The 124962-nt window shown below is 41.1% G+C and overlaps 2 protein-coding genes and 1 pseudogene across 4 annotated transcripts; all 3 read left to right on the top strand.

Annotated features, from left to right (window-relative positions):
• Positions 1–9509: 9509 nt before the first annotated feature.
• RALGAPB (Ral GTPase activating protein non-catalytic subunit beta) lies at positions 9510–94358 on the top strand. Of its 2 annotated transcripts, none has more exons than XM_010975244.3 (30): positions 9510–9746; positions 22585–22800; positions 25790–25992; positions 32780–32943; positions 34770–34956; positions 37969–38100; positions 43064–43242; positions 44088–44236; positions 44366–44582; positions 48014–48215; positions 49567–49734; positions 50254–50368; positions 50739–50886; positions 52706–52770; positions 53985–54114; positions 55952–56073; positions 60463–60645; positions 61917–62068; positions 67112–67299; positions 69203–69309; positions 70864–71016; positions 73143–73352; positions 77268–77426; positions 80535–80700; positions 83127–83249; positions 84507–84643; positions 86356–86464; positions 87259–87337; positions 89627–89775; positions 90239–94358. In XM_010975244.3, exons 2-30 carry the CDS (start codon positions 22615–22617, stop codon positions 90430–90432), a joined length of 4476 nt encoding a protein of 1491 aa, XP_010973546.2. In that variant the 5' UTR covers positions 9510–9746; positions 22585–22614; the 3' UTR covers positions 90433–94358. The 2 variants fall into 2 exon arrangements, with proteins under 2 accessions (XP_010973546.2, XP_010973545.2); XM_010975243.3 differs by having other exon boundaries at positions 55940–56073.
• Positions 58415–60222, top strand: LOC116147385 (small ribosomal subunit protein uS3-like; annotated as a pseudogene).
• Positions 94359–94549: 191 nt separating the features above from the next.
• On the top strand, positions 94550–101730 carry ADIG (adipogenin). 2 transcript variants are annotated; one of them, XM_031433823.2, is made up of 3 exons: positions 94550–95939; positions 99831–99963; positions 101606–101730. In XM_031433823.2, exons 1-2 carry the CDS (start codon positions 95813–95815, stop codon positions 99947–99949), a joined length of 246 nt encoding a protein of 81 aa, XP_031289683.1. In that variant the 5' UTR covers positions 94550–95812; the 3' UTR covers positions 99950–99963; positions 101606–101730. The 2 variants fall into 2 exon arrangements, with proteins under 2 accessions (XP_031289683.1, XP_010973547.1); XM_010975245.3 differs by having other exon boundaries at positions 101582–101721.
• Positions 101731–124962: the final 23232 nt, after the last annotated feature.

Genomic DNA, 124962 nt, shown 5'->3' with positions numbered 1-124962 from the left:
ATAGCTCACTGAGGCCTCTCTGCCCCTGTGACTACAACTGCTCTGTCACCAGGATACTGAACTCCACCTACATTAGGAAGCAACCCAGTGAAATCATTCAGAGCCTGTTGAATGATGTTGCCCCTTAGCTGCTGTGGGGCCTGGAGCACGTTCTTTTGCCTCCTCGAACTTTAGTTTCTGGGTCTGTAATTTAACCATCAGCTTAGGACCTACCCCAAACAGTAATGATAAAATAAGATGTTGCAAATAATATACATAGCACAGTACCTACCTCACACTGAGTGCTTTATACATGTCTGCAAATTTTTTTTGATGTGCACATCTAGCTTATTAATAGTTAAAATGAAGAACAAACATAAAATGTCATTATGAGACTCATCTGTTAACGTGACATCACGAGTACTTTCTTCTTTGCAAATTTGCAGACATCCCAGTAGGGCTGGTGTTAGTCGTTGCTACGATTGACTGAACTTTTATTAAGTGCCATGTGCTGTATTAAGTAAGCCTGTATGTATAATTACCTCATTTAATCTTCACAACAACCCAGTGAGGTAGATTTAATTATCCTCCATTTTATAAGCGAGGAAACCAATGTTCAGAGAAATGAAGGGACCTGTCTTGCTTCCAATGAGTGGCTCAGCTGGTTTTCCATTTCTGGGTATATCATGTAGTGAAAAATGTTGCAGGCTGATTTCATAAAAAGCACAAGCATATGAGTCTGTCAGATGCTTGTTTATCCTGGAAAACTGGAAATTAGGATAGTTTACTATTCCCTCCATCTGTTTCAGATTATTGCCTATTATCCTGTCTTTCTAAAGTTGTCCCTGTCTAAATCAACCATCTTGAGGACTGAACTTGTGAACCTGACATGCACAGAAGCGATAGGCATTGTCGGTTTCAGCCGACACCAAAATATTGTGTCCCTCTTATTAAGGTTGTATGTGTCTGAAGCAGTAGTCATCCTAGGTCTTTGGAGCTTTAGGAAACCTTTGCAGGCTATGATGGAGATGGCCCAAGAACCAGAATTAGGGGCAAGAAGAGTCATGATCCTATCAGTAAATCGGTGCCTGGTACCAGAGGCTCTGGTGAAGCAGCTGGTGGGAGAAAAGCACTGTCCAATAGGAACATAATCAACTACACGTGTAATTTTAAAAATCTCCTAGTAGCTGCAGTAAAGAAGTAAAAAGAAGCAGATGAAATACATTTTAGTGATATGTTTTATTTATCCCACGACATTAAAAAAAATTATTTCAATGTATGCTCAATATAAAAAATTATTGAGATGTTTTACATTTTTTTCCAAACTAAATCTTTGAAATCTGGTGTATATTTTATGCTTGTAGCACATATTGGTTATGCTTATAACACATGCAGCTCGTGGCCACCTTACTGGACAGCATAGATCTAAATGATGAGGGATTCAAGGCTAATTCCATGAAAGATGAGTGTTGCAAGGGTGCCTCCTTTACAGGAAGTCTGCTGCATTGCGTAGGGTCTTAAAGGAGCTGCTCTAGCCTGGTTTCCCCATCCCCTGGTATCCCTCTTCCCCATCAAGGTGGAATGGGGCCAGGTGTAGATCAAGTGTGCCTGATGGAGTCGCATCATATTACAGAGCCTTCTGGAGGAGGATGGCAAGTTCCATAGTGCTTCTCCAGCACAAGCGCTACCTCCTGGAGTTAACCTCGGTGTGCCCAGAGTGCGTTCATTCAGTCAGTCAGTATTAATTTACCCCTACTAAGTGCCAGCCTCTGTGCTAAGTAAGCCCTGGGAACACAACCCATGAACATAGGCAGTTGCTAGCTTACAGTCCCATCATGATAAACAAGTAACCCACAAATGAAGAAGTCATTAAAAACTGTAAGAAATGGTGTAGAGGACAAAGGACAGGTGCTGTGAGATTAAACAGGGTCACCTGAACTCTTGGGGGTCAGAGAAGTTCTCCTGGAGAGAGTAGAATTAACTGGGCAAAGGAGGCATGGTCCACATGCAAAAGCAGCATGGGGGATTCAGGGAGGAGCTCTAAGATGGCCAGTGTGGATGGCGTGCACCACTGAGGATCAGGGCAGCAGCCGGGAGTGGGTGTGAGAGCCCTGGCTTCAGAGTCACACAGATCTGGTCCAACTCAGCCAGAAACTTGGGTGAAAAGTTTCAACATGTCTGGGCCTCAGTTATCTCCTTCGGAGGGATGTGGCGAAAGTTAAACAGTAATGTATAAAAACTCGTGGTATAGTAGATTCCTTGTTTCACTGTTAAATTATTGACCTCTGTTATTATTTATTGAAGGTTCTTCTGCACCATATCAAGAAGATGGTTGAGTTTTGTGTTTATTTCCTTGTACTGGGGACTTTGGGGTTAAAGTCTCCAAAGTAGAAGTGTTTGGAGAAGTGGAGACAGAACACTTCTTTGTTTTTTCCCTTACTTCATTTTTACTAGAAAATTTGAATGATACAAGTAATAGACTCAACTTTTAAAAATAAACCTTTCATTTTGGAATAGTTTTAGATATGCAGAAAAGTTTAAAATCTAGTACAGAGCGTTCCCATGTCTCCCTTACCCAGGTGCTGCTAATAAGCACATTTGTTAAAATGAAGAAATTAATATTGGTACATTACCACTAACTGAACTACAGGCTCTATTTGGATTTCACCAGTTTCCCCACTAATGTCCGTTTTCTGTGCCATGATCTAATTCAGAATACCATATTATGTTTGGTCATTATGTTTCTTTACGCTCCTCCAATCTGAAACAATTTGGGGTTTTCTGATGTTTCCTCATGATTAGACTGGGGTTATGGGTTTTGGCAAGACTATCACAGAGGTGAAATGCCTCTCTCATCACATCATGTCAGGGAGTATATGGTATCAACACAACTTATCACCAGTGATATTAGCCTTGATTGCTTGGTTAATGTGGTGGCTGTCCAGACTTCCCACTGAAAAGTTACTATTTTTCCCTTTCTATACTCTAGTCTTCGGAATATAGGCTTGATTCTAATAGATATTTTAGAGAACATATTTAGAAATCTTTGCCCAACAGTTAAGAGAGTATATGTTTTTCTCAAGCACATTTGGAGTATTTACAAATATTGATCACGTTGTATGTTGCAAAGCAAGTCTCAAATACCAACACATCAGTATCGCATACAATATGTGACTACAACATAAAGACACATAAAAACAAAGCTTTAGACAATACTTAACACTTGAATGATACTGAAAATACTGTATTTTATAACTTGTGGAATGCAGCTAAAACAGTACACAAGGAGAAGTTTATCACCTCGAATACCTTCATTGAGAATTTCCCACCAGTAAGGGAGCATGTGGCTCATCATAGAGACTTCCCTGCACTGACCATGTGGACAGAGTCCAGAGGGTTTCTCCCCAGTGCTCCAATCTTTGACACTCCTCCAGGACCTTAGCAAAACCCCGAGGGAATCAGAACCGCAGTAAACCACTGAGATTGAATGGCCCACCAGTCCCAAAACATGGAGGCACAGAACAGATTCTATTCAACTCTACAAAGAAAAAGGATGAGAGAGCTTTCCCTCACCCTAGCTTTGTGAAGTAAGTTGCAGTTGTGATATATGTCAGAGGTGTTGAGGGAAACCAGGCTTTATGGCATGTTTTATTTAGATCTGCTAAAGACATTGTTTGAGGGGTGGGGCAAGAGTTTTATAATTGTTTAAAAAGTTGACCTTTCCAAATCTAAGACAGATAGCTTTTCTATAGTGAAAAATGTCACACAAGAATCTAGTTAACCTCTTTTTTAAATAGAAACTTCTAAGTAACTGAAGTTTGCACTGATGTCACAGGTGTTGCCAGTAAGTGCTACCTTTTTCAGAACATGCTACCTCCTTGTAAGCCTCTCACTGTTTCTAATAGACCCTGTACAGGTTCTGCTGTCACTGGTTTAGCTGTCTTCTACTGAAGGTGAGTCAAGCCTGGGAATATAAAACTTCACAGAGACAATCCTTTGAGCTATTCCCTGGCAGCTTTACTAGGGAGATCATTAAGGGTGGTCGTGGTGTTGGGGAATTCCTTATGCTCTCTTAGAATGGGCTCATCAAGGGCCATCCTTCTGCATCAGAGAAGGGTATGCTAGGAACACCTATCCTTTCCTTTCAGTCAAGCATTTTCTATAGCATTGGCTCAGCCAAGCATCCCCAGCATCTCTGCTTCTCAACTGTGAACTGTGATGTGAACAGCTACCAGGAGTGGTACGGTGCACAACCAGACTGGCCAGTCCTGCCTACCCTCAGTGGAAGGTGGATGGAGATGTTACCCAGATGAACCCAGTGTATGTCTCTAACCGTATGCAAAGAACCAGAGTGAGTGGAGTCGGAAGAAGTGTATACCTAGGAAAAGGCAGAGCTGCAGGAAAGGCAGTCCCAGCAGAATTCCAGTCCCCAGTGTCTGTTGTCTTGAAGGCCCAGATTGACCTCTGCCCTCCCCTTATTTGATTACATGAGCTTTGTGATAAATATTTCTTTTTTTTAAAAAAAAATTCTTTTTAAAGCATGTTAGGTTTCCATCGCCAATGCAACCTCGCTAAAAACTCAAGTTTTTTTTTAACTTGCCCCAAATGGCCAGTTATTAAGATATTCCATGGAGGGTTTCCAGGCATTTTGCTTATCCAGGTCAATTTTCCCATCTACAGCACTGGCCTACCTAATGGGGATTCCAGCAAACTGGACAGCATGTTGAGGTCTCAATATAAACATGTAGTGACAGCCTTTGCTCATGGCATGCATACATCAGTCTGTTCTCAGTGGCTTGTCCTTATTTGTTTTGGTCACTGATTTTATTTCCTGGTGTTAAAAATAAAAGAGCAGATACAGTCCCTCCATACAGGAGAAGAATGTGTGATGTGGACCTTTTGGCTGGAGGGGATGTTCTGGAGCAGCCACTTTAGTGGGGGCCCAGGTTGGCAATTATGACTGCCTGGAAAATGGTGCTTTCAGGAGTGAAGGAAGTGACCTCAGAGAAGCTCAAGGGGTCTACAGGGAGAAGAGGAGGACACCACAAGGCAGTCCTAGTATGTGCAAGGCGTTGGGCAAATATTTTTTACATAGTCCTTGTCTATATAAACAATTTGCTTACAAATGTATTACAAAATTCATGGGCCCCCATGTGGAATATAGTGATTTATTGATGGGGATTCAGATAATGGGTAGAGAAGAGGTACTGGGACTTCCTTGTCCTATCAGTGCACATGACAATTCTTGGTGGTATCCAGACACCATTTCTTCCTGTTCAAGTCCAAGAACCATCTCTTCAGTTATTTATTGTAAAATGTGCCATTCTTGCTTAATTTCATATTTCCCACTGCAAAAAAAGTATGCTGTTTGGAACCTGTTAGTATTGAAGCAATATAGATCTTCTTAACTTTGTATTTCTTTAATACATTTACTTACACGTTACTTTACAATACATACGTTACTCATGATGCTGGACCATCCGTGGGTGGTGATCCCTATATTCTGGCTTCCAAGGACTCTCTCAAAGATTTTTCCTGTGCTTTACTGATGGGAACTACAAATGTATATGTTACCAGAGTACACAGGGAACTACATTCAGTATCTTGTATAACCTATACCTATAACCTATAATGGAAGAGTATAGGTTATAATGCATAACCTATAACCTATAATGGAAAAGAATAGGAAAAAGAATAAATGTATATATATATATATATGTATATGTATAACTGAATCACTTTGCTGTACTCCTGAAACTAACATGACATTGTAAATTACCTATACTTCAATTTTTAAAAATTTAAAAGAAAATTTTGAGGAATACCAATCCAAAATGTAGTACTCAAGACACAGAGTCTGGGGCAGAGGACCTCTTACCTAGGTATAATAATGGTTATTATCACTACCACTGGATATTATCCACTAAGACTTAACAGTCATAGCAAGAAAGTGAGTTCGATGCTGAGGCAATCAATCTTCCATCCACCCACCCACCCACTCATCCATCCATCCAACAAAATGTTCATCAAGCACCTACACTGTGCCAGTATTGTGTTAGGTTCAGTAGAAATAGAAGTGGATCTTCTCAACCATTATCAACACCAAGCTAGTTTTGCATAACTAAAAAAGGAAGAAAAGGGGAAAAATTGGCTACTGACAACATACCTCTCGTACAACTGTTCAGTTAACAGCTTTTGTCAATTATGGCTCTTGAGAAGTGTTCCAGTTATTATGACTGCATAATTTACCCCCAAATTAGTGGCTTAAGACAATGACAATATTTATTTTGCTCATGAATTTGCTCTTTGGGCTGGGGTTGTCTCTGCTGTGCTTGATTTCAGGTGGGTTTGCTTGAAGTCTGGGGAGTGGAATCATCTGAAGGCTTCCTGACTCACATGTCTAGCCATTGATGTTGTCAGCTGATAAGTTATCGCAGGCTGTCAGCTGGAACACTGCCACATGCTGTCTTCACGTGGCCTGGGATTCTTCCCAACATGGTGACTGGGTTCTGAGGGTGAGCATTGCAAAAGGGAGTAAGCCAGGTGGAAGCTGTGTCCTGTTTATGACCTAGCCCTGGAAGTTACATAGCATTACTTCTACCCTATTGGCCAGAACCATCACAGCTGCCAACCAGACTCGGGAGGGAATATTGATCCCATCTCTCAATGGGAAGATGTTGGTTATATTGTAAGAAGAACTGGGGGATATTGGTTTGGCCAATTTAGGGGAAAAAATCTGCCACAGAAGGTCGTTCCACCTGCTCCATTTTTTTTCTTTTATGAGTGCAGTGTCTTTTTCTTTCTGTTTCAGTTTTACTAGGTAGAATTGTTACAGTTTGGCTGCACATATACAATAAATTGCATGTAAATACATACACACAATATACTGCATATATTTTTAAAATTTACATATTTGTACTGTTATTTCTAAGAACGTCTAGAACTTTAGCTTTTCAAACTTACATAGTTATCAAAGGAATAAAGCCAACCACAAAATAAGAATTAATTCAAAAAGATACATATACCCCACTATTAACAGCAACATTCTTTATAATAGTTCAGTGCCTTTTAATACACAGTAATTAAGAATACAATATAAAGTGATATTTTGACATTACAGTTTCAGTGAAGACAGTCTCCCAATTTATTCTACTTTTCTAGTTAAAATGTGTGATGTAGAACAAATTTGAATTGTGCAGTTTGGAGACTCCATGTTTTCTTCTGTATCTGTCTCTTCTGTCTTGTGTATGTACACTTTCCCCATGTGTTTTAAAGTGTTCTGATGTTTAGTCTAATTTTCCCTCAAGATGTTTTGTATGTGTCATAACTTTATTTTTATGTTAGTTCAAAAGAAACTCTCAAACACTTTTAAAAATTGGTAAACAAAAAGTGCAGAAATATAATATCACCTTTAAAGAATGATTTGCATCTTTCCTCTACCACCTCCCACCTGGTATTAAATCTTATCTTCTTAGTCAGTACATTAGTCCTTATACATTTTTATGCAGAAGCCGTATTCTTAACTTAAAATTATTTATTTAATTGCTTATATAATTTTTATTTGCATTATTTCACTGCTATATGTTTTCTGTTAAAAATATTTGGGTGTCTTGGGTTGGACTTGAACACCTATTTTTTTCCTATTAAAGTTAATGGAAATACATGGTTTTTCCATTTATCAGCTTTTCCCTTAGAGGCAGAATTTTCAGGAATGTATTAAAGTCACCAGGTGGGAGATAGATATACTTTCATCTTATCCCCAGGAGCTTTTAGACAGCTTTCCAGTCTTCTGTGTCTGCCATTTTTCCAGTTTCCATCACCTACTGCTCTTCTAATTTGTCACCCCCATAATCAGCCTCTTACCTGTCCTGATATATTACAGATGTTCAATATTTATTATGTTAGGATTGAGTCTGGTTGAAAGTAACAGATAGCTCAACAAACTGCAGTCTAAATAAGATTTTCCTGCCTGCCTAAAACAGGAAGGCACGCCAGGATTTGTGCAGCAGCTTGAGTATGTCCTAACGAACCAAGTTTCTTTTCTTTATTTTTTAAAAAAATTTATTTAGTATTTTGGGCGGGGAGGTAATTAGATTTATTTATTTATCTTTAAATGGAGGTCCTGGGTTGTTCATGCTAAGCACATGCTCTACCACTGTGCTATACCCTCCCCCAGAACCAGGCTTCTTTTGTCCTGCTGTTTCACTTTCCTTAGCACAATCCTCCTCCTGGTCCCAAGGTGACTGCTGTACATCCAGGTGTTGTGCCTCAGCTGCAAGCATGAAGAAGGGGAAGGGTGAAGGTCACAAACTTCTCCAAAACTTCCTTTTTATTCTGGAAGGGAAGCTCTCCCTTGGGACTTCTGCCTACATGTTATTAGCCACCTATTGTCTCATTGCAAGGGAGGTTGGAAATTGTGTGCTTTGCTTTCCAGCCTCTGTGGTTTAGAAAGTGGTTGGAATAAATACTGAGAGCCTCTTACAACATTTACCATACTCCATTTAACTGGAATGTATTGCTCTGATCCACAAAGTGTCATGGATATAGCCTTGTTCTTGTCCTGGAACATTCTTCTTTTTCTTCTTCTCTCCTCTAGCTGTTTTCCTGACTATGGAGGCGGGGGTGCGGGAAGCGGGGGTGGGGACAGAATCTTGAGGAAACACTCTTCTCTTGTATTTTTTTCTGAGGATACCAGTTCCCTTGTCACTCCTTCCTCCATGGTCTCTTATACCTGAGGGTAAGGAGGAGTCAGCATCTTTGCTCCATTCTGCCCTTTTCAGACACACTGACTTTAGCACTATCCAACACCCTGATCCCTTCCTGAGTATCAAGGGCAGTCTCAAGGCTAGGTTCTTCCTCCTCTACACAACTAAGGCACTCTAATAATATCTATTCTTTTCTTCCTTAAAGCTTAAACGAAATGATTGAAAGCGATACTTTTTACAAAACTGTGTGGTGCATTATAGCTGCTCATACAGGTATCTCTAGCTGTTATTACTATTACAAATAATGTCTTGCCGCTGATATCAGACAGGCTCTGACTCTAATGTCCGATTCATCTGTGTAAACCACACCTGGGCTGGAATTGAGCGTTGCTCATTATTAATGCTATGGGGGGGGGGGGCGGGTGAAGGGCAAAATTTCAAAGGGTGCTGTAATGGTGGGATATGAGAAATTCTTAGAACCTGGGTGGGAGCCAGAATCTTGCAGAGAAGACCCTTACTGCGTCGGCACAGAAAAGAGGTAGAGTCCGGGATGATTCCTAGGAAAGCAGGTGGACGGCCTCCCCGCCTGTATTACAATGAAGTAGGAGCATCCGTCACTTCACCCCTCCTGTTCCACTTGATCCGGAAAGGGAGGGGGGAATCTGCCCCGCGCGGGGATCTGGGATAGCTGCGCAGGCGCAGCTTCCGGCTCCGTGTCTCGGGAGTTATTTGACGCCGCCGCTTCGGCCCGGCAGAAGTCGCTGATCAGGCTCGCCGCGCAAGCGCAGTGTCCCACTCGGCTCGGGGAGTTATTTGACGCTGCCGCCCCTGGCAGTCGGAAGTTGCCTGAGCAGAGCCCAGCCGGCCGGCCCGACCGGCCTTCGTCGTCCCGGGCGCCCTCGGAGAGTCGGTGACGGGTGGACGGAGCGACCGTCTGAGGACAGCTGGCCAGGGCAGCGAAAGCGTCAGGCCTATGGCGCGGGTGGCGTGAGGCGGAAGGCCGAGTGAGGCTGGCGGCGGCGGCGCCCGCCCCAGAGATGCGGGCCCCGCCCGTCGCCTCAGGTAACCTGGCGGCCCTCCCCGTCGCGGCCGGACCCTCCCCTCTCCTACCCTTCGGGCGGTCCAGGGATGGCTAAGCCTTGTTTCTCGGCCTCGGTGGCTCCAAGACCCCGGCCTTCGGAAGCACATCTCCATATTTTGGAGGGGACCCACCGGGTCCAGGGGAGCTTGGCCTTGGAGTCCGCGGCTTCTGTCGGGTCTGTTCAAACCCGGGGTGGCCCTTGAGTTCTGCCCCAGCGGGGTGAAGCTCTCTCCCGGCAGCCTGGGGGAGGGGGCGGGTCTGGAGCGGAGCTAGACAACTCTGGCGAAGAATCTGGTCCAGCAGCAAGGTTGGTCGAGTTGCTGCCGCTCTTTGGGGATGATGCTGCCCATTGCACGATGACTCTTGGACAAGGGAGCATTAATAATGAGGCTAAATAGCTAGCCCTTGTTAAGCGCTTACTATACTTCGGGCACTGTGCCAGGCCATTACATTCTTGCCGTCTAACTTCACAACAACCAAGTAAGGGAGGAGGATTATCCCCATCTTACTGACAAAGCAACTGAGGCCCTAAATGGTTAGGTGACTTCCTTGCCCAAGGTCACATAGCTGGTAAATTTGGACCCCGCCACTCCGACTCCAGATTCAAGTTCTTAACAATTAGGTCAGTGGCTCTCCAGCTTCGCTGCACATAAAAATCACCTGGGGCCGCTTTTAAAGATTCCTGATGTCTAGGTAGCAGAGCCAGGCCAATTAAATCAGCATATTTGGGAGAGAGATGGAGTCGTGGAAGCCAGACAGTAGTATTTCTTAAAGATTCCAGTATGAATTCAGTGTGCAGCAAAGTTTAGGAACTGCTACAATAGATAATTCTGCATCTCAATCTAAAAAAAAAGTTTTCGTGTTTCTCCAGTTTAAGTGTAGGAGAATCCTCTAGGAGTTTGTTAAAAATGCAAGTTCCACCCTCAGAGACCTTTTCATTAGGCCCACTGACTACTATTCCTTGTGAAATCCTCTTGGGGGGTGGGAATTAACTTTCTCTGCAGGATTTCTAAGTCAGCTGGACCTTTTAAAGTGTGTGCATCTCATGCAAAACTGTTGGTTTGCAATTTTTGTGAATACACAGTACACATGGGTATAGCATCTCTAATCTCTGGGTCTTGTTTACATATGCTGTTCCTCTGCCTAGACTATCCTCCATGCTTTCTCCCTGCTCCACCCAAACACACACACTACTGCTCTTTCTTACACACGTGCACATAGCATTTTCTTCCCGTCTTTGGCTGCATAACAACATTCCCAACATTCAAGATGCCTCTGTCTGTGACCCCCGCTCCTTACCCCGCAACCATCTTGCATCTTTCCTGTCTGCTCTCCAGCATCATCATAATGGAATTTATCAGTTATTTTTCTGTGTTGTATTTCTGTCTCTTCTACTAGATTATGAGTAACTTGAACCATGTTTGCTCATCTGTATGTTCCGGTGCTATGACATACAGACTCACAAAAGTTTTTCTGAATGGAATGTTTGAGTTCCTTTTATGTAACAGACTGCATGCTGCAAACAGTCTTCTCTATTTCCATTCTTTTAAAACTCTGTATTTTAATTGAAGTATAGTTGATTTACAATGTTGTATTAGTTTCTGGTGTATTTTTGCAAAAGGTGTTTGGTAGTTCTTAGTCTATAGTGTTTTGTTCTTTTTGCTTGAAAATACTCTAGTTAAGTTCTCTAATTTCTCCATCCATCAGTTGAATAAACACCAGTTCTTAGCACTGGTGAAACACTAGGAAGGACTAACTGTGCAGTCAGCATTGGTTGATTTTTAATATCTAGTTTTATCACAGATACAATCAGTTATGTAGTGGAAATCTTTTTATTGCTCTTAGGCCTTTGCATATGTTCCCTACTAAATGCTATAAATAATAATAGTCTAAAATAGTGTTTAGTTGTCATCCACTAAATGTTATTGCCTTGTTTGTACTTGGTAAATACTATTAGATGGAAGTGCTGTTGGTAGTAGTTCATCCTATTCACCAGGAGAGATGGCATAAGAAGTATTTAATGAAGATTAAAACCTTAATGTCAGAGGAATTGACAAACTTAGTATATATTTATTACAGAATGCCTGAACTACTATTGCCCAACTTATTTACAAATTATAAAGGAAGGCAGGCCAGTAATTCAGATTGTATTTGTTCTTGACTGGCCTTTAAACCTTGTAAGGTGTATAAAAGTGAGTAAGTATGTGTGTGAAGGTCATTATGAAGAGGTTTTTGGACAATAAAGATTTTTTATAGCAGTTAGTGGACTGAATAAAAAGCACATTTCACATAATGGCATTCTTTACAGTATACAAATTGTAGTAGAATTTCTCAGTTGATTTTGTTCTATTTTCTGAAATTTTAGGCCAAGGCTAATGTAGAAACTGATGGGACAATTTGTGTTAAATTCAAATACTTAAGAAACTTGCCCTTGTTTCTCTGATCAGATGTGGGCAGAGTATCCAGTTCTGGCCTCAGCACATGAAAAAATCTTAGTTTTTAAGCCTGGGGTTTAAGCTTGGCTTCTAGTTGATCCCCAAGAAAAGATGAAGAACTACACATGCTCTGTCAAAGACCAAAAATGACCCTAGTCATGATAGTCTGAGACCTAGAAATGGATTCTTTTTAATTTGAAGTACCCATCAGTGTTAGTAGATGTATTCCCTGACATGTGTAAAGGCTTTTTAGGTAGAATATGTGATTTTCTTTGGTGCAAGAGGATTAAAATTTTAGAGTTAAGGTATATGGAGTTTTAAGTTTTTGTAGAGGAAGAAAGTAGGTAACTTGCCCAAGACTACGTGGTTGGCTGTAGCACATCTAGGACTAGAATGCAGTATCCCCTTCCACCTCCATGCCCCCCATGTGAGAGAATGTCGTTTGTTGTTTTGTTGTGTGTGTGTTGGGGCTGGGCAAAGTGGACAGAGTAGGCTGCTGTGTTTGAGATACTCAGTTAGATGTATAGTGAGTGCTTGTTGTATGATAATGTATTTTGGTATATAAACTGGGGTTATTAAGATAAATAGGACACAGCTCCTTTCCTTCAGGAATCTACAGTGGAGTTAGGGTTGTAATAAAAGTATAGTATCTAAGGCAGCTCTAGTCAAACAGCAATTTCTGCAGTGATGGAGCTTTTCTATATCTGCACTGTCCAATATGGTAGCTGTTAGTCACATGTGATGTTGAGGACTTGAAATGTGACTAGTGTAACTAAGGAACTGAATTCCTAATTTAATTTAAAATAACATGTGGATATGGCTCCTGTATTAGAGCAAGTCTGAGGCATCAAAGATTTAGATCTGTGGTGGTGGAGGGGGGCAGGTAGGTATCTATATATTTTTTGAATAGATTAGCAAAAACTACCTGTTTTCACTTTTGGAGAGGAATGCAGGCAGAACCTGTCTGTCTTTCTTGTAATGCAGGCGTTTGATAGGATCCCTAACAGTTAGAAACTGGTACACAGGTGAATACTTTCCTTTTTGGCCAAGATTGATATTTGCCTTGTGGGGTTAGTAGGATAACAACAGAAATATGAAATATGTTCCTTTTGCTTTTATTAGCCATTGAAGTTATAAGGATGACTTTGAATGCACTTATGTGCCTTAAAATCCAGCATTTATTTACTCAGTTCATATATTTATTTAGTGTTTTGACACCCTACATCCTATTTTTCCTAAGAGAAATACGGCATGCCTGATAATGTGTACCTTGCATTTGTACAAAGTATGTTGACTTATGTTGCTTTATTTGGTCCTTCTCCCAAGTCACTTTAGCTAGGTACTGCAGGTATCCTCCCTGTTTTACAGATGAGGAAACTATGACAAAGAAATACCAAGTGACTTGTCCAAGGTCATATGGTGAGGTGTGGAGTCAGAACAAAAAAAGGAGCACTGGGTGCTTTGAGGCAGGAGGTAGAGTTTCTTGTCCCAGTTCTACTGTTACTTGATGTGATCCTGAGCAAGACATAGTGGTTAGTAACATCTGTCTTACTTCCCAGTCTTGTTATTGAAATAAAATGAAGTAACAGGTGAAAGCTCTTTGAAAATGATCAATTATATAAATGTACATTGTTATCAAGCAAGATCTCTAATAGTTTTTCTGTTGTAGGATGCTGCCTTCATAACTCACCATGTCAGTTATCGTGTTGAATACTACTGTATCATGGATTTATTCATCATAGATTTCTTTTTCACTATGAAACTTTCTCTTGGGCAGCCATTATATCCTATTCATGCCTGCCTCCCTGCATATTAGGACAATACCTGCTACATAGCAGGTGTTTAATAAATGTTTGTTCAGTGAAATAACTGATGTTTGAATTTACAAAGTTAAAAAAATTGTTCTCTGTAATTAGACTTGAAGCTCCTTGGGAACAAGGATGATGTTTATTCATTATTGTATTTCCTGTGCTTGGTGTATAGAAGGCATGTAATAAATATTGGCTGAGTCAATTGATGTAATTAATGCCAGGCTGTGGTCTTAAGTGTGTCTGTTACTGTATTGATCGTTTTGGCAATTTGTCATTTAGACCAAACCTTCATGTTACTCTGTGGTGGTACCTACAAGCCATAATCTGTTACCCAGCACACAGTGACCTAATAATAGAAACATCCAGACATTACCTAGAAAATGGTTCCATGTAGAGTTGGGAAGGAGACTAAATGATCATGGAGGAGCACTGTAATTTTCTTTCTCCTATCGCGTTTACTTCTGGAGCATGGAAAGTGGTGACTTCTTTGCTAGCAGCTCACGTTGGTAGCCAGCAGAGCCTGTATCTGAGAAGGAGACTCATAGGACTCTTGACACAGCAATCATAGCCCTTAACCATCTGATTTCAGTTATGTCTTCATATCGCACTGCAGTGCCCAACCCTCCCTGCCAAGTTCCCATCCTTCCCACCCTCCTCAGTATGATAGCCACGCTAGAGTCTGCTTTTCTACTGCTCCTTTAGCCTGTCTTGGATACTTCTATCAATTCAGTTCCTATTGAATCATTCCTATGATAAAGGAATTCTCTGCCCCCAGTTTTTACTAAATTAATTACAAGTCTCCAGTCCTAGTATTCATAGTCCTTCATAATTGGTCACTGCTTATCTTTGAAACCTTACTACCTGCTGTGTGTAGCTTTCTTTTCTGTCACTCTAGGTTTTTAGTTTCTGATGCTGTTTTCTGCTACTTGAAGCAAGTGTCCTTTCTCTTATACGCTACCTGCTCCTTCTATTCTCAGTCTTAACCACTCAATTTTCTTATCTGTTAAAATTGTAGCCTGCTTTCAATACTCAATTCATATGCCCCATATACTGTAGTCTTCCCTGATCTTATCCTGTTGTTTTCCAGTGCAGCCTTTCTTTCATTCAGAAGCGATCTTTTGTCCTCTAAACTTCCACAATATCTTGCCTACAGTTTTTTTTTTTAAATGGCGTTCAGTACTTCAATCTTCTAACTTGTGTTATAGTTATTTATGATTTTTTTTTTAACCTCCTCAATTAAACTATAAACTCACTGAAACAGGAACCAAGTTTTGTTAATCTAATTCCTTCCTGGTCTTAACACTGCATTGTACATAATAGATGTTAATAACTATCTATTAAATAGGTCAACTTGATTCCACTGTCTGACTATTCATATGTATAGTGAGGATGCTAATGTATATACTTAGCAGTTTTTTGACATGAAGAGCTATTAATAAGAACTTATTACGTAGACTTGTACTAGCTGTTCTACTACTCAGTTAAAGCTACTTGCATTTCTGATTCTTCCAGTTTTCAATCATGTATGTATGTTTTTCTGGTTGTAATCATGATATATATGTTTTTCTTCCTCAATAAAATAGCTGTCATTTGTTGATTGCTTACTATATGGACTAGATAGGACATGTTCCAAACATCTTACGTATCTTGATTCTCCAATCACCACAACTCTAAAGTAGGCTATTATCCTACTATTATCTCCATTATACAAATAAGGATGCTTAGACACAGGAGTAGAGTAACTTTAGCCAGATTTCCCAGCTTGTAGGTGGTGGAGCTTGGATTTGAATCTAAGAAGTCTGCTTCTAGAGCTTGTGCTTTTAACCAGTCTCCTATTTTCATGCCTTTCATCTCTGTGGTTTTTTTTTGGGGGGGGGGATTAGGTTTGTTTGTTTGTTTGTTTATTTTAATAGAGGTACTTGGGGATTGAACCCAGGACCTAGTGCATGCTAAGCATGCGCTCTACCACTGAGCTGTACCCTCCCCCACTTCTTCTCTATGTTTATTGGCTACATTATAGTATATAGAGTTAGTATGTCCTAATTATGAAGTTATTCCATTGTTGACAGACAGTTAAATTATGCTCACTTCCCCATCTTATGTACAATACTACAGTGAATATCTTGTGCACTTTTCTATTGAGTTGTTACAAGGATTAATCCAGTGGTATTACTGGGTCAAGGCACCTGATACTGGCAAAGCATTCATGCTGTACTTGGGTGAATGGTTAGAAAAATGGCATCAGCCTGAGGTGCCTTACAGGTGTGTCAATTTATTGACAGGATAGAGCTGCAAACAGTTCAATGGCAAGTAGACTAGGCAGTCAAGGCCAACAGAGTTTTGCCATGGTGTATCCTGAGAGGTTGATGCAGATATGAACATCTTTGCCCAGGAGGACCTAGGCTCTGCAGCAGTTCTGGATCCTGGAACTTCTGATGTTCTCTGAGATCTCTGGGTTTGTTGCCTGAGCTGCAGTAGCAAGAGGAGGTGTGCTTAAGAGTAGGCTGGCCACTGACAAAACTGCGCCTAACAGGACTTACCCTGCCAAATCTGTCACTAATGTCTTACACTCTGCCCTAATCTTTTTTCCTAATAGCAACAAACGTGAAACAAAATGAAATTATAGGACCTTCATAGTTGGGTTCAAAGTCCAAACCCTGGAGCAGAGGTGGGTTGGGTGACTTCTAGGGCGGCAATGACTCACCCATATTGTATGCCTCCTTACCCTTCCTCTACAAGAATCATGCCAATTCAGTTACCAAAACTAGCATGTGCCTTTATCTTTGATCAAAGGTGTAAATTGACCCACAGATAAGTTCTTTATAGCCTACATATTATTTGGTTTTTGTTTGTTTTTTTACTTGAATCAGTTGCCAACATTTAAAGAGTAGACGTCACAGAAATCTCCAGATTTTGTGTCTCTTGAAAAATTGCATTATCTGGCAACACTGGGTATACACTTCTTCAGGATTGATAGTTGGCTAGGGCTGATTATTGACTGTGCCCTTTATAGAGAGCCTTATTTCTCTAGTTTGCCACACTGCCTACCCAATCTACTTTACTACTTATTACATGTTTGGTTTCCTAGACTGGAGGTTTTCATCCTTCTCAGACCTAATATTTGGTAATGACTGCTTCACTGTCCTGAAATTAACAGATAATATATAACCTACCAACACATAGAATTTTTTTTTAATTTATAAAATTCTAACAGTAACAAATGAAAACCATGAATTAACTATCTTTCCAATAAAATTGGTATTTTGGTAAAAATACTCAGGTGTACCCATACTAGAGGATGTAACAAAGTGGTCAGATGCTTGTGCCTACTTGTAAGTCGAGAAATAAGACAGTAATATGGGACTTTATATTTGACATTTTGAAATAAGGGCTGAGTTAGTATATATGTAGTTCTTGTGATTGTTTTCCTGACAGCATTGTGTGATATTAGCAACTCAGATACCACAAATGGTATGGCCTTTGGTGATGTGATTGTTCTGAAATGGCGAACAATTCTTGGTATGGTAAGGTTCTAAATGTAAAAAAGTTCAGTCTTTCCTCAGTTTACATGGATGATAGCATTACTGGAAAATTCAGTGTATATTAAAATAGCACAAAATATTTTGTATTTATGGGTAAAATGAAGTTAGATTTCTAGGCTTAGAAAATTAAGAACACAAATGATTTTCTGGCAGACACTAGAAAGTCATGGTAAATGTAGCATAATTATTCATTGTGCAGCACTGTCTCCTGTACTGCAGGATGTCTGTGTGTCCTGGATCTGCCCATAAATACCAGTAGCTTGCCCCAATCATTGTGTTAACCAAAAGTGTACCTAATATTTCCAAAATACCCCCTGGAGGAGCAGTCCTTTTTTATTGAAAATCACTGCCCTAAGCTCTTGAGTATGTCCTCTTGGCCTTACCTCCTAATCAGAAGTTTTTTTTTAATCACTCATTTTGCTAGTTTAATAAGTACAGAACAATACTTTAATTGCTCTAGTGTTTCTTTGATTTCTTCATATTTGTTTCAATGTTTATTTTCTATGTATTGTTGCATTTAATTCGCTTGTGCAGTTGGCCCTCCCTATTGGCAGGTTCGGCACCTGCAGATTCAACCAACCATTGATTGAAAATATTTGGGGGGAAAAAATTCCAGGAAGTTCCAAAAAGAAAAACTTGAATTTACTGCATACAGGCATTACATTATGTTTCATAGTATTTATATTGTATTTACAACTATTTACATAGCATTTACATTGTATTAGGTATTATCAATAATCTAGAGATGGTTTAAAGTATATGGGAGGATGTGTATAGGTTACATGCAAATACGTTTATATAAGGAACTTGAGCACCTGTGATTTTGGTATTGTCAGAGGGTCCTCAAACAAGTTCCTGGTGGATACCAGGGGACAACTATAATTATAGTGTACATCTTTGTCTTAATATTTTTTATCTTTTATGTATTTTGTTAAAATTTAGCATTAGTATTTTTCTATTACACACATTTTAATATTTTAGTTCAACTTTTTCATTGTGTCCTTTCTATACCTATCTACATGTTTCTTGAAGCATTTATTTCATTTTCTTCCATGTAATCATTTAAACATTAATACATTTAAAAATTACTGTTTCTTACATTTAAAAACTTACAAAAAATTTTAAGAAGAATTTAAGAGCTGTGACTCCTGTTTTGATTGGTCTTTCATAGTGTTTTTTTAAAGACAGATACTCCTGTGTTTACTTAAAAATTGGGAAAGGTGGTAGCTGTTTCTTAAAAATGCAAATCCCCAGGGCCCAACCCGGACCTACAGAATTGAGCTTTCTAGAGGAGTTTTGGAATTTGCATTTTAAGCCAGAACCACCCCACACCTCCCACCCTAGATGATTCTTATGTGGCATTTAAGAGCTAGCTTGTCCTTTTTTTTTTTTTTTTTCTTTTTGCCTTAAAACATTTTTTTCCCCTCTGATAATGTATTGTCAGGAATGGACGCTAAGTATTAAATATTCCTTACATATTTGGAAACCATTAGAAACCATCCAACTACTTTTTTTTAAACTAATAAGTAGCTTAAAACAAATGAACTTCTTCCAATTTTTATTTGTATACAGCATGCAAAATTTTGGACTTCCTTCAGTGGAATAAAGGGAGTACCTTCTGACATCTTCCTTTTTCCCATTGTTAAACCTTGACATTCTGAAACATTCAGTATGCACTGTGTGCCAGAGACTACACAAAGATTCAGGAAGTGAGGTCAGAAAAGGTTGGCACACTTGTGGTGAAGGTATCTTTACACAGCTAACGAACAACCTAACTTGAAGCTTAATATGAACAGCTTGTAATTGGCACTCAGAGCTAGGGAAGAGGGGTGATGGGAAGAGTGAAGAAAGGAGGACATTTGAGCTGTGCCTTGAAGGGTGAATACTTAATGAGGTGGATCAAGCTGGGGAATGGCACGAGCAGTAATACAGCAATACAGCGTATGAAAGAACTTGTCGGGTTTGCGCAATCATCAGTAGTTCTTTGCAGCCATAGCTTGGGGGATGGGGTGGGAAAGTGGCAGTAGCATATAAAACTATGAAAGTGGAATAAGCAATTTCAATGAGAATTTTAGCAAGTTTTTTTCTTTCATTGAATAAAAATCTTAATTTTTATATAGAAGAATAAATGCCTAGGAATAACTAATAAAGTTTTGAAAAAGATCAGTGGAGGTAGGGGGGGCTTCCTTTCTAGGTATTAAAACATTCTATAAAGCCACTGAATTTAAATCATTATGACATTACATAGGAATAGACAAATAATTTAACAGAACAGATTCATAAATAGATTCCTATAAAAATGAGAATTTAATATATGACAAAATTGATATTTCAGGTCAGTAGGAAAGGACATGTTTTTAATAGGTGATGTTGACACAACTGTGCATCTATAAGAATGTAAAATTGGACCTTTCCTATACCACTTATAGAAGTAAATTCCAGATGATATAAAACTTAAATGTGAAGAATTAATTATCTTGCATGGAAATCTAGTAGACTACATATACACTTTAGGGTTATGTTTTTAAACTTTTGGACTTAGATCCATAATAAATATTTTATGTGTTTTATATTGTGACCCAGAACATATGCATATATAAAAAATGAAACAAATTTTACAGCATATTGCTTACCTTTACTATGTGTGGTGCTTTTATTATATATCCTATTCCATATAACCAAAAAATATCACCTGTTATATTTATTTCATGACCCACACTTTGAAAAACACTTATTCAGGGGATGAGGGAGAAATTACCTAAGCCAGGCTCAAAACTAGAAGCTATAAAATAAAGGTAAATATTTGGCTAGACTAATGAAATTTTACTTCATACCTACCAAATTGACAAATAAATAAATAAATACATAAATAAATCTGATTCCTGGCAACAGATTGGGAGTGAGAGGCAGGAAGGGCTCCCATTCATTCCTAATGTAAATGGGAGTTGTTACAGCTTTTTGGGAAGCAGTCTGGCAAGGCCTAGTAACATTAAAAATACATATACTCTTTGATCCAGTGGTTTTACTCTTGGGAACTTGTCCCATAGAAATTAAAAGGCTACTGCTTAAGAATGTATGAACAAGCATGTTCATTGCATCATTATTTACTGGTGACCAAAACGTGGGAAATGGAGTAAATGTACATCATTAGGAGACTGAATAAATTATGCCATATCCGTGTCATGGAATATAACACAGCCATGAAAAAGAATCTGTTATTGGAAGGACAGTCATGAGGTACTGTGGTTGAAGAAGATACAGAAAAGTATATAATCCCTAGTTATGCATGTGTGTAAATTATTGTAGTATGATTGAGTTAGGGTGGAGCAAAATACAACAAAGTGTTAGGTTGGTTAGGATGGATTATCTATTCAGGGGAGTGAATTATTTGAATAGGGAATGAAGACAAATGAAAAGGGTGAAAAATCACTAAAAACAAAACACCCTGTAGTATAATATTCTTGTGCATTTATGTAAGAGATATTATATATTGTGTGTTTATATGAATTATACTATTTACTATATTTATATATGTGTATATATATTAATGAAAAAATGTGTTGTGTGGAAATAAGTTGTCGTCTGATTGGGATGACACCTATCAAGAATTTTCCCTTTTTCCCCTTCTGTTCTTGAGACTGCTTATTTTAGCGTGTGTGGGGGGGGCACCAGGATATCCTTAGAGGGGTTCCTTATAAATCCTGAGGAAATTGAGGCAACTTTAATAGTCAGTTGCATTCATCTATCCTTCAAATTGTAGGTACCTTGTTCAATGCTGGTTCATCTCTTCTGCTTTCCCATTTTCAGGGCCTCTTGGTCCAGAGGAGGACCATATCTTCTTGAAAAACACTGACACTTGTTAAGCTGGAGTAAAGTTTTCTAACGTAAAATTTAAAAATGCTACCAGTTTGAAGAAAAATTAGCTTAAAAGATAGAACTTTTTAAAGCTTAAGTGTACTTTTAAACTCTGCTGGCTAGGCAAACGGATTTCTGAACAAGTAGAAAATGAAAGTTAACAGAAGTAAATTAGAAGGGACTAAACATCCTTGATTCTCTTCATGAGTATGGCATTTATGATTGTAATATTTACATTGCATTCATATAGATATATTTTCTGTGGCTAAAATTTCTCATTTGTGTGGTAGACTTAGGTATCATTTCAGGGAGAGTATACAGCTTAGGAAGAAGCAGTCCTTATCATGGAGAATGTATTGGATAGGGAGGGGGCAGTACATGCCTTGGTTAAGAGCATGGTTCCTGGAGTCCAGCAGATATGGGCTTAAAACCAGCTCCATCTACCATGTTACAGTTCTGAAGCCTCGGGGAAACAGCAAACCTCTCTCTGCCTCAGTTTTTCCCTCTGTGAAATAGGGATAACATTACTTAATTTTCATAGAGTTATTTTGATGATTGCATGAGTAGTGTATGGTAAATGCTCAGTAGATGGCAGCTCTTAATATGTTTTCTGAAGGACACTGACTTTCAGGTGTTCCATTACTAGAAGTGTGTATTCCACTGCTGTAGAGATGAAATATTCTCAAAGACTTTTATGTCTAATTTGAGGGCATTGGTGGGAAATTGTAGGGGTATGTTTCTAGCATGTAATAGGTTCTTGGAAACTGTTGACTGAAAAATCTGGGGCTTGAAGTAAACCCTTTCCTTTGTCTCCCTTTCCTACGTAGAACATGCCCTTTTTCTATCCTGGAACATAGGATGTGGAGGGTTCCCTTATGCTGTGAGTGTACCAGATCTGATTATTTTATCCCCTTGCTCAGTGGCCATCTGCCCTAGCTCTGCTCTGGACTTTTGAGGGCTTTTTTGGGGAGGTACTCAGACAGCTACTTCCCAGGGTCTGCCTTTCCTATGTGATCTCACCAAGAGGCTATTTTAGGACTTTCTCAAAACATTTAGATTTTTTTTTTGCTCAGTCTTCTCGAGACAGTATATTTGCAGCTTCTTTGTCTTGCCATGTGGGGTTTTATTAGTTTGCAACAGTATAATTTGACACGTAATTCTGTTTTGTCTTTTCAGGTGCCATTTGGATAGTCCTTTAGCGGCACGATGTACTCTGAGTGGAGGTCACTGCATTTGGTGATTCAGAATGATCAGGGCCACACCAGTGTGCTACACAGCTATCCGGAGAGCGTTGGGCGAGAGGTGGCAAATGCGGTGGTTCATCCTCTCGGGCAGGCCTTGGGTACCCCTTCAGTGGCTGGTAGTGAGAGTTTGTTAAAAACTGACAAAGAAGTAAGTGTTTTTTCATTTGATTCTACTATGTGAAAATATGTTTGTTACTGAAGAATTTATTCAGCAATGTCTTTTTAAATGGATTTCTGTTCAGTATAGTGTGACTTCTCAATTTGACCTTATTTGGGCTCAGGGTTGGGGCTCAGAGTTTGTGGGAGTTGTAAGGAATAGGTTGTACCCTTGTGCTGTTGGGACTTCCTGTTAGTCAGACCCACCCAGTTCTCCACTTGAGCTGTATCGAGACTTGAATGTCAGGCCCTTTTCCCTAAGTTCTAGGCTCAGTCTTCAGATTACCATTCAGAGGTTGTGTTTCGAAGGTCTTCATTCCTCTCTCTAGGTGGCCACTGCCTTTTGTCGTTATTTAGGCTACACATATGAACTGAGCTTGAGGCTCTCCCGCTGCCTCCGTCCCAGTCTACCCTTGCCCGACTTCCAGGTTTAAGAGTGCTGCAGAGCGGCTAAGTCTGTATGGCTGTGAGCCCATGTGGTTGAAGTTGGGGGTGTGTTTGCTGTCCCTAAAGGAGCTGTCTCTAAAGATACGGAGCTTTTGGAATGACTTGGCCTGGAGCTGGTCCTCTGTTCCTGGGTTCAGGAAACTGGACCAAAGTTAAGTTGCCAGTGGGAAGTCATGACAGGGCCCTGAGAAGGTAGTGATGCAGGAGCTTGGTAGTAGGAGGTCTGGCTAAGATCAGGATGAGAACTTGTCCCTTGTGTATGAGGACATTCACACAGCCTTTAGGCTTCGGATTTACCTATTTCTAAGGAAGTCCCCCCACACCCCTCTTTTTTAAACTCTTACATCTTGGTGTCTCATGAAGGAGAATTTAGACCCCTCTAGATAGAGGACTAAAGTTTATAGATCTAGAGGCTGTTTGTTTACCCTCTGTAGACCAAGGGCTGCCAGAGGGGAAGCCCCTCATACTGAGGTGCATTTTCTTCTCCTCAGAATGCCCCAGCAGAGACTTACCCAGCCCAGCGCTTGCCCGGGCGCTCTCCTCTTGGTGTGTCTGTAATTCCTTGCTGCCTTCTCCTGGAAGAGATGGCATGTGAGTAGATAGAGGTGCTCAGCACAGCCCTTGTTTTTCCTCCTCTCCTACCCTCAAAAGGGTATGAGAGAATAGTTCTTGAATCCAGTGTCCTCTAGAATTTTGTACGGTTGACTATTGTGTGAAGATATCACCAAAGATATCTTTCCTTGGTCTTTTCTCTGATAATTAGGGATTTACAACCTCTTTAAAAATTCTCTTACTCAGCCAGATCCCACTCCCTCTCCCCTCTCCCCTGCCTCATTTGTCACAGCTTTGCTGTGTGTCAGCTTCACCTTTAACACTCACTGCTGTTATTTTCTGTTATATTAGTTATATTGCTGTTATGTATTTTCTACCCTTAGCGTGTGTAGTTGTTTTTGGGCTAAAAAATTTCAGTATATGTATTTATCTTGTTAGATTGAGCTTTAGTTTTAAGCTGTTGAGATCTTTTTGAATCCTGAATTTCTGTTTAATGAGGTTTTTTTTGTTTGTTTGTTTGTTTTAGCTTTGTGGTATCTACAAATTGTCAGCATTTAAGCTGCTTTTCTCTAAGTTAAAATCTTGGCAGAGTCTTTGGCATGCCATTGGGCATTTTCTTCCAAAAGGATCTTGGTACATTAATCCACTGCTATTACTCTGTGTGTTATTTTGACCAGTTTTAAATCCAGCCATTGTACCTTCTTCTGGGCCATATGTCTCCATCTTGTCCATAAGGATATCCTTCATGTGACCAGATTTCTTGCTAAAGCCCAGATCCCCTTTGTGAGAGAAGGCTGTTGATGGCATGGTGAGAATAGCTTTAGATTTTTAGTAAGACCAGGGATCAAGTTTTCAGCTCCACCATTTCCAAACCAGTGCCTTGGGTCAAATTGCTCTGCTAGACTTTAGTTTTCTTATCTATAAAGTGAGGCTGCTTTACCCTCTCACACAGGGTTATTTTGATAGTTAGATAATATTTATGAAAGTGCCTTGTGAACTGATTTTAAGTCAGTACCAGGTTTATACAATTGGCAGATGCCTTTGTAGTAACCCTATTAATAAAGGAATGAAGCTTGTCTGGCATGACTTGTTCTTTTTGAGCAGGCTGGTTCCCACTGTGATCTTGCTTCCCTTTTATTAGTGCTCACTGATCATCTGTTTAGTGATTTGTCCCAGAGTTTTGTCTGGAATTCACTTAAACTTTCCAGTCTATAGTATCTGGACTATAGTTTTATCCTCTTTTGCAAATTAGGCCATTTCCCCTTTCTCATCATGCCTTATTGATTCATGACTGCAGGCAGTGGTTCAGGAATCTCTCTGAAGCACCTTCTGTCAGCCCCTAGGATGCACTTCAGACAAGTCAGGAGGCTGGAACTCATTTAGTGCAGCTAAGTGCCTTTTTAAGATCTTACCCAGCTTCAATCCCTTCTGACCTATGTTTGTTCTTGCTCTTCCACTTAAAATATATTCTTTGCCAGTGAAAATAGTCACAAGTAAGAATTGGGCAGTTCATCTTCCCTCTTGTTGTCTGTTAAAGTTGCATAATCTGGAAATGGAATATGATTAAATTTACATAAATGATTTCCTAAGTGACACACATACCTGCATAAAAATTAAGTGGAGAAAAATACCTAAAATTTTCTATTTCTGTGCTTCCAATCTCTATGGAAAATCAAGATGACCTGTACTTTTTATTTTACAGAGGAAACAATAATGACTAAGGGGTGAAAACCAACAGGTTTGACATTTAGAAATAAGTAATTTATTTTCTTAAATTTTTTGCTTAGGTTATGTCTGAATTTGTATATGTCTTATACATGGAAAGTGCATTCTCTAGAATTAATCTGACATATTTATGTTGAGATGAGTATACTGTCAGTCAAGAGGTTTTTGGCAATAAAGAGGTTAACATTTTCAGTCAGTCTACTGATATACAAATAGGGGTGTGTAATAATTCTGTATGTATATTTTCTTTTATTTAGGTAAAATGGACCATGGAAGTAATTTGCTATGGACTGACCCTTCCATTGGATGGAGAGACTGTAAAATATTGCGTTGATGTATATACCGACTGGATTATGGCTTTAGTGTTGCCGAAAGATTCTATTCCATTGCCAGTTATTAAAGAGCCTAATCTATATGTTCAAAGTATACTAAAACACCTGCAAAATCTTTTTGTACCAAGGTAAGCTATACCAGTCTATCTGGCTTGTTATCAGGATTGTAATAAAATATTCATTAGTGTTAACTTTTTTAATAGAAACTGATTTCATTGTTAGTCCTTTGAACACTAACTTTCATTACTCATTCAATTAAAAGGTGTGTTAATGTGAATATTAGAGATGGACTTACATAATGTTTACTAGGACTCTTTTAACAAGTGTGTGTTCATTTTAAAGGCTTTTGGCTTTGCTTCTAAGATCTGATAGCTATTAGACATTAAAATACTGTGACCCCTTTCCCTTCCACTCAAAAATACCTAACATAATTCTCCTCTCCACTTAAGCTAAAGGCAGCTAAGCACTCTACCTTAAAACGAATCTTCCTTATGAGAGAATGAAGACATTGAAGTAAGCAGATTTGAAATTATTATGGGCAAGTTTGTAGTAGACCGAAAGATAACTCTTGACGGTTTGTTATGGACTTTTCCCCTATCTTCTGAGGCAGAGACCTTAAATATTGTAATGTAAGATCGCCTTACTTGTGCTTAAATTTTTTTCCCCATTCTAAAAGAATTACATGTCATTGTAAAGATTTTTGGAAATATAGAAAATAATGGAGAAGAAAGCATTAGTTCCTTACCCATTTGTAGAGATTTCCAGTGAGAAAAATCTTCTTTCAGCTATTTTTTATGTCTGTGAAAGGGGCAAGAGGGCTTGCCTCCTTTTGAAATAGTTCTGGTCTTTCAGATGATGAGGGACTTTGAATCATCCAAAACCAGCTCTGTAAATTTTAGCTTTTTAAATTTAGAAGGAAGATTACTTGGAAAATCTGAGTTAAAAAAGAGAAATCTCCATTAAGAACTCTGGTCTGTAGGATCAAATGTACAGGCATACCTCAGCATATTATGGGTTTGGTTCCAGACCATCGCAGTGAAACAAATATTGAAATAAAGCAAGTCAAAATCTTTTGGTTTCTCACGCATATAAAAGTTATGTTTACACTATACTGTAATCTATAAGTGTGCAATAACATGTCAAAAAACAATGTACATATCTTAATTTAAAAATATTAATTACAGAAAGCTAACCATCATCTGAGCCTTTAGTGAGTTGTTACCTTTTTGCTGGTGGAAGGTCTTGCCTTGATGTTGATGGCTGCTGGCTGATCAGGGTGGTGGTTGCTGAAGGTTGGGGTGGCTGTGGCAATTTCTTAAAATAAGACAGCAGTAAAATTTGCCTCATAGACTGACTCTCCAGTTCGCAGATGATTTCTCTGTCGCATGCAGTGCTGTTTGATAGCATTTTATCCACAGTAGAACTTCCTTCAAAATTGAAGTCAATCCTCTCAAAGCTTGCTGCTGTTTTATTAAGTAAGTTTATGTAATCTAAATCCTTTGTTGTCATTTCAACAATCTTCACAGCATCTTCACTAGGAGTAGATACCATCTTGAGAAACCACTTTCTTTGCTCATCGTAAGAAGGACCTCCTCATCCATTAAATTTTTATCATGAGATTGCAGCAGTTCAGTCCCATCGTTAGGCCCCACTTCTAATTTTAGTTCTCTTGTTAGTTCTGCCACTTCTGCAGTTATTTACTCCAGTTCAGTCTTGAGCCCCTCAAAGTCATCCATGGGGATTAGAATCAACTTCTTCCAAACTCTTATTAGTGTTGATTTTTTTTTTACCTCTTCCTATAAATCATAAATGTTCTTAATGGCATTTGGAATGGTGAGTCCTTTCCAGAGGGTTTTCAGTTTCCTTTGTCCAGATCCATCAGAGGAGTTACTATGTTTGGTAGCTATAGTCTTATGAAATGTATTTCCTAAATAATAAAACCTGAAAGTTGAAATTACTCCTTGATTTGTGGGCAGCGGAATGGATGTTGTGTTAGCAGGCTTGAAAACATTAATCTCGTACATCTCAACGTTGACTGAATAAAATGCACAACCTAAAATAGTTGAGAATTATGTCTTATTTGGTGGACTTTCTGAGGACTGTGGCCTTAATATAGCCTGTGAGACAGCTCTGAGGAACTGTTCCAAAGAGGTGAGGGAGGAGGGAGGATATAAAGGAGTTTTGCTGGGGAAAAAAACCCAAAAACAAAAACCGTGTTGTCAAACATCAAAAGATTACTGCTAATCAAAAAACCAGACATCTCAAGTTAATGATTTGAGTACCTTTCTATGTATGGGAAGATGCAAGAGTTTGGGCTCATTGAAGTGATTCCTTTGATATGCATCTTAACTATCTAGGGCTAGTATCCTGTTTTACTCTGTCCTGAATTCCCCTCAGGGCGCACCATTGGGGGTGGCTGCAGTGGCTGATGGCTTTATGGCTGCAACACACTTTATTTACTGAAATGGCAGGTGACATTCTTTGTCCACATCCATCAGAGCTCTTGAGTGACCAGGTGCATTGTCAATAAGTAGGAGTATTTTCAAAGGCATCTTTTTCCCTGAGCAGTGTATCTCAACAGTGGGCTTAAAATAGTCAGTAAACCATATTGTAAACAGATGTGCTGTCATCTAGGCTTTATTGTTTCATTTATAGCACACAGGCAGAGTAGATTCAGCATAATTCTTAGGGGCCCTAGGATTTTCAAAATGGTAAATGAGCATTGGCTTCAACTTGAAGTCACCAGATGCATTAGCCCCTAATAAGAGAGTCAGCCTATCCTTTGAAGCTTTGAAGCCAGGCATTGACTTCTTTCTAGCTATGAAAGTCCTAGATGGCATCCTTTTCCAATAGAAGGCTGTTTTCATCTGCATTGAAAAATCTTATTGATTGTGGCCACCTTCATTAATTATCTTGGCTAGATCTTCTGGTAACTTGCCGTAGCTTCTGTATCACCACTTGCTGCTTCACCTTGCACTTTCATGTTATGGAAGTGGCTTTTCTTCTTAAACCTCATGAACCAACCTCTGCTGGCTTCAGACTTTCCTTCTGCAGCTTCCTCACCCCTCTCAGTCTTCATAGAATTGAAGTGAGTTAGGACCTTGCTATTTATTAGGCTTTGACTTAAAGGAATGTTGTGACTGGTTTGATCTTCATCCAAACCGCTAAAACTTTCTTCATATCAGCAATAGGCTGCTTCTCTTTCTTATCATTTATGTGTTCATTGGAGTAGCACTTTTAATTTCCTTCAGGAGCTTTTCCTTTGCATTCACAACTGGGCTAACTGCAAGCAAACGGCCTAGCTTCCAGCCTGTCTTGGCTTTCAGCATGCCTTCCTTACTAAGCTTAATCATTTCTAGCTTTTGATTTAAAGTGTGGGGCATATGACTCTTCCTTTCATTTAAACACTTAGAGGCCATTGTAGGGTTATTAAGAGGCCTAATTTCAATATTGTTATGTCTCAGGGAATGGGGAGGCCTGAGGAGAGGGAGAAAGCAGGAAAATGGCTGGTTGGTGGAGCAGAACACACACATTTATCAGTTAAGTTTGTCATCTTATATGGGCGTGGTTCATGGCACCTCAAAACAATTATGGTAGTAACATCAAAGATCATAGATCACCATAACAGAAATAATGATAATGAAAATATTGCAAGAATAACCAAAATGTGACATAAAGATATGATGTAAGCAAACGCAGTTGGAAGAATGCACTGAAAGACTTGCTCAGTTGATGCAGGGTTGTCACAAGTCTTCAATTTGTTTAAAGAAAAAAACAGAATCTGTGAAGTGCAGTAAAATGAAGTGCAGTACAACTAAGTGTGCCTGTACATGCCTTACCTGGTATGGAGGGCTGGCTGTAATCTGGCCCTTAACCAGTTTAGCTGCCGCTGGTTCTTCATGAGCCCTGCTCTTTGGTCAGACTCCTAAATAAGACATTCTCCCGAGACTCCTTAAACATCTTCCACATTGTTACCTACCCTTTTGCCATCCTCACCCTCCTCTCCCAGCTGTCCACATCTTACTCTCGGTGTTTCATCTTAAATTCTGCCTTACCTGACCACCAGGCCCATAGCACTCATACCTTCCCTGAACCTGTAGAGTGTTTCCTGTGCCACTCTGTATCTGTCCAGTTTTACTGCTTATCCTTTTAAAATGTATATGTCTCATTTCCCCATCTAACCAACCTGAGGGCAGGAACTGGGTTGTATGTAGTTTGGGCTTCCATAGTACCTGGTGCAGTACTGTTATTACATTAGGGTGAATTAAATGCTGGTTGCTTGTATTTATTAATTTCAAATTGAAATAGTAGTAGGAAATGGTGGGCAGTAATTAGTATATTGTCTGTGGCTAAGCAGGTTCTTTTAAAATGATACAGTAGTTTTAATACTTTCTTGTCATCCCATTTAGGAGACTAATTTACTAGGCTTTTTCTTGCTGCATGGGACAGTCTCATGGATGGTGGGTAGTATTGTCACTGTGTCTTTTTCCTCTTTGTACTCTTACGTCTCAGTGCTCAGTGAATTTGTATTGATAAAAAAAATCAATGGCATTTGAGTATTAGCTTTTCTCTTTTGAGAAACAACGCTACCTTATAAATTGTTCATTTTACTATTTGGTAATTCGCTTGTTTTCTCAAAAGTGTATGTGTGCATACCTCTGAGAGGGTGCTGAACTGAATGTTAGAGTTCTCCTAGCCAGTAGTATCTTAGGGAGGTGAATATTTTCAGTGCTAAATATTCGGAGTTATGATCTCATCTTCTATTATTGGAAGTTTCCATTTTTTTTTTTTATTCAGATAGTTCACAAAATTGTCATCTTTTACTTAATTGTTTTTTATAAAAACTAACACTCAAAATAGAGGAAGCAGCCTCTACCACTTTGCTTTAAGTCATAGTAGATGTAACCTTTTTCCTTTTGCCTATCAGTTTTTTTTTTTTTTTTTTGGCATAACTGAGTGAGGAGTGACCTATCTTTTAAAACTGATTAGGGTTTTCATTGCTCAAATATACTATACTTTAGAAAATGTGGTGTTCTTCTAAAGCAGTGGTTGACAAACGTTTTTTGTAAGGAGCCATATAGTAAATATTTTAGGCTTTGTGGGCCATACAGTCTGTCACAACTCCTCAACTCTGCTGCTGTAGAGAAAGCAGCTGTAGACAATATATAAATAAATAAGTATGACTGTGTTCTAATAAAACTTTATTTATAAAAACAGATGGCAGGCTAGGTTTGACCTATTGGCCATACATAGTTCACCAGCTTTTGCTCTAGCACAGAGTTTTCCTGAATATCATAAGTTGCTTTGGAAAATATTAGAGGGGAAAGGAACATCTCTGGTGTTTAGATCTTTTTGTTTATTCTTCAGTAAAGATTATCTTGTTTCTGTTAGCTGGAGAAACTTGGACACTGCTCCTAAATTTAGGGCTTCTGAGTGAGGCAATGGTACCTAAGGAACAGGTGTTCCCTTTTCTGCCACTGGGCAGGTAGAAACTGGAAGTGATAGGTAGGTCTAGGTCACCATTTGAGAGGCTTGCAGTGTTATTGCTAGCTTGGAAGAGTGTCAGCCCCCAGGACCACTAGTGATGTTTTTGTTTCTTATTCTGGGTTTCCTTTTATATGGGTAATTGAGGTTTGGAGCTAGTATATATTTCTCACTCTTCTTTAGTAGCCAGAGCAGCAGACAAAAGCTTGAACCTCATGGCTTCACATGGATTGGATTAACCTCCAATTGAATATGGGACATCTCCCTGCTCTTGGGGTTCTTGGCTTTTCCTAGGTGAATGTCTCATTTTGCTTTAGGTCTGACTTCTTTAGGGAAAACTTAGTGTTGTCTTTTTTTTTTTTTTCTCCGAACTCCAGAGTAAGTGTCTGCTTTTTTGGATCATGGCCCAGAATCTGAGAATCCTTATCCAAAGGTTGGAATGGAGTTCTAAGTACTCGATTTTCTGGATTTCTTGAGGAGTCTCTGAGGTTCCCTACTCTGACTTAGACATGTGTTATCAATTCTTTATGACATGAGTCATAATATATAGGAACTTGGCCTCAAGATTTAGTTCAGTAATAGTCTTGGGTTTCACATGGGAGCTGTGGAGGCATTTGCCATTTGCTAACGCACTGGGTTTCCTATGATTTTTGAAATTCTCAGGTGGTCCACTTTGGATAGTGGGGATAGGGCTGGAGCTTGGATTTCTGTCTTCAACCCTAACCCTGATATGTTGATCTCTCTTATTCCTTTGGGAAAAAATGGTCCTGTGGACTAGAGAGAGTTATGAAACTGTTCTTTGGGAGTATCTTGGGTACTTTTGGAGCCCCATATCTTGGGTTAAGTTACCTTTTTTAGTAGAAAAGCGGTAGCAGTTACTCATTTCTGAGACAGTTGCCTCTATACCTCATCAGTTTGGGGGCACCTATTAGGATATTCCATTCTGTAGGTGGTTCTCCAGCAGACGTTAGCTTCAAAGGGTCTGTGAACACTATGAAATCACATGCAGAATTCTTGTGAATGTGTGTTTAAAATTTTTTTTTACGAATACAAAGGTCATTCTGCTTCAGTGTGAGCAGAAGTGACTGTGGGTATTTACTCATTCTTTCAGCAGGAACCTACTAAGTATCTAGTGTATGTGCCAGGCACATTTCAGAGTTAGAAAATCCAGAGGTAAAGTTTACATTCCAGTATCCCCCCCTCTCCCCAGGAGCTTTTCAAACTCTTGTAGGAGTGGTAGGTTGAGATCCCAGAGTACCAAACTATGATGAGGAAGTAGCTTTGAACTGAAGAGGGTGTGCCTAGTCCTGTCTGCTAATGCTGTTAGGGAGTGTCATTGGACCATTGCTTGCTGCATCCAAAAGTCATCTGTCCTTAACGGTTGCTTTCTCTCCTCAAGGCTTGTCAGTGATATCTGTCTGTTTTCTTCAGGCAGGAACAGGGCCCTAGTCAGATCCGACTATGCTTACAGGTCCTGAGAGCCATTCAGAAACTGGCCCGTGAGTCATCCATCATGGCCAGAGAAACCTGGGAAGTCTTACTGTTGTTTCTTCTGCAGATTAATGACATACTTCTAGCGCCACCAACTGTTCAAGGTTTGTTATTTTTTTTCCAAATAGTTTGCTTGTAGACTCAATGAGTAGTAAACTCAGTGAGGATTTAAATTTTGGCACGACAGTTGACAAACCAAGATTGGCAGTTCTTAGAATGGAAAACCCTCAAAGGCACAATGTGAAGTTATTTTACCTTCAGTGATGATTTTGCTAATGTAGGGAGGGATTCAGTGAATTAACACTGTTTAATGATAGAAACAGTAGCTTGTTCAGTATATTAAGATAGAACCAATATAAGAAACAACTAATTGATTAAATTAGAGCCTATATGTAATGTACCTGATTACAAAGTAGCTACCCAAGTAGACTGAAAACTTGATAGCACAGAAGATACTTGGTTTAGCAAATGAAACCTACAAAATCTTAAAAGTGTTCTGTTTGGAACTATGACAGTATGTCATTCATTACCTAGCCATTAAAAAGCCTCCAACTTTTTTGGGGAGTTGTGGAGGTAATTAGGTTTATTTTTTTTAATGAAGGTACTGGGGATTGAAACCAGGACCTTGTGTATGCTAGGCATGCACTCTACCACTGAGCTATACCTTGCTCTCCACAAACAGCCTCCAATTTTATAAGACTTTAGAGTGTATTTTAGATGTCCTGCATTGCATGTTATAGCACAGTGTACAAAGGCAATGAGCTGATATTCTAGTTCCAAGTTTCCTTGTTTCTTTTTCTTCTGTGTAGTCTCTTTACTAACACTCTCACACAAATGCAGTGTCCAAGAAGATACCCTAAAAAAAAAAAAATTCACAGATTAGTATTGAAAGGGACCCCACAATAGGAATACCCTGTCTGGTATTGATGATGGCTGGCTAGACACAAATGCTGTCTCTCTGCTATACACTCCCAATGCTGGTGGTTTCAGCACCATAAGGCAGTCAGTCCATCCTGACCGTGCAAAGGTAGCATAATCATTTGGAGAGAAGGGTTGTAGTGGAGTTAATTATAAATAGTATAAATATTGTGAGTGTTATTGCTAGGTATATTAGCAAGTATAGCATTATCCCCTTCTGGGGCTTGTTATTGTTAAAACTTCTTTTTTGCTCATTTGAAATAGGAATCTTTATAGCTTTTCCTTCTAGTCCCAAATTTGCCCTGTGGAGCTATGCAGAGCACAGACCACTGCTGTTCTTCCTAGTTCCAGGGCTCAGAACCGGGGAGCATCTCTGTTTTCATGGTTGAGATTCTGTCCTGCCCAGCACCAGTCCTTTGGCTCCCTTCTTTGTCTTCCTCTCCCTTGAAGGGTGGCTTTCAAACACCTAAAGCATTTTATAGCAAGTTTGGAGGTAGAATGTCTTGAGTATTTGTTCTGATCCCTTTACTTAATGGCTGTGTAAACTTGGGTAAGTTATTTAAATTTCCTGAACCTGTTTTCTCATCTTCAAAATGGATATAATTAATAATCGGTAATAGATATTGTAAATACCTATACTGCAGAGTTAATGTGAGGTTCTGTGTATGAGCTGTGTGACACAGAAACTGACTCATAATAGTCACTCATCATAAACCCTCATCCTTTCCCTTCACCCCTCTGTGCTCCTGTCCCTCTGCTGGAGATTAACGTCTTCAATAAGAACTGAGCAGGGCGACCTGAAAACTTTAAAAGTGATAATGGGTTGATGCATTCATGATTTCCTTCATAGGAACTCCTAAGAATAATTTTTCCTTTTTACTATTAAATGGTTATTTGAAAGTCAAAACTTAGCATTACAGTTATTTTAATTTTTTGACCAGTTCTCCGAAATCAGTGAACTAAAGATTGTGCTTTATAAGTGTGCCAAAAATGTTTTCTTTTTGTTGGTAAGGTGGCATTGCTGAGAATCTAGCAGAGAAGCTGATTGGTGTTCTCTTTGAGGTTTGGTTACTAGCTTGTACTCGGTGCTTCCCAACACCTCCTTACTGGAAAACAGCCAAGGAGATGGTGGCTAACTGGAGGCACCACCCGGCAGTGGTGGAACAGTGGAGCAAGGTCATCTGTGCGCTCACTTCAAGGTAAGTTGTCATCATTGACTTGCCTTCTTTCATCTGTCTGGTCTTAGGCAGCTTCCCCCTAGTTTTGTGTCTTTCTGGGATTCATAGAGTACATCGTAAAAAGCCTCTGTCTTGTGTCTCTTATTACTGTACTTTAGATATAGAATTGAGCCACTTTTTAAAAATAGGTGGATCAGTTTGGTTAATGTCTAATCTAAAACTTTTCAGATTAAGCATGTATCTTGGAGAGGCAGATAAATTCTGAGCCGTACTACTCCCACCCCCCAAATCCCACTCTTATTCTACTTATTTAAATGTTCATGATCATTATTTTTTAAAAACAAAGAAAAGGTACAACAAAAAAAGTTAAGTTTACCAGAAATCTCATTATATATGTTGATACATAATTTTACAGAAATGGGACTATACTGTCACATGCTCCTTTGTACCAAAGTAGGCAGTTTTTTATAATAATAATAATTTACTTTTTTAAAACTGTTTTTATGTAATACTATCACCATTCTCTGAGTAAACTGTTAGGCTTTAATTTTTCAGACTTATTTTTTTCATTTTAACTTTACATCTTCTAAAATATAACTCTAAAAGATGAGGATTCTTTTTTAAGCATAACCACAATACCATTAACATACCTAAACAAAATGTTAAGTTTTTTTTTTATTGAATTATAGTCAGTTTATAATGTTGTGTCAATTTCCAGTGTAGAGCACAGTTCTTCAGTTATACATGAACATACACATATTCACTGTTACATTCTTTTTCTCTGTGAGCTACCACAAGATCTTGTGTATATTTCCCTGTGCTACACAGTATAATCTTGTTTATCTATTCTACATATGCCTATCAGTATCTACAAAATTTCAAACTCCCAGTCTGTCCCTTCCCACTCCCCTCCCCTCTGGCAACCACAAGTTTGTATTCTATGTCTATGAATCTGTTTCTGTTTTGTGTTTTTTTTTTTTAATTTTTATTTTTTTAAGATTCCACATATGAGTGATCTCATATGGTAATTTTCTTTCTCTTTCTGACTTACTTCACTTAGAATGACATTCTCCAGGGACATCCATGTTGCTGCAAATGGCGAATGATTTTTTAATATCAGTTAGCTACTGAGTGTTGAAATGTCCCTGAATGTGTTTCTCTCTTTTTTTTAAATAGTTGATTCTACTGAATCAGAATGCAAACAAGATGTGGACATTGTATTTAGTTGACGTATATTTCTTCAGCCTATTTTAAACTATATATTCTTGCTCTCTCATTTTTATTTCTTTGCAGTTAAAAGAAATTTTTTTTTATTGAACTGGATTGTTTGTCCCTTAGAGAGTTTCACATTCTGGATTTTTCTGATTTTGTGCTAATTGTGTTAATTAACATGTTCCCCTATCTCCTATATTTCCTGTCAACTGGTTGTCAGATCTAGAGACTTGATCTGATTCAGATTTGATTGGGGGTTACTTGTGGAAGTAGGAACAGATAATTTGTAGGTAGTATTCTGTATCAGAAGGTAGACTGGTCTTTTGGAGAGTCAATAAGATGTTTATATCTATATCATCATTTGAACTAAGATGAACATTTGGAATATTCTTTTGATTCTGATACACTTGGTGAATGTCAATATTATGAATCTATTTTTAAATAATACTTTTATCTTGATGGTAAAAACAATACATGCTTATAATAGAAAATTTGAAAGATATGGGGAAAATATCCATCACTTACAAATAACCATTGTTAACATTTGAATGTATTTTTTTCCATTTAGTTCCCTTTTTAAAAAAATCAATTTGAGATTATTCTATATAGTATTGTCTGCTTTTTCATTTGATGTCTGATTCTTGTACCAGTAATTACATATGTTTTTTTCTAAAATAAATCTCAAGATCATATTTTTAATGGCTTTATAGTTTCTCATTATATAAATGGAATTATAATTCATTTAATTTCTGTGTTCTTTTGATAGTTAAGTTGTTCCCAGGGTTTTACTTAAAAAATATTGTTGATACGAGGGGGGAGGGTATAGCTCAACTGGTAGAGTACATGTTTAGCATGCACAAGGTCGTGGGTTCAATACCGAGTACCTCCTCTAAAAAAAAAAATAAGTAAACCTAATTGCCTCTCCCCCAAAAAATATTGATATGATTATATAGATTAGATAATTATAGATTAATAATTGAGTCAGAGGGCTTTGAATAGTTTTAATACATTTGGAACATTATTTTGAGTTAATTGAATTGTCAAATTGAATTACTTTCAAGGCACACCATAAATTCTAAACTTCATGTAAAATTATATAGCAGTTATGAATACATTATAGCTTAGTTGTGTTGAAGGAGTTTGCAGTCCAGTGAATCTTTTAAAAATAATTTAAATAATTTATTATTTATATTATATGACTAATTATGTGAACATAATTGCATATTATGATTATATGATTTATTATTTGCCATTATAAATTAAAATTTTAAATTTATAATTTTATAAATATATATAATTTGCCATTTTTATGACTATACTGTTATAAACTTATATATAATTAAAATATCATATACAGTATTATGTGTTACATCATATACAATATAGTATTAAGTTATATATGTTATGTTATAAAATTTATGAGATATAATATTGAATTTATAAAAGCACTTATAATTTTATAATTATAATTTAATATAAAATAAATTTATAAATTCATAAAGAAATAATTTTATAAATAACAAACTTATCAGTTATTTAACTTAGAAATATATGAACTAAATTATAAATAATGTTAATTACTTAAATAAATAAATGTTTTAAATAATAATTTAAAAAATCTTTTACAGAACTGGAAATCCTCTTCTGGTTTGTCTATTTCATAAACAAGGGTTTTCATTTATTTTATTCACTTTAGTGAGGTATAATACAAGTTTCATTTATTTTCTCTTAACACATTTCTCTTATTATATTTTAATGCTTGTGTGTATCTTTCATTTTGTTATGAAATGAATTTAGTGGTGTGATTTTTTTATTTTCTAGATTGCTACGCTTTACATATGGTCCTTCATTTCCTCCATTTAAAGTTCCCGATGAAGACGCCAGTCTGATCCCTCCTGAAATGGATAATGAGTGTGTTGCACAGACATGGTTTCGCTTTTTACATATGCTAAGGTACTGTTCTTTTAGTATTTTATGTGCCCTTTACCAGTAAGTGTCTAGGGCAGGAACCATGCTGTAGCTCCTTGCTGGAGTTCACAATGTGGCTGCTAAGCACAGTCATCAGGTGGAGGCAGACTGGACAAGTTACGCATCTACATCATGTGCCCCTGCCCTCCTTGTCCCCGCAGGGTTAGGCTATCCTCAACTGCTCTTGGTCCATACTCTCCGGGGGCTTGTTCCCTGCAGTAGATGCGGCATTTATTCTCTTCCCTGTTTCTGCAGCCTGGATGATGATATCTCTCCCAGGACTTTGTCACATTCTGTGGAGACCAGCAACTGCCTTGTTCCTCTCTGTGACCAGCACTGACTGGTCAGTCTGGCTCTCAGGGCCTCTTCTCTAGTAGCCTTGTTTAAAATTTCACTGAGTGTACATCATAAAATTTCACGTAGGGGCAAATTACTAAAAGTAATACTTCCTGCTGTTTCTTCCTTTATAGTATTTCTATCGATTCAGTCTCTTCCTGTCTCTCTACTAGCCCTGTCCTTGTGCTCTGTGGAACTTTTATTCTGTTGTGTACTGTCTTGATCTGTAAACTTTTTCCTTGCATACTCTCTTTCTGGTTTGACCAGCCTCATTTTTCTATTTGTTTGTTAGTGATTCTGAATTACTCTGTATGACCTTTATAAATTAGGAATATTAACCATTTTCTGTCATTTTTTTTTTCAGTTTGTAGTTTGTGTTTTTCATCTTTCAGTGATTTTAGTTTATTTTTTAAAATCTATCTTTTTCTCTGATCATTTTCTGTTTCCTTTCAGATTAGAAAGTCCTTCTGTGTTCTTTGATCAGATAGATACTGATTTATGATTTCTTTTGACTTTGTTTCCTTTGTGACATTAAGTTCCTTTTTATATATGAGTTTTGTCTTTGGGTCGCATATTATTTCATTAATCTCTTCATTCATTCTTATAGGAGATTCACACTTCTAATTATTTCAACCTTATAATAGTTACTGATATTTCATAGGCCTAATGTCTTTCTCTCTTTTTCCATTTCTTAGAACTTTTTTTTTAATCTCTCATTGCCTGTTTAACAGTTTGGATGAATTTTAGAATCCATTTGACATGTTACAAAAGACAGGTAAACAGAAGAACCTCACAAAACCTTTTAGGGTTTGCAGTGTGTATTAATTAGGGTAAGGAACATGTCCTGCTTTAGCAGATGAGCCTGAAAATCTTAGTGGCTTAGTACAATATGTTTCATAAATCTTGGATAATGAGTCACCCTGCTCATGTAGTTGTTTGTGGTCCCAGGCTGGCAGAGACTCTGCCACGTTCAGTGTGTGGCTTTATTAGTGCTTTGTCTTTGTAAGCAGGAGCCTCTGTGTCTGGATGGAAGATGGAAAAGAGAGAGAGCAAGAAAAATTGTGTGGGAGGTTTTTATGGACCAGCTCCTGAAGTGATGTAAATCACGGCTACCCATACTCCATTAGCCAGAACTGAGACATATGCCGCACTTAATTGCAAGAGAACATGGGAGGAAAAGAGAGTAAACAGCTAACTAGACTCTGCCAAAGATGAGAATTGTATTAAGCCTGTATTTATGTTTAGGGGAAGCTGATATCTTAATATAGTGAATCTGCCTTTCTAAGAGTAGGTATTTTTCTTTTTGAGAATTTTAAATATCTTGCAGAAGTGTTTTGTAGTTTTCTTCACCAATATCTGCATAGTTCTTTTACGATTATTCCTGTGTATTTATTGCTGATGTTGTGAAAGGGTAACTTTTTCTACTGTTAAACTTTATGAGTGGTTATTGCTACTATAAAGAAAATGTTCTACTTTTTTTTTTGTATATTTGGGATTTTAAAATGTTCTGAGTATTTCATTGATTCTTTCATTGATGTCTAGATACAATGGAAACATATGCAAATGAGAAATGTCTCCTTAAGTCTCCTTTCTTAAAAAAGGTGGGGGGGGGTGGGCAGGGAATAGCTGTAGAATGCACACTTAGCATGCATGAGGTCATGGGTTCAATCCCCAGTACTTACATTTAAGAAAAAAGAAATGTCTCCTTTCTAGTAATTCATACTTGAGTCTTGAGTCTGTGGTAATAAATTAAAAGTGCTTTGGTTGCAGTAAGACCTGTGTTTGAGTTCATGTTCTACTTTTTTTTTTGTCGACCTGAGCAAGCAGTTTAGTATCCCTAAGCCTCAGTCTCTTTTTAATCTGTAAAATGGAGATAATAACAGTATCCATCTTGTTATAAGAATTGAAGAAAAAATACATAAAATGATATATCTTGTGGGTGGTAGGTGCTTTAGAGAAAAGTTGCCATTATTGTTATTGTTATTACTTCTGTAAGTTACTGCATTAGTCAGAACTTCTAGAATACTGCTGAGTTAAAATGATGCTGTTTTGACATTCTTTTGTTCTGATTTTCATTGAAATGCCTCTACTACATGAAATTTTGAGGGGGATATTGATTGTTGATACTAGATAGATTCTTTTTAATGTTCCTGGTTTCCTAAGCAGTTAACATTTTCAATTTTTTTAAAAATAGAAATGAAATCAGAAACAGTAGTGAATTATTTTCAAATCATATTTTGGGATCCACTTAAGCAACTAAATATTTTTTCTTTTCCACCTGTTGTTATTATATTAATTTATTTCCCAATATTGAATTGGCCTTCATTCTTTAGAGAAAAGTTCTTCTTGGTTATGGAATGCTATTCTTTTAATGTTTTCCCAGATTGTCTCTATTTCTGTTTTTTGACTAATTTATATTTTGTTAACTTGAAAAAAAAGGAACCATCCTTTCTTTTTCTGTGCTCTGTTGCATGAAAGTTACATATTCCTTAAGAATTTGAAATAAATCACCAGTAAAACTCTAGTTGTGGAATCTTTTTTAGAGATAGTTCTTGGATAATCTTTGCCTGTGTTTTCACTGTTAATTGATCACTTCAGGCTCTATCTTTCTTCTTGAGCTGAAAGATCTTATTATTTTAGTCAGGGTTTTATATATGTGTGTATGTATGTATGTATATACATACAGAATAGGAACCTATTTAAACAAATGCAGGTGAAAAAGAGGATAATGAGTCTCACTGGACTCCACGAAGCAGTGAACATCCAATACTCATAATGGGGAGGGATCAAGGCAGCCTTGGGACAGGCTGCTCTGTCATCTGTCTCCCTTGGCTTTTTTTTGCTCTTCTTGTGCATTCACACTGCTCTCTTCCTCTGGCAGCCTTCCCCTGAGACCCTTTTTCTTCCTGCCATTGGGGTCCATGCAGCCCCATGATGACCATCTAGTGGTGTAAATAGCTGTGATGTTGTGTAACCCTCCACCTCTAGCTCTTTCAGTCACTGGGGCTTGTCCTTTGCTCAGATGGTCAAAAGGGATAAATTGGATTAAGTTTATTTTGTTAGGCTACATCAGTTAAAGTTCTCTAGCAAACATCTGTATTGCCTCCTTTTAGACAGTTTTACCCCATTTGTTAAATGAGCTGAGGCTAGGTGGAAGGCAGATTCAAGAAGGTTGCTCAGAAGGAGCTGCTATGATCATGGGCAAATTTCCTGGGAAGGGGGCTGAATATGATAGGGAAGACAGGCACCAAAATTTTGTCTAGTATGGTACTACTTCATCTTTTTCCAGGGAAAAAAATTGTTCCTCTTAACTGGAATACTCTGGTTCTCAAATACTTGTGCTTGTTTGTGCATGGCCAGCTGCCCTTCCGGTGCTACCAGGAGATTCTATTTCAGTAAATCTAGGTGGAATCTGGATCCATAACAGGTTCCCCAAATGTGTCAGATACACAGGGCATTGGGAGCTGCAGGAGTGCAGTTTCTGTGGTCTGATCCATGTCCTTTGCTACCCATTCTCATTTTACGTTTTCATTATTTTCTTGAATCTGTTCTCTGAATATTTGAATGTCAATAAAATCACATCAGGTTTACATCTGGAGAAGCTGGTAGAAGCTGGTATATTCTCTCCCCAGTTTTCAGTATCGAATAGACATGAATTTGGCAGAGCTCTGCTGAACCTGAGTTGTAGTGCATTCCAAACATACTGCTTATTTTTCCTACTTCCCAACACGGCGCCTTTAGTTGGCACTGCTACCAGAGACTTCTTATCTTCTCTACCCTGCATAGCGGCCTTCAGTTCTGTGGATACAATGTACTAATAGTAGAAGCCCATTTTCCATACATGCATACACTCTCCCCTGTCCCCATTTGCAGTTACTTGAAATTAAGAGTCTGAGTGGATGGAGAAAGAGATTTCAAAGGCCAGAGAATCTATAAACCACTGATTTATATTTCTCAGCCAGGTTCTTTTCATCTTGTAGCTAGTGGAATGTCTTTCTAGGTGCTGACTATAGAGTTACTAACACTATTACTTTGAGTTGGAAAGACTGTCTAATGGGCAGTTAAGCAGGCTATTTTGAGTGGAAATCTAAATCTATTTTTTAATGGAAATATTTAAAATTATTTGTACATAAAATACGACTCATGTCCAAATACATTGTTTTAAGTACATTAAAATGTATGGCTTTAGTACATACACATGAACACAAACACTAATCTCGATTTTATACATAATTTTTAAAAAATTGGAAATGTTAATATTAAAGTAAAATTTTCTCCTTAGGGTTCCTGTTGATTTATTTATAGTTTTACCACTCCAATTCTTAATTCCAAACATCTTACAAAATATCAGTGCATACTTTTAAAAAATTTAAAATTTCCAGTCTTATTTTGATTCTCATTCTCTGAATAGGCAGAGTAAGTTCATGTAAGCACACTGCAGGTCTTCTGTAAAGTGGTGTTGATGTTTGAGTCCCTAGCCTATTAAATATAGATTAATCTCTGAATCAAAGAATTAGGCACAGACAGCCCTGTTCTTAAATTAGATTGCATGCATTTTCTTGCTAAAGAAATTTCTAAATGTATAATTAATTCTTGCTCTCTTTTTTGATAGTAATCCTGTGGATTTGAGTAACCCAGCCATTATAAGCTCTACTCCCAAATTTCAGGAACAGTTCTTAAATGTGAGCGGAATGCCGCAAGAGTTGAATCAGTATCCCTGCCTTAAACATCTGCCTCAAATATTTTTTCGTGCCATGCGTGGAATCAGCTGTCTGGTGGATGCATTCTTAGGTGAATTCTGTGTATATTGCTCGATGTTTGAAGATAACTCTAGAGTCTAGTTTTAGAAACTATTATGGACAGCCCAAAGAAAAGATGAACATATTTGATTACAGATAATAAACTGGGAACAATTATTTGCAACAAGTGTAATAGTTAGAGGGTTTTTGTTATTATTATATAAATAAATCAAACAGTGCAAAGGAAAAGAATAAGACCTGGTAAATAAATGGGCAAAGGCTATGAATAAATGATTTTCAAAAGAGAAAAGTATCCATTCTCACTAGTAATTCAAGAAAATACAGATTAAAATGCATTAGGTAGTCTTATGTGTATCATTAGGAAGCAAATTACACTTTTTGTGAATTATTGTTTGAAACTTTTTCACATTTTAGAAATATGAAAAGTCAGAATATTTTTAACCTGTTAAAAAGCAGTGATATTTAACATCTGTCATTTCCTTAAGCATTTTTATATGCACTAAATATATTGTATGCTGGTTGAAAGAGTTCCAGATGTCCTATTCAGGAATTGGGAAGGAAGGAGCATCTACCTTTGGTCCTTTTAAGGAGATTTCTTGGAAGACCCACCCAATAATTGCCCATTTCTCTATGATGAGAACATGGCCACATCTAGCTGTAAGGGAAACTTCAAAATGTAGTTGTTTATTCTGGGTAGCCATGTCCAGCTGAAATTTGTGTTCTATAACTCAGGGGGACAGGATGAATGGATATTGGGAGGCAGCGAGCAGTCTCTGTTATAGTCTGTCCTGAGCCTTCACTGGTTTTGCTTGAGGAAGATTTTCTGACCACATATTTTGAACTATGAAGAATAACTCCATTTGTCTTTCTTTAAAGGCATTTCTAGACCCCGATCAGACAGTGCTCCTCCAACACCCGTAAATAGATTAAGTATGCCTCAAAGCACTGCTGTCAATACCACTCCACCACATAACCGGAGGCACCGGGCTGTTACTGTGAATAAGGCCACCATGAAGACAAGCACAGTAAGAGTTTCCATCTCTGTTATTATACTGTATAAAGTTGGCTTTTGAATCTGCCATCCTTTTTAAAAAGTCCTGCTGTTCTCTCAGACTTTTCATGAGTGTGGCTATATTCTTGTGTTGTTTTAATAGGTTACTACTGCTCATGCCTCGAAAGTTCAACACCAGACATCCTCCACCTCTCCTCTGTCAAGTCCGAATCAGACTAGTTCAGAACCCCGACCACTGCCTGCCCCACGGAGACCAAAGGTTAACAGCATCTTGAATCTCTTTGGATCATGGTTATTTGATGCAGCATTTGTTCACTGTAAACTTCATAATGGGATAAACAGAGACAGCAGCATGACTGGTAAATATTGCTCAAGAAATACGTTACCATTTTTTCTTTTTTTTCTTTTTTCTTTTTAATCTTTCCTACCTGCAAGATTAATATGTATCTTAAAAAGCTCTCTGTCTCTGACCAATCTGTGTCTTGTGCTTAACCCCTTCCAGCTGAAGTAACAGAATTTTGGAAGTTTTCCTACTTGTCCTTTTTATGTTTGTTCTATGAGGTTTGGCTTTTGTCTGGTTTTATTAGACACACTTCAGGTTAGCTACTTTTTTAAAATCAGATTCCTTTTAGTAGGTGACCTGGAAGTTCCCTTCATGTCAGCCAGGATAATAATATTAGTATAAAGAATTAAAGATATTGACTGGAAATTTATTCACAGGAAGTGTTTTCTTAGATTTTGACAGCCATTCACTCATTACTACATGTGAATATTAGAAAATTTCTGCTTCACAGAAGACTAACCTCTTAGGTTTTAGTCTAGAGAACTTTATTTCAAGAGCACACTTTAAAAAAAATATCATTTGCTCTGTAAGTAAGTAGGGCTGGTGAAGAATTAATAACAACCCTGATATCTTCATTTAGATTTTATTACAGAAATGAAACTCTATCTAAATCTGATTTATTTTTGTCATCTTACCATTTCACTTGAAAGTAGTGATGCAGAGTGCAGGATGGGAGGTGGGATACTGCAGAATATACTGAATATTTATGACTTGCTTTGTAGAGCTAAACAATAATAATGGCTAGCATTTACTGAGTTACAATTACTCTGTGGCAGGCACTATGCTTTGTGCAATTTTATAATTAATATTGGTTGTTTGGTAGAGAAGCACTTTTCCACTGAGACTGAAAATAACTTGACATAAAAGGATACCTAATTGCATTAGATTATGCATCTCTAGGGAGAGTGTTAATTCCAAGGGTAAAACTAATAAAATAGCCATAAGGGTCCCTGCTTTCTCTCAGAAATGCATTCTTAACTATTATATATCATCTCAGAACTAACGTCTGTGTCTATTAGCATTATATACGTGTAATTATTTTGGATGTTCTTACAAATCTTTAAATAATGTAGAAAGTGAATATAAAGGCTTTTTCAGGAATTTGAGATTGCATGACTAAGTTCAGGGATTCCTTTATTTTGTTCAAATTCTGACACTTTATATTTGGCCATTTCCATTTTATATTTTGTTGGCAAGTTTTACTTATGGATAAGTAAGTGTACTTACTTGATGACTAAATGAAAACATTAAAAAAAACATTTTTGGCTTATATTTTCTTATGTTCATGTGCTTATGTTTTGAGTTTTCTGACCCATGTTTATATTTATTAATTTGTATTGTATTTTCTATAATGAGTCAGTCGTATTTTTTCTTTTTTATTAAGGTGCAATTCTTTACAATGTAACTTCTGGGTATCAAGCTTGTTGACATTAAAATCCCTGAATCCACAGTGGCTCAACCTGCTGCTTCCTTAGTGGGCTTGCTTAAAGGGAAACTCTCTCAGGAGTTTGTAACAGCTTTGCTCACTCTCTTGTGCCAAAAGATAGAAACTAGAATTCACATCCTATGTGGGCAACAAATTCTTACTTTTAACTCTTACCATCTTCCTTCACCACCTTGTGTTAAGAGATGAGAAAGGCTGTTACATTACCTCGGAGTTACGAGGTGTCCAGATAGTTGAATGGGTTAGAGTGCTGTTGGTTGCCACTCGAGGTCTTGGGGGTGGTGGGAGGTTTGAGGATATTAACTCTGTTAGTCTGCTTTGTAAGTACTGGCTGCCATCAAGGAATTCTGCCATGTAGTTCACCTCTAACTTAAAATGTTTGCTTTTATGAACTGGTTAGCTTTAGATTTACATGACAGTACACTGTGCTTTGTAAATGTAACATTGAGCTGGGAAGGGTTAATGAACTAAAATTTTAATGCACGTTATGGGCAGTTCAAAACCTCAATTCTTTGTAGTTGTGTAATTTCCTTCGTTTATTGTTTTGCATGATACAAAAATCATAATTTTGGATCTGAATGCACAATTTCCTGTTTTTGAACTAACTTGTGGTATCATAAAGCTTTTAATCTAACTTTTAAAAAGCTAAAAAGCTTAACTTAGTGTAAAATTTCACCATCTTTAAAGTATTCTATAATTACTGCTGTCCTTTGATTTGTTTCCATTTATTTCTATTATCTTGCAGCATCTTTTATCCAAATTCTTCTTTCTTATAAATCTTGTAAGTAGGAACCAGAAGCTTCTCCTTAATTGCAGTCATGTTTTTATTTTTTTCATAATTCCATTAAAATTTTTGATTGTCATTGTCTCTTGTAGTTTTTGCACTTGGGAAGAAAAATACTTTTCTGTGTTTTGAATGGGGAAGATTGCTGGCAAAAGCAAATTAATCTGCCTGAATCAGTCCCATTATTTCTGTACACTAGTCTGGTCATGTCATGAATTCCAGGATTTTGCACTAACTGTGTTTTGGCTTTTTTTTTTTAATTTAAAGCTTTAAGCTTATTTTTATACAGATTTAGTGTTTGATTTGTATGCATTTTGCATGTAGTGTTTTTCAAATGTATTATTGCTGGATAGCTTATTCAGGACTAAAAATGGCTCATGGGAAGTTGCATAAAGATTTATGCTTGACTCTGCATTCTGTTAAATCTATTGTTACAAAATATTTAAGCATTTCATGTAGAGTAATAAAAGATTTCAGAGTGATTTTCAATACACTGTGAAATCTTTTGTAAAAAATAAAAGCAACTTTCAAAGGGCTTCTGTTTCAGTGACAACGAATGACCATGATAATCTTTCTTATCAATCCGATTTTCTGATTTCTCAACCTCAAGTTAGCTGCTGTCTGTGGTTGTTAAAGTTCATTCTCATTTTGCTTGGTTGGGCGATTCTTTGGTGTGTGTTTTGGAGTTGGGTGGGTGGTGGGAATGCTCTCTCTTCCTCCCTACCCATTTCTTATCCTTACCTTGCCCTCTCCCTGAAGTATACAGCCTGGCATGAGGGATTTCCCATTCAGTTATGATGTCTGGGGTAATGTGTAAATTGCAGTAGCTATTTTTCTTCATGTTTAAACATCATTTTATAGGGGGAGGAAAAAACAGAATAAATAATAGAAAAACCAAATTCTGTATTATATATCTGTATGTATGTGAATACAGATATATACAAATGTATTCTGCTAATCCAGTTCAGTTGAAAAATGCTTCTTGTAGAATCTGTTAAACTGACAATACCCCTGTAAATTAATTATTACCCCTTTTAAAAGAGGATTTCGGAGAGCCCTTTTTAAAGAAAAATTAAGGCATAGTTGCTGAACAAAAGCATTATTGGATTCTATTCAAGTAGCTATTTAATGATACCAACATTTGATCTTTGTGTCCAGGGTCCCATGAGCCTATTTGCATATCGACAAATATAATAAAACCCTTGTTTTTTCTCCCCAGCCATTACAACACAAGCTAGCATGGAGTTTCGACGGAAAGGGTCACAAATGTCCACAGACACCATGGTTTCCAATCCTATGTTTGATGCAAGTGAATTTCCTGATAACTATGAAGCAGGAAGAGCTGAGGCTTGTGGGACACTGTGTAGGATTTTTTGTAGCAAGAAGACTGGAGAAGAGATTCTGCCAGCTTATTTATCCAGGTCTTAGAATTTTTTTTGGTTTATTTTTCCATTTATATAGTTGATGGTGAAACTCTATTGTAGCATGGCTTAGTAGGCTGAATTGATAAATAAATGTTGGTTTGAAATACCTGCAAATATATGTAAGTAATTGAAATTTTTGCTTGAATTCTTCCTTTTTACCTCCCTTGCCCAATTTGGTGAAGACCCCACAACTACCCTTTTTATTTTAGAAGTATTATTTATTCCATCTTATTTGACTTTTATTAATGATGGAGAGATTTGGAAGGGCCACACTAAAATTTTAATACATTTTTACTACAATATTAGACACTGTAGATGGTCCAGAAATGTTAGCTGTCAATCCTGCCTCTAAGGAGCTTATTTTCTCAAGTGAGCAAAGCCATGTACACAAATAACAAGTAGCAAGAATTGAGGTTGACAGCCTGAGGAACACCAGTATTACGAGGCAGGTGGAGATAGATCTATTAAAGGAAATAGCCATGGAGGTCATAGAAGAATAAGGAGAGAAGAAGGGAGTAGTCAAAGGGTCAAATGCTTTAAAAAGACAGAGTAAGTTAAGGCTTAAGATTTGTCTTCTGGATTTAGCAATTGAGGGGCCATTGGTTATTTGCTGTAACATGGTTTTAGTTGAGTTCTAGAGAGAGAAAATAGATTGAAATGGGTTAAGCAGTGACCAGAAGGTGAGGAAGTTGTTTCTGAAGAGTTTTGTTGAGAAAAGTGCCTTACAGTAGTGGAAGGGTATACCAGTGTAGTTACTCTTGAATGATGAAAGATTGAATGCTTAGTTCATTGGGGCTTAGGGGAGGAGGTTGAAAGTAAGGTATATTCAAGTATATTCATTCCTAAAAGGAGTCTTATTCAAAGTGACCTTCATATTGTGATGAATACAAGGTTGAATGAGCTTTCTTTTCTTTCTTTAATTGTGCCCCAAAAAATAATGAGGAAGGGAAAAAAGACACAACACACACTTTTTTTCAGGAATTGTGAAATGCTGCAAAATTTTACTGACATGGAATTCAATTCAGTAATTCCAGTTATTGATAATTACTGCAGCCTTTTGTTTTGTTTTCAGTTACTTCATTTGCAGGCACCTGTGGCTTTGAGTTGCAAGGCTTAAAACTGTAAGAAGGTGTAACAGACAGGAATTTTTTTTCTTTTCATTAGGAAAGATAACTTGGTTCTTAGTGTATTCGCTTGTGAATTGTTCTAACTCCAGTAATACCATTTAAAGGATAGAAGTAGTGAAGTTTGGAAATAGACTTTCAGATGACTATGTAGAAAATATTAATAATTAAAAAAAAAACAATTGATCAGCAGTTTGTTTAAAATTTTTTTCTTGCTTTCCTAGATTTTACATGCTTTTAATTCAAGGTTTGCAGATAAATGATTATGTGTGCCATCCTGTCTTGGCCAGCGTTATTCTAAACTCCCCTCCTTTGTTCTGCTGTGACTTGAAAGGGATTGATGTTGTGGTTCCTTACTTTATTTCAGCTCTTGAAACCATTTTGCCTGACAGGTAAGCTATCATTCTGTACTAGTATGTCAATTGTCAGTTTTGGCCTGGTCTATTTTGGTGCTTCCTCCAAATTAGTTTCCTAATTTTATCCTGTCCAGTTGTCTTCATAGCCCAAGGGGACTCAGGCCACGTTAAATGAGTGTAGAACATCCAGACCCACCTCGTCCCTGAATTCCTTCAGTTCTGACTTGTCCATTGGCATGTTGAATCTTTTTTGGCCTGGTCTAGAGGTGTAAGAGCAGCCCCAGCCCAGAGGTCTTTTGTAGAGTAAGCCTTACATTCAATTCAATCAATCAGGTTCTAGTTTTAATTCCATAACAGTTTAACATAGAGATTCTCTGTCTCTCTCACACACACAAATTGCAGATATACACTCAGTGGAAAGTAGTTACTGGATACTTTATAAAACCAAACCCAGTACTTGAATTGCGAGAAATTGGCATAATGTATATTTGACAATAGCTAAAAACATACTTTCGTTCAGAAATGCTAATACCTTTTTTTTTTTTTTTTTGGCAGAGAACTCTCAAAATTCAAAAGCTATGTAAATCCAACAGAATTGAGAAGATCTTCCATTAATATCCTGCTTTCCTTGTTGCCCCTCCCTCATCACTTTGGCACAGTCAAATCAGAGGTAAGATTTTGTTAAAGTTTTTTATATTCTGTGTTCTCTTTTGTATGCTAATTCAAGTTAAATTGTATTTTTTAAAATGGAACAATAGCTTTTTTAAAAAGTTTTAAGTTATTTTAAGTGAATCAACAAAGTAGATTTGTCACGGTATTTTTTGTCAGTCAGCCAGCATGCCTTGGCCTACCATAAGTGGTGATGGGCCAGTGACATCTAATAACATACATGAGTTAGTGTTAGACTTAGCACAGTGGCTAATGTTAGACTGAAAGCCTCGCTTATTAGGCCAGTCTTCTCTTTGTCCACTGTAGCAGTTGTTACATGGGCATAGTGTACCACAACAGACAATGTTAAATGTTATTTATTTCTTCCGTAGGTGGTCCTGGAAGGAAAGTTTAGTAATGATGACAGCTCTTCTTATGATAAACCAATAACTTTTTTGTCACTGAAGTTGAGACTTGTGAATATACTAATAGGTGCCTTGCAAACAGAAACGGACCCCAACAACACTCAAATGATACTAGGTTTGTGTTCACACATTTTTTTGTAAGTGAAAACCCAGATACTGTTGACCCCAGGCATGTTGAGGAGGCAGGGGTCAGTGATGGGAACCTAAGCATAATATAGCTCTACTTATTCTGAATCAGAGGCAGAATTTGTTTGCTTTTATATGCGGAAATATTTGAAGGGGCGAGAGGAGAGTAGGAAAGCATCACGGTTGTCTTGGTTGGTCATTTTTGCTTAGTTTTATTTGTGTTCTTTTTCTCTTTCCCGCTTGCCTTTCCTCTCTCCTTCTCTCCCCTTTTCTCCTCTTCTCCTTCTCCCCTCCCTCTCTTTCTTTTCTGCCCTCATTAATTCTGCCTCTTCCTCCTGCCAATTACATACACGTGACAATGTTTTGAGTTGGTGTAATTCTGGAAGCCATGTCAGAACCCTGCCAAGAGGAAATTGAGGAGTAGCTGTTTCTGTGCCTCCTCTCCTTTTCCTTGTTGTTTCCTACTGGTTTTCCGATCATACTGATTCTGTCTTAAATGGCTCCTTATCATTACGGCCACTTTCATTGTTTTGAACCCTCATCACCTCTCAACTTGATTATTGTAGCTGTCTCTTACTATACTTAAATAGTTTTTTAATCAAAGCCAAGGGCATGGTCCTAAGTGCAGGTAGTCTGAGGAGAAAGAGCAAGTCTCATTGCAGAGGTTGGAACACCCTCACAGAGCAGTCAGATAACAGCAGAAGATAGTGCTGATTGCATGTCATGTTGAGTGTCTTCCGTGTTGAGAGAGAGGAAACTGAAAGAACAAGGAAACTTCGTAGGGGGAATTGGAAGGTGAATTGGATATTTTAGGGCAGGATTTGAATAGGCGTTAGTGAGGTTAGAATTTCATTCCAGGAGAAATGACATGGCCAAGGAATTCGTGATGGCAGTAGTGGTTGGAGTGGTGCTCAGGAGGTATAGTATGTTAGGCAGCAAGAAGAGGGTAAATAGGGAAGAGTAAATCCTTCCATTTTGGAAAGGAGTTGAAGGGACAGAGGTTAAATCTCAATATGAGAGAGCCTCCAAGTTGTGGTTTTTTAGGTTATTCAAATAACGTATCTCTTGAAATCAGATAATTTCTACAGTTTGATAGAGTATTTAGTTTTTCTTTACCCTGGTTCTGAGGAAGCTCCCTATGTATGTATCTCTCAGGAAAGAGTCAATTGTCACTCTTGCCATAGATTGGCAAAGCTGTGTCTGTCCTCTCTTTATACATTGTGCATAAAAGCACTCCCCTACTGGGACAAGAAGCAGTGTGCTAGGCTCACCATCTTGTTTCTGTCCCAGCCTTTTTAGGGCTGTGAGTCCCTTGATAGTAAATACATGCAGCTTGCCTTCAGAATATGCAGCCACAGGCAAGCCCTGAACCATTCTTAAAAAGCAGTTGATCAGAAAGATACAGCTATGATTTTGATTTTGTTATTTTGTATTGAAAAGATCAGAAACAGTTTTGAAAGTATTCCATAATATTTTTCTTAGTTTTATTACCCTTGAAATTGAGATGTTTGTATCTGGTCTTTCACACCAATTAAAAAATACCTGAAAATGGTTATGTTTTTATATAAAGCAATTTGACCTTCAAATTTATTTTAGAACAATGTCATTTTAAAATTTTGGAGGCAGATCAGAATTAGGTCATTTCTAAAGAGTATCTTTTCTGACCAACCAATGGAATTATTAGTAACTTTATGGAAATTTCAGAAATACTTAGCTAAAGTCATATTCTTATTTTTGCTATTAATTGAAATATTTTAGCCACTTTAATATTCTTTCATGTATTTAAGTGCATTTTTTTGTTGTTGTAGGGGCAATGTTAAATATTGTTCAAGATTCAGCACTTTTAGAAGCCATTGGTTGCCAAATGGAGATGGTAAGCATAAACATGATTTGTCAGAGAATATCAGCTTCTGTTTTTATGTAAATATATTTCAAAATGTCTGTCCTTGTGATTTTTAAAGGCATTTGCTTGTAAATTCAGCTCATTGATTCAGAATGATCCTTTTAAAAATACCATCTATTTTAAGATTTCTTACCTTTCAGTGCCTCATCAATTCCCTGAGAGATTTTGCATGCGAGAAATTCTGGCCAAACACTGTCTTTATTCCTGGACAGTGTCTTCTTAAAGCTCTTACTTCTTTTGCTCTGTTGGTGAACTGGCTAGAATAATCCAGAAAAAGCCCCTTCTCCATAATTCCATATATCCCTAGTAGATCTAGTGCTGGCTGTAAACAAGCATCTAGTTTATTCTTTTCTGTCTCATCAGCTCTTTATATCCCCTCTAGACCGAAGTTTGAAGGTCCCCCCAAAGCACTAATGCTTCTAGATCAAAAAAACTTCCCAGAGACTCCCAGTGCCCACTGCTTCTGTCTTCAAATTATGTGATCCCTATACCTGGAGTAGAGGTGGGGGTGGGGGAATTAATAGAGTATACTGGGGTGGGCTGGGTGGAAATAGGATGGCTGATCAAATAATATTAAGGGAAGTATGTTCACGTCCCACTAGGTGGCTAGTAACAATCTCCTTATCTGTATAAAATGAATTGTGTTTGTAGGGAGAAAAATGAGGGAAGTCTTATCAGATACCTTCATTAGCCCCTATACATATAGGAGTTAATCTTTATACTAATCATAGTTTTTATTGTCTGTTTTATGACATAACTACATTTGGAAGTTACTGTTTCTTTATTTTTTAAATTTTATTTATTTATTTTTTAAGACTGTATTCCTGTTGTGAAGTTTTGCTTGAGAGGCACTAGGGTATTTCCTTAAGGACCCAGAGTCACTAGCTAGTGAAGCCTGGTGAAACGGAAAAGGTTCTGGGCTGGCTTTTTTAAACAGCAGCAAAAAAGACCCCAGAAAGGGCACCTCTCATTATCAGACCCTTGATACCCTGCAGTAAATGGTGTTTGTGCAGAAACACCACAGCAGTTTTAATCTTTTGTCAGTTTTTAACTGTGTATCAGTTTATGCCATTTAGTTGGCATATTCCATTTTATCAACATGGCTTTTAATGATTGACTTCTATCTGTACGTGTAAACTATAGATGTAGCCGTCGAATAATTTGATTCATTTTTGTTTGACCAGGGTGGTGGAGAAAATAACTTGAAGAGTCATAGTCGCACTAACAGTGGTATCAGTTCGGCAAGTGGTGGAAGCACGGAGCCTACAACTCCTGATAGTGAAAGACCCGCTCAGGCTCTCCTAAGAGACTATGGTAAGCCATGTTTGTTTTCTTGATACCCAAAGTTTATAGAATAAGTTTTAATGCCCAGGTATACAAAACAAACAAGCAAAAAATTTTAAACAGGACTTTAATGTTCATGATATTTATGTGTTTAAGTATAATAGAGAGGCTATTTATCTAAAACATTAAGAAAAAGAAAACAAGTCTTTCGAATTTAGCTATCCACCTTTTAGCAATTAGATTTTTGGGTGGTTTCTTAGGTTTTATAAATGATTGTGATGGGTGTTTAGGAAACATTTGTGGATTCTGTACCAGGTTCTAGTAATACAGAGTCAAATAGGATTTAGGTTCTGCCTCAGAGTCTAATGGCAGAGTTGGCCGGTATATCAGGTAGTGCAGTGTGATAGAGGTGGGTGATGGTGTATGGGGAACCCAGAAGAGACTGTCTTTGTGTTTGAAGCCTATATACCCTACTATATCTGGTTAGATTCTTCAAGTCACAAAGAATAAGAAAGAGTAAGGAAACATTTTCTAGGAGAGCATCCTATTCAGTAATGTCCTTTACCCTGGGCAAATTACTTTACGGGTTCTGTGAGTTCATAGGTACCTTTATGTTTTTATACATAAATACTAATGGTGTATTGAATCTGTGAATATTAATCCAACTAGATTGGAATGAAATCTAGATCCTCAGATGTGAGTTTAATTTTTCAGTCATCTGGAGAGTTCATGAGTCTGGGAGTCCAGGCATGTTTCAGTGGTTTAAGTTTGCTATGAGTATCCTTGAACATGCTAGATACATAAGGTCGTTATATGGATATTCAACGCATTTAAATATTGTATTTATTAAAAAGTTATTTAAATTGCTATCTTATTATATTTGTGGATTTGAGTATGCTTCAGGTGAAAATTTATTTTTCATGCTTCTAAGACACTTTTAAACTAAGGAAATGTTTTACATTATTATATGTGTTCTAATATAAATGTTTGAAGTGGTTATTGTTTGTTTCAGTATTTTGAACTGGTGTTAGTAAGTTCTGCTTGTAATGTCGTAAAATATTTTTTACTAAGAAATCCAGATTTGTGTTAGTGTTGCATGAATGTCTCTCTTTAATGATCATTCCTTTTTCTGTTGTCACTGCCCTCTTTCTGATAGGATCGACAGGTATAACGTCCCTAAAGCTTCCTATATAAATTCAATTTAATTTGTCCTAATTTATTAACTAAGTAGTTATTACTCTTAAATATAGAATTGGAGGCTAAATAAAAACACAGTAACTTGGTTATTAAATTTTCTTAGAAGTATTAAAGTTGTCTTAGAGAATTCAATGTTAAAATGTATTTGAAAAGGCATTGCATGTGACTTTTGATGGTTAAAGCCCTAAAAATAACTTGAAATAACGGACTCTTTATGGTAATTCCCAGCATCTGAGAATATTCTAAAATCTGAATTCTTTCCTCTATAAAATTCCAAGGAAATAATTGATAGCCTTTTCATTGTTTTGGGGTTTGGTTTTTTTTTTTGAGACTGTAACTGTGAGTTAGTTTAGAAATTTTAAGATTTACATTGTTAAAAGAATGATATTGAAACTGCCAAATCCCAGTGGCTGTCTGTATGAAAGTACCTGAGCTGGGAGCTAGAAGCTGCTCTGGTCCAGTGTATGTGCTCTGTGCACTGTTGTTCAGTCAGGCTTGATGCTCAGGCCAGAGGGGTGGGGAACATAGCACTGTGTGGGTGCCCGTCATGCTCACTGTGGCTGCTGTGGTCTGTGCCTGGTGGAATGCTGTGCTTCTTGTTACTAATACTTAGTTGTTTTCCCTCCCTGTGGGATGCGGCATTGGGGTTATATCCTAGCTCTTAATACAGATTCAGCTGCTGGGCTCCTGATTCGCAGCATTCATCTCGTCACCCAAAGACTCAACTCCCAGTGGCGGCAAGACATGAGCATATCACTGGCAGCTCTAGAGCTCCTCTCTGGCCTGGCAAAGGTAAGAACAGTCCCTTTATTTTAACCCAGCAGGCTTGGACTATGACTCTTTTTTTCTGTGTCTCCTGACCCGTTGGTATGGGTATTACAGTGTTGGTTATATTCAAAGTGTGCAAAAATGAGCCTTCAAGTGAGATTTTACAAAATGATCTTTACTTTTTTGTTTAATTGGTTCAAAGAGAATGAATGATATTTTTACTGTTAAATTTCAGGAAACATTTCAATACTTGTGGCTATTTATTTATTTGCACATAATTTTAGAATACCTGTTGACAGTGTTTGCTTATAAGACCCTTAAATTTTCAACATGACATTTTGTGCCATTATTGGATCATCTAACTTTAATGAACAAATACAGATTTGGTAAAAAAAAAAAAAAAAGAGAGAGAGAAAAAGAAAAGAAAAGCTAATCCTAAAATATATCATTTGGGACTACCTGTGACTCTTCCATCTTCCATTATCAGAGATAAGTGAAAATTGGCTATACTTTCAAATTTCTTTCAGAGCTCTTATTTCAGTTTTGTGGAACCTTTGACCTGGGTGTCCATTTGCATTTCTCTTAAGTATTTTCTTTTTTATTGAAGTGAAATTCACACAACATAAAATTAACTATTTTAAAGTGAACAATTCAGTACCTATTAGTACTTTCACAAAGTTGTGCAGCCACAACCTCTATCTAGTTCTAAAACATTTATCACCCCAAAAAGAAACCTTATACCCCTTAAGCAGTTGCTTCCTAGTCTCCCTTTCCCCTAACTCCTAACAACCATCAGTCTGCACTGTCTCTATGTATTTACCTATTCTGGATATTTCATATAAATTAAATCATACAATATGTGACCTTTTGTGTATGGCTTCTTTCACTTAATGTGTTTTTGAGGTTCATTATGTTGTAGAATTTGTCACAATGTCATCCCATTTTATGGTTGAATGATACTTCATCATATTTGTGTACCAATTTGTCTGTCCATTCCTGTGATGCACATTTGGGCTGTTTCTCCCTTTTATCTACTGTGCATAGTGCTGCAGTGAACATGCACATACATGTGTTTGTTTGAATACCAATTTTCAATTCTTTTGGATATCTACCTGGGAGTGGAATTGCTGGGTCATATGATAATTCTATATTTAACTTTTTGAGGAGCTGCCAACCTATTTTCCACAGCAGCTGAATCACTTTACACTTCCATCAGTGATATAGGAGGGTTCCAGTTTCTCCGCATCTTCACTAACATCTCAGGATTTTCTTATCTGTAAAATGGGCAGGATTATCTTGTATATAACACCTGATGATGTGAAGATGAAGTGAAATGAGATATGTAGAACACTTTGTAAACACAAAGGTGATATACACAATAGTGTGATATTGTCTTAGATGATAAAATTTAAACCCTCATTTTACAGATGTGGAGACAGATGAGCAGAGACTTACTTGAGTCATGAGAAACAAAATAGGCAAGAAAACCTAGGATGTTCTCACCACCATTTAGAGCTTACCTTGGAGATTCTCAGGGGTAGATGTAATGGTCATAGTTTTGTGAGGAGCAGTTTTTTTGTTTGTTTGTTTTTTTTGAGAAGTTTTTGATACAGGAGGTAAGACCAGCCATTCATGATGGTACATGCAGGTCCATACTGTCTTTGAGAGCAAGGTACTGTTGCCTGTGACCTTCAGTACACTCTCAGCAGTAAGGAATAATTAGTCCTAGGTGGAGAGCTCTCTAGACCTGTCTAACAAATCATAAAGGGCTTATGCTGCCAGATTTCAAGACTTACTACTCTAAAGCTATGGTAATCAGAACAGTCTGGTATTAGAGTAGGATTTGACAAATAGATCAGTAGACTAGTATAGGGAGTGTAGACAGATCCACACATGTATGGCCGTCTGATTTTTGACAGAGGTGCAGTGGTAATTCAAAGGAGAAAGGATAGTCTTTTCAACAAATGGTGCTGGAACAATCAGATATTTATATACCTCCCCTCCCCTCAAAAAAAAACAAGAACTTTTATACTTTGTACTGTGTACAACAATTACCTCAAACTGAATTAAGGCCTAAATGTAAAACCTAAGCTCTAAAACTTCTAGATGAAATCACGGGAGAAGATCTTTGTTTGTTGTACAAAGATTTGGAGTGTACAAAGATTTCTTAGATATTACACCACAGGAGAACGAACTATTAAATTGGACTTCATTAAAATTAAAAAGTCTTTAAAAAGCTACACCATTCTTCAAAAAATATTGTTAAGAGAGTGAGATGACAAGTCACAGATTGGAGGAAAATCTTCCCAAAGCATGCATGTGATGAAGGACTGGTATCCAGATCATATAAAAAAAAATTCTCAAAACTCAGAGTAATAGCCTTTCCTTTTGGTGGTGTGAAGTAGCAGTATGATGGTGAAAATTTCCAAGGAGAGGACGTTTGTTGTTGATGGCTTTTTGAGAACTACCTGAACGAGTTCCTCACTCAGAGGCATGCTGAAAATAACTGCTCTGGAATTGAGTCCTGAATTATACCAACCAGGACAGAAATCATTACTTTGGCCTCCAGGATGCAGAATGTTCTTGATGAGAAGAGCCAGTAGATCGGGGAATTGACCAGCGTAGTTCTGAAGAAATTTGGCTTCCCTGAGGGCTCTATAGAGCTTTGTGCTGAAAAGGTGACCTCAAGAAGTCTGTGGTTCGTTGTGGAGAGTGGGGCCAAGGCCTACAAGGTCATGGATGTTAGGGAAACTCCAAGGACAGAGGGCTAACTCCATGAATTTTGTGGATAGTGTGATGATCCACAGTGGGGATCCTGTTAAGTACTATATTGGTACTGCCTTGGGCTACGTACTACTTAGATATGCAGGGCATCAAAGTGGAGATCATGCTGTCCTGGGACCCAGGTGGTAAGACTGGTCCTAAGAAGCCCCTTTTAGACCACATGAGCATTGTGGACCCTAAAGATGAGCTATTATCCACTGTTTCCATCTTGGGACAGAAGGTTAGGAACCCAGAGCTGCCTGTCATTAGCTAACCAGTCCCCAGTGCATAATAGGGTCTTGTTTGCACCTAGATCTGGAGTCTGAATGTTGCTTTGTAAATACTCCTAATACAGTCTTTTGAAAACATAGTACAACAATGACAGTAAAAGCCCTCAATAATGCAACAAACAGCCCGATTTTAAAATGAGCAAAAGATTGAACAGATACTTTACTGAAGATATAAAAAATGTATTGATGGCAAAGACGCACGTGAAAAGATGCTCAGTATCATTACTTATTAGGGAAATGCAATTAAAACAGCAATGAGATACCACTCCATACCTATTGGAATGGTTAAAATTTAAAAGACCAACCATACAAAATGCTAAGGATGTAGAAGAACTAGAACTCTCAGAAACCGTTAAAGGGAATGTTAACTGGTGGAACCATATTTAGAAAACAACTTGGCAGGTCCTTAAAAAAATTAAACATACATCTATCTGTCCTATGATCCAATTAGTCAACTCCTAGAAAATAAGAGAACATAATCCATATGAAGACTTGTACGTGAATGTTTATAGCAGCTTTTTTGTAATGTTTAGAAGCTGGAAACAACCCAAATGTCTAGTAGGTGAATGGATAAATTAATTGTGGTATAATCCATATAACGCTACCCATCAATAAAAAGGAATGAATAATTGATACACACAAAAATTTGGATAAATCTCAAAATAATTGTGCTGAGTAAAAGAAGCCAGATTCCCCCCCCCCCCCAAAAAAATAGTACAATACTGTATGATTTTATTTATATACAATTTTAGGAAATTCAGGTTAATCTATAATGACGGAAAGCAGATCAGCAGAAACCTCTGGAGGGGGCAGAAAGGAGTGGGAGGAAGGATTGCAAAGGTGCATGAGATTTTGGGGGGTGATGAATATATCCACTATCTTGATTGTGGCAATAGTTCATAAGTGTATACTTACGCCAAAATTTATCAAGTTGTACACTGTAAATATGCGTAGTTTACTGTATGTTAATTATACCTCTGAGCAGCTGTACAGAACTTTGTAGCACGTAGAACATCACTGTGGTGTTAGGTTAAGGGGTTTGAAAAATGTGCACATGTTCCATTGCCAGCTATTCTTGTGATCTGTGGCAGTGATGAATAGGTGCATCCCAGGAATTAGATTTTAGAGCATGAAAAAGTATGCTAAAATGAAATACTGTTTTAGGGTTTGAAAAATGCCCTGTTTTTATAGAGTATTATGATAGTACATCTGAAATATTATGTTTCTCTGTATTAATAAATTTTAAAAAGCAAGGACTCCTGTGGTGTGTCACATTTCCAGAAAGGCTGGGCCTCAGTGTAGAGGCTTGAAATAGATACAGTGATTCATGGCTAACTGTTCTCCGTACGGATATGCTCAGGTGAAGGTGATGGTTGACTCAGGAGACCGGAAGCGAGCCATCAGTTCTGTGTGCAGCTACATCGTGTACCAGTGTAGTCGGCCAGCTCCTCTCCACTCCCGGGATCTGCACTCCATGATAGTGGCAGCTTTTCAGTGTCTCTGTGTCTGGCTGACAGAGCACCCTGATATGCTTGATGAAAAGGTTAGTTTATTACATCTTAAAAGACAGTAAATAGAAAAAAATATATATGTTGGGAAAATGTCTTTTAAAAGAGAATATCTAAATTTAAGTACAACATTGCATGCTTTAAACTGAACACACTTGTTATTTTTCAGTAGAACACTTGTCCTGTTGAACACAACCCAAAAACTGTCATTGTGCTTGTACAGTTGACCCTTTAATAACATGGGTTTGAACTGTGTGGGTCCACTTATATGCAAATTTTCTAAAATAGTAAATACTACATGATTAAATGATTTCATGGTTGGTGTACCCGAGAATGTGGAACTGTGCATAAGGAGGAACCACATATTTGAAGGGCCGAATATAATTTACACATGAATTTTTGACTGTACTGAGTCGGCATCCCAAACCCCCATGTTATTCAAGGGTCAACTCTATTTGGTTGTAAATTAACCCATAGAGAAGTTCTTTGGAAAGATAAATCTTTGAGTAATTTATCTGTGTACCATTAAGAATGTTCTTTCTTGAAAGGATGGTAGCCTTGAGATGGCTGGTAGGTACTTTGGTTACCCATCCTCAAACCAAGAAGGGCAGTTAATAGCCAGGCTGCAGGCCTAGAGCACTGCTTGTTCATAAAGGTTGTTTGTATCTAAAAAATTTTTTCACACACATTTCTTTCTTTTCGAATAGACACATACCTAGGCTGCTTTACCTACCATTGTTCCATGTAACACTTTTTTTTTATGGAAAGGCAGGCAGTGATAAAGAATTCACAGTATAAATAAAAGAAGAGATATCAGGCTTATTGGATATTATAGAGAGCTTTATATAGTTTTACAAAATAATACTGTTGATTAAATCTTAGTCATTTTCCTTCTGACTTCTAAAGTTATGATACGAGAAATTGCTTTAAAAATGTCAGCTGATGAATTTCCCTTTGGATAATCTGACTTGTTTTAAACCATCCAGGTTTAACTGAATTATGTTGTGTCTCTTTCACTTGGCGTTCACAATTTACAATCTATTGTAATTTTACCAGAACTATGACTGATAAAATCAAATTGAATTTATCATTACTCATTATCTAAATCTCTGAACAGTCAAATTTTTCTTTAAAGAAAAATTGAGGGCTAAGTTTATTATATTATTATGAAATTAATATATACCTATTAAAGAAAATGAGAAAGAAAGTAGAGCCCCACCACCAAACCACAATCACTATTGACATTTCCTTGTCTTCTCATAAGATAGGTATATTACAAAAACTGATCTGCCTTCCCTGCTTCTAGGACTGTCTTAAAGAAGTACTGGAGATTGTGGAACTGGGTATTTCAGGAAGCAAGTCCAAGAACAGTGAGCAAGAGGTCAAGTACAAAGGAGATAAGGAGCCAAACCCTGCATCTATGAGGGTGAAGGATGCTGCTGAAGCCACCCTAACGTGGTATGAAAGTAACTGCACAGGGATTGTGCCTAGGGATTAGATGGTCTCAGATGTGATGTATGTTGTTTCATCTCCTCCCCAGTTGTTCAGCATTAAGTGACATACCCCATTTAGGATACTTTTTTCTCCGGAAGTAAAATGGAAAAGAAAATGTCTTGTTTTTTGGACCAAAGGAAATCAGTAACTTGGGGCTGAGCATTTGGGTCCTTGTTTTTCTATGCTGGTTGGCAATAATTTAGGTCATATCATGTTAGAACTGGAAAGGATCTTCGTGAGTGTTACCTACCCCTTCACTTTGATGACTGAGTCCAGAGTCAGAATATGTCTGTGGTGACACCATTTGGTCTTCTACTTTCCAGCTCAGTGGTTTGTATTCTCTGCTACACTATTTGTATTACATATTATAGGTTCATTCAGCCAAGATTTATGAACTCCCTCTTATGAATTGGCAATGGGATTGTAAAGATAAATCAGATTCAGTTACCACCCTCAAAGAGCTTCTTTTGCAATAGGGAAAATAAGATATGAACACAAATATCTATATTGTTAGGTGGAAAATAACTGCTCCAAGAGAAGAGGTACAAATAAAATGCTGGGGTGTTGGAAAGAGGAAATGAATACTTACAGATAAGGGGAAATCACAGTAAGATTCCTAAGGAAAATGATATCGGCCTGACTCTTAGAGAGCAGGTAAAGTTTGAGCTAAAAGTCAGATTACAGAGTGGGTAGGGCAGCAAAAGACTCCTGATTCATGCATTTTGGCAGTGAAGGGACAGAGACGGAGTGGTACCTTGAAAGAGAAGCGGAGAGAGTTGAGAGAGTTTGTGTTTGGCTGAGAAGTGAGCAGAGCAGAAAGAGGGAAGGAAGGCAGTTGAGGTATATTTATCAAATGAAAAGAAGAGGTAGGTGGAGAAGATTCGATGGAATCAGTACAGGCAGAAAGATGGGGCTTATGAAAAGGTGAATGTGGATGAGGACCTAGAACAACATAAAAGCAGGAAGGAGGAATGTCAAGTCAGTCTGGGTTCGCTCATCTTGGTCTTCTTAGTAAAGTGGTAGATAAGACAGCTTGTAGAAGGTTTGTATGTAAATCAGCCCTTACCAGGGGCCTTATGCCACAATGTTGTATGAGTTCAGTGACCTATTGATTTGGGGTGAGTACAGTAAACTTGGATTTATTTCTGTTCCTCATAGACTTAGGTCATTCAGTAAAATTTTAGCAGTGTACTTGCTTTTAGTTTAGTCCTGTTTACTATGCTAATACTGGGCTTTCAGTGAATTTGTGGAGGTTTGGCTAATAGCTGGAAAAATAAAAAAATGTGGTTGAGTACTAGAAATTTAATAAAAGTCCAGAGAGAAGACCATACGTGGGTTGGGGTGGACTTAAAAGCATCATAAAAGAACTGAGATTTGATGTGTACCTTGAAGAGTAAGAAGGATGTGGAGAAAGGGAGAAGGACATTTCTCACTGGGACTCTGCATTATACAAAAATAAGTTAGCTCCAGCCTGGCCTGGATGAAACATTCCATTGAGAGGATGACTGGCAGTGAGGATTGGATATAAACTCAGAATGAGTAGAAAGCTCTAGGGGGCTTCCCCCTAACCTAGCCAGTAGGTATCTAGATGGCTCATCTGTCTCATCTCTGCTGGCAGCTCAACAAATGGTACCTGCAGGGTCAAGTCTCAGTGAAGGCCCTGAGAGTCATCATGAAATGTATCCAAAACCAGTTTTCTCTGTTTCCTCACAGTTACAGCTTCATGTCAGTAGCATTGCTGTTTTCTAGTTAGGCAAACACAGAACTTTGACTCTTTTTCTGATTTATCTCTGCTTTATTTATCATTCCCCTTTTGAAGCAAGTGATAGTCCAATAGACTTTACTTTTGAAAGTATTTCCTCCATTCCCTCTAACCCCAGATAGCATCCTGGTCCTGGCCTTTCTCACTTCTTGCCTAATTTCCCTGTTTTCAGTCTCTTACCCTTTTCATTCTGCATTCTGTTGCTGAACTCATCGTCCGTAGATACTGTTCTTATTCTGCTGCTTGAGTGATTGAAAACTGAATAGATCTGTTTACTCTGTTTATGTTGTGAAATTTTTAGTCTGGTTTTCAAGGCCCTTCTTATTCTGTCCCCACTCAAACTGTCTGATCTTTCCCAGCACATCCCTTCTGCCAAACTGGCAGGCCACTTGTGGCTGTGAAGTACACATGCTCATACCTGTCTGTATACTTCCCCTGGATTTCATGACTTCCCTCTTGTTATCTTGGTCACATCTTCTGCTGTTCGGTGTTCACATCACATCTGGCTACTTCCGTGAGACCTTCTTCGGTTAATTTGCTCTTTTTCTGTTTTTCTGTGCTCATTCAGTCTGACCCTGCCATGCAGCATGGAATTCTGTACTGTCATGATCGCACCAGGTTATATTTGATACATGCTAGTGTTGTCTTCTCAACCTAGGTAAAAGCCATAATACCCTCTTCACACCCCTCACAGTCTGAGCACACAGTAGATGATTGTGGAATGCAGATTGGCTGGTTTTTCCCCTTGTACTGTATACATTAGGACTCTTGGAAGTCATTTCAGCAGCCCCTCTCTTTAAGTCACTTTTTAAAAGACTTATTTACCAAGATATTTAGCTCTAATTTTGGGATACTTTAACCCCCAAGGTTGCCCATTTCATTTAATTGTTAAAATCTTGATGTTTCCATTGAGCTGAAATCTCTCTCACTTTAACTCCTACCCATTAGTTCTCATTCAAACTTTTGATGATGAAATCCTTTTTTCCCCAAGGAGTAGCGATGTCTGAAGACAGTCTTATGTAATTTCTGATTCATTTCTGCCAGTGCCTTCAGCTGTTTTTTGTATGCCAGGGATTTAAAGTACCTTTATCATCCTGATCATTTTCCTTTCAATGGTGGAGGTTTGACTATGCACCTCTTTAAAGGTTGTTTAATGAGTATAATATGTTAGATACGGTCTGATGACCTTTCAACTCTGTAGAATATTATCTTTTCATTAAAATGTACTTGGAGACTGTATTGAGTATTTAAGAACCTAGTGATTTGCGCTAAATCAACTAAAATCTTTGAGGCTTTTTTTTTTTTAACACACTTACCTTTTGTCTTTTTCATATTGTACTTACTTATTTGGAGGTATTTAGATGTAATGTACAGCATTTTATGTTTAAACCTGAAATTTGTTCATGTAAGATTTACCTCATTATTTTTAGTCTTTTAAGATTCTTTTGGATCCCATCTCTTACTCTAATACATTAATTCTGCAGCTTAATTTGCAGTCAGCTGCAGATTTAATGAGCCTGCCCTGTGTGTCTTAATCAAAGACACTGATAAAAATATTGAACAGAGAAAGGCAAAGCATATGATAAGATATTTCCCTCCAGTTTCACAGGGATTTTTAAAAATCTTGTCTTCAAGTTTATTATGATATACTGTCAAATACTCGTATGCGTTGATCTCAGAGATATATCTCTGCCTTTCCAGTCTAGTCATTGTCAAGAAGAGACAATGTGGTTAGACTGGTGTAGCTTGATCTTAGTGACCTGCTCCCTTGCCAGCACCCTATTTGATAATGTCTTAAAATCTTGCATGGGACATAAGCTCACTTGGTCCATATGCTTTGTGATAACCATCTCTGTCCCATGTTAGAAAACCCACATTTTCCCATTACTGGTCTCCTGGTCTCCTACAAGTCCTTAAGCTGGAACTCATCATGAAATTCTCCTGGTCCTTGAACTTCTTAGATAGTCCTCTTCCTAGGAGCAGAGAAAATGGAAGGAAAATACCTGTTGAGCAGTGTTGCCTTCTATTATCAGAGAGATTTGGGTTCAGGCATTAGAATGAAAGAGAAAGGGAGAGGCCACAGGAACTGAGGATTGCGATGATGAAAGTCGTGTTGGGGAATACTAGTTTTCCAAATGAGTTGCATATGAAGGGTCAGGTGATAGTAGGACAAGATAAAATATTTTTGTTTTCTTAACAAGATACTTTCCCTGTTTCAGTTTCTTAATTATAAAATGGTAATAATAGTGGTACCTATCTCATAGGGTTGTTATAACTAAATAAAATAATAAGTGCTTATTAGACTCAGTTCTTGGCACATGGTAAGTGGTATGTGTAAGTTATTGTTATTCATTGAAAGTATGCAGAAATCTCTGGATATAAACATTTCTGAATGTTAAGGCTTGATCAGTTGATTTCCAGTTTAACAAAGCATTTTTTCTTACATATTCTCATTTAATAATTACAGTAGTTCTGCAAGATGCAACTACTAGTACGTCAAGTTCCTTATCTGTGAAATGAGGATATCTATTCATGGCCATTTAATGAGAAGGCGGCAGACCCTGGTTTCTGATTCTTGATGATCACTTATCTCTTCTGAGCCTGAGTTTCCTCATCTGAAAAATTGAGGGGATTTGGCTGATCTTTGAGTCCTTTTCTAGGTTAGGTTTAGCTAGCATAATCCTGAAACATGGAGCACACAGATTTTTAAAATGTATCTTTAGGAGCTTCATGATTTAGAAATATGATTAGTCAAGTTCCCTGGGTAGCAGACTTTGAGAGAGAAATCTGCTTGCAAGAAGTTTATTGGAAAGTGCTGTCCAGATCTACCCTTATAGGGGAATGAGTGAAGTGGGATTGAGCAGAGGGAAGAACTAAACTGATGCATTGCAACAAAGAGCTCTGGAGTTGGGCTGGCCCTTCAGAATTCTCTCATGTTGAGTTTGAGACCTGGGACTTTACACTGCTGGAAGCTGTGTATCTTGGGTGAGGTGGTTCTCATTGGCGTCTCTAAGACTCCGATGAAAGGTATGGCCACCATCTTCCTGCTTCTGGGGGAATGGATCTTTCAGTCTTGGAGAGGGAAACCTGGACAGCACACCATGGCATCTACCAGAGAGTAAATCTGATCCTCAAAGAGGAAGCATGGCTTTGGTCAGTTAAAATTCAGAAGAACAGATTGATGCATGAGGTAAACTGAACATTTTGCTTTGGGAACTAACCGTTATCTTTTGCATTCTCCATAGTATTATGCAGTTGCTTGGCGCATTTCCTTCACCCAGTGGTCCTGCCTCTCCTTGTAGCCTGGTGAATGAGACCACTTTGATTAAATACTCCAGACTGCCAACCATAAACAAGCATAGTTTCCGATACTTTGTCTTGGATAACAGTGTCATCCTGGCGATGCTGGAGCAACCTCTTGGAAATGAACAGAGTAAGTTTCAGCACCTCGGGTTCCTCCGCTGCTAAATCAGCTTGTTCGTTAGTACTAGCAAGCTGTTCTCAGAATCAGGGAAGGAAAGACTGCAAAATTCTAAGTAATTTTGCATTTGTCGAAAAGGCTTCTAGCTGTCAGATAACAGCAACTGAAAAATAGAGGGTCAGAAAATGGAATATACATATTAAGTAGAATCTGTTAGAGGCTCTTTATGTGTATCTGAAATATCAGAAAAGAACTCCATAGTTTTATAAAAAGTTTGTTTTGGTGGGATATTTTCTGTTGCTTACTGTGTCTGAAAATCATTATTACTCTTCTGCTTGATAGTAATTGGAATCAGCCAGTATATAAAGGAAGCATAAAACTTCTGTTAAAAACTTTTACACCAATATTGTATTCTAGATGATGTTCTTAGATAGACCCTTATTACTAGGTAGGTGAAGGAAAGTGAAGTTTATAGAATTTCTGGGCATACAAAGGACCTAGGGAATTACCTAGTGTACAGTTCCCTCATTTACAGGTGAAGAAACGGGTTCAGGAGGGTATGTGACTTGTCCAGGGTTATTTGAGAACTACATGGTATGACTAGGACTAGAATCCAAATTTTCTGAACCTCATACTGTCTCTTTCTGTTATCATTGCCCCACAGTGATAGGGTTTTCTCAGTGATTAAAGATTTGCCTTCTTATTTTGCATAAGTGAAAAGGGTCTTGGAGTCCCATGCAAATTCTGTTGAGTATAGGTAGGATCTCATAAATCCATAAAATGAAATGAGACGTTCCCAGTAGTTCAGGGATGAATGAATATCATCCCAGGTTTCCATTATGTTGCAGTAAGATACAGTGACTTTAATATGGAATAGATGGGGCCTTTAATCACTGCCTAACTCCAGAAGCACTGGTCCCAAGTCTTTCCTGCAGACACCTCATCCTTCTCTACCTTAGACCTGGAGGCTGCTTGACTTTCTTCCCTAGCTTGTGCCAATTATTTATGATTCCTCTGGCTTCCCATTCTCAAGCCACCTGCTAAAGAGTCTATAAAACCCAGTATCCTCTCCAGGTTTTCTGGCCTGAGAAGTAAGTGTCAACCCTTTTCCAGATTTTTTAGGAATTCGCTACTCTCATTCTAAGTAATTTTATTGCATTGAAAGTCTACCAGAAATATAGTAATAGGGATTTTCAAGATGCACATAGACATTTTAATGATTCATTTTAGTAGTTAATAACAGAAGTGAGAGAGAGAAGCTTGAACAAGTTTGATTCATACACCAGAAACAAAATAAGGGAGTAAGACGACGAATCTGGGTCACTTAGGAAGTCCATCCTGAGTTCTTTACTCTTCTTCTTCCTGCACCTGAACTTCTGCTGGGATGAAATAGGTGCCTGCTCGTGGTGAGCAGCAGTACCCAAAGGCACCGGGGAATGTAACATCAACATTGCAGGCACCCAGCCTGTCTTCTGCACTTAGGTCATTCCCAACACTGAAAGTTAAGAGTATTTGCTAGAATAGTGTTTCCCCAAAATGTACATGTGTACTGCTGCAGATATGTGAGCTGATGGTAGTTGATATGTCAGTGAACATTATTTTATGTATTTTTAAACATGTGTTTTAAAAGTATATAATTAGCACACCAAAATTCATGATTTTTCTTTTAGAGTAGAAATATATAATTTCCTTCAAAATTTTTAAGTTTAAAAAAAGGAAAGGTGGTTGATATAAAGTAAGATAACAGTTAACAGTAGTACGTGGATATGGCAGAAACCACGGAGGTGGTTCACAAAGGATGAAAGTTTGGGAAACATTGTGCTGGGGCTTTGGTTATTAGAGGCTCTAAAGTTGACACAGGTGTATTTTATGTGTTGCCAGAAATAAAAACTTCTACACCAACATTTTATTCTAGATGATTTTTTCCCCTCTGTCACTGTGCTGGTCCGAGGAATGTCGGGAAGACTTGCTTGGGCACAACAACTTTGCCTTTTACCCAGAGGAGCAAAAGCAAATCAGAAGGTATCCATCAGATGTTACAGGGAAGTGACTAAGAGTGTGTGCTTGTGTGTGTGTGTTGTGGTTTAAAGGTTAAATAATATTCCAACAAAAATCAGAGATAAAATAAATATATTTGATGCTAGCCAGATTCAAGTTAGTGAGTTCATATCAGAATCATCTTAGGAGCCTAGAAATCCAGGTTTACTAAATTACTCTTTAAAGACATCTTCAAGGCAGGTGTATTTTCAAAAAGCTTTCCAGGTGACTCTGGCATCCACTTATGATTAAGAACTACTGTTCTGAACGATGGCTTCAATTATTTTCATGCAATGTTAAATATAATAAAATTCAGGTACATGTCATATATGAAAAAAATTTGACCAGATCCTTGATGTCTCTGGCAACAGGACTTAGTTTCAGATTGTTTCATATAATTTATTCCTGTACAATTGATAATATGCTCTATAATTTTTTTTAAAAAAGCTGTATAATTTAATGAAATCTTCCTTTGGGGTGTCACGGTTTATTTTCTTTATAAGAGTTGTGATTATGTGAATAAAATTTGTTCATCAGAGAAAGTTGGAAAATTCAGCTAATAAAGAAGAAATTTTAAATCATCTGCATTCACTCTCCAGAAGTGGATAGCCACTATTGATATTTTAGTGGATTTTCTTCCAGTCTTTTTTTCTTTCTGTATGTAACACTTAAAAATAAAATTTTAGTCATTTTTGTATCCTTTTTTCACTTATCACATTGTAAGCTTTTACTTATGTTACTAAAAATTCTTTAAAACATAATAAAATTTTACCAGCATTTAAGAGAGACACCCACAACATCGGAGCATGTACCTAAAATAATTCAACATCCTAGATGTCTCTGTTAAATGAGACGTGTTTGCTGTGAGGAGCACACCCCTGCTTTCTCCTGGTGGCATCATGCCGATCACATTCTGTCAGCAGAACTATAAGCCACTGAGTTATAGCATTACAGACCAAGGAGGTAGGAGAGGAAGCAAAACTGGTTGATAGTTTAATATGTGCCGTATATATTTTGATTTAATCATCACAACACTCTTGTGATAGGTTTTTTCCATTTTTCAGATGTGAAAATGGAAGTGACGCAGCTAATATGTATTAAAGCAGGGATTTGGAGCCATGAAGAGCTAGAGTTGGTGCCCATACTTTTTCATTTAAGCCATGCTAAGATTTCTAATTAGTGAACTCACTGTCTAGGGATGCCCAGTAGACCTGAACTCATACTTCATTACATGGAATGATTTGAGAGCCCTTGGGGAAGAAGGAAGTTTGAGCCTTAAGCTCTAAAATGCCTTATCCATTAGCTTACCACTGAATATGGAAGAGTCAGACCTGGTGCAGTGGAGGTCTGTAACTCATTTAAATATCAGTCACAAAATCTGTAAGAAGTTGATGAACGTTTTTATAGAAATAAAATAGAGTACACTGGTACACAGGCTGTTTATTATCTTTCCCATTAGCAGTAGTATTTGCAAATTCTTACTAAGTTCCTGCCAGATGGCACCAAATGTAATAAACATAATGTTGCTTGTTTTAACAGCTTTTTGTGCCTGAACCTCGTCCAGTTCCTAAAAATGATGTTGGATTTAAATATACTGTAAAACATCGACCATTTCCAGAAGAGGTGGATAAGATTCCTTTTGTGAAAGCAGATCTGAGCATTCCAGATTTGCATGAAATCGTCACTGAAGAAGTAAGATAAATTATTATCAGCTGTTGTTAAGAGAATGACTGTAAACATTCTTAAACAATTTCTGTGGTCAAGACACTACCTTTCTTTGGTGTTCCTGGAGGTGATTCATAAGATGACCTGGGTGTTTGTCATCTAGGAGGTTACCATGTAGTAAGACAAATACAGATTGTGGCTGATTGAAATAGAGAAGTGGCACCAGGCTGCCTGGCTGGTCCATGGTTTCAATAGTGTAGTGACATGATCAGACCCTAGTGGCAGATATTTCCAATTCAGAGACCATTGTGACAGTCCAGGCAGGAGATAAGAAGGACTGCCTTACTGATAGTGGACATTTAAATATATGGCATATATTCTAGGGCTAGATCCACACAGTCTTGGATTGATGGAGAAGGAAAAAAGCCAAAGAACTTTAGATTTTGGCCTTTATTGACAAAGATAATGGTGCCATTTACAGAAATATAGACATTAGGAAGAGGATAGGTGTGGGAAGATGGGAAACATTTATTTGGTTTCAGATTAATTTAGATAGTTAGCTAGATTAAGTAATTTAACCTCTTAGTCAAGGGAGAAGGATTTTCAGAAATGGAAGACAGAGGTATGTTAGGGCATGAGAGAACAGAAGGGCAGGAATGGAGATCAGGGAGAAGGAGCACTAAGAAGAGGCCCCTGAATTTTGGCATGAAATTGTAGGTGACTTTGAGAGCAGGTTCACAGGAGTGTTAAAGTGTAAGGGTCTGGGGAATGAATAGTTAATAAGGAAAAGACAGTGAATATAAGCTACATTGTACTGTTAGCAGTAAAGGGAAGGATACAGAGAGGATAATAGTGTGAGGAAATAGCCTAGCTAAAGAAAGGCAGTGCTAGTTTTCCTCCCTCCCTCCCTCTCTCCCTCCTTCCCTCCCTCCCTTCCATCCTTCCTTCCTTTGGATGGGAGGAATATGAACATGCTTACATGTGGAGAAGGGTCTGCATCTGCTAATGCTGTAAGATGGCTGGGGGAATGATGAGTGATGGAGTAAGGCCCCCAGAGGCAGTAGGGTCAAGGGTCTATGTGACTGTGTCTAGAAAAGGGATACTTCTGTTAAGAGGGGTGAGGAAAGGGTAGATGAAGAATCAGAGACATTGACCGGTGGAAAGGAAAGAAACTGAGGTGGCTTCTGTAAATTTTAATCTTAGTTCCTAGCAATATAATAGGGAAGCAAAGATGGTTCTTAAAATTGCCAGGCAGCCCAGCTAGGTTTAAGTAGCATCATCTATAGTGAAGTTACTTAACTCACTGTGCTGACTTTCTTCAAAAGTCCTTGTTATCTGGAGACATAAAAAAAAATTTGGTGTGAAGATTGACAGTGTGAATATGGAAACATGAGGAACAGCATTTTATGTGCTTAGGAGAGGGTATTAAGATGTTAGATTTGGGGATTTAGTCTTGGTTGGGAAGTAGATGAAGCTAGAAGGATGCTAATGGCTTGGGGAAATACAGGGAGGGGTTGGTTGCCTCACTGTGATGGTAAAGGGGGAGTGAGGGTATGGGTGAGTGGCAGGGATTTCAGAATTGTAGCTCTTGGAAGGACAGCACATCTGAGGTACCAAGTGTGTCATGGATGGCCGGAGTTGTGACAGTTGAGGAGGTTGTATTGTTCACCAAAGAGGATGGAATTTTAAATAGGATTGATCGGAAGGGAAGCAGAGGTAGCGACTAAGCCATATATAGTTGTGGACTTCAAAACATGAAGGGGGATCACTGCAGGATGAAGACAGGGATCTGGAAGAGGAGGTAAAATGATCTGGAAGATGGTCAGGGGTCTGGCAAAGAGCAAGAGCTCTGCCCCCTTTCTTGCCTGTGTGAAGGGAAGCAGAGACAATGGTTTCACTTACAGTGAGGAGATGAAGGAGCAACTTTTGAGGCTATAGGGAGCATGTTTTGGGTATTTGTTTTAACCTTGAAATGTATTTGCTTGGTTGTATACTCTGTATTGAATCTTAGTATTGGTTGAAACTCAGTATTGATCACTGAAAATTATCTTCATTTATTTTGTTACTTGTAGCTTTGTTTTCATGTAAAAATTAAGATTAATCTTATTACTTTTATAATAATTCCAAACAATGAAATACTTGGTTTATTTCAGTTAGAAGAGAGACATGAAAAATTAAGGAATGGCATGGCCCAGCAAATTGCTTATGAAATACACCTTGAACAACAAAGTGAGGAGGAATTGCAGAAGAGAAGTTTTCCTGATCCAGTTACAGATTGTAAGCCCCCACATCCTGCCCAGGAATTCCAAACAGCACGTCTTTTCCTTTCACACTTTGGATTTTTGTCCTTGGAAGCATTGAAGGTAATTTTCTTAAACTTTTATGAGTAAGTGTATTAATAAATTAACATTCAACTGATGGTAGCTAAAGCATTTTTATGAGGATAGACTAATTTTAAAATACAAAAACTGTTTAAAATCTTACCCTTCCTGCAAATAAATGAAATTCTTTGATGCTATAGATTGCAGTATGAGCTCCAAGATAGTTTTGCCATGAATGTATTCAGAGTTCTGTCTGAGAAGACTGCTTTGACAATACACCCACCTCTGAATTTTCCTAGGTAATGTAGGACTGAAATCACATATATTAATGAAATCTATAGATAATTAGAAAAAGAATGTTAAAACTCTTTCTCAGTAAACTTTATTGCTGAATTATTACTGGCTACAACTGACTCTACTCATTCATGCCACTTTTAAAAAGGACCAAGTATAAGCACTTCTTAGGTTGTAGTTTCTAAGATCAGACTGTGTCGGGTTATGTCTGGGCATCACTGCTTGCTAGCTGTATGATCTTGGGCAAGTTGCTCAACTTTTCTGTCTTAGTTCCTCATCTGTAAAATAGGGGTGATAAGGGTATCCATCACTGTGGTCGTGTCAGGTGCATCACGTAGGACATAGTACAGAGTGAGCCACCCTCCGTAAGTAAGATAAATAACTCCCACTATTCTTAATTCTGTTATCCTTAAAACAATTTTACGAGGTAAGTGGTGATACCTTTATTTCACATATGTGGAAAACAGGGCCTCAAAATTGTGAAATAGCTTCCCTGGATGTGGATTTAGAATTTGTACGAAGGCCTCTTTGTTTTGAAAAGCACAACTGAAGATTACCAGGCAAGAAGTTGCTTACTGCACAAGCTGCCCCCTGCCCTTACTCTCTAGCAGGTACTTGGTTAAAGGGCATTTAACTTTTTAGGAAAGCAGAGGGGAGCACTGCTGTCTGAGTTTGGATTTCAGCATATAGATGAAAAATATTTTCCCATGTAGAAAACTGAGTTAATGGTGGGGAGTGAAAAGTAAAAACGCCTTTAAAATGCAGAAGAAAAGAGCAGAGAGAGGAAGACAAGGAACAAAGATACAAGCTACAAATGATTGGTGATGTTCCTCGTGGAGAAAAACTGAACAGAGTAGAAGTAAATCAAAATATCCTGGAAGGAAAATGATTACATCCTGTGGGCTGAAGGGAGACGAGAAGAGCTGTGACAGCCCTGCTCTGAGATTGCAGTTTTCCTTTCGAGTTATCTATTCTAGCTGAAATTTTTAAGCTTTTGAGAAAATAATTCTTAAGCTTTCTCACTAGGATCACAACATAGGAAAAAGAAAGTAACCTGGTTTATTTTATGAATCTTAGCTTATTTCTAATAACTTAAACCTGGCTGCACACACATACAAAAAAGCTAAAAGCTAACCTATTTATGAATATATTTGCAAAAGTATTAAGGAGAATATTAGTAAAACTGAATTCAGCAGCATGTTAAATTAACTTCTGCAACCAAGGAACTCAAGGAGAGTCAGTTATTGGTAAATAGTAGTAAAGTTATTAAGGAAATAATTAATCCTATTAGCAGATCAGTCAATAAAACACTAAGTCAATTTTCAATAAAACAATACTCATTCTGAATTTTTCTTAAAACCACATTTTTATCTAGCTTCCTCTCTTGCCCTATCCTATTTTCCTTGCTTCTTCAAAGGTTTATCTTGAGAGCAGTCCCTGAATAAATCACTTGCTTAAAAAAAACGAAAACAGTACTGATTCTGATTAAAAAAAAAATAAAACCCCCAAAACTTAGCCGGGGCTAGTAATATAGATCTCTCTAAATGGCAGCCCATTTAAGAAATGAAATGGGGAGTGAGGAAATCAGGAAACTTAGGCCCACACTTTGTTAAAATCAGAGATAATGGATATCTGCCTTGACCACTGTTTAACACTGAGTTTTTAAATTAGTGAAAAATTTTAAAATAGTTTTTAAATAATTACAGATTAACAGACAGTTTAAAAAATGTGTGTGGGGGGGTCCCCCCAGTAGTAATATCTTACATAATTAGTATAATACCAAAGAGAGAAAAACTATTAGAAAGGGAAAGACAGCTCCTAGGTAATAGGATTTCTAATTAAACAACCAGAGGAGAATCAGTAGACTATTTAAAGTAAATGAAAGTTTAGATCACTACACATGAAGTACAAATATTAATAACTATCTATAGCTGTAATATCCAGTTTAAAAATGATAGGAAAAAAACCTCACTTACAACTGTGATATTGACAAAAATTATCCTAACAAAATGTGTTACGAAAAACACAGACCTAGAGGAAAAAAGTTATTAAGAGATATAAAATATGTGCATGTTATGTTCTTGAATTAGATCATCCAGAAGAACAAGCTGATGAGACAGCTTACTTAAAAAAGAAGAAAAATGAGGAGCGTTTGTCCTATAAGGTGTATTACAGCATGCTGCAGGTCTGCAATTCCTTATCCACGATTTCAAAGTGAAAAATGAAAACCAGAAGTTTTCTGTATGTTTGTAGAAAATTCATTTAGTGGCAAAATAAGACCTGAATTGACATGAGGCTATTTGTAGTCTTTACTTACTTTATAGTGTGAATACTCTTCTGTTTGACTGCAGAAATAGTAATGTCTTTGATTGTAGGGTGTTACCTTAACCCTTATCAGGAGTGTTATGTAATAGTCTAGAAGACCAGGCTCATACTCCTTGCTAATGTAGAAAAGTGATCCTTACCATCGTGAAAAATACCATGGATGGCAAAACCTGTTGGGCAAGATCAAATCTCAAGATAAGGGATTAGGAGAAAACAAAACAAAAAATGCATTAAAAGTTAATAGACTTCTTTTTTAAAGCATTTTTAGGTTTGCAGAACCTAAATTTGAGTAGAAAGTACTGAGTTCCCATATACCCTGTCTTCCCCCACACACATAGTTTCTCCTTTTGTAACCTCTTGCATTGTTGAGATACATTTGTAACAACTGATGAACCAATGTCTACTCATTATTAACTGAAGTCCATAGTTTACATTAGAGTTCAATCTGTGTTGTACAGTTCTGTGGGTTTTGACAAATGTATGATGACGTGTGTCCACCATTGTAGCATTATACAGAATAGTTTCACTATTCACTGAAATCCACTGTAGTCTTCCTAGTCATGCCTCCCTCTCTACTTCCCCCAACCCCTGACAACCACTGATCTTTTACTGTCTCCACAGTTTTGCCTTTTCCAGAATGTGTTATAGTTGGAATCATATAGTATATAGCCTCTTCAAATTGGCTTCTTTCGCATAGCAATTTGTGTTTAAGTTTCCTCCATGTCTTTTGTGACTTGACTACTCATTTCTTTTTATCATTAAGTAATATTCCATTATATGGATGTGTCACAGTCTTTTTATCCATTCACCTACAGAAGGACATCTTGGTTGCTTCCAAGTTGTAGCAGTTATGAATAAAGCTGCTGTGAACGTTTGTGTGCAGGTTTTTGTGTAGACATATGTTTTGAATTCAGATGGGTAAATACCAAGTTGTGCGATTGCTGCATCGTATGGTAAAACTATGTTTAGCTTTGTGAGAAATTGCCAGAACTCCTTCCAATGTGGCTGTACTACTTTGCATTTCCACCAGCAATGAATAAGAAAAAAATACATCTGATTTTTTTTCTAGAAAGCATGATATATTACAGAGAAAATAGGGTTTTAAATTATACACGTAGTATGATTTTAACTGTCTTTAACAAAAAAAGGCAAATGAAAGAATGTAAGGAAGTACACAAGAATGTTAAATAGTTTCTGTAGTTTGAGATTATGGATGTGCTTATTCCTGCCACTTTATAATTTTTTTAACTTAATGTTTATTAAACCATTAGTAACTATTGCTTTTATAATTAGATAGTGAAAAGAGGTAATTTTTATCCTTTCTTCCTTCGGTGGTAGGAACCTGCAAATAGTCGTCTACCTCCTCACCTTATTGCACTTGATTCTACGATACCTGGATTTTTTGATGACATTGGGTATCTGGATCTCTTGCCATGTCGTCCCTTTGACACAGTTTTTATTTTCTATATGAAGCCAGGTCAGAAAACAAACCAGGAGGTAAGATTTCTGAATTTGGGGGGTAATTTTTTTATGCTGTAAATTAAAAAAATTTAACATGGCTTGCACTTATCCAAGGTGGGAAATGAATTTTTCTTGATGCGTAAAGACTTGTAAACCAGATTTAAAACTGAGTTAATGAAAACTGTGATGCTTAGAGTCCTGAGTTTTGACTCTCAGTGAATGTGATTTAGAGAAGAGTTGTAGTATGTCTTTCTTCCCCTTAAGGAATTCAGATTCATAAGACAAAAAAAAAAAAAAAAAAAAAAAACTAAAATAACAAAAAGCTAAAGCTAGGCCTAATTGCATAGCAATAACTATTTACTGAACATCTTCCCTGTGGCTCACTCAGCATGCCTGGGTATAGAAGTAACAGTCTTTCCTCTTGAGGAGCTCACTTTCCAGGTAATTTCACAAGCAAATAATTTCAGTTGCAGCATGCATAGTGGGAAAATAGTATCTCAAATAAAGTAAAGGACAAAAACAGAAGACTAAGAGAAACATAGCTGTATACTCCTAACAGACTAGGAGAAGAATAAAGATAAATATAAGATAGGTGAGAATGGTAAACTGAGAGCAGATGGCAGGAGAGTGAAGTGTCTATTGGAGATGAGTAGTTGGAACATGGAACAGGCAGGTAGTTAACCAACTATGACTAGAAAAGGGCTAAAGGAAGGTTTGTAAAATATAGTCTGTATTCAGATGTGTAGGGCACGATGACAATATGATCTTAGAATTTTACTGTAATCGTTGTAAGACCATTAGCTAATTAAATTGAGCACACTTTAAGAAATTTGCCAGTATAACAAAATATTTATTTATATAAGAAGCACTGTTTCAAATTACTGGTGAACTACCAGAAAAGGAGAGAGTTGTTCTCATTTCATGCTACTGATTCAATAAATATTTACTAAGTGTCTGCTGTCAGTTAGGTGCCAGGGTAGTAGTGGTAAACAAGATCTAGAGGGTTTCTGGCCTCCTAGAACTACTAGCTAGAGGGGAAGACAGATGATTAAATAAGCAACGGCAGTAAAATGTGCTAATAGGAACATGTTATAGAAGCCATTTCACAAAAACCTAACCTGGTCTGAAGAAGACGTCCTGGAGGAAAAGAGTTCTAAGCTAGTGTTTGAGGTATACACTGACAGTAGGTAAAAAGGTAGAGGCAGGTTGTTACCAACCAAGCCATTGCATGTGTAAAGGCCCTAGAGCTGAGAGAGACTTTCATCTTCATGGAATTCATTATGGGTTCCAGTTTCCTTGGAGTTTAGGAGAATGTGGGCTGCTGGTAGACAGAGATGAGACAGAGTCAAATTTGGTGGGAGATCCTCATTAGTGAATTAGTGGATTAATTGCAGGGGTTGAGGATCTATTTTGAAGGAAGTCTAATGCATGGTTCTTATGAGAATAATGGGGCCATTTTTCTCCTATGTGTAGAAGAAGACACAAACCCTTGAGGTAATTCTTACAGCAGTTCAGTTTCGTTAGCTTTCTAGGGACTGAGGGTGAATAGAAAACAATAAGATTCTCTGAGGCCTCCTTTAGAGTGGCTGAGACCTGCCTTCCCCAGCCACATGGTAGATTTAGATTAATCTCTAGCTGCCAGCCACGGGTGTACAAGTTGAATTTGACTGACTTATCACATCGTGACTAAATTTTCAGAAATCGTTTAAATTTCACTTCTTTTTTTTTTCTTTAATAGAGGTACTGGGGATTGAACCCAGGACCTCCTGTATGCTAAACGTGTACTCTACCACTGAGTTATACCCATCCCCTCTAAAAAGTTCACTTCTGAATAAAAGTTTTAATTGAAAGAAGACTAGAACTGGCTGTCAAATCAGTTTCCTGGCACTTATAAGAATATGAAGGGATATGGGTGAACTAAATAGGTACACTTCTAAAGAGAAGTATTTAAGAGATGGTGGCCTGGCAGTGATACCCAGTGTATTGAGAAGTAATAGATGTAACACCCCATATTTTGACTTTATTAGGCCTCCGGATGGTCTTGCCATAGATTAGCATTGTATGAACTACATCAGTGATCTGTGGACTGGCTGCATCACAATTGTTTTGGGGAGCTTTTAAAAATAGTGATTCCAGGGTCCTATCTCTACTGATTCTGATGTAGAAGTTCTGGAGTGGGCTAAGAGAATCTTATGTTTAAGAAATTCCTCAGGTGATTTTTATATGCTACCCCTCTTCCCATTTCATTTTTTAATTTGTAGAGGATTTCTTATTTTCCTTCCTTTAGCATAAGGTTTTCAGCAGCAGCACTCTTGCTATTTTTGGCCGGATAATTCCTTGTTATGGGAGCTGTTTTATAAAAATAGAACATTTAGCAGCATCTTTGGCCTCTGCTCACTAGGTACCATCAGCAGTTGTGATATCAAAATGTCTCCAGACATTGCCACATATCCCCTGGAGAGCAGAATCACCCCCATGAGAGCCACTGTTTAAGAACAAGGGACTTTTCTTTCTCAGCTAGTAAAAAGCCCAGGAATGAAATTTGGCACTTGGTAAAGAGTAGGGAATCTTCTGGTCACTTCATTTTTTTTCTGGAATGGTCGCATTCTCTTCTTTGGACTAAGAGAAGGATGTTTTCTCACTCATTTATTAATTATACTGTATCTTCACTGAATTTTTAATAGATTAGTACTTTTTATAGCATTTGTCAAGGTTTGTAAGTAAATATTCACATACTTAAGTAATGTCTTTCACTAATCAGACCCTGTGAAGGCAAGAATCTAGTGTTTTTGTTTACTTTTAGTAAACATGTCTGGTTCAATAACTGTTTTGTTAGGGAGGGAGCTAAGGGCTTTACTTGCATTTTCTCACTTAATCTTCACAACCATCACTATTACTCCTGCTTTATAGATGAAGAAACTGAAACAGTGAGGTTAAAAAACTTATCCAAGGCCCAGCTGGGATTTGAACCCCAAACTATCTAACTCGGAAGCATGCATGTTTAACTGCAGTGACGTAGTCCTTATTTTATTCTGAGCTTGGACTTGATTTGTCAGATACTTCAAAGCAACAATTTTTATGAAGGTTATTTTGATATGCTCTTTTGTTTCCTTCATTATGGCTGATGATTGGTATGTATTTCAGATTTTAAGGAATGTGGAGTCTTCCAGAAATGTTCAGCCACATTTCCTAGAATTTTTGCTCTCCCTTGGTTGGTCAGTAGATGTGGGCAGACACCCTGGTTGGACTGGCCATGTTTCTACCAGTTGGTCTATTAACAGTTGTGATGATGGTGAAGGATCTGAACAAGGTAAAACTCATATGGTCACTTCTGTTTTCTAGTTCTGTTACTCTTGATTTCTCCCCTTTACTATGAGTTTGTAGTCTTACTAAAAAAAACACAGTTATAGAATGGAAAAATCTCCTTCCTGTAATCCTCACAGGAGGTTGCTTGATAATCATTTGTATACTCTTCCAGACATTTTCTGTGTATACAGGGAAAAGTTATATGTGTGTATATATAAATGAACATATACATTATATACATACCTAATGATAGAGTTAATTAATATAAAATTAATGGCTTAATTATCACAAGGTTAATAAATTTCTTTTTTGTAGTGTGAGTGAACAAATTCTGTTTTCTGTAACAATATTATAATCAGTTTAGGTTATCTATAGCAAACAATACAGCTTCCTAACAAGTGTATTTTTATAGATTCTGTGGCTATCATTAAAGGTTATATTCTTGAGATATTATATAAAAACCTTTGTAGTAAATGGCTAACTATCTCTGAGAGATTCACGCCTGTCTCTGCAATTCCTCCCGAGGAACTATAATCAGGATAGTGAGTACCAGAGCAAGTATAAATTTAAATTTAAGGTCCTTACCCCACCTGGCTAGCACTCTTTGTTCCAAGGGCTCTTGAAATCACTGGAAAGTTAATAATACCTCTCTGAAGTGGGTAATGCCTGTATGTCCAGTGATTTGAATTAGCAGAGTTCATCTGTCAACCAGATTATACTCTCTCAAGGTTTCCTATTAAATAACATTGTGGCTTGTGACTTGTTGTTTTTCCTACTTTCAGCCAAGGTTGAATCAAAGTATTTGAGGATATGCTCTAATTTTAATTTCTGTATATCATTTAATATGTAATTGAGTATATTTATAGACTAAATTCTCATAAGCAGAATTGATAAAGGATTTGTACATTTTTCAGCTAGATAAATGTATCAGTTAGATGCTTAAGGTTGCAATTAACAGAAAACCTGACCCAAACTGGCTTAGATTTTGAAGGTCATTTATTGCCTCATATAACTGAAAATTCCAGAGATTAGTGTTCATTTTTGTTGTCATTTGATTAGCACTCCTGTTCTTTTTCTCTGCAGTTTCCCTTTAGCTCTGTTCTCCATATGTTAGCTTTGTCCCAGCGTGGCTTCTCTCATAGTGCAAAAATGTAGTGCCAGGCCTTACGTTCACTTACTATACTAGTCTGAGGAGGAGAGATTAGCTGGGTCTCAGAACCTCCCTGCTCCCCAGATTTGACATACACAGTGATTAGACCACCCTGAACTTACTGCTGTAGCAAGACAGATGGAATGACCGTGATAGGTATAAACAAGGCAGAGCTAGTGTAAAGGGTCAGTCCCGCCCACACTTCATGCCTGCTACAGAGGGGAGGGCGGAGTGGGTGTTGGGGCAGGAACCGCATTGTCCACTACAGTAGATACAAGTGCCTTCCCAGCATCTAAACTGGGAGTCGATTAACCACGGCCCATGCCTATTTTTGTAAATAAAGTTTTATTGGGTCTCAGCCACCCTTGTTTATGTATTATCTGACTGCTTTCATGCTACAGTGGCAGACTTGAGAAGTCGTGGCAGAGACAGACACGGCATACAAAGCCTTACTTACTGTCTGATCCTTTGCAGAGAAAGTTTACTAACCTCTGGTCTAAACTTCCTGTTTGTCACATCCTCACCAAATTAGGTATCCTCTGATCTGTTAGGTGAGGAATATTCTATTTTTAATTATGGTTAGGTTTCAGCATCTTCTCTCATTTTTGTTTCTTCCTTGAGGACTACTTGTTCACTTCCTCTTCCCAGTTTTTTGTCACGTTGTTGGTCTTTTATGTATGACTGGTGGAACACTGTTCATTTTAAAGAAGAACTATACTGGCTTTCGGGAGTGTTACTTTTGTTGATTCAATCTTGCGGGCTTAGAGCAGATACTATTACTAAGACTGCCTGCACATTTTCATATTGTATCACTGGTCACTGGGGAAAGTGAAACAGAAGCAAAGCTGAGGAGCAGCAGCAAGAGCCCAGGGACTGAAATGCCTTGAAAGCGAGAGCACGCACCCAGCAGCACCTTCCCCGGCTCCCTTCAGGAGACAGGGCGTGGTGGTCTTCTCCTGTCTGACTACTGTTCCCGCTTCCAAAAAGACCGTTCCCTAAATCTGCTGCATACAGATGAGCTAAAGGTCCTGCTAATTAATCAGTGGTCTGATTTAGAGTAGTTTCAGAAACTATAAAATTAAGATTTTTATGATTTAAATTTAGTGTAAAGACATTTAATGAACATTTATAGTTTATTCTTCTAACGCACTGACTGGTTCTTGTTGGAAATGTATCTTCTATTTATTATCACTTTATTAACCAGTTAAAGTTCTGTGAAGCAGGATGATACTGGTTTTTCCCACTTTTTAGAGCAGTGATGCAGTGTTTCTCCTTCCTAGATGAAGTGATCTCCTCTGAAGACGTTGGGGCTAGCATTTTCAATGGACAGAAGAAGGTGCTGTATTATGCCGACGCCCTTACAGAAATAGCTTTTGTGGTTCCTTCTCCTGTGGAGTCATTAAGTAAGAGCATTTTTTGGTATGGGGCTGTTTTTTTTGTGTGGAACTAATTTTGTATTCACTGGTTTGTGCAGTATTGTTGCATTGGGAGAGATTCTCCCAAGTCATCGAAGACATTCTTCAGCTTCTAAGGCCTGTTAGCTTTTAGATTATGTAGAGGTATGGGCTATTAGCTCCTCTTAACTAAAGGAAGGTAGTTAAAGACAAGCAGACTGACCCTCTACTCTAATGATAATTTTTAAATAGCAAAGGAGATCCACTTCAACCCTTTTTTTTTTGTTTTTCTTTAATCTAATTAACCAATACATAGAAGCCCTGTTTTCCAGTTTATTCATTTTCCCTGATTATGAGTAAGCTCCCACCTACTTCTCTGTTTCCACATGAGAACCTTTATATGGAACCCCAGAGAATCCTGCAATTGGAAGGCTCTCATGATGGCATCTGGGTGATCTAACACCAAGGAGGAGAAACGTCAGCCTAGAAAAAATGGTGGTCAAGTCTGTTCTTCTCAAGGATCAGGAGTGATCATTACTTCTCAGTCTGAATTCTTAGTCTTATTTTGCCTAGAACTTTTGCATCTTGCAAATTAAGCTCATTTCTTTGTGCATGACCAGGCAGTAGGTGGAAAACTTCACCTTCTTCATCGAGACCATCTGTAGGATACAGTGCTACACATCACACTTTCACAGTTTCATCTCTAGGCTGATGAGTTTTCCTGTGTCCTACCTTGGCAGCCTCCTAACTTTTATACTTGGATTCTTGATTTTGCAGTCTAGGCCCCTCACCGTCTCTTACTCTGGGGCAAATCGTGTTCCTGCCGGGAGGGGTCTTACATGGTATACGTCAGTGTCTTAGCAGCTGTTTGCCTTCATGTCGAGGCTGCACTCTCCCACCTTAAATCCAGAGGCCAGGCCCCATCTGTCCTCTGTGGACTGAGTCCCTGCCTGATGTCTCTGGCCCAGCTTGTTTGCACCAACCCAGTCGAGCAGGAGCCAGCAAACTGTGGCACACAGGCAAATTCAGAACACTAAGAATGGGTTTCGCATGTTTAAAGCATTGTAAATAAAATACAAAGAAGAGTAGGCAACAGAGACCTGACGTATCACCTGATCCTTTACAGGAGAAGTTTGCCCACCCTTGCTCTGGAAGCAGTACTTCGCTTAAGTGATTTAGGTTGGATTATTAGCAGAATTAGTTTAATAAATGCTTTTGCTGTAAAGAAGTAGTTGGTATTGTAATTATTTTTTCTTTACCCCATAGCTGATTCATTGGAAAGTAACATCTCAGATCAAGACAGTGATTCAAATATGGATCTTATGCCAGGAATTCTGAAACAGCCATCCCTAACACTTGAGCTTTTCCCTAATCATACAGACAATCTTAATTCCTCACAGAGGGTAAGTCACTTTGTTCATATATCTCCAAAAACTTTTAGTGAAATGGGAGTAATTGTAGAATCATGCCTGAAAAGCTTTTAACTTTAACCCAAAGAGGAATTATAGCAGTACTGATTCATTAGTAGCTTAACTTTTTAAAATCAAATTCTCATGATTTTTCATTCTAAAACAGCCTTTGTTGTTTTCCTTGATTTAGCCTTTCTGGTTCCATGCTTGCTTCTCTCAGTCATTCCTTCTCAAGCCTAGGTTTCTTTTTGGTTTTTATTTGGTCCCTGAAGTATCCACTAAAGGTACAGCACTTACCATGACTTCACAGCATTAATCATGCAACGTTGAACTTAAGTCTGACAACGTGCAGATGATAGGGTCCATCCAGGGAGACACCGAGAGACAGCTCAGTGCATGAATAAACACTCTGAGTGAGGCAACACAGCAGCTACTAGAAGAAGAGAGTGCTTTGCTTTTATACTTTTTTCTCACCTTATCAATAGATGTTGTATCTCTGTGTTTCCCCTCATGTTACCGCTTAATCCTTACTGGAAAGTGACCGAGTAAGTGATAGCTTGAGAACAAGATCAGGTCATAGGTGTGAGAAGAGTGATTTAGAGCAAATAATAAAATAGACAAAAGACGTGTAAACTTTCTGAAGACATTCTTCCATTATACAGGATTTTAATTTGGCCCTTTCCACACTTAAAATTATTTTTAACATAAGTATATGTTTAAAAGAATATGGGAGAGGTTCATCTTGAAAATTGACTTAAGAAGAAAAATTTGAGTTGTATAAAACTCTTTCAAGTAGACTGATTATGAAAATCATGAGTTGCTATATTTAAAAAGGTTTCACAGAATGCAGCTTGGAGAAGAACAAGTCAGGTAATGCAGAATTTTCGTCAGCTCTAGTAGTCAGTGACCGGCTGCCCTTGTACTCATCTTCTGAATGCCAGCGGCGTTGTAAGTAGAAGGGAACGTCCTCAGCCTGAAACAGAGCTATACTAGAAACCTACAGCTGACATTAAATACCTGCACATTGTTCTGCAAGCTTTCCTCCTGAATGGAGGCAAGGATGTCTGCTCTCACCCTTCTGTGCAACATGATAATGGAGATTTTATGCAGGGAAACAAAAAGAAAATGCATGAAGATTGGTTATTCCTTAAAATCCAAAGAATGACAACTCTTAAAGCACCATGTTTTTATTTACCACATACTTCACAGACTACTAACGAATTAAAAGAAGAAAAATCTATGACTATCTCCGTAGATACAGGAAAAGCAGTTGACAACAATTCAGCACTGAAAGAATCACAAGCAAAGCCACGGTGTTGCTGTGATGGAAGAAGCCTCCTGCTTTCTGGCTATAGAGAGAGACTCAGATCGTGTTAAATACTGTTTAAAACCTTGCACACAAACTTAATTTTTATTAATGTCAATTATAATTGTTCAATATTCCTTACTTTTTTTTCATTTGAAGATTTTAGGCCTTCATTTCCTTGTTCTAGGTTGAGACTTGATAAACAGAGAAGCCAAAGAAGGGCTTTTTTGCAAATATATTTTATACTTTTTTCTAGAAGTGATTTCCTGTGGCCTGATACTTTCCTGTGGCCTGATACTGTCACTGGGCAGCTTGATGAATGTGTGGTTGTAGTTTTAGTAAGTGAGTTTTTTTGTTTTTTGTTTTTTGTCTCTCATCTGCTTTTCTCTGCCTCATATAGCTCAGTCCCAGTTCCAGAATGAAGAGGCTGCCTCAGGGTCGCCCTGTGCCTCCCCTTGGACCTGAGACAAGAGTTTCTGTAGTCTGGGTGGAACGCTATGATGATATAGGTATTGTATAAGGACTTTGTCCAAAAATAAGATCACAGTAGGATGACAGTCACTTGCTAAATGTTTAAAGGGAGTGGCAGTATAGGCTCGGTATGGTGGCCAAGAGCTGGGACTGGAGTCCAGCAAGCCTGGATTTCATTAAGCCTTAGGTCACTCAGCTGTTAAGTGGAGATACTCCTGGCACTTATTTCATAGTTGTGAAGATTTGATGGGACTCAAATCTTTGGATACCAAGCCTTTAGCTCTTCTTGGTATGACAGCTACTAGTTTGTTGCCTCTTGGTCCCACTGCATGTAGCTCCCAGTCATCCCAGGACCTCTGGAAAGGGGAAGGGGGAGCACTTCCTTCACCCTCTTTCCACAGACCCTACTGTCTAGTTTTAGTATAAAGATTAATTTGTCCTTAGGGATTCTTCTGTGAATAAGTTTCTCATGATTTTTATGTAAGCTCCATAAGAACATTAAAAATGCATGTTTATCCTAGAATCTCATCCAGCTCAGAGTTTGTAGGAAAAGTGTGATAGTTGCTTTCCAACCCTTCTAAAGCCCTTTCCAAGCCCTCAAAGACTGTAGATGATGTTTTCTGAAAACCCTTTTCTTTAGATGAACTTAAACATGTCTTGAGAGAGAATTATTTTTTAATTTGTGAGGAATTGTTAGGATTACATATTTTAGGGTAGCACAGTCCGTGTATTTGTTGCCCACTGTGTGGAGAGATTAGGAAATTAGATTTCCTGTTATTTGTTTGGGAAATAGGAAGGAATTATTGATTGTAATGCTATTATTTTCTTCCAGAAAACTTTCCCCTCTCAGACCTGATGACAGAAATCAGTACTGGCGTGGAAACTACTGCAAATAGTAGCACTTCTCTGAGGTACACTCTTACTTGCTTAAAGTTTATCAGGGCTGTCTTTAAGCATAGGGAAACTTGGTTTGTTTTTTTTTAATAATATGTTGATTGCAGTTTAATTAAGAAATAAAGACTTTAATGAAACAAAAGGGATAAAGGCAATAAGAAGTAAACATAATAAGGAAAACAGAATCAAAGAAAGAAGTTTTTAGATAAATGAAGGTGATCAAATTAGCAAGGATTTTTAAATGGCATAGTGGTTAATTGATGTTTTACATAATCTGAGGCAAAAAGATGGAAAAGTAGAGGCAATTAAGTGTTAATGAAGACTGATAATAGAGTAGCAATATTTGATAGAAAAAATGGGGTTAAATTGGTCAAAAAAATTTTGGATAGATAGTTAAAGTATCCTCATCACATGAGCTATTTAATGGAAAAAGTATTTCTAAGTAAAATGTAATACTAAATTTATTGTGAAATTGAGATTTTTGTTTTAGCTGCTCATGCATGAAAAGGATAAACACAGTATAATATATATATATAAAAATATATTTTTACTAAGAATAGTAAAAATGTATCTGTACAGGAAGTTTTTTGCTTGCTTGTCTTTGGTTTAAACAAATAATTTATGTCAAGCTAAACTTGATGTTTTAACTTTGAGTAAGTTCCTTCTATTTACATGGTCTGGTTTTATTGTATATAAGATGAATTTAGTCTAGCACTGTTAGATTATTGTAGAAATGAAGTCAGTAAAGATGGTTTATTTTAACATTATCATATTAAATTTCTAGAATAGGGCAAGTCATTCTTGAAACTTCCATGTTTTTTATGCTGAAGTATTTTAAAGCAAATTACACATTTTCTGGCATTCTATGTACATCAGTATGCATCTCTAAAAACTAAGAATACTTTTCAAATAGACAAAGATAACATTATCATAATAATAAAGTTAGTACAACCGTTCCTTAATTTCATCTAGAAGCCAGTTCATATTAAGATCTCTCCATTTTCCCTAAACTATTCTTTATAGCTGGTTTGTTTAAACAAGCATCCATTTCAGGGCCTTGCATCTGGTGTTAATTCCTTCGGGCTCTTAATCTAAAACAGCCCTGTTTTTCTTTTTTTCCTCCATGACACTGTCTTGCTGAAGAGAAAGAATAGTTTTCATGAGGTGGACTTTCCTAGAACTAGTTTGGAAGAGAACTTTTAAGTGTCTTGTACTGTATCTGTTGTTGTTTTAATCTTTTTTAGGTCAGAAGTTCTAATATGATTAGACTGTAAAACTTTTATTTTCTTAGCAGATTAGAAAAGTTCAGAATTTGTCTTGGGGACAGAATTAGTATACGATTGATTTTCAGTAAACGTCTTGAAAAATTGACTGTTGCTTTGGCCAAAGTCACTTTACCTATTTAGAAAGAAAGTTCAATGTGTTGCAAAACAAAAATAAAAACCCCCAAATCCTGACACATAGCATCGAAGAGTAACACGGGTACCTCTAGATACCTTAGCATATCCCCAGCACACAGTGTGTAACTCAGTCTTCTAAAGGTATGGGTGCTGACTCTGACACCTGTTACCCGTCCAGGGGCTTTGAGGGCTTTGGCTGTGCAAAGATTCAGCCGTTTATCACCTCTGCTGAGAACACTTGCAACTAATCCTTCCAACATCCTGTCCCAACCCCTGAAAAAAAAAAATTATATCAGGGATTCTTACGCTGGGCCTAAGCTTTAATCCCACTTCTGATCTGAGGTGCCAGCAGTGACTGTGGTGGAATTCCCTGGCCTCTGGTCAGCCCTCCTTTTGTTCCCTACAAGGAGAAAGGATCCAAGTGAAAGTCCCATAGCTGATTGCTAGATTGATAGCTCTCCACAATACATTTTTCTGGCCTTCCATTCCACCCTGTGTCTCCAGTGCTTTTCTAAGCACATTTTTTAAGCCCTTTTTGGGGTCAGCTTAAAAGGCCCAACCCCAGGGGGAAGGTATAGCTCAGTGGTAGAGTGCATGTTTAGCATGTACGAAGCCCTGGATTCAATCCCCAGTACCGCCATTTGAAAAAGTATATAAATAAATAAATCTGATTACCCCCCTGCCAAAAAAAAAGAATTAAAAAGCCCAACCCCAGCGATGCACAGAGTCAGGGTGTTGGTAGGGGGGCTTCAACTGGGCTCCCAGAAAGAGGATTGTGAGCAGACTGACCACTTGGCTCTTCTCAAACACAGAGCAGTAAGTCCCTTTGGTATTCTTACGTTACACGTGGGGAACCTCAACTCTTGAATATCTGGGGTAAAAAGAGTTCTCTTTTCTTGTCTTAAGATCTACTACTCTTGAAAAAGAAGTTCCTGTCATCTTCATCCACCCTTTAAACACTGGATTATTCCGGATAAAAATTCAAGGAGCCACTGGAAAATTTAACATGGTCATCCCTCTTGTGGATGGCATGATTGTCAGTAGGCGAGCGCTCGGTAAGCTTCCTGTGTGGCTGAAGGGTTGAGGTTTCTTTTTTTTCTTTAACATTTTTATGAACCAAAAAGAAGTAGAAATAAGGAAGTGGTGATCCTACTTAATAGGTCCCGCATGTAGAAAATGCTGTGGCTCTTGTTAAAAACGAAGCACTGTGTTTAACCTAGCAAGTATGAGTAGAACTGTAATTCACAAACTTCCATTATTGGAAAATGAATATAGTTGTTTGTAATCCAGGGCAGGAAATGGGTTGTCAGACCAGATTTTGATACTGTTTTTCCTTGTCATTGGGTCTTCTAACAGCTTTATCTTAGTAGATTTCTGTTTTTCTCTCTGAGGATGGGGAGTTTTGCAAATGGAATGAAATAGTTTGAGTTCGCAGAGAATAGTTTGCTTGACTACTGGTAGTTTACTAGCTGACTGGTTATTCACCAGATTTTGATTTTAAAACTCTCTGTTTTTAAGGTTTTCTGGTGAGGCAGACTGTAATTAATATTTGTAGAAGAAAGAGACTGGAGAGTGACTCCTACAGTCCACCACATGTGCGCCGGAAACAGAAAATCACCGACATTGTCAACAAGTACCGGAACAAGCAGTTGGAGCCAGAGTTTTATACTTCACTTTTTCAGGAGGTTGGACTCAAGAACTGCAGTTCTTAGACCACTGTCTGTCTAGGACTATTGTACTCCAGTTTGGGGCTATAATATCAAAGTAAAACAATTTGATAGGTGATCACTGTAAAAAATAAAACAAATCACTCCCCAAGAGCTTACTGTTTAATCACCAGAATAGAGGAAACATTATAAACCCATTTGAGAGGAGATTTTCGGCTTTCTAGTGGAATGGGCTCCCAGACACAATCATATTCCTGCTGGTAATGATGATATACATTTTAGCCATAAACTTTCTTTTAAAAGTGACAATTTTAGTTAAATATAAGCCTTTTGAGGAGAAAGGCTTTTATGCATCTCAGTTAAACACGTGCATTGGTAGTTTCGAATTTGCAAATAAGAAGTTGAAGATAGTTTTATACCTCACCTTTTAGGAGGTTGTATTCAGAAGTAAAATCTGTCTCAGAATATTCCAGGACATTTAAAGACTCATGTTGATAGCATGGAGGAGAAGAAAAGAAATCTTAACTTTCTGCCCATTCGTAGGTCCATTTGTCATCCACCTGTCAAACTGACGGAAAAGAACGTAAATGTTTTTTGCTCTGATAAGAAGTCTGACATTAAAATATTTCATAGTTTCTCTCCACATTTCAAAAGGTTATCATTCTCATCACTGCAAAGGTCTGTCTGCAGGCCTCAGTTTCTGGGCAGCCCAGGAACAGATCTGAAACAGAAGCATGGCCCTTTCCTTTAATGGGGATACATGTGGAGTTCGTGGAGTTAAAAGTTACAAGACAGTAGTGATGCCTCCCCTCTCTCCATTATTGTCTAGCTCAGTGACATAATGACAGGTTAACCATTTGCAATTGCTTGGTAATTTCTTGGTTAAATATTAAGAAATATAAATTCACAACTAAGGTTGAACATTATTTAGTTTCATGCATTGTCTCTTATTTAAGGACCAAGCAGGAAACTGCAGTAGTTTATGAAGGATTCTAATTTGGGGTTCAGGAAATAGCCTCTCAGCGCTACTAATTCAGATCTCTCCCAGAGAGCTACTGGATTTCATCATAATTGACAAACGTTAGTGACCACCTCCTTGGGTGGCTGCTTTTAGAAATGGCTGTTGTCAAATTTTCTGGACTTTGCCAGCTGAAGGCACAACAAATCCCTGCCCGGGTTTTTGAAATACTTCTGTTACCTCGCTGCTACTTTTCTGCCAGGGATAAATGTTTTGAGGTGGCCAAACCCAGAACATCCTTACAAGGATTCCTGTTACAGTGCTAGAGTGTACACTGCTCGTTCCTTCTACTCTTATGTGCTTTCTACTTTATTGAGATTGTTTTATGTTTATGTTAAGAAACTAAGTGACATTTGAAAGTCCAAAGAGGAGTGATCACAGTTGTATAAGGGGTGATTTCCCATTTAAACTCTGGTGTTGGTAGACTCTGTAGGTCAGGCCTACAATGGTCTGTTGGGTTTGATGTTTGGTAGTTTAATTAGAGGGTGGGGGATAGTATAGGACCCAATTCCCTGTGCGGATATTTCTATTCCAGAAGTATATATTTTGTCATCTATGAGCAAGAAATGTGGGCATAGCAGCTCTGGGTTTTAAGTTTGCCGTACCTTTTTCTTCATGTTTGTTTTAAGCTCAGGTAAAGGTAACCTCCTCCTTCTATGACTCCAATTTCCATTCAGGGTATAATATTATTCAATAATCGATTTTCTTCTTAATCTGGGCAATAAATTGATGTTTCCAGATGGTATCATGGGAGATGGGGATATATGATAAAGATCAGCAAGTTCTGTCCTAAAAATGTGTTAGTAGCTCAGCAGGTGTAAGGTGAGGTCTAACAACTTTCATGGGAATTCCAGATTGACGTTTCACGGGAAAAATGGGCCCTTGTTCTCATGGACCTGGACAAAGGCGGCTATAAATTGATGTGTAACTTACAACATTCCATAGGTTAAAAATAACTGTTGTAGGAATACCGCCTCAGTGTGACTCTTCAGACAACACTGCTGTCAGCAAAATGAACAGTGGTGTGATTAGGGGAGGGCTTCCTGATGCCTCAGTTTGCTCTAATTTCTGGCATATCTTTGTACTTCTAATGGCTTTGATAAATCAGTGAACAACTGTGTTGAATACAGTTGTGATCTGGAAGACTTTGTGGTCTCCCAAGGAAGGAGGGATGGATTTAGGGCTGTGCAGCTCCCAAAGGCATGGAACCCTAGTGTGTACAGCACAGATAGAACGTGGGGTACCCAGACCTCATCCAGAGCTGGTTCCGGATGCTCAAGAGTACATCTACCTAAAAAGGGAGTGTGGTGAGGACGCTTGGACCTTTCACTAGTATTGGGTTTGAGTTCACGGTTGCTAAGTTCTTTAACTGCCTTTGTAAAAAATCACTTTGAGTAGAATAATGCCAGAGGAGCATATTTAGTCCCTAGTAACAATCTTCAGTGTCCACTTGATAAATTTGCTAACATAGGCTCATAACCTTCAGGGGGAAGCCAGAACCACTTTGATCTTTGGCTTAAACAGTTAAGTTGCTGCATGTGACAGATGCTCCAGGGCGTGGATGAGCGTGGCCTTTGGTGACAAGGAAGGAAAGCATTACGCAAGGGACAGAGGCAGGTGGTCTCACAGTTCCTTCTCACACTGGGGGATGGGGGCTCTCTCCTCTCTGACGGGACCACTGAGGACAGTGAGGAGGGCTTTTGCTTTTTCTTGTTCAGCGGGCTCTCTTGTCCAGTGCTTCCCCCTCAGACCCTCCATCCTGCCCATTGGCCCTTTGACAGTAGTTACCTGGTGGGTTGACCCCCTCCTGTCGTGGCAATATATACACCACACACATACATGCTTTTCTCCATTTCCAGGTCCTCAGGTCCCCTGAGGCAGCCCATTCTCCTCTGGACTCATTTTGAAAGCAAAATACCTACATCTTTGGCCTGTAATGTCAGTTGCCTACAGGCTATGTGTGTGAGGCCTTCATGAGTGGTTACTTTCTGCATACGCTGAGGAAGCATTCGTCAAGTTCTGCAGAGTGATTTTTAGAGAGGCATAGACTCTCTAAAGTGTATTTATTTTTATTGGAAGGAAATTTATTGGAACTTTACCCAAAGAAAATGGGAGTCAGACTTGCTCAAAGACCTGTTTTGTAGTAGATGGTAGGAAATACATCGGAGGTAATTTGACACTCCCGCCGGTAGTTCTCCATTCACCGTTTTAAAACCCATTCAGGTTATATCTTCGCAAAAAGAGTTGATTTATATGTTTACATGAAACGGTAAGTTGCATTAGATGGTCTGTTTTAAGGATTTCCATGACAGCCTCTTTTCCTGAGTTGGAGAGATCGGAGGCGGTCCACCCGTTCAGTGTGGAATCAAACTGTAGGTTCTCAGTAGCTGAAGAAGCCATGTACTGTATAGTGTTTTCTCAGAGTATCAATTCATGTTTTTCAGATGCTTTTCTTTCTTCTTCTTTTTTTTTTTAATGGTGAGGGAAAGGTATAATTTGGGATTCCACAGTGCCTTGCATACAGTAGGCGCCCAATAAATATTTGTTGAAGCAAACCAAGTTTCCCAAGTCCTTGTCTCTTGCAGTGACCAAGAACATCTTTCTCCTCCGAAGGGCTTGGCAGTTGTGGCTAAAAAAAAAAAAACAGTATCATTATTTGCTTGAAATCATATACACAATTTGTATGAATTTTGGTATGTTGCCAAGACATGATCTTTTTCTTATTGTATTTTCTGTAAATATTTCTGGCACTGACCTGTAAAGTAAAGGCGAAATGTAAATACGAAGGTGTCCCATGTACCCTTGCCTCCTGTGTTTCCTCCTGGTCGGTTAGGGAAGAAGGCCCAGAGGCTTGTTTGTATTTATGCAGATCCTTTGTCCAGAAGAAACCCCATGGAATATTGAATGTAATACATTTAGTCAATTAAATTTTAAGGAGATTCTTATCTAACAATGTCTTGTGTGCTTTTGGTTAGCGGGCTAGGGGTTTGACTCTTGCATAGATGTTCCTCCTAATTTACTCTTTGCAGGGGGTGTCTGCTCTGCTTTGACTGCCCTTCATAATTTGGATCAGTGGGTTTTTACTCTGTTTTTGTAGAGTATCATGAAATACTCAAAATTCGATAAATTTTAAAAGAACAGTATTTGCTTTTCCATGCTGGAAGGAGCTTGTATAACTAAAGCACTGCCAGCAAAGGCCCCCCTTACAGAGTCTAGCAGATCCTGAGGGGCTGGCTGACTATCGGGGACACAGAAAGGCCACCTGTTCTCCCTGCCTGCAGAAAATCTGAGCTCTGCCAGGGCTGGCTGGTCAGGAAAGCAGAGAGATGCAGGGGAGGTCATCCCTCCGCCCGCTGGCTCTGAGTTGGGTTGACTGCAGAAGGTTCCATGGGGCCAGATTAGCACCTCAATGCCTAGATCACACGTGGTGGGTGGTTGTACCGCTTGAGCAGTCACAGTGCATGCCTTTGCTGAGAGCCACCCCTCCAGCCTGGCACTGAGTCCATATGACATTAATGTGTGCCCCCCCCCACCCCAAACTGTGCCTGGAAGCCAGGGCTAGGAGCTGCCTCCCCTGCAGGTGTGTGTCCACACCTGCTCTGTCTGCTCCCTCCAGGACGTGCGGCTGGCTCCTGGTAGCCCGAGACGCTTACCCCTGGGCTGACTGCACAGTCGCCCTGTCTGGGGGTCTGGTGAGGAAATGTGTGTTCAGGCCTTTCCCACCTGTGCTACTCAGCTCTGTCTGACCTCAGCCCCTTCAGGACCCACTGCCAAGAAATCCCCCCAACCCTGACCACCCAGCTCCCGGTCTTGGTCCCTGGGCCCTGAGTGGCACAGCTCGCCTGGCCACCATGCTTCTTGTATGCACATTCTGATGCCATCTTCCCCGACTTCCTCTTCTGGGGACTCAGGTCACCCCACAGCTGGGCTGAGGGCCCGTAAACACCTGGCCCGCCAAGCCCCAGCTGTGCCCCTACCCACTTTTTGCTGTGCCTGGCCCTCCTTGCCCTCCCCCGGCCGGCGTCTTCCTGTAAGGAGGTCCTTCCACTCCACGTCTCCCCTGGGTCTAACCCCACTTCCTGTAGCTGCTCCCCGAGCCTGGGACCAGGTCTGCCTTACTTTCCAACCTGCGCTCCACAAAATGCTCTGGTCTCAAAATCAGGCCTATCTCAGACCAGCTTCCCACTGATGTGTGGAGTTTGTTCTCAGCCAAACTGTCTCGCTACCCCAGCTTCTACCCACTGGTCCAAAACAGCTCCTCATTTGCCTGAAGGACACTGACTTGCTCATTACGTCACTGGCTCTGTCACAATTGGGCTGAGAGCAGAGTGTGGGCCTGCCCGCCGGGTCCCCAGGGCAGCCCTGCCAGCGCAGCTCAGACTGGCCCAGTTTAGCCACACATGCACCATGAAGTACCCTCTGGTGCCGCTGGTGAATGAGCTGACGTTTTCCTTCCTGGTGTTCTGGCTCTGCCTGCCCGTGGGCTTGCTGCTGTTCCTGCTCATTGTGTGGCTACGCTTCCTGCTCAGCCAAGGTGAGCCGCCCAGGCTGGGCCCCAATCCCAGCGCTGAGCAGAGGGTGGAATAGGGCACAGAGAGGGGTTTCCTTCAGGTGTCTTAACACCTGGCTCCGAGTTGGCAAGCAGTCACCTGTAAGAGGAAAGGACTGACTTGGTAGCTTAGAGTTTCTCAACCGAGAGTCCAGGGGTGAATACTGAGTTTGGAAAGCAATACATACGTGTGCACGCCTGTGTCCCTTTAGGGCCGCCGCTGGCACTATAGGTCTTTGGTACATGTGAAATGGTGGTGAATGTGATCGCAAATTTAGTTAAGATATAGAAGGTAAAGTAATTTAGTTTTGCACTATAAACAAATATATTTATGGTAAAATAAAGAAATCTTGGAGCAGAAATGTACCTGGAATTGGTTATGGTGTATACAAAATTCATATTACTTCTGAACAAGCAATAGTCATGCACTACTTTTAGAGCTATTATTATCAAAATGTAAAATATATAAACAGAATAACAACTGTAATTTTTGTGTGAAATATTGTCAAATGTAAAATGTATGTTTCAGCATGGTAGTAAATGCTTTCTGTTTTTGTGATCAGTCATTAATTTAGAAGAGTTTGAATCAGAAAGGGAGGGAGGGAGGGAGGGAGGTAGGAAGGAAGGATGGGAGGGAGGGAGGAAGGAAGGGAGGAAGGATGGAACCCCTTCAGAGCCACCACTAGCACGTAAGATCGCTGGTACAAATTGGAAAGAGGTAGGTGGTCCCTCTGGGCAGATGAATTAGTAAAAGGTGTCCCTTGCTGTGAATGCAGCCAGGACACAGGCTCAGTGAGCAGAGCAGGGACTGGATTTCAGCTTCTCTCTGCCCTCGGCTCAGTGCTTTCACAGCAAGGAACCAGCACAACAGGGCCCAGCAGCCTTAGGCATTAAGCGGGCACCCAAAGACCACTCCCATGGTCTCCTGCCCAGACCACACGTCAGGTAGGATCTGGGTTTCTGTGGGACACAGGATCATGGAAGCTGACTGACACTTGCCCTGAGCTCAGCACACCACCAAGAGGCAGGGTGGCAGGGTGAAGCTGGAGGTGGAGGGCCAGGGACGCAGCCTGGCCACGTGGCAGGAATGACCCTCTGCTACTCGGCAATCCCATCTCCCCGGGCACTCCCTTCACCTGGGGGCCTCTTCCTGGGACTGCTTGCCCTCCCACGTCCTGCTCCTCAGCCCCATGGCCTTCCGCCCGCCGGGCAGGGAGGGCGCTGAGCCTGCTGCCGGCTCTGGTCAGACGGCACTCAGGCAGGCCGAGCAGTTCACCCCCGACTTGCGCCACAATCTTCAGTGTGCAGGCTGGTCATTGTGCAAGGATTGGGACTTCCTGGCGAGAGCTTCCTGAAAATGTTTTGTTTAAAGTGTGTTCTCCTTATATTCCCAGGGTGGGTGGCAGCCCTTCCTGAGAGATGCAACTGAGGCCCAGGGCTGGTGTCTGGTAGAAGTCAGAGCTCTCGTCTCTGTAGGGGCTGGAAAAGCCCATCTCTCCAGTCGAGGAGACGTGGGCCCAGGTTTCGGCCTTGCCTCTTAATGGTTCATAACAACAGCTTCTTTGAACACTGTCCTAGGCCTTCTGCTACACTCTTGATGTGCGTTATTTCATTGAATCCTTAAAATAACCCTGTGAAATAATCCTTGTACAACTGAGGGAACTAAGGTTCGGAAAGAAGTGACCTGCCCAAGGCCACACACCTGGGTAGTACTTAAGAGTGCCGATTGTCTGGTGTCACATCTGGGCTCTGCCACCTACAGTTATGTGACTTGGGGCCAGTCCTCTGTGAGCCTTAGTTTCCTCATCTACAGATAATAATGGTCGCTACCCTGGGGCTGTGGAGCCATGTAGGTCAAGGGCAGGGCACACCGTACAGGTACACACATGGCACTTAGCAGGTGCTTGTAGGCTGAGAAATAATCCAGTCAGTGTCGGTTTTGTCAGTGTAGGAGGAAGTGTCGGAGTGGCTTTGGGTGGCTCCTCCGGAAAGTGGGTCACCTTACCTGAGGTCCAAGGCATGGTCTCCTCCGGTAATTCGGACTCCTCGGAGGCCTCACTCTAATGTCGTCCACAACCTGCCCTGTCCGACCCCTTCTCAGACTTTCTCCTGAGAGGCTGCTTACCCACCAACACCTCACTTTGAAATATGCCCTTCTGTTAATTTTGAATTGAAGAGAAGCCATCCTTAAAGTGAGGTGAGCAGCCCTCCCTCAGGGTCCCTGTCGTCTTGGAACTCCTGGTATTATTGCTTCTGTTCTGCGCTTGTGCTGAGAATTGGCTCAAACCCAGGGTCTGGGCCTGCCAGGGTTTGCAGGGCTGGGGCTCGGGAAACCCTGCCGTGGACTTTCTACTGGAATCAGTTCTGCCCGGAATCCAGTATGAACAGCAGACAAGAATGGCTGATTTCCCCACGTCACTCCCTCCTGGCCCTGCTCAGCAGGGCGCTTTCAGAGCCCAGAAGGCAGAGGGTTGAGCAGAAGTGCCACGTGGCCCACAAGGATGGGCTTTTCCAAGTTGAGGAGGGAGCAAGTGGGGAGGAGGAGGAAGCTGCCTGGTGAGAAGGACGTGGAGGCAAGAAAAGATCGTGGGCAGCTGAGCCCCAGAGAAGCTGGCCACCGGGTTCAAGCCCAGTCCACAGCCTGGCATGGGGAGGGAGGCGGAAGCCTCTGAATTCCCTGACTTCAAACAAGGGCACCTAACGGAACTGCAAAGGACCATGCAGCCGGGAGCCAGCGCTACCACTTCCTTGTGTGAGCCAGGACACTTCACCTTCCTGAACCTTCCTCCTTGTAAAATAGGGATCACACTAGTAATTGCCTTTGGGAGGTTGAGAGGATCAAATGAGAAAATGCATGCAAAACACTTGGCGTACAGTATGTGTTCGAAAAACAATCACTGTCTCTAGTGAATAACAGTCACTTTGAGCCAGCACACTGATTTTAAATCACTCACAAAAACTGCCAACTTTGTTGAGTGCCTGTTTTTCCTGTCTTACCTCAGTTACCCTTCATTACAGAAGAGGCCCGTTTTATTATGCTCGTTTTATAGATGAAGAAATTGAGGCTCAGCCTTTTCTTGATCTGCATTAAGGGCTGTCTTCAGCCTCCTTTATTTCTCTGCAACCAGTGAAACAACTTGGGTATCCTGAGAAAAATAATCATCTCCCCCACCCCCCCTGTTTTCTCACCTTGCCTTCCCCAGATAAGCCGTGTAAGCAAGCTCAGTTACCCACTTAATAACACATGGAGGTTTTCCCCCAAAATGGGGGGCATTCTTTATTTTTTTTTTAAAGGATTCTACTATATACTTCTCTGCCACTTTCTCATAATATACCTTGGACATCCTGCAAGTCAAAAGATACAGATCTAATGCAGGCATTGTAACATCTTCAAGACACCATTGGACAGATGGACTGTGCGGTGTGAGTGTAACACATCGTCAACCGTGATGGACACACACATGGTTTCCAGGGTATTCGTGTGTGTCTGTGTGTGTCACCATAAAACAGGGCTGTAATAAAAACCATTGTATACACCTTCTCAGGTATTTGTTAATGAGTGAACTGGTGGACGGATGGATGAATGGGTGGGTGTGTGGACTTGTGTCTCCTCAGTGACCCCTCCCGGACCATGCTCAAAACAGGTAGGTCATTTGCTCACCTTCAAGGCCCTTCCTCCTCTAGAAAGTGGAAATGTCACAGGACAACCTTTCTTGATCCCTGGTCACCATTCAAGGCCCTGAAGTCTTCCTGAGGTCTCAGGGCTGTCCCATACGTCACGATTCCGCCTTGACCCCCTGACGGGGGGCTTCTGTAGGGTCAGGAATAGGAGATAGCATGTGACCACCCAAGAGGCCTTGTCTTGTACCTCCACAGATTCAGAGGAAAATGACTCATACTTATGCTTGGATTGGGAGCCCTGGAGCAAAGGCCCTGCCAAGTTCTGTCAGGAGGAGACACTCCACAGCCAAGAGGAGGGGAGGACCTGCTGCTGAGCCCGTCCTGCCAGGTGAGACCCCTCTCAGGGGTAGGGGGCTGGAAACAGGAGCCTCAGGGCCCCCCAAAGCCTAGGGTGGCTGCCATCTTGGTGGCCTGCTCCCTTGGCCACGCTGGGGTGCCAGCTCCCTCCACCGTGCTGGGGATTTGACTGTCTCCGCCGTGTCAGAGAACCTTCTGCCTTGTGGTGTGGGAGCCCTGTTTCTGCCATGTTCAAGGACCAGCCACCTCTGCCAGGAGGAGTTTCTTCCCAAGGTCCCCTTACCCTTTACATCTACAACCTCACCTCCTACCTGCCTCCTTAGGGTCTTGGCAATGGCTGTTCCCTCTGCCTGGAACCCCCTCTCCTCCAGATGCCCCTCACCTGGTAGGTTCTGCTCCAATGTCACTTTTTCAGCAGGGCCCCCCTCCGACCATCCTCCTTAACACTGTAATCTCTCCTCACTGCACCATCCCTCTGACGCGGCTCCACATCCTCCTTCGCTGTAGTTCGTGTCCCCTTCTGACATGCGTGATAACTGACGTGTCTCTGTACCCACAGCGATGCCTGCCACATGGTGGGGGCTCATTAGGTACTTGTAGAAGGAAGGAGAAAGACTTAATAATATAATAATAATAATGGCTGATATTCATTGGGTGCCCATGCTAACCATTCACAAGCTCATTAACGGAATCCTATGAAGAGGATGTTATTCTGATCTCCATTTTACAATGAGAAGGCGGAGGGGCAGTGCAGGTAACTAATCTGCCGCTAGCAGGGCTCTAGCGCTCGCTGAGCCCAATGGGATTAATGCCATTTCTATGCCGGTGACCGCCAGATGTATCTCACTCTAATCTCCTTCCTGGGCTCCATGATCTGTCTGCTTGGTGCCTTTTCACGGCTAGAATGGGATTCTCAATTCCTGTTGCTACTCAACAAAGCAGAACACAATACCCGATCTCCAGCCAGCTTGTCCCTGTGTCTGTGAACAGCACCACCATTGACTGGTCTCGTTCTTGAGCCACAAACCAGGGAGTCCCCCTTCATGCCTCTCTTTTCCTCCCACCCCACGTGATGTCCTAAACACCATCTCTCCTGCACCCACATCTCTCTGTCCGCAGGACCACCAAGGCCTGCCCCACTCCACGGTCTGCCCGTACGTCTCACTCTCGGAGCACCTGCCTCCCTCAGTGGAGGAAGGAGGTGGTGGTGAGAAGCAGGGAGCCTCACTTCACCTCAGTTACACTGACTCTCAGCCTTTCCAGGTCATGACCTTGACAGTTGAGAGCCCCTGCCCCAGAAAAATATATGCCCAGGCCTGCACTCAGAGTTCTGTGTCCAGGGCCAGCTTCCCCGGGTTGTAACCTGTGCAGTCCCACAGGGTCACATGTTCAGAAGAACCTCGTGCTTCATTTAAAGTTCTACTGTTGTCGCCTGGAAATTCTCAATTTTTGCACAAGGCACCCCACGTATTCATTTTTTAATGGGCTTCACAAATCAGGTAGCCTATCCTGTTGATGTACGAGTAATGGGGTAAGAAGAGGAGATTTTCAGACTCTGCTCGAGAATCCTGTCCCATTTCTACAGAGCCCTTCCCACCCCCTCAAGTATCGGCCCCTCTCTTACTCTTTCATCCCATTGTCATCCTTAGAGCCAACCTGCCATCTCTTCCCAGCCTGGTGTTCCTGGAGTCAGCCGACGCGGGTGGGAGAGGCTCACCACGGAGGGAAGAGGATTCCGTCGAGTGAGGTGCTTCCCTGGGAGCCCCAGCACGTCTCCTCCACCGGTGGACACACAAATGCCTCCTGAGATCCAGCTCTTCTCCACTGCAGACTCCCGCTCAGGCCCCCCAGGGAGGAGCGCGAGTCTGTGAAGGCAGTACACTCAGGCCCTCCGGGGAGGCTGGCCCGCCGTCCAGGGCAGGGCCAGAGGGTGTGGGTCCCTATTAAAGAAACAAAGGGGTTCCTGTGCTCAGGAGACCCCTGCCAAACCTGCGGGCACTGGCCAAGTCCATTCATTTGACAAGTTGTGGGGATCGAGCCCAGACCTGACACCAACGTGAGCCATCCTGACCTTTGGGAATCAATTTCCCATCTGTGCAAAGGGCCGGGGGCTCTTACTCTGAACTTCCGTTCTCTCATTTCAAGCTCACTCCCTGATGAGTCATCAGGTTGATTTTAATGACAAATATTCATTTTACAAATACCTATGAAGTGTCTACCATACACCTAAGCCACAATAAGAAGAGATCATGTTTACTGAGCGCTTGCTGTGGACCAGATGCTCTTTTGTGTGCTTTACACACGTGATGGTTTTTAACCCTCACGTGCTTCCTGTGAGGTAGGCTCTCTGGTTGTCCCTGGTTTACAGATGGGGAAATGGAGTCACACTGCTGGGGGTGGGATTTGAACCTGGGCCCCGACTTGAGTGCCCAGCCCTGCTCCACAGTGCCCGTTCTTCTCCGGGTTGGAGCATTGTGGGAGGTCCTGGGGAGGCACCATGTTCTGATCTTTCAAGAAATCTCCTGAGGCAGCAGGGTTGATGGGCTGGAGAAGGGGCTAGGCCCCCTTGGGGAGGGGATCGCCTGGGTATCATCTTAGTGACCTGTGGACTTGGGCCCACTCTTCTTAGTGTAAAGGCAAATATGCCACCTGGGGAGGGGTCACTGACACCCAGAGCCTTAGATGAGGGCAGGAGGGCCAGGCAATCTGGGGAAGACCACAGCGTTCCATCCTGGCCAGAGAGCAAGAAGAGAGGCTCCTGGTCCAAAACAGGTCCAGGAAGTAGGACACAAGCCAGGGAAGCCGAGAGGAATGTCCCTTACTTGTCCCTAAATGCCCCACTTCGACATGTTTGCAATGATGAACTCCTACTCCTCACATCCTAGGCAAGATGTCAATCTCCAGCGAGGCCCTCCTGGACCCCACATTCAGCCACGCTTGTTTCCTGCCCCCTGAGCATCCTCCCTCCCCACCCCACCCCTGCCCCTTCCACACCCGCAACACACTTTTGCTGCTTTCCTGTTTCCTAGCAAATGTCACCATCCCCATTTCACAGAGGAGGAAAGCAAGGCCCAGAGGCAGAGGGTGACCTGCTCAAAGGCACCAAGGGAGTGAGTGGCCAGGCCAGACCCTGGGTCATGGCTGCTTTCTTCACCCACATTAGCCAGGGACGTTATTAATTCAGTCTTGTTTCATATCGGGTGGTTGTAGGTAATAATAACCCTAATGGCTTTACAAGTAATGTTTCGTAGCTGGTTTTTAAAGCTGTTCTTTCCACTTCACCTTTGTAGTGCAGGCGAGTGGGCAGGGCTCAGAAGCGCGCGTGCGTGCGTGCGTGTGTGTGTGTGTGTGTGTGTGTGTGTTTGTGTGTGTGTGTCTGCCTGTAGGTGGCCCGGCTGAGCCAGCTGCACCTGGAAGGAGGCTGGACATCTGTCCCTGTGTGTGGTGTGTGGGGGGAGTGCCCTGCAGCCTTCCTCTCGCCCACACTGCTGACCGAGTCCGCCCCCCTCCCCCCACAGCAGCAGCAGCAGCAGCAGCAGCAAATGGGGAGATGCGAGGATGCCAGCCCACAGCGGAACCTGTCCTTCCTGCTGCCCAGAGAGAGAGGCTGGCCCTGGTGCTCCTGGCTTCACTGTGTTCCCGGATCCCACGGGCCCACATCGCCAGGTGATCCAGGTGCTACGCCAGGCGCTGGGGGGCTTGGACTGCAGGTACAGGAATCCCAGGAGAGGAGAGGGAGGTTTGAGCCACTGGTGTCTCACAGCCAAGCCCGAGGGGTAAGGAGACCAAGCTGAGGACCTTCTATGTGCTGGACACATGTGACATCTCACTTGACCCTCATGACACCCCTGTGAGACAAGAATTCCCCTTCCCTCCTCAGATGAGGAAACAGATGCTCTGGAAGGTCAAGTAAATGGTCCAAGGTTACCGGCTGCCAAATGGTCTAGTGTGTTTCAACCCTTGGTCCATGGGACACTAAACCCAGGCCTTTCCTGGGACACACACTTCCTGCGCAAATTACAGACAGTTCCCAATTGGTCACATGGAAAGTGTCTTTAGAGAATGGGGACTCAGGTATGAAATGCAACCAGGTCAGTCCCGGGGCTTCTGAGTCTCCTCCGTGTAAGTGCCCTTCATTCTCCAGGGCCCTGGGAATCCTCCAGGCTTCACAGAGGAGCTGCTCTGTGAAGGGAGAGGACATGCACACCTCTGAGCGTTTTCGTCTGCCTCCAGGTTACTTGTGTTTCTGGCTTGAGAGGACTAGGAAGGGACCCTGAGGGGACAAGCTGGGCCCTTGAATGGGTTTTTCCCATCAGGCCCCTGGGCTTCAGCCTGGACAATCACTTCCTGGGGCAAGGGCCTTAGCTAGGAAACCACTTCCTGGGGCAATGGGTCTGAGCGCTAAGCTTTTTTATTCAATCCCGGGGCTTTGAGCTTCAGCCTGGGAAATCACTTCTTGGGTCAAAAGGCCTGAGTTCTCAGCCTAGAAACTTGCTTCCTAGAGTCATGATCTCAAACTAGGCAATTGCTGCTTAGCTTACTAGGACTGAGCGAGGGCACAAGCCTGGGAAATCGCTACCGGGGGCTCTGAGCTTGGAAGAGGTAAGGAGGCAGCCCATCCCAACAGCCTCTCTGTTCTGTTTCCCCGCAGTTGCAGAGTCCGAGGGGCCGCAGGCGCGGGCAGGGAGGGAGGAAACCTTCCACACGAACTCTGCTTACTCTGAACAAGCAGCTGTGCTCCTGCACAGAGGTGGGCTGCCCCCAGGCAGGAACCTGTGCCTAAGGCAAGGGACCCCTGCTGGTGAGGATGCCACCCAGAGGGCTGGTGGCCAGGCCCCATCTTTAGGCACCAGCACATCCTGTCCCTCGCTCCAAACCCCTTCTATGCTGCCAGGCACCCAGCAGACTGTCGTTGAATCATTCATTCATTTAATTCATACCACAAATATTTTTTGAGTGACTGCCCGCATCAGAGGCGGGGGAAGCAGGGAGTTACAGTCCTGTATGCTCTTTATTTTCATTTATGCCTTTTTTCATTGCTTTTATGCTTAGAAAGTCCTCCTGGTCCAGCAGACTAACTATCCACCTACATGTGTTTTTCTATTTTTTTTTTTAAACTAATTTTGGTATCTGATGTGAGAAACCCAACTTCTTAGTTTTTTTCTTCTCCAAACGTTCAATTGTCCCAGCACAGCCCCTTCCAAACTGCCAGTAAAGTGCACAAATATTTACCATGTACGTACCACTTGATTTGTGTACCTGTGTGACTAACACCAGAGGCCCATCACCCTGAGGCTCCCTCCCCTGTGTCCTTTCCCAGTTAATCCCCCCTCCCAGCCAGGGTAACCACTCTTCTGATCTCCCTCAGTAGGTAAGGAGTCTTTCCCAGGTCTCCCTGCTACTGAAGGAAGAGGTTCTTCATTGATCATATTCTGATGTGGTTGGACAATGCTAGGTCACATTTTACTGAGGGCTTCCCTGCCCCAGGCGTTGTTCCAGAGGCATCCACGTGCCCTGGCTTGTTCCTTACCTTGCCCTAGGAGATGCGTTCTGTTGTTGTACCCCATTTGACAGATAGAAAAAAGAGAAGTGAAGCTTAGAGGGAAGAGATGGAGGTAGCTGAGCCCCCGGCAGCCTGACCCACAGCCTTCTGGATTGACCACAACTTCCGCATTACTTCCCTCCTGCTGGATTACTTCCAGATTGACCATTACTCCCCGTTGCTTAGGAAATTTGCCCCCATCCCCGCAGGAACCCCTACTCCAATGTGAAAGTACGGTCTTTCACTCAAATAGAATCATCTTTTAAACTTTATGTTTTGAAATAATTTTATGGAAGTTTTTTTTTTTCACATTTTCTAGGTGACTTATTTATTTTTATTTTTAATTTTTTTTGGTGGGGGGAGGTCATTAGGTTTATTTATTAATTTTTGGAGGTGGTACTGGGGATTGAACCCAGGACCTTGTACATGCTAAGTATGCGCTCTACCATTTGAGCTCTACCCTCCTCTTGAAATAATTTTAAATTCATAAGAAGTTGCAAAAATAGTAGAGTTTCCATGTATATTCTTCACAGCATTATACCAAGCACTTTTAATATATTATTTAATTTCATTCTGTTATGTTGACAGTAATTGTCTATAAATAAACTAAAAAATAGTAATAGTTACGGTTACTGAGTACTCAGTATGTATCAGGCGCTGTGTTTTATATGCTTTATCTAATTTAATATCCCCAACAATCCTGTGAAATGGATACTATTATTAGCCCCATGAAGTGGGGAAGCCAAACCATCATCTTGACCCTGGCCTGGGATCCAGACACCCTGAGAATTCCTTCCTTGTCCAGCCCTCTCTTTTCCTAACAGGACAGCATCTATGGGAGAAAGAAACCAACGTTGAAACCAGCAACTGTTGGGAAGTGAGATTCAAATGGGTGGCTTTGTCTCCCATGAAAACCAGGAAGAAGAGAGAGCGAGGTTTCCCTCAAAATGAGAGTAATAGGTTTCTTGGCTGCTTCCACAGGCCTGTGCTGAATGACTTACACATTAGGCCATTTAATACTCACATCGTCCCTCCGAGGCGGGTGGGTGCTCTGATTACCCCCACTTTGCAGATGAGGAAACTGAGGCCTGGAGAAGTGGCAGAGCAACTTTTACCGGAGCCTTGGGCCAACTTCTCGTCAGTGCCTCTCCTTCCCTCAGGGTCTGGAACACAAGCGGAGACCGGCGCTCCCAGCTTGGCGACGGGGCCTCAGGACCTGCCTGCGAAGGATGCACGCAGACAGAGACAAGGCGGGGGACAGCCCCGAGGCGGTGAGTGCTCCCCACCCTGACCAGGTGGAAAAGGAAAGGGCCAGGGGCGGCGGGAGGGCACCTGGAGGCGGCGCATCCACAACCTCCAGGTCCTCGTGACCAGGCTGCCAGGAACGGCGCTGCCGGTTGCGGCCACCAGGGGGTGCCCCGGCTTCGTCGCAGAGAGCGAGGAGGTGGAGTCTCAGTAAGGAACAAGGTGAAAGAACAAGGTGACCCGGACCAAGGAGGAGGAAACTGGCGCGGAGCGGAGTGTTTTGGAAGCTATCTCCCTTGCCTTATTTGTAGGATGCCAGTTGTGTGGTTGGCTGAGGGCTGGGAAAGTGGAGGTCGCTGTGCAGGGTGTGGAGTGATTTGGGGGGGGGGGGCAGTAGCAGGATACTACTAAGACTACTTGGAATATTAAGTCCTCTGGAGGAGTCCAGAACAGAGGAGTTGACGGTGTCGCGCGTGCATGCGGTGTATTTGTATAAACCTGTATGCTTGCGTCTGTAGGCGCCCTGCATGCACTCCTGTTGGGTATGAGCGTGAACCGCGTGCACACGCGTTTCTGTACGTGCCTTTGTGTACGTGGACATGATATGCTTCGTGCACAAGCAGCTGGTGTGGGTGTGTATTTATGCATCTTGTATTTTCAGCACAGGTATTTGTGTAAGTGCACGTGTATGCGTGTTTACACACACATCTGAATTCCAGGCACGCATGAGTGTGCCCACATTTAGGAATCATGTTCTCTTGGCAAACTCCTAAGGTGGCAAATATCCGGGTGGCCTGGCCTAGCAAAGATCCCCTGGAGGTGCCTCTGCGCCTGCACCAAAGTGGCCCATGTCCTCAACGGTTCACAGAGCACCTCAGCCCTGGTTCGCAGTGTCAAGAGGGCAGTGAGGACATGGACGGCCCCCTCCCACTGTCGGGGCCACCTCCCCCTTACCCCTTACAGGAGCCTGTCCCCTCAGGGAGCAGGGATTGGGTGCGGGGAGGGGTCAGCCCTCAGAGAGGAAAGCCATCGAAGGGAGTTGCACGTGCCATTGGACTGTCTCTTTCTGGGGTGGTCAGAACTGGGTTCTCTAACCTTCTTGGCTCCAAATCATAGTAACAGCCACTATTCATTCATTCGTCTTAGTATTTAATGAATGCCTACTCTGCACTAGGTACAACATGGAATGCTAGAATCACAGTGAAAAGAACAGGCACGGACCCTGGACCTCCAAATTCACAGCCCTGTGGAAGAGGTAGACATGAGTCAAATAGCGATAAAGTAAATATCAAGTTACAAACTGTATTAGGTTTTATGAGAAATATAGGGAACAATGGGAAGGTAAAACAAGGCACCTGGTAGAGTCTGGGGAATGAGGTAAGGCTTCCAGCCACAGAAAACCGCATGTGCAAATGTCCTGAGGCAGCATGGCCAAAGAGCTGGAAGATCAGTGGGGTTGGTATGCAGCTGTCACTCCAGGACATAAGAAACAGCTTGAGCTCTCAGGAGCCCCCTTGATGGAGTTGACATGAAGGACTTGGTCTTAGCAAGTGTCTAGTCCAGTTCCTCCTTGTACAGATGGGAAAACTGAGGCTCAGAGAGAGGAATGGCCTGGCCCAGAGCCACACAGCAAAGTGGGGACAGATTTTGGAATTGAAGCCAGGATATCCATAATTATCATATGATAATTATATGATACTTGTATAATAATTATAATTAACACACATACTTGTACAATATTCATAATCCATCTTGACTCGGAATTTGCCCTTCACCACAGGCTCCTGTCCCCTATCTGTCCCCCCTCATCCCACCTCTCCAACAGCTTCCATTCTGATGCCCAATGGGAAGGGGCCTTGTAGGGGGGGGGGCCATGGCTGGTCCTCTCCGAGTGCCTCCCAGCTGCCTCTTCCCTGCCTCTTAGTGCTGGGTTCCTGTGTGGGCTCTGGCTCTCTCAGGAGGGTCCTTGTGTCTCATCTCCCACCTGGAGCCAAAAATCAAAGAGGCTACCCCTTCCAGGCCTGGGCTTCCCACACAGTGGTTGGTCTCGCTGCCTTCAGTGGCTTGCTTCTTTGAGTCTTGCAGCAGCAGGTCCATGACGCCAGCTGTCATCCTCTGTGAAGTCGCAGGGAATACCAGTAATACCTTGTCCCCCTCTTGGGGAGCCCAGAGTCCACCCTGGGGTGAGTCCTCCCTCCCCTCAGCCCTCTCCCGTGAAACCAGGTGGATCCCTGCTATGAGGTTAAGGGTCAGCCTGTGCACGCCCTAGACTTCAGTCTTGGAGTTTGCAGTTTTGCCTGGAGCTGGCTTCAGGCATGGAGAGGGCAGAGTTTTTTGTTTAGTGTGACAGTTGTCAGTACCTCCAACCTCTGGGCCAGCCTAGCTGACGTGAACCTCCTCCGGGGCAGCGGCCATGATTCCTTAAGGAATTCTGTAAACACGTGTCTGAGAGTCCCCAGCTTTGTGGGAACTGAGGCTGGGCAGCTGATTTCAGTTGTGTTCTCTAAAGCAGTGATGTCTCAAACTTGAGCAGTGCATCAGAATCACCTGGAGGGTATTTAAGACACGGGAGGCTGGGCCCTGAGAATCTGCATTTCTAACAACTTCCCAGGTGTCACTGATGCCGCTGATGCAGGGACCACACTTTGAGAACCGCTGGCCAGGGAGCAGAGGCCTAAACCAGGCTTCCTGTGTAGAGATGCTCTGAGAGAGCAGAGTGCTCCTCAGCCAAAGCCTTACAAGGGAGGGAGGGGAGGAGGAGAAGGGGTGAAGTCCAGCCGTGGCCACAAGGGGGCTCTGGAGCGCAAATTGCATCCGAGTGGTTCCCTTTGGCTACAGGGAGGCTGGTCTCTCCCACCTCAACCTCCTGCACCCCTGCTTCGCACAGGTGTGCGTCTCCTAGACCTAGATAACTGCCTGTTAGAGCTGTACCGTGCCAACCCCCATGGCAAGTGGATCATCAAACAGAACCCCACCTAACTAAGCCCTGGGGCTCTAAGGAGCAGCCTAATGATGGTGAGAACACCAAGAGCTTTATAAATTTAATCTTTACAATAATCCAGTGTTTTAGTTTGAGTGATGTGATGACAGCAGCTGAGTCACTAAGCACTTACTATGCACCAGGTACTTTACATATATTAACTCCTTTAATCCCCACAACAACCTTATGAGACAGATTATCATCATGACCTCTTTGCAGGAGAGGAAAACTGAGACTCAGAAAGTTAGTATTACTTGGCCACATGGCCCATGAGTGACAAGATTTAATTCCAATGCAGATTAGTCTGGTGTCAAGATGCAAGCTCTTACCTATTTTAGACCATAAATTCAAACTCTTTTTGCTTTGAATATCCATACTTGTAAGTGTTTTAATGATGGTCACTTCCGCAGCCTCCCACTCTCTCCCCCCACTTCCCACAGTGCAAACACCCTCAGAACCAGGAAAGGGGAATGCAGAAAACCCAGTGAGGAGGGATTGACATTAATTCTGGAACTGCCTGGCAGGGCAATGGAGATTGTAGCAGGTTACAAGCCTTAAGTGACCTCAGTTCCCCCAGAAGCTCCATCCAAAGAGCCCAGACTGAATGAAGCATGAGTTCAGCCCAGCACTAGCCCACAATCCTTTGAGGCAGGTATTACCATGGTCCCATTTTTACATACGAAGGAGCCAAAGTTCAGAGAGGCTAAACCATGTTCTTAAAGTCACACAGAGAGTGAGAACGTTGGATGCCCAGTTCCAAACCCAGTGCTCTTCCAGCCACACCCTGGTTGCCTGAAGCAGGATCAGGACCTGGTAGGTGCTGGTGAGAGAGGACAGTCAAGAACAGAAGTAGAGAGATTGGGTAGATTTTCCATGTGGGAGAAATACCAGAGATTCAGCCAGAGTTGCTGCTTCTGTTCCCCACAGTCCACCTACAAGCCCTGCTGAAACTCCCACTAAAATACACTGCTTCCCCCCACTTTACTCTTTTGCTCCTACTACCATCCTAGTCCAAGCCATTGTCATCTCAATGCTGCTGCTCACGGTGGTGGTGGGATGGTGATGGTGGTAATGATGGTGGTGGTGATGGAGGTGGTGGTGGTGGTGGTGATGGTGGTGATGGTGATGGTGATGATGATGGTACAAAGTCTCAGTGGCTTCGATGCCTTTTACCTACTCTCCTTGCTATCCTATCTATTCTCTGTACAGCAGCCATGATGACCCTTGTAAAAGAAAAACTCAATTATACTGAAAGCCCTCCTACTGAAAATATTCCAGAGGAATCCCACACCACTTCAAATAACATCCCAACTCCTTACCCTGGCCTCTGAGGCCCGTCCAGTGTCTCTGATGTCACTTCACCCATCCTCCCCGTCACTTTGCAGAGCCAGCCGCATGAGCCTCCATCCTATTCCTGAGACATACCGAGGTCATTCATGCTTTTGGGCGTTGCACGTGCTGTTCCCTCTGCTTAGAACAGCACCCCCAGCTGCTCCCATGGCCAGCTCCTTCAGCTCCGGGTCTCAGCTCACTTGTCCCTTCCTTCACAAGGCCTCTCTGACCATCGTGTTTGAAGTTGCTTCCTCTCCTACTCTCTCTCTCTCATTGCCTTAATTAACTTTCTTCCTAGCATTTATCATTACCTGGAATTATCTTACTTAATTAGCTTTTTCTCATCTGTGTCCCCAACTAGGATGTAACCCCATGAAAGCAGAGACCATGTGGGACTTTGCTCACCTTTGTGGATATAATGGTACATAGTAGGTGCCCAATAAAAATCCGTTGGGTGAATGAATGGATCAACGAATACCTCTCAGCTCCTCTGTTTCCTCTGGAAACTGTTGTCCTCATCACCTGACTTAACTCTGACCTCCCTGGTTTGATGTGGGAAAATGAGGAAATGCACCTGAAGTACCTACCCCCAGCGCTCATTCATTGCTGTCATTATTATTGTTATTATTATTGTTATTGTTATTATTATTATTATTATTATTAAACAAGAGCCAGGCAGCTGAAATGGTGAGTGGTGATGTCATCTCCCCCATGGTTCTCAGCACCTGTGCAGGTCCCACGGCGTGTCTCACACAGAGCTGGGATGACAGGGAGCTGGGATGACAGGGATGACAGGTTGGACAATCCTTTAACCCTGGCCGGAGGGGCAAGTGCCTTGGTGGGTGCTGGGAGCCCAGGCCTGGCTGTGCTAGCTCTGCGCTCAGAGTGGGCCGTCAGCCACCAGCGGAGAAGCCCAGTTTAATCACATGTCAGTTTCCCCATTCATCTTCGGCGCTATCCGAGGGCTCATCTTTTTCCACCCTGTGGCATCTGGTGATTGATGACCTCGCACCAGCCCTGCTGCTGGGTTAGCACAGCTCACAGTGGGTGCCCGGCTTCTCCGGGCTCTTTGCTGTCTGGGGCTCACTCTGGCTGGGATCATGCTGATTTTAAGGAGCCCTGGTATGGACTGAATTGTGTCCCCCTCCCCCAGTTCATATGTTGAAGCCATAACCCCCAAGGTGACTGTATTTGGAGATCAGGTTTAAAGGAGGTAATTAAGGTTAAACGAGGTCATAAGGATGGGGCCCTGGTCCAATAGGACTGGTGTCCTTGTAAGAAGATGAGACACCAGAGCTCTCCCTCTGTCTGTGCCCACACGGATGAAAGGCCATGTGGGAACACAGTGAAGAGGCCGCTATCTGCAAGCCACGAGGAGAGTTCTCACAGGAACCACATTTTCTAGCATCTTGATATTGGACTTCAAACCCCTAGAACTGCGAGAAAATAAATGTCTGCTGTTTAAGTCCCCAGCCTGCGGTACTTTGTAACAGCAGCACGAACAGACTGAACAAGCCCTTGCTACCTCCAGCTTCTGAGAGCAAGCAGCATGGGATTTGGACAGATGCCCTCCAGGAGGAACATTTCCTTGAGCAAATGGAGAAAATGGCCCCCAAGCAGAGAAGTGTCTCACCTGGCATTCGGGTGGGTGCCTCCCTGGGAGGGGCGGTGCTTAGACGGGGCCACCCTGGGCTGGCTGGCAGATGGCGCTCCAAGCCAGCTCTGTGGGGCTGCAGGTAACTTGCCCAGCCTCTCTGTGCTCCCAGACTTTCACTCGCTGTTTCTCAGTCCCCACAGAGGGCGGGGAGGAGGAAATGAGAGATTCTGCAGTCGCTGGATGATGAAATTAGGTGCCCACTATGAGCCCAGCACTGGGCTAGACTGGGGCCAGAGTAATAAACAGGCAGGGAGGGTCCCAGCCCTCAGGAGGAGACACTGAAAGGCTGATGTGGCTGACGTTGAGAGAGTGCAAGGGGCCAGTGGGCAGACTGGGCAGGGACTGGAAACGGATCCTAAGAGGTTTGGGAAGACTGGAAGGGTTTAAATAGACCAAAACACTGGCCTGGGAACTCTAAGACTGCCCCAAGGTTTACTCTTAGCAGACCTAGATGTGGCCTCAAATGCCCCTGCATGGGACTGCCTGTTGGTCTGCACTGGCGTCTGGCTGGGGTCCCTCACTGCCCTAGTCCCTCCCAAGGGGGTCTCATATATCCTTCAGGACCCTCATTGAAGACCCTTCTCTCTGAGGAGACTTCTAACTTGAAACCAGAAGAGATCTCCACCTCCTTCATCCTCCCTGCACTTGACTCTTGGCGTTAGAGGGACAAGGGTGTGAAGGCAAACGTCCCTCCGGCTCTGGCTGGGGCGGGGATGGAGGGAGGGAGCGCACTGCCTGGTACCTGGCTGTGGGCAGGTGACTCTCCCCCTCCATGTCCTAGGGCCCACACCCCTGCCTGCCCCTCACACCTGGACCCTACAGGATATGTGCAATTGTGATCTATCAGGACTTCATCCACACACTTGAGGGGATCGCCTGTCCTGATTTTCAAGCCCGGAGAGGGAACAAGCCAGTGTCCCCTGCTCTTTGCAAGTCCCTGGAACCAAGGCTGTGGTGGGAGAAATGAAAATTATTCCTGGCAAGCCTATCCTGCTGTCCCCTGCTCCACCCCGGGGGCTGCTCAGAGGGTGGGAGATGCCTTCTATTGAGAAACCCTTTCCCACCCCAGACACTTTGGGGAAGGGAATGGGAGTTACTTTCATTGTCCCTGAATGCTGGCTGGCAGGAGGCCCAGGGAGGGGGCTCCCCAATAGGGAATCTGCAGCTGCCTGTCTTTAAGGTAAAATTACCGTAATTACTTCAATTACCAAATCCATCAAGAGCTTTGGACTAAGGAGGCCAGTGAGTAATCAGATGGGAGGAGTGTGAGTCATGGAGGTGGGGGCACAAAGTGTAGGAGGGGGGCAGGCGGTTGATGTTAGACCAGGCTTTTGATTGGGGTGGGGGTGGGGAAATGCAGAGAAATTGTGATTAGCCAAGACCCCACTTTGCTCCTTGAGGGCGGTTTCTTCTTCTATATTACAAAGAAACTGTTCTTTGTAGCCCTCTCTTTGGCTTCTTCTTTCACAGAACCCCGCACTCCATGGCCAACTCTTTACCTCTGATGAGAGTTAAAAGTAAAAAGCAAAACAAAAACAAAAGAACAAAAACAAAAAACCAGTAAAAGCTGCTGGCATCTCCTAGGCTCTTGCTCTGGGCCAGGCCCTTTGCAAGAGCTTTCCCAGCTTCATCCCTTCCAACCCCATGGAGCAGGTTTAGTCCCATTTTACAGATGTAAAGGGCATCATGCCTCTCCTCTTGGCCTAGATGCTCCGGGACACCAGACCCTGGGCGTGGTTTGCCTCTGTACCTCTCACCCCTGCCTCGCCTGGTAAATCCGCACTTGGTACACACTCAAGAGATACCTGGTGAAGAAAATGAAGTACCAGGCTGGCAGGTTGGTGGGTTATGGGGAAAATCACCTTACTGGCCAGGTCCCCTTCAATCACCCTACTTCCTCCCTCCAACTTGCAGCCTGGACATGGGGGTCTGGAGCAACTGACTCAGCAGGGAAGGTGGTCAGGACCACCATGCACGCCCCACTGAGACAGGACGGTGACCCTGATCACCCATGAGAATGATTTCAATGCTGTGGAGTAATAGAAATTTTACCATTTTAACCATTTGTAGGTGTACAGTTCAGTAGCACTAAGTACATTCACATTGTTGTACCATCATCACTACCGTCCACCTCCAGAACTTTTTCGTCTTCCCAAACAAAAACTCTTTACCCATTAAATAGTAACTCCCCATTCCCCTCTCCTCCCAGCCCCTACCAGCAACCACCATTCTACTTTCTGTCTCCATGAGTATGACTACCCTAGGAACCTCGTGTATCTGGAATCATACAACATTTGTTCTTTTGCATCTGGCTTCTACCACTTAGCGAATGTCTTCAAGGTTCATCCATGTTGTAGCATATGTCAGAATTTCATTCCTGTTTAAGGCTGAATAATATTCCGCTGTCTGTGTAGACTACATTTTGTTCATTTGTTCGTCCATTGATGGACATTTGGTTCTTTCCACCTTTTGGCTATTGTGAATGATGCTGCAACAAACCTTGACGTACAAGTATTTGTTTGAGTTCCTGCTTTCAATTCTTTTGCGTATAGACCCAGAGGTGGAATTGCTGAATCATATGGTTATTCTATGGTTAATTTTTTAAGAAGCCATCTTACCAGAATATATTTTAACACCATTGAAAAATACTCCCCAAAGTGATGGTAACTGAATTATCTCCCCTGTACTCTGAATAAAAAGGACACTCCTGGAGGGGCACTTGTGGCTTCTGGCCCTTTCTGATACTCTCCCAGGCTACTCGTATACCTCTTTGAAAAGCATGGCTATCATTCGCTCATTCATTTATGTATTAATATTGGCTGAGTACCCTGTGTGTGTCAGGAACTCACCGGATTCTAGGGTATAATGGTGAGGAAACTGGACACAATCCCAGACTCAGGAACTTACAGCCTGGAAGGGAGGCAGGCATCTGAGGCACTAAAGGCCCAGAGCGTTTTTCAGAGCCCAGACCTAGAGGCTGTCTCAGCCCAAAGCAAGGATGCTTCTTGGTGCGCTGGCCCAGGCCCCAGTGTTCTTTTCTTCCCTGGGCCTCAGGTTCCTCATCTGTGAAATGGGGGAGATCACTCCACCCTCCCCACTATATTGGTGTGGTAAGAAGGAAGACTACCCCTCTTGCTCTGGGTACCTTGCGAATTTGGAATCATACAACATTTGTTCCTTCCCCACTGGTGAGGTTGGTAAGGAGAATTTTCATGACCATTTTACGGACAAGTAGGCTGAGGTTCAGGGAAGCAGGGCTGGTCCAATTCCAGCTCTGCTGAGTCCTCAGCAGGGTCTTTCACTGGACAGTCTCCCTCCGCGAATCTCCTCTCCTGCCCCCCAGTCCTCCTCAGCCTGTGAGGCACCAACCACTCCTCCAACTGGGCTCCTACTGAAGGTCTGTGCACCCCAGCATCTGAGGGCAAAGATGGAAAGGGGGTGGGGCTTCACAGGAACCTTCCAGGGCACCTCCCCCTGACTCGCCTCCTCCTACCGGGCAGGGCCCCCTGGGCTCCTGCTGGGGCGGGCTGGATCCCAGGGTGGCAGCTCGGCCTCTGCTGGCGTTCATGCAAACACCGGTTTGGGGCTACTTTTCCACCTCGCCCAGCAGGAGCGCTGGCTCGACAGTCCCGCTCACTTGCACTGAGCTCTTACCTGATCTGTGGGAACCTCAGACAAGTAGTTGGGCGTCTCTAAGCCTCAGTTTCCTCATCTATAAAACTGCTACCACTGGTGGAGGAACAAACTGCTCACTTGATGGAATTCTACTGTCTTCACCAGCTAGGGCTGCTGTTAGGAAACACCACAGATGGCATGGCTCAAGCAGCAGAAAGTTATTTCTCACAGTTCTGGCGGCCGGAAGTCCAAGATCAAGTTGACGCTGGTTTGGCTTCTCCTGAGGTCTCTCTCCTCACCTTGCAGACAGCCACCTTCTCCCTGTGTCCTCACCCGGCCTTTCCTCTGTGCATGGGCATCCCTGATGTCTCTTCCTCCTCTTATAAGGTCACCAGCCCTATAGGATTAGGGTCCCAACTTTACGACCAAATTTAACCTTAATTATACCTTTAAAGTATTGTAACTCCAAATAAAATCACAATGAGGGGGTGAGGGAGGGCTTCAACCTCTGAATTTTTGGGGTTGAGATGGGGACACAATTCAGTCCATAACAACTATTCAGCAATTAAAAGGAAGAAATTAATGATAAAAAGAGAAGCCAGACACAAAATGTATCCACTGTATGAGTCCCGTGACATGAAATGCTGGAGAAGTCAAAACGAGTCTACAGTGACCAAAAGCGTATCTGTGGCCCCCGGGGCTGGAGGGGTGGGTGGGAGAGTCAGTGTGGGGACAGACAGCAAAGTGGCAGGAGGGAACTTTCTGGTGTGATGAACATGTTGTATCTTGATTGGATGGTGGCTGCATGGATGTATACATTTGCCAAAACGCATTGAACTGTACACTGAAAATGGGTGCATTTTATTTAATGTAAATTATGCCTCAATAAAAAAAATTTTAAACTCTACCTCAAAGGGTTAAAAATACGGTTCAAGTTAGGTAATTGTTTGGAGTAGACGAGTTAATGCCTGCAAAGTGATTAGATTGGAGCCTGGCACAGAGTAAGTGTACAAGTAAATGGTAACCATGGTAACCTGAAAACAAGACTTTTGCTCAGTAAATGGGGCAAGAGAGAGAAAGAAACACAGAGGGCACACATGGGGAGGGGCAGGGGGAGTGGGGTGAGGGAACAGGAGGAGCAGCCAGGCAGGGGCTGTGAACTTGGCTTCCTGGGGTCATGGCTCCCTGATCGCTCTGGAGAGGGGCCCCTGTCGTCTGTCAGCATCTTCTGGGTCTGGGGACCAGCCACCCAAGCCCAGCCCCTGCTCTGTCCCCATCCTGCTTTTCTTCATTCATTCATTTGTCCACTGAACATGCGTACTGGAACACCACCCAGGACAACAAAAGGCATTAATAGCTGCTTCTGTTCACTGAGTGTGTTTTGGGTGCAGGACAGTGCTCAGCGCTGGACATTTTAGGTTGAACCAAAGGAAAGAGCCAATATTTGACCAGTTTTCATTCACAGAAACAGCCGTTTACAACGGTCCAACTAAATACATGATCGCGTTTCATCCTCACGACAAGTCTATAAAGGAGATCCTGTTACTCTATTTTCTGTGGCTGAGAAGACTGACGTTCAGGGAGGTGACGTGGCTGGCCCAAGGTCCCACAGCTATAAGTGGCTGGATTTGAACTCAGGTCTGACTCTGAAACCCTTATGTTACGTGTTCCTTGCCCTTAAAGAGTCAGTCTAGTGGGGAGAGGAACACATTAAGTCTGTTTCCCTGGGTCTCCCCCTGAGCAGCCCCTGAGTCCCCGGATGGGCTGTCCTCTGCTTTTTAGATTCTGGATATGAGAGTCCTTGGTCTTCCAAGGATGCCAAGGCCCCACCACCCCTACCCCTGGCTCCCTTGCTCACTAGGACATCCTACCCTTGCCTGGCCTGCCTCTCCCCAGGCCTTGGGGGCTGTTGCGGGCAGAGCTCCTCCGCTGCCTCGGGAGTTGGCCTCATTCTGCCCATCTTGTCCTCACTGTGGGTCAGCCCTTCACCAGCCTTGCCCTCTTTCCAGCCTCCCTCTGAGTTTGTTTGTCTTTAATTCACAGCTCATTAGCAGATCAGAGAAGATGGAGATGCCCTTCGTCCAAGAGACCCTCAGGCAGCTCCCTCCTCACTCTGCAACACCCCCGCCTTGGCATGAGGCAAGGGACTCCCCCTTGGTTGCTCTTTGTGAAGCAAGAGAGAGGCTGGGACCTGGCTCCAGATTCCCCCATCCGTAACTGGGCCAGAGACTGAGCTGGCGGGGGCTGAGGTTGAGGCTTGGGGAAGCAGCGTCAGCCCCCTCCTCCAGAGCCTGAGCAGGACAAGGACAGTTAATTCCTCTGGTGTTATCAGCTGGGCACAGGCGCTGGTTGCATAGCAACCCAGATTGCTCTCTGTCTCCAGTGCTCAAAAAAAAAAAAAAAATCAGCATTTTCTCCAATTCTGCATCAATGAGATGGAAATGGGCCTGGGGCAGCTCAGACTCCCTGCCCCCAAGTATGACTCATTTGCAGGAAGTTTTTACCCATACCCCTCGGTGGGTCCCCACTCGAGGCCTGCACCTCACTCTTGCCGCCCACACACCAGGCCAGGTGTAGGAATCCACCCATTACCCTACAGTAGCACGCAGCTGGGTCTGGAGCTAAGTCTGAGTTTGTGCGAGGGAATGCTGGGACAAGGCATGAACTGGGGGAGCCCTAGCCAATCCTGGCAATGGCACCACTTAATTCATTCATTGAGAAATAGTTATTGAGTACCTACTGGACGCCATAACCCTAAACTCCCCAGATTTGTTGGGTTAAAGATGCAAATTATTTGCCGCTCCTCTCATGGAGAAGAGTCTATTTCCCTTCCTCTTAAATCAGGGCTGGCTCTGTGGTCTGTTTGACCAGTAGAATGTGACAGCAGGGACATTGTGTAACTCGGAGACTGGGTCCTAAGAGACCAACAGCTTCTGCCTTTGTCACTTGAAATGCTCCTTCTTGGAACCCAACCTCCATAATGTGAGAGAGCCTAGGCAGCCACGTGAAAAGGCCCTCCTGAAATCTGTTTCATTTCTCAGCCATGAGAGAAAGCCATACGATGGCCTGTGAAGCAGAGGACTCAGCCAGCTGAACCCTACCGAATCCCTGACCCACAGCATCACGAGCAAATAAAACTATTCTTGCTTTCTGCTAGTATGTTGTGGAGCAGCTTGTTAGGCAATAATAACTGAGACACCAGGAAAACTTTTTTTTTTTCATTCACAAACTCCCAGATATCAAGAATCATGGCTAGGTACCTGATGTTGGTGGGCCCTGTGCTAAGCTCCAAAGCAAAAAACGCCACTCAAGAGAGCTGAATGCTTCAGGGCTGGGGTATCTGGAGATGGTAGGCAGAAGAATGGAACCCAGAGCTGAGACAGGAGCAGATGACGAAATACTGTGTGAGCAGTTTGCAACTAGAGAGGTGAAGAAAGAAGATGGGTCAGTTCCTGACCAGAACAACATAGTTTTGAATTTGATTACCTTCTCGGCTTACTTGGAAATGAGTGCTTGGACCACACTGGGAAAGATTCTGAGGCTAAGTCAGCTCCAGGGTAAAGAGAGACAAGGATGGATGTTAGAATCAGGTGCTGTGGTTGATTAGCAATGTCTGCAGTGGGTAGGCGAGGCGAGTATACACACGTGTGTCATACAGGTGCCTCTTGAGCCCACAGCGTCTGCTGGCCTCTGTGACTAATTCTCCTGGGCTTGCTTGGATGTGGAGAGAGGCTGGAAAACAGGATGTTCAGGCAAATTTCATGAGGGCTGGAGCAGAGAGGACCCCAGGTGTGCACTCATACTTTGAGATCTGGAATTACAGACCTCCATATAAACCAGCCAGGCAGCTTCAGAGTGTTCGTTTTAGTTCAGTTTTTTGTTTTGTTTTATTTTGTTCATGTCTCGTAGTCAATTCAGTTCAAAATTCCATTGTCTCATTCTGTGTGGTTGGGTCAGATTTTCTTAACCATACATCAAAACCACTGATGGTGGGCAATAGGCATGAGGGGGTGGTGCAAAGTGTGGTGTGTAGAGGGTGTGGGAGGGAATGGGAGGAGATGAGGCCGGAGACCTGGGTTATCAAAGTGTAATCCACTGACCAGAAGCATCAGCAACCTGGAAACTTCTTGTAAATGCAAATTCTTGGGTCTCGCCCCAAACCTACTAAATCAGAAACTCTGGGACTGGGGCCAGAAGCTGTGCTTTAATAAGTCCTTCAGGTGGTTCTGATGCACACTTACCTTCGAGATGCACTGGGGTAGGAAGAGGGAGGAGCCACAGGGGGTCTTTTATGTGACATGGAGGAATTCCAGGTGGTTTACAGGTCTAGGACTCCCCCTTGCTGTCTCCAGGCCCTTCCTCCTCCTTGGAGGGGGAAGGAGATTTTCTCACTCTTTTTTGGTAGCACCTGATTCTAACATCCAACCTTGTCTCTCTCCCACTCAACAGATACTTTTGCCATGTATTCCAGCCTCAGTCACAATGACAGAATCATGGGTCACTGTGGGCCATTCCCTTATTCCAATGTGCCACAGGTGTCACATCCATCACTCCTACAGTTCAGTTCCGAGCCCTAACTTCCAAGTGAGATGTGACTTCTGAGCCAGTTTCACCTGGAGTGGGCTCTGCCGAGAGCTAATGGATTTGCTGATGGGACAGTTACAGAGAAGGAATTCCCTGGAAGCATCCTCCACTCCTTCATCCCAGTCTTTGTCTAACTCACTCTCATTCCTGGCCTTCCTGGGGTGCCCCTTCTACCATGAAGCCCTCCCTGCTTGCCACTCCCACTGCCATCTGGATTATGCCCTTCCATCCTCAAGAGCCTACAGCCTCCTCGACCTTCCCCATGATAGCACCTTTCATGCTAATCACTTGTTTAACTGTCTTTCTCCACCACAGGGCTGGGACCTTGTGCATCTTAGTGTGATATCCCCAGGACTGTGGCCACAGTCACCTCCATCCCAGTTCCAGTATCATGCCAAGGGCTTTATGGGCACTGTGTCATTGAAGCCTGATAACTGCCCTATGAGAAGGGTATTTTTTTCATCCCCACTTTACAGATGAGGAAACTGAGGCCCAGGAAGTAAAATACATTGCTCAAAGCCACACGGCTGATGAGTCACAGGCAGCCTGCCTCCAATAGATAAACACGTTTTGTTTTGTTAGTATTATTGTTATTTTTGGTTTTGTTCCAGGAAGGGGAAAATGAGAACTTTTTTTGAGTATCTTCATAGACTCTGGCGTCTGCAGCCCCCTACTTATCACTTGTCTGAAGTTCCTTTACTCTAAGGGACACTGAGGAAGGACGTAACGGTCTTGTCTGGGACCAGGAGTCACTACGTTGGGGACAAGGAGCCAGTGTCTCTGCCTAGACTCAGCCATGGTCCAGGGACCTCAAGGGAACTGTCCCTGCAGGGCTTTGGCTGACAGCTCTGGCCAATAGCTGCTCCCAGCTCCCCCTCACTCGGAGCTGTAGTCATTAGCTCTGCAAATTAGCATCGTAATTGCCTTTTAACTATTCATAGATGTGAAAGAGAGCAGGCTGGCCCCGCCCCTCCCCCTCCCAGCCCAGAGAGCGCCTGGGCCTCCCTCTCCTGCCAGGAACACCCTCTGCCCACCTTCCCAAGAAGGCTCTTCATAATCTTGAGCCTCAGTTTCTCCTTCCCCTAAGCGAGGGTGGTGATCCAAACCCCAGAGGCTCATTGTGAGACATAGAAAATGCCTGACACAGTTCCTGGCAACTGAGAGCACTTGTTGTGTTGTGTTGTTGCTGCTGTTGTTGTTGTAGTGTTTGGAGACCCAGGGAGGGCAAACATTTGCAATTCGATGCGTGGCCAGGGCTAACACTCGGGCTGTCTGCATGGCGAGCTCAGGGCTCTTCCTGTGCCACTGTATCAACCCTTGACTGTCTCTTTCCCTGCCCACCACCACTAGATGACTTGTAATTCTGTAGCAGACAGTAAACAAGACCTTGCCTGAAAACAGTCCTCTTTCTCATCATAGTTAGGTTTTTTTTTTAACTATAAACCAATCAGGGCTTAATTCAGAGAGGGAGTTTGCCCCAACTGGGTTGACTCCTGGGTCATCTAGTTTGTCCATCATAGATGTGAAGAGGCAGCAGAGTTGGGGTTAAGGGGGCTAATGCTGAAGTCCAGCTGCCTGGGTTCAAGTCCAGGTCTGCCACTTCCCACAGGGTGACCTTGGGCCAGTTACTTAACCTCTCTGTTCTTTAGTTTCACACTCTGCAAATGAGGATGAAAATAAAAAATGCCTCCCCTGTAGGCTTGTTGTGAGGCTGTGAGGTATCAATCAGTCAATATATGTGCAGTACCCAGAACGGTGCCAAGATGTGGGAAGGACTAGGTTTTCCTCTTATTACTGATTAGCCGTCTTTGTTACTTGGTTGTATGGCTTCTGACCTGCATTTGGGGGAGGGAGGGAGTTTCTGCAGGGATCATCAGCAAGATGCTCTTAGGCCAGTCACCATCACATGGACCACGGACAAAGTGCTTTCTTGCCCTTGGTTTCCATTTGAAACTGAATCAGGCTGGGAGGGAAGAGCCCCAGGCTGGCCCCATCAACAGATGGGGAAACTGAGACTCAGGAAGGTTGTGACTTTCCTGAGGTCGCACAGATTGTAAATGGCGGAGCCTGGTCTTGAACACAGTCAAGCCAGCAGTGCTGGAAGCATAATGGTCATGGCCCTGCATCTTCTCAGCCCTCCCCGCAGTCCCTGTCACCAGCATCTCCACTTTGGATGCAAATAGCAGATCCTTTCTTGAGGTGAGATACCAAGCAGTGGTTAAAAGCGCAGATAAACTGAGGTTGACGCGAGGATTAAACAAACTAAGATTTACAGTGACCAACACAGTGCAAGGCACATAAGTAATCTTTTTTTTTTTCTAATGGAGGAACTGGGGATTGAACCCAGGACCTTGTGCATGGTAAGTGTGCACTCCACCACTGAGCTATTCCCATCCTCCTCGCCAGTAATCTCTATTATTAAGACTAGTACTGTTATTATTTAGCTTAGAAAATCAGCCCTTAAGGACCACTTCCAGGCCTGGTTTTTAAATCCCCTGTACAGATTATTGCCATGTCCTGGCTTCAAATATGTAAATCCTACTGTAGGAAGGACACGTCCTCTTTAGTTATAGTTCAGTTCTGCTTTAGCAGAGAAGTGTCAGTATGGTGTTGATGTGTCTTTAACCTCCCCACCTCCCCCCACCCCACAGTATTTCAGATCTCCTTTCTTAAGGGGAAAGCAAGCTGCCTTGCCTTGTTTGAGTTAGCAGCATTGTGGTCCATTCACTGTGTTTATCTTTAAAGGTGTTTTCCATTTATGGCCAGAAATACTGGTCTTCCATTTATGGCAGTAATATGATCAATTTAAATACACATAAAAATGTAAAGACATGTAAAAAATTTAAACACGTGTAAAAGTAGTAAATTGTAATAGTTGAAATTTAGTCAAGTGGTTGAAAATAGTAAAAGAATTGATTTAAAGAAAAATATCAAGCAAATAATTAATAGTGTGAGTGGCACATGGAGAAAGTGTATATTTTGACGGTGATTTGTAGATTATTAAAGTAGGGAATGCTGCCTTAATCCAGAGGGTAAGAAGGCTGAGCATTCAAAAAGAGGCCTGAAGGAGACTGGGGGCTATGGGTTGCCCTTGGGGCCATGTAACCCAGAACTGGGTTCAGCCAGGCCACTGCCTACTTCCCCTAGGTGTCCTCTGTCAAAGATAAACAAAGCTGGATGCTGGTTAAACGTGGTAAGGACCGGTTTTAATCAGTAATTTACTGTTGCAATTGGAAAAAGAGTCAAGTGTGAACTGAACTCAACTCTGATTTGTACAAAGGTGACTGGTCATATTAAAGGGAGAATGAGGGCGTAGGGAGGGGCTGAGCAGGGGCTCAGTGGAGTCAGGGAAAACTTACAAGAAGTGAGAAGCTGGGTTGGGCCACGTGAAATACATCTGGCTTGGCTCCCACCATCCTGCAGAGGCAGGGAGACAGCAGGCCCATCTTCAGGCATTAGCAGTAAGAAATGGTCAGTTCCTTAGGCAGCCCTGAGTTTCCTCAGGCAGCATGTTAAGGGGCGGGGCAGCTAGGGTCATTGTAGGGAAGTGGCCTTGAGCTGTAAGAAACTATGTTAGTGTTTGTTCAAGTCTTTAAAGGCCAAGGTTAAGGCCCAGCTGAGAAGAGGGCTCAGAAAAGCCTGGCTTAGTCAAGGACAGAAGCTTTGTCACCTCTGAGAAGGTGTCAGGCTAGCCAAGGCGCCACCTGTGCTCTGCGTGGGGTATGTGGCTGCAGGCATTGCCCCCAGCACCGATTTGTCCTCGTTTGGGTTCCACTGTGTTTACTGAAGTTTTGCTGGGAGCCCAGAGATTGAGGGTGGGGGTGAGGGTGGGGAGGAGGGGGCAGAGGTCATCCCCTGAGATGACCTTCAGAGTATCTTAAATAATATAATGATGCCAGTAACTGTGAGGGCTCACTGTGTCATGAGCCATCCACACATCATTTAATCCTCAAAAAAATAGTGAGACAAATAATATCACCCATGTTTTACAAATGGGGCAACTGAGGCTCAGAGAGGCAAAGTGACTTGTCCAGGGGCACACAGAGGATGCATGGTGGAGCCAATTGAACTTAGA

This window comes from Camelus dromedarius, chromosome 18 (assembly GCF_036321535.1).
Source record: "Camelus dromedarius isolate mCamDro1 chromosome 18, mCamDro1.pat, whole genome shotgun sequence".
NCBI lineage: Eukaryota > Metazoa > Chordata > Mammalia > Artiodactyla > Camelidae > Camelus > Camelus dromedarius.
Note: the sequence above shows the minus strand (reverse complement) of the source record. Positions and strands in the feature narration are given on the sequence as shown.

Excerpts from the sequence above, each read along its gene's own strand:
- RALGAPB (XM_010975243.3), top strand. The coding sequence starts at position 22,615 with ATGTACTCTGAGTGGAGGTCACTGCATTTGGTGATTCAGAATGATCAG. Across the intron at positions 22,801-25,789 it reads TGTTAAAAACTGACAAAGAA|GTAAAATGGACCATGGAAGT; the intron begins GTAAGTGTTTTT and ends TCTTTTATTTAG. Across the intron at positions 60,646-61,916 it reads CTGATATGCTTGATGAAAAG|GACTGTCTTAAAGAAGTACT; the intron begins GTTAGTTTATTA and ends CCCTGCTTCTAG.
- ADIG (XM_031433823.2), top strand. The coding sequence starts at position 95,813 with ATGAAGTACCCTCTGGTGCCGCTGGTGAATGAGCTGACGTTTTCCTTC. Across the intron at positions 95,940-99,830 it reads ACGCTTCCTGCTCAGCCAAG|ATTCAGAGGAAAATGACTCA; the intron begins GTGAGCCGCCCA and ends GTACCTCCACAG.